At 43.2% G+C, this 144,179-nt stretch overlaps 2 protein-coding genes across 4 annotated transcripts in view; one reads left to right on the top strand and one right to left on the bottom strand.

Moving 5' to 3' along the window:
* The first annotated feature begins 39,284 nt into the window (after positions 1–39,284).
* Positions 39,285–136,809, top strand: LOC112261287 (mineralocorticoid receptor). Of its 3 annotated transcripts, none has more exons than XM_042329668.1 (9): positions 39,285–39,747; positions 41,618–43,564; positions 95,985–96,112; positions 112,384–112,500; positions 113,415–113,774; positions 115,631–115,775; positions 122,027–122,157; positions 130,069–130,226; positions 131,682–136,809. In XM_042329668.1, the coding sequence occupies exons 2-9, from the start codon at positions 41,637–41,639 to the stop codon at positions 131,835–131,837; spliced, it is 3,123 nt and encodes a 1,040-aa protein (XP_042185602.1). In that variant the 5' UTR covers positions 39,285–39,747; positions 41,618–41,636; the 3' UTR covers positions 131,838–136,809. The 3 variants fall into 3 exon arrangements, with proteins under 3 accessions (XP_042185602.1, XP_042185601.1, XP_042185603.1); XM_042329667.1 differs by having other exon boundaries at positions 95,985–96,121; XM_042329669.1 differs by lacking the exons at positions 115,631–115,775; positions 122,027–122,157; positions 130,069–130,226; positions 131,682–136,809 and having other exon boundaries at positions 95,985–96,121; positions 113,415–113,779.
* A 7,345-nt stretch (positions 136,810–144,154) lies between these two features.
* LOC112261286 (rho GTPase-activating protein 10) overlaps positions 144,155–144,179 on the bottom strand; it is a 72,860-nt gene continuing 72,835 nt past the window's right edge. Inside the window, exon 23 of the mRNA XM_024436541.2 lies at positions 144,155–144,179. This exon is cut by the window's right edge and continues 3,137 nt beyond it. The gene's annotated coding sequence lies outside the window, so the exon portion shown is untranslated.

The following is a 144,179-nucleotide window of genomic DNA, read 5'->3' as shown; positions in this document are numbered from 1 at the left end:
ACCTTCATGTTATTGTTTAAGATGAACTGGGCTGTTGCCACGACAACGCTGGGGAGGTGTTGGTCGCCTCAGCCTGCCTAATTTCTTGTTTCCTGAAATAGCCCCTTAGCGCTTTAAATTGTTTAAACAGATAACTGGAAATCTGGCCCTGTGCCAGGAGCATGCCCCACTGCCACATGGGATATTAGAGGCGGCACAAACAGAGGCCCGGCCACTGCGAGGGAATAGGTCCAGCAGCCAGTGAGTCACATCCCCCCCGATCAGTCGCTTTCAACCAGCCCGGCCTGCTAATTGTCTTCATCTCAGTCAGCGAAGGTCTCCCATTTGCTATCGAATTAGACCAATAAGGAGCTAAGTCATAGGGGGCTGTTGTTGGAGTGGAGGGGGAGGAGGGGAGGGGAGGGTTGATGTCTTCGACTTTAGCCAAGTGTAGGCTAGATAATTAGATGATAAATGAATGCTGTCTAGTTCATCCAATAGGCTTGGCTGTCATAAGATCCTGGAGTAATAGTGTTACATTAAAAACCAGACAGGAACATGTTCTGTTGACTATTAGTTATATTGTTTTCATGGCATTATTACTCAGAAGAGGGCATTCCACACACACACACACACACACACACACACACACACACACACACACACACACACACACACACACACACACACACACACACACACACACACACACACACACACACACACACACACACACACACACACACACACACACACACACTCACTCACACTCTCCCACTATCCCTCTCTCCCTCTCTGGCTGCTGGGGTCTGGGGGAGATCATTTTCGGCTACATTGGCAGCAGTCTCCATGTCCCTCCATTCCCCCAGCGAGCCAGCCAAGTCCCCTTGATGAAAGCCATCAGTCACTGCTGACCAACGGCTCTGGTCACTGGACTGTGAAGGGGATGTCTCTATAAGCACCTCTCTGCCCACCGCCAAATTATGATTTAATGCCTTTAATTCCCACCTTCCCGGGGCTTATCAAAAGGTTAGTTCAGGAGCACCCTGACAAGTTTATAAGGGCCTTGTTGGGTGTTTGGCTGGGGGACACTGCAATGCAATTGCTTTAGACTCCGGACACACAAGCTATGTATGGCTTGTTGAAAGCATATTTTGGTGGTTGTTGGTTACCACCGGGGCTGTTGGTGGTTGTTGGTTACCCCCAGGGCCGTTGGTGGTTGTTGGTAGTTGTTGGTTACCACCGGGGCCAATGGTGATTGTTGGTGGTTGTTGGTTACCACTGGGGCTCTTGGTGGTTGTTGGTTACCCCCGGGGCAGTTGGTGGTTGTTGGTAGTTGTTGGTTACCACTGGGGCTGTTGATGATTGTTGGTGGTTGTTGGTTACCACTGGGGCTGTTGGTGGTTGTGTTGGTTACCACCGGGGCTGTTGGTGGTTGTTGGTGGTTTTTGTTACCACCGGGTCTGTTGGTGATTGTTGGTTACCACCAGGGCTCTTGGTGGTTGTTGCTGATTGTTGGTTACCACCAGGGTTGTTGGTCGTTGTTGGTTACCACCGGGGCTGTTGGGGGTTGTTGGTGGTTGTTGGTTACCACCAGGGCACGGGCTGTTGGTGGTTGTTGGTTACCACCAGGGCAGTTGGTAGTTGTTGGTTACCACCGTTGGGTTGTTGGTGGTTTTTGGTTACCACCGGGGCTGCTGGTGATTGTTGGTGGTTGTTGGTTACCACCAGGGCAGTTGGTTGTTGTTGGTTACCACCGGGGTTGTTGGTGGTTTTTGGTTACCACAGGTGGTTTTTGTTACCACCGGGTCTGTTGGTGGTTGTTGGTTACCACCAGGGCTCTTGGTGGTTGTTGGTGGTTGTTGGCTACCACCAGGGTTTTTGGTGGTTGTTGGTTACCACCGGGGCAGTTGGTGGTTGTTGGTTACCCTCGGGGCTGTTGGTGGTTGTTGGATACCCACGGGGCTGCTGGTGATTGTTGGTGGTTGTTGGTTACCACCAGGGCTGTTGGTAGTTGTTGGTTACCACCGGGGTTGTTGGTGGTTTTTGGTTACCACAGGGGCTGTTGGTGGTTGTTGGTGGTTTTTGTTACCACCAGGGTTTTTGGTGGTTGTTGGTTACCACCAGGGCTCTTGGTGGTTGTTGGTGGTTGTTGGCTACCACCAGGGTTTTTGGTGGTTGTTGGTTACCCTCGGGACTATTGGTGGTTGTTGGATACCCACGGGGCTGTTGGTGGTTGTTAGTTACCACCGGGGCTGCTGGTGATTGTTGGTGGTTGTTGGTTACCACCGGGGCTGTTGGTGGTTGTTGGTTACCACCAGGGCAGTTGGTGGTTGTTGGTAGTTGTTGGTTACCACCGGGGCCATTGGTGATTGTTGGTGGTTGTTGGTTACCACTGGGGCTCTTGGTGGTTGTTGGTTACCCCGGGGCAGCTGGTGGTTGTTGGTTACCCCGGGGCAGTTGGTGGTTGTTGGTAGTTGTTGGTTACCACTGGGGCTGTTGATGATTGTTGGTGGTTGTTGGTTACCACTGGGGCTGTTGGTGGTTGTTGGTACCACCAGGGTTGTTGGTGGTTGTTGGTTACCACAGGTGATTTTTGTTACCACTGGGTCTGTTGGTGGTTGTTGGTTACCACCAGGGCTCTTGGTGGTTGTTGGTGGTTGTTGGCTACCACCAGGGTTTTTGGTGGTTGTTGGTTACCACCGGGGCAGTTAGTGGTTGTTGGTTACCCTCGGGGCTGTTGGTGGTTGTTGGATACCCACAGGGCTGCTGGTGATTGTTGGTGGTTGTTGGTTACCACCAGGGCTGTTGGTAGTTGATGGTTACCACCGGGGTTGTTGGTGGTTTTTGGTTACCACAGGGGCTGTTGGTGGTTGTTGGTGGTTTTTGTTACCACCAGGGTTTTTGGTGGTTGTTGGTTACCACCAGGGCTCTTGGTGGTTGTTGGTGGTTGTTGGCTACCACAAGGGTTTTTGGTGGTTGTTGGTTACCCTCGGACTATTGGTGGTTGTTGGATACCCACGGGGCTGTTGGTGGTTGTTAGTTACCACCGGGGCTGCTGGTGATTGTTGGTGGTTGTTGGTTACCACCGGGGCTGTTGGTGGTTGTTGGTTACCACCAGGGCAGTTGGTGGTTGTTGGTAGTTGTTGGTTACCACCGGGGCCGTTGGTGATTGTTGGTGGTTGTTGGTTACCACTGGGGCTCTTGGTGGTTGTTGGTTACCCCCGGGGCATCTGGTGGTTGTTGGTTACCCCCGGGGCAGTTGGTGGTTGTTGGTAGTTGTTGGTTACCACTGGGGCTGTTGATGATTGTTGGTGGTTGTTGGTTACCACTGGGGCTGTTGGTGGTTGTGTTGGTTACCACCGGGGCTGTTGGTGGTTGTTGGTGGTTTTTGTTACCACCGGGTCTGTTGGTCATTGTTGGTTACCACCAGGGCTCTTGGTGGTTGTTGCTGATTGTTGGTTACCACCAGGGTTGTTGGTGGTTGTTGGTTACCACCGGGGCTGTTGGGGGTTGTTGGTGGTTGTTGGTTATCACCAGGGCAGTTGGTAGTTGTTGGTTACCACCAGGGTTGTTGTTGGTTTTTGGTTACCACCGGGGCTGCTGGTGATTGTTGGTGGTTGTTGGTTACCACCAGGGCAGTTGGTTGTTGTTGGTTACCACCAGGGTTTTTGGTGGTTGTTGGTTACCACCAGGGCTCTTGGTGGTTGTTGGCTACCACCAGGGTTTTTGGTGGTTGTTGGTTACCCTCGGGACTGTTGGTGGTTGTTGGATACCCACAGGGCTGTTGGTGGTTGTTAGTTACCACCGGGGCTGCTGGTGATTGTCGGTGGTTGTTGGTTACCACCAGGGTTTTTGGTGGTTGTTGGTTACCACCAGGGCTCTTGGTGGTTGTTGGTGGTTGTTGGCTACCACCAGGGTTTTTGGTGGTTGTTGGTTACCCTCGGGACTGTTGGTGGTTGTTGGATAACCACGGGGCTGTTGGTGGTTGTTAGTTACCACCGGGGCTGCTGGTGATTGTTGGTGGTTGTTGGTTACCACCGGGGCTGTTGGGGGTTGTTGGTTACCACCGGTGGTTGTTGGTGGTTGTTGGTTACCACCAGGGCTGTTGGTGGTTGTTGGTGGTTGTTGGTTACCATCGGACGGTTGGTGGTTGTTAGGAGTTGTTGGTTACCACTGGGGCTCTTGGGGGTTGTTGGTCACAACCGGGGCTGTTGGGGGTTGTTGGTTATCACCGGGGCTGTTGGGGGTTGTTGGTTACCACAGGGGCTGTTGGGGATTGTTAGTGGTTGTTGGTTACCACAGGGTTGTTGGTGGTTGTTGGTTACCAACAAAGCTGTTTGGGTTTGTTGGTTCCCACCGGGGCTGTTGGGGAATGTTGGTTACCACCGGGGCTGTTGGTGGTTGTTGGCATTACAGTCATATATTCTTTAGGCAGAGCATGTTGGTGCTCTACACTTTCCCAACACACACACACACACACACACACACACACACACACACACACACACACACATACACATAACAGACACACACACACACACACATAACAGACACAGACACAGACACAGACACAGACACAGACACACACACACACACACACACACACACACACACACACACACACACACACACACACACACACACACACACACACACACACACACACACACACACACACACACACACACACACACACACACACACACACACCTGCCCCCAAACATACACACACTGGGAGTAAGAATGATGTTTGACTGAGTGAGATCCATGTGTGGAAAATGTAACATATACTCTTGGTGACTGTGTAGATGAAGAGTGATGTCTTGGGGAGTGACATGTTGAAAATAACATGGAGGGAGAGCGGATAGTCCCATGATTGTAGATAACACACAAACATTTAGAGGGGATAGTTTTCTTGACTCTGTTGATAGCCTGCTTAAACCAGACTAAATGCTGCAATCAACATTGTGAAACAACGTTCAGTCAGTTTCAACCAGGCTAATCCACCAACGTTCAGTCAGTTTCAACCAGGCTAATCCACCAACGTTCAGTCAGTTTCAACCAGGCTAATCCACCAACGTTCAGTCAGTTTCAACCAGGCTAATCCACCAACGTTCAGTCAGTTTCAACCAGGCTAATCCACCAACGTTCAGTCAGTTTCAACCAGGCTAATCCACCAACGTTCAGTCAGTTTCAACCAGGCTAATCCACCAACGTTCAGTCAGTTTCAACCAGGCTAATCCACCAACGTTCAGTCAGTTTCAACCAGGCTAATCCACCAACGTTCAGTCAGTTTCAACCAGGCTAATCCACCAACGTTTTTCCTACACATACATGGGTCTCTGTCAATCACCCTCATCATGTCTTCTTATGGAGTGATTTACAGAAAATATATTCTGATCGAAAGGTAGTCATAATAAGATGCAGCTGCCATACTCGAACACACACACGCACACGCACACGCACACGCACACGCACACACACACACACACACACACACACACACACACACACACACACACACACACACACACACACACACACACACACACACACACACACACACACACACACACACACACACACACACACAGACATGCTCCCATGATTTCATGAGTGGTGTGCAAAACAGATCGTGCCTAAGCATTGGATTTATCTGTCAGCACCAATTTATGACTGTCATCATCATTATCATTGGGAGTAATATCTTTGGAGTACATATGGAGCAGTAAATTCTATTCCTGGGTGGGTTGTTAATGGTGAATATTACTCCTACACAGCCTATCTAACAGACGTGTCATACACTGTCTGTCTGAGTACATAATCTGGTTATAGGATGGATATGCCTGAGGATCCTCCCAATCTACAACATGTGGGAGAACAAGATAGCTTTTATTTAGGGGGAATTGGGATACTGTTGTATGTCTCTATAAGAATTGTTTTAAATGATGGTGATTATGTTGATGGTGATGATGATTTTGTTGTTGATGATGAAAACATCAATGGAAAATACAAACTTAATTGTTGATCTCCTCCTTTATATGATATGGGCTTGTTAGGAATGACTTACAAAGACAAGCATTTTGATATTCACTACACTCTTAAAAAAAGGGTTCCAAAAGGGTTCTTCGGCTGTCCCCATAGGTTGGGTTCTACATGGAACTCAAAAGGGTTCTACCTGGAACCAAACGGGTTCTTTAAAGGGTTCTCCTAAGGGGATAGCACCCTTTCAGTGTTCTAGATAGCACCTTTATTCCTACGAGTGTACTGTAGGCCTAATAAAGCATTGTCACCATATGCTTATGGCTGTTCAATATGATTACCCATAGGTGCCTCCTCTCCTCAGCCCAGTGACAAACCATCAAATGGAGAACATAAAAGTTTACTAGTAGAGTTGTGAGAATGGCACGGATGAAAGAACCTGTTTTCAAAGGGACTCCTTTTCTTTGTACTGTGTCATGCACATTTAAACCAATATTCTCCAACACAACACAACACAGTGACCTGGATCTGATCTGAAGCCTGTGTGGAGGAAACCAAATAATGAAAGTAGCTATAGTTCCAGTGGATTTTTTATCCTTGGATAATTAAAGATTTACCAAACCGATTCCTCTGTAAGGCGTAACCACGTAAGTGAAAGTTTGATTTATTTGATTTTAGAAAAGAGGATTTGGATTTGTGATTCTATATCAGACTCGTCATGGTTGAGGAAATAACTATCAAAGACTGGAGAAAAAATGATTCTCCCCAATCCCGAATGAAAAGGAAATGTTTCTAAGATCTCTGAGCCAGATATGCCTTTTTGTTTTGCTAGAGGTAATTACTTTGCTGCATTTAATAACTGCTCTTTTTTTACATGTCCTCGAATCAAAACAAGACTGGAAATGTTTTATTCAAAACAAGTTATTTAATGAATGTAGGTCAGATCATTCTATATATATATATAAAGATATCTGCATATTTCTCTATTTCATTTAAAAACAATATTTCTGTTGTTGTTGGATGTCTGCCATATCTGCCAAGATAGAATTTAACATGGACAAAATAAGGACGAAATTATGATACCACTTATGTAGAGTACTTGTGAATGTGTTAAAATAAAATACTGAACAAAAATATAAACGCAACGTGCAACAGTTTCAACAATTTTACTGAGTTACAGTTCATATAAGGAAATCAGTCAATTTAAATTAATAAATTAGGCCCTAATGTATGGATGTAATTTGAATGGGTATAAGCACACCCACTTGGGAGCCAGGCCCAGCCAATCAGAATGAGTTTTCCCCCACAATAGGGCTTAATTACAGACAGTAATACTCCTCAGTTTCATCAGCTGTCCGGTTGGCAGGTCTCAGACAATCTGGCAGGTGAAGAAGCCGGATGTGGAGGTCCTGGGCTGGCGTGGTTTCACATGATCTGTGGTTGTGATCCCGGTTGGACGTACTGCAAAATTCTCTAAACTGACATTTGTGGCGGCTTATGGTAGAGAAATTAATATTAAATTGCATGCTCCCACAACTTGAGACATCTGTCGCATTGTGTTGTGTGACAAAACTGCACATGTTAGAGTGGTCCCCAGCACAAGGTAAGCACACCTGTGAGCACACCAAGCACAACTGTGTAATTAGCTTCTTGATATGCCTCACCAACAGGGATGTATACAAAGTTGTGCACAACATTTGAGAGAAATACGTTTTTTTGTGCGTATGGAAAACTTCAGCTCATGAAACATGGGACTTTTCATGTTGCATTTATATTTTTGTTCAGTAATAGTTTGGGCTAAATAAAGAAAACAAACAGTTCTTATATGAGATTGGCACCCTGGCCCATCCTCTTTCCCCACCTCCCCAGCGGCTGGCTTCCGGGTTGGATGCGCGCTGTGTTAAGAAGCAGTGCGGCTTGGTTGGATTGTGTATTGGAGGACGCATGACTTTCAGTCTCTCCCGAGTCCATATGGGAGTTGTAGCGATGAGACAAGATAGTAGCTACTAACAATTGGATACCGCAAAATTGGGGAGAAAAAGGGGTAAAATTCAACAACAAAAAACACATAAAGAGGAGTTGCTGGTGTGTGATGAGACAAGGATATCCCTGCTGGCCAAACCCTCCCTAACCCGGATCCCTGCTCAGATAACCCAATTCAATCCTGTTTACCCTCCCTAACCCGCATAATGTAACTGGCATAAGGACTGATTGTATTGTTCAATTCTTCATTTTTTTTAAATCTTAAAAATAAACCAGAATTCCTAGGAGATGACTAAAGAATATGTGCAGCCACAACACTTAGCGATAATGAGGCAGACTACAAACTAAAGAGCGAAGAACTACAGACAACAACACAACTCGTTTCTGAAGTAGTGTGTGTGTGTGTGTGTGTCTTCTGTGCGGTTGAAGCAGCCTTGAGTGTGTAGCTAAGCTAAGGGCTGCATACCCACTGATGGCTCTGTATCGAACAGACGGTGTCGTCTGCCACTCCAGGCCATTCACGCAGACTCTCGGCAGAGGATAGTGAAATATGAACAGCTGTCTCTTTTTGCAATTAATCTTATTCTGCTGTCCAGCAATGAGGTATGGTCCTGTTTCAAGGTTATTCAAGTTCTGTGTTTTTATATTAGTTTTAGTTTAGTACTATAATAACCTTGTCTTGTATTACTGTATTGATCGCTTGGGAGGACTGTAATATACTGTATTATTGACAGAGAAAAAAGGAAAAGGTTCTTGATAGAAACAGTTCTCAATGCCACCGAGGTAGTCAACGGATCATCTCACTGAAGGACAAGTTCATAGCACTGAATGACACTGTACTGCCCATAGTTCAACTATACCATCATGGTATTAGCCTGACCATGAACTTTCTTATTGTCGCCATTGTCCCACGTCTGCACTGACTATCCGATGAGTTCTACAGCAACGAAGGCAATAGTTGACCACTAACACTGGAGCGTTCCTATCTTCTTCTAGACTTTGCTGAGAAACGCAGTGAAACTGGCTTTAGTGGAATCCTTCACTCCGATATTACAGGACCAGACGAGGTCATGTAATCATTTGAGTCTCACAATTTTGCAGTGTATTGAATATCTAAATACCTACTGCTCTGTGGCCGGCGAAGCCTGAGATGCACTGACAATATTACCTCTAATATTGGAGATTTAGACTGGATCTGTCGATGTTAATACCTGGAACACTTCCCTTCCATCTCAACTTACTGCAGCCAGCCACTCAGGTCAGAACTCATAATCCAAAAACCTGAAAAGTTTCAAAAAGTTGTATTTCTCCTGTTGGCAAAGTGCGGACTGTGAAGTGAAGAAAATGATTGTGGAAGCCAGACAAATTTACACCTTGGCGGAATATCATGAGTCCTGCAATTTCACACAGACACAGTTTTTTGCTCCACAGAAACAGCCAGGAAAACAGCCAAGTCTGCCACTTTCCAGATGGAGGGTATGCTTATGAATAATGACTAACTCCGAAAGTTGACTCTGACTACCGGTGTTACAATGTTAGCTAAGGCGCAAATTTTCATCCACATTACTTATATAACCGAGGATAACTAAGTGTGTGTTCATTTGGGGCCAAAGTTTCTTCATTGTTACCAAGCACAGGCCTTTAAAGGTAATAAGAATATGCAATTACAGTATGACAGCATGGTAATATACTGAAGAGGCTGTTTGTTTACTGACATGAACAACACATACTATCAGGTATGAAGGTAAGACCCAGATGCAGACAACGTTGAATTAACAATGGTTTAATAATCCAACAGGGGCAATAGACAGGTCAAGGCAGACAGGGGTCAGTAAACCAAAGGTGGGGCAACAGTACCGGCAGGCAGGCTCAGGGTAGGCAGAGGTCAATAATCCAGAGGTGTGGCAAAGGTACAGGTCGGCAGGCAGGCTCAGGGTCAGGACAGGCAAGGGTCAAAACCAGGAGGGCGAGAAAAAGAGAGACTGGAAAAGCAGGAGCTGAGACACAAAACGCTGGTTGACTTGACAAACAAGATGTACTGGCAACAGACAAACAAAGAATCCAGGTATAAATACACAGGGGATAATGGGGAAGATGGGCGACACCTGGAGGGGGATGGAGACAATCACAAAGACAGGTGAAACAGATCACGGTGTGACACATTCAGCGCATTCGGAAAGTATTCAGACCCCATGACATTTTGTTACAGAACAATTTTATGCTAAAATCAATCTACACACAATACCCCATAATTACAAAGCAAAAAAAGTTTTGGGGAAAGGTTTGCAAATTTCATTTAAAAAAAACTGAAATATCACATTTCCATAAGTATTCCGACCCTTTACTCAGTACTTTGTTGAAGCACCATTGGCAGCGATTACAGACTTGCGTTAGGAGACCGAGCATCATACCCAGGTCTTCTTGGGTATGGCTCTACAAGCTTGGCGTACCTGTATTTGGAGAGTTTCAAATCCAATTTTATTTGTCGCGTGTGGAATACAACAGGTGTAGACCTTACAGTGAAATGTTTATTTACAAGCCCTTAACCAACAATGCAGTTTTAAGAAAATACCCCCCAAAGAGTAAAAGATAAGAATAAGCAGTACATTTAAATGTTGTATTTTATTTAACCTTCATTTAACTAGGCAAGTCAGTTAAGAACAAATGATTATTTACAATGATGGCCTATCAAAAGGCAAAGGGCCTCCTGCGGGGACGGGGGTCTGGGATTATAAAAATATAAAAATAAATACAATATAAAAATATAGGACAAACCGCACATCACAACAAGAGAGACAACACAACACTACATAAAGAGAGACCTATAACACAACAACATAGCAAGGCAGCAACACATGACAACACAGTATGGTAGCAACACAACATAACAACAACATGGTAGCAACACAACATGGTAGCAGCCCAAAACATGGTACAAACATGATTGGGCACAGTCAACAGCACAAAGCAGCCACAACTGTCAATAAGAGTGTCCATGATTGAGTCTTTGAAAAAAGAGATTGAGATAAAACTGGCCAGTTAGAGTATTTGTTGCAGCTCGTTCCAGTCGCTAGCTGCAACGAACTGAAAAGATGAGCGACCCAGAGATGTGTGTGCTTTGGGGACCTTTAACAGAATGTGACTGGCAGAACGGGTGTTGCATGTGGAGGAGGAGGGCTGCAGTAGATATCTCAGATAGGGGGGAGTGAGGCCTAAGGGTTTAAAGAGATGACCAGTTTATAGAGGAGTATAGAGTCCAATGATATGTCCTATAAGAAGCATTGGTGGCAAATCTGATGGCCGAATGGTGAAGAACATCTAGCCGCCCGAGAGCACCATTACCTGCCGATCTATAAATGATGTCTCCGTAATCTAGCATGGATAGGATGGTCATCTGAATCAGGGTTAGTTTGGCAGCTGGGGTGAAAGAGGAGCGATTACGATAGAGGAAACCAGGTCTAGATTTAACTTTAGCATGCAGCTTTGATATGTGCTGAGAGAAGGACAGTGCACCGTCTAGCGATACTCCCAAATACTTGTATGAAGTGACTACCTAAAGCTCTAAACCCTCAGTGGTAGTAATAACACCTGTGGGAAGACGGGTATTCTTCTTCTTACCAAACCACATGCCCTTTGTTTTGGAAGTATTCAGAACAAGGTTAAGGGTAGAGAAAGCTTGTTGGACACTAAAAAAGCTTTGTTGTAGAGCATTTAACACAAAATCCAGGGAGGGGCCAGCTGAGCATAAGACTATCATCTACATATAAATGGATGAGAGAGCTTCCTACTGCCTGAGCTATGTTGAGTATAACAATAGCGGGGCTATATACAGGGGGTACCGGTTGGTACAGAGTCAATGTGCGGGGGCACCGGTGTCAAGGTAATTAAGGTAATATGTACAGTTGTAGTCGGAAGTTTACATACACCTTAGCCAAATACATTTAAACTCAGTTTTTCACAATTCCTGACATTTAATCCTAGTAAAAATTTGTTAGGATCACCACTTTATTTTAAGAATGTGAAATGTCAGAATAATAGTAGAGAGAATGATTTATTTTATATTTTCTTTCTTTCATCACATTCCCAGTGGGTCAGAAGTTTACATATACTCAATTAGTATTTGGTATCATTGCCTTCCACAAGCTTCCCACAATAAGTTAGATGAGTTTTGGCCCATTCCTCCTGACAGAGCTGGTGTAACTGAGTCAGGTTTGTAGGCCTCCTTGCTCGCACACGCTTTTCAGTTCTGCCCACAAAGTTTCTATAGGGTTGAGGTTAGGGCTTTGTGATGGCCACTCCAATACCTTGACTTTGTTGTCCTTAAGCCATTTTGCCACAACTTTAAAGTATGCTTGGGGTCATTGTCCATTTGGAAGACCCATTTGCGACCACGCTTTAACTTCCTGACTAATGTCTTGAGATGTTGCTTCAATATATCCACATAATTTTCCTCCCTCATGACGCCATCTATTTTGTGAAGTGCACCAGTCCCTCCTGCAGCAAAGAACCCCCACAACATGATGCTGCTACCCCCGTGCTTCATGGTTGGGATGGTGTTCTTCGGCTTGCAAGCCTCTCCCTTTTTCCTCCAAACATAACGATGGTCATTATGGCCAAACTGTTCTATTTTTGTTTCATCAGACCAGAGGACATTTCTCTAAAAAGTATGATCTTTGTCCCCATGTGCAGTTGCAAACCGTAGCTTGGCTTTTTTATGACGGTTTTGGAGCAGTGGCTTCTTCCTTGTTGAGCGGCTTTTCAGGTTATGTTGATATAGGACTCGTTTTACTGTGGATATAGATACTTTTGTATCTGATTTCTCCAGCATCTTTGCAAGGTTCTTTGCTGTTGTTCTGGGATTGATTTGCACAAGGTAGGTTATTCTCTAGGAGACAGAACACATCTCCTTCCTGGGCGGTATGACGGCTGCGTGGTCCCATGGTGTTTATACTTGCGTACTATTGTTTGTACAGATGAACGTGGTACCTTCAGGCATTTGGACATTTTTCCCAAGGATGAACCAGACTAGTGGAGGTCTACAATTTTTTTTCTGAGGTCTTGCCTAATTTCCTTTGATTTTCCCATGATGTCAAGCAAAGAGTCACAGAGTTTGAAGGTAGGCCTTGAAATACATCCACAGGTCCACCTCCAATTGACGCAAATAATGTAAATTAGCCTATCAGAAGCTTCTGATGCCATGACATCATTTTCTGGAATTTTCCAAGCTGTCTAAAGGCACAGTCAACTTAGTGTTTGTAAACATCTGACCCACTGGAATTGTGATACAGTGAATTATAAGTGAAATAATCTGTCTGTAGACAATGGTTGGAAAAATTACTTGTGTCATGCACAAAGTCCTAACCGACTTGCCAAAACTATACTTTGTTAACAAGAAATTTGTGGAGTGGTTGAAAAACAAGTTTCAATGACTCCAACCTAAGTACATGTAAACTTCTGACTCCAACTGTACATGTAGGTAAAGTTATTAAAGTGACTATGCATAGATAATAACAGAGAGTAGCAGCAGCGTAGAAGGGCAATGAAAATGGTCTAGGTAGCAATTTGATTAGCTTTTCAGAAGTCTTATGGCTTGGGGGTAGAAGCTGTTTAGAAGCCTCTTGGACCTAGACTTGGTGCTCCGGTATTGCTTGCTGTGCGGTAGCAGAGAGAACAGTCTATGACTAGGGTGGCAAGAGTCTTTGACAATATTCCTCTGTCACCGCTTGGTATATAGATCCTGGATGGCAGGAAGCTTAGTCCTGGTGATGTACTGGGCCGTATGCACTACCCTCTTTAGTGCCTTGGGGTCGGGGACCGAGCAGTTGCCATACCAGGCAGTGATGCAACCGGTCAGGATGCTTTCGATGGTGCAGCTGTAAAACCTTTTGAGGATCTGAGGACCCATGCCAAATCTTTTCAGTCTCCTGAGGGGGAATAGGTTTTGTCGTGCCCTCTTCACGACTGTCTTGGTGTGCTTGGACCATGTTAGTTTGTTGGTGATGTAGACGCCAAGGAACTTGAAGCTCTCAACCTGCTCCACTACAGCTCTGTAGATCCTCTTCAGCTTTGTCAGGTTGGCTGGGGAACGTCGCCGCACTGCTATTTTCAGGACTCTCCAGAGATGTTCGATCAGTTTCAAGTCTGGGCTCTGGCTGGGCTACTCAAGGACATTCAGAGACTTGCCCCGAAGCCACTCCTGCGATGTCTTGGCTGTGCGCTTAGGGTTGTTGTCCTGTTGGAAGATGAACCTTCGCCCCAGTCTAAGGTCCTGAGCGCTCTGGAGCAGGTTTTCATCAAGGATATCTCTGTACTTTGCTCTGTTCAGCTTTCCCTTGATCCTGATTAGTCTCCCAATCCCTGCCACTGGAAAACATCCCCACAACATGATGCTGCCACCACCATGCTTCAACTTAGGGATGGTGCCAGGTTTCCTCCAGAAGTGAAGCTTGGTATTCAGGTCAAATAGTTCAATTTTGGTTTTATCAGACCTGATAATCTTGTTTCTTATGGTCTGAGAGTCCTTAAAGTTCCTTTTGGCAAACTCCAAGTGGGCTGTCATGTTCCTTTTACTGAGGAGTGGCTTCCATCTAGCCACTCTACCATAAAGGCCTGATTGGTGGAGTGATGCAGAGATGGTTGTCCTTTTGGAAGGTTCTCCCATCTCCACAGAGGAACTCTGGAGTTCTGTCAGATTGACCATTGGGTTCTTGGTCACCTCCGTGACCAGGGCCCTTCTCCCCCGATTGCTCAGTTTGGCTGGGTGGCCAGCTCTAGGAAGAGTCTTAGTGGTTCCAAACTTCTTTAATTTAAGAATGATGGAGGCCACTTTGTTCGTGGGGACCTTCAATGCTTCAGACATTTTTTGGTACCCTTCCCCAGATCTGTGCCTCGACACAATCCTGTCGTGGAGCTCTATGGACAATTCAACCTCAAGACTTGGTTTTTGCTCTGACATGCACTGTCAACTGTGGGACCTTATATAGACAGGTGTGTGCCTTTCCAAATCATGTCCAATCAATTGAATTTACCACAGGTGGACTCCAATCAAGTTGTAGAAACATCTCAAGGAAGATCAATGGAAACAGGATGCACCTGAGCTGAATTTCAAGACATAGCAAAGGGTCTGAATACTAATGTAATTAAGGTATTTCTGTTTTTATTATTCATAAATTTGCAAACATGTCAACCTGTTTTCTCTTTGTCATTATGTGATATTGTGTGGAGATTGATGAGGGAAAATTGTATCAATTTCAGAATAAGGTTGTAATGTAACAAAATGTAGAAAAAGCCAAGGTGTCTGAATAATTTCCGAATGCAGTGTATATAGAAGACATTTGACAAAATGACTTGTTAGAAAGGTGGCATCCTATCCCACGTTAAAAGTCACTGAGCTCTTCTTCAATCAGGCCATTCTACTGCCAATGTTTCGCTATGGAGATTGCATGGCTGTGTGCTCGATTTTATAGCATAGCCGAATCCACTCATTTGAAGGGGTGTCCACATACTTTTGTATATATAGTGTTTATATTATATAAAATAAACAGGTGAAATGAAGAAGAAATACACAAAGAAAGCTTGCAGTGAGTGGTCACACTTCCTCCGATAGTGTAACTACCGTTGGTGGAAGAAGGTGAGGACCAAGATGTAGCGTGGTAAGTGTTCATCATTATTTTAATTATCTGAACACTAAATACAACAAGGAACAAAAGAAACAACCGAAACAGCTCCGTCAGGTGCAAAACACACAAAACAGAAAATAACTACCCACCAACACCAGGTGGGAACAGGCTACCTAAGTATGGTTCTCAATCAGAGACAGCGATTGACAGCTGCCTCTGATTGGGAACCATACCAGGCCAAACACAGAAATACAAAACATAGGACAAAAACATAGAATGCCCACCCCAACTCACGCCCTGACCAAACTAAAATAGAGACATAAAAAAGGAACTAAGGTCAGGACGTGACAGATATGTTACATTTCACTGAAGAAACCCCTCCCCTTTTACTCCTTTCAGGCTAGTAGGCATTCCCTCCATTCCTCCCCTCCACCCCACTTTCCCCAGAGCTCTCCACCTAGCAGCAGCTACTCCTTCCTCAAAATTGAAAAGCACTAAAACCTGACAGCACTTGCGGCAAGTCTCCGAGAGAGAGAGAGAGTCAATTGAAAAAAAGTGAATTGAATTGAATTGAATTGAGAGAGAGAGAGAGAGAAATAAAGAGAGAGGAAGAGCAAGAAATACAAGTCTCCAAGAGAGAGAGAGGGAGGGAGCGAGCGAGCGAGCGAGAGAAACATGCCTGAGATACAAAGAGAGATAGCGAGAGTGAGAGCGAGAGAGGCACTAAAACAGCCGCCTGGCTGTGGCCTAGATTTTCTTTTCAAATCCACTCTGGAAGCCCTCGTCTCTCACGAGCTCCGAGCTCTGAGTGGAGCTAGGCAGCCGTCTCTCGCCTCGCCGATCTGTGCAACACAGCACATCAAATCCCAATCTGTGTTAATTTGAGTGTGGGTCATTGTTTATTTTTAGCAACTGCCCTGGTTCTTGGGAAACAGGCAGTGATTTCTTTTTGCTCTGGTGACTCCAAACCTAGAGAGAGACTGGCTGAATATGTACTGTATGTAGACGCATGTTTCTACTTTATGGATACTGTATTTGATATGTTCTGTATATTCATGCTGTTTCAATAAGTTGTGATAAATCAAGACTACAGTAGTTCTAGTTTGTTTTCTTTCGTCCATCTTCACAACTTTTAGAATTTAGACCTATTTAGGACTTAGACCAATTATTTTCTAATCCATATGGAGTAAAGTAATTGGCCTAAGGCACGGGGGAGTGTGGTATATGGTCAATATACCACGGCTAAGGGCTGTTCTTACGTACAGCGCAATGCGGAGCGCCTGGATACAGCCCTTAGCCGTGGTATATTGGCCATATACCACAACTCCCTGAGGTGCCTTATTGCTATTATAAACTGGTTACCAACGTAATTAGAGCAGAATAAAAAAGGTTTTGTCATTGCCGTGGTATACGTTCTGATATACCACAGCTGTCAGCCAATCAGCTTTCAGTGCTTGAACCCCCCAGTTTATAATTATAAACAGTATTTACTTTCCTATCACTCCATGTAGTCCAAGTCAGGTCAGTCATTGTGAGTGAGTCAAAGCAGTGCTGTACTGAGTTTGGTAGCCACCCACCCTGACACATTGTATGGCATGTTATGCAACCAGTATCAACTAAATCACCAGTGGCAACACATAGTGTTCTATACTATAGCCTAATCCCTACTAACAGTGCAATATTATTGTCCAGGGCCCACTATTAGGAAATAGGGTGCCATTTAAAACACAATCCCAGTAAGCAACCCAATTTGTGACGAGTTTGGTAGCTGCCCACCCTGACACATAGTATGGTGCGTTATGCAATCAAGTGTCACAGCCTCCTAATTGCCAGTGACATCGCTCAGAATGCTTCACTGTGAAATGAATCACAACACAAGCGCCAGGCAGCTCTACATATTTTACACCCAGTGCGGCTTGTAATTCACAACAGACGAGCTAATTAATAAACCACATGCAACACAAATACCAATGAGCTACATTACAAGACACTTGATGTCTAAATGATCACCTGTAAAACGATGCGGGGGACTCCGAATCAGAATACCAAGCAGATCATTTTTTAATATATTTTCTTTCACTAATTGGTCTTTTTGCCAATCACATCAGATCTTTCCCATCAGATTTGTTTCAGAGCAGATCTGATTGGGCAAAAGATCATTTAGTGAAAAACAAATTTGGGCTGCCTGTGTAAATGCAGCCTTAAGAGCAATATCCAGAATCAGTTTGCTTCTAGGTACAGCATGGACAGATAGAACTGATTGTATTTAGGACCACGCTGTATATCCAACTCAAAATACATTGAAAGCTCATTATAAATTGGGTGGTTCGAGCCCTGAATGCTGATTGGCTGACAGCTGTGGTATATCAGAACGTATACCACAGGTATGAAAAAACATAGATTTTTACTGCTCTAATTACGTTGGTAACCAGTTTATCTGGGTTTGTGCTACACTACCAGTCAAAAGTTTTAGAACACCAACTCATTCAAGGGTTTTTCTTTATTTTGACTATTTTCTACATTGTAGAATAATAGTGAAGACATCAAAACTATGAAATAACACATATGGAATCATGTAGCAACTGCAAAAGTTTTAAACAAATCAAAATGCAATTTACATTTTAGATTCTTCAAATAGCCCCCCTTTGCTTTGATGACAGCTTTGCACACTCTTGGCATTCTCTCAACCAGCTTCACCTGGAATGATTTTCCAACAGTCGTGAAGGAGTTCCCACATACAGTGGGGCAAAAAAGTATTTCGTCAGCCACCAATTGTGCAAGTTCTCCCACTTAAAAAGACGAGAGAGGCCTGTAATTTTCATCATAGGTACACTTCAACTATGACAGACATTTTTTATGAATTTATTTGAAAATTATGGTGGAAAATAAGTATTTGGTCAATAACAAAAGTTTATCTCAATACTTTGTTATATACCCTTTGTTGGCAATGACAGAGGTCAAACGTTTTCTGTAAGTCTTCACAAGGTTTTCACACACTGTTGCTGGTATTTTGGCCCATTCCTCCATGACGATCTCCTCTAGAGCAGTGATGTTTGGGGGCTGTTTATGGGCAACACAGACTTTCAACTCCCTCCAAAGATTTTCTATGGGGTTGAGATCTGGAGACTGGCTAGGCCACTCCAGGACCTTGAAATGCTTCTTACGAAGCCACTCCTTCGTTGCCCGGGCGGTGTGTTTGGGATCATTGTCATGCTGAAAGACCCAGCCACGTTTCACCTTCAATGCCCTTGCTGATGGAAGGAGGTTTTCACTCAAAATCTCACGATACATGGCCCCATTCATTCTTTCCTTTACACGGATCAGTCATCCTGGTCCCTTTGAAGAAAAACAGCCCCAAAGCATGATGTTTCCACCCCCATGCTTCACAGTAGTAATGGTGTTCTTTGGATGCAACTCAGCATTCTTTGTCCTCCAAACACGATGAGTTGAGTTTCATCTGACCATATGACATTCTCCCAATCTTCTTCTGGATCATCCAAATGCTCTCTAGCAAACTTCAGACGGGCCTGGACATGTACTGGCTTAAGCAGGGGGACACGTCTGGCACTGCAGGATTTGAGTCCCTGGCGGCGTAGTGTGTTACTGATGGTAGGCTTTGTTACTTTGGTCCCAGCTCTCTGCAGGTCATTCACTAGGTCCCCCCCGTGTGGTAAGATCTTGCGTGGAGCCCCAGATCGAGGGAGATTATCAGTGGTCCTGTATGTCTTCCATTTCCTAATAATTGCTCCCACAGTTGATTTCTTCAAACCAAGCTGCTTACCTATTGCAGATTCAGTCTTCCCAGCCTGGTGCAGGTCTACAATTTTGTTTCTGGTGTCCTTTGACAGCTCTTTGGTCTTGGCCATAGTGGAGTCTGGAGTGTGACTGTTTGAGGTTGTGGACAGGTGTCTTTTATACTGATAACAAGTTCAAACAGGTGCCATTAATACAGGTAACGAGTGGAGGACAGAGGAGCCTCTTAAAGATGAAGTTACAGGTCTGTGAGAGCCAGAAATCTTGCTTGTTTGTAGGTGACCAAATACTTATTTTCCACCATAATTTGCAAATAAATTCATTAAAAATCCTACAATGTGATTTTCTGGATTTTTTTTCTCATTTTGTCTGTCATAGTTGAAGTGTACCTATGATGAAAATTACAGGCCTCTCTCATCTTTTTAAGTGGGAGAACTTGCACAATTGGTGGCTGACTAAATACTTTTTTGCCCCACTGTATGCGGAGCACTTGTTGGCTGCTTTTCCTTCACTCTGCGGTCTGACTCATCCCAAACCATCCCAATTAAGGTTGAGGTCGGGGGATTGTGGAGGCTAGGTTATCTGTATAATGTATGTTTTGTTCGATAAAGTTCATATTTATATAAAAAAAAATCTCAGTATACATTGGCGCGTTATGTTCAGTAGTTTCAAAAACATCCGGTGATTTTGCAAAGAGTCACATCAATTTACAGAAATACTCATTATAAATGTTGATGAAAATACAAGTGTTATACATTAAACTTTAGATACACTTCTCCTTAATGCAACTGCTGTGTCAGATTTCAAAAAATCTTTACGGAAAAAGCAAACCATGCAATAATCTGAGTACGGCGCTCAACAAGCCAAAAAGATATCCGCCATATTGTCCAGTCAACAGAAGTCAGAAATAACATTATAAATATTCACTTATCTTTGATGATCATCAGAATGCACTCCCAGGAATCCCAGTTCCACAATAAATGTTTGTTTTGTTCGATAATGTCCATCATTTATGTCCATGTTTAACATAAATCTTCAATAATGTTCCAACCTGAGAATTCCTTTGCCTGTAGAAAAGCAATGGAACGAGAGCTACCTCTCACATTAACGAGCGTCACGAGCTTGTGGCACTCTGCCAGACCACTGACTCAAAGAGCCCTTATGAGCCCCTCCTTTACAGTAGAAGCCTCAAGCAAGTTTCTAAAGACTGTTGACATCTAGTGGAAGCCTTAGGAAGTGCAACATGACCAATATCCCACTGTATCTTCAATAGGGAATGAGTTGAAAATCGACCAACCTCAGATTTCCCACTTCCTGGTTGGAGTTTTCCTCAGGTTTCTGCCATATGAGTTCTGTTATACTCACAGACATCATTCAAACAGTTTTTGAAACTTCAGAGTGTTTTCTATCCAAATATACTAATATTATGCATATATTAGCAACTGGGACTGAGTAGCAGGCAGTTTACTCTGGGCACCGTATTCATCCAAGCTACTCAATACTGCCCCCAACCATAAGAAGTTATTAACACAGTTTGGTAAATGTATCCTTATTTCCAAATGACTGAGCTATTAATGTTGTGCCTGGTATTAATAATTTAGTTATTCTATTGTCACGATAGGTTGAATAAGATATATTATAAAGATAGCATGTCATGAAGTTACATTTCGAGAGCTTGGGTGTCATGTATCTCCCCAAGGAGAAGTGGGTGGGGAGTCAGGCGCAGGAGAGAGCAAACTTCGAAAAAGGGTGTTTTATTATACAAGTCCAAAGAACAGGAACAGGACTACAACAGTAGCCTCAAAACAACTGGACACCGTCCAGAAAAAAACACCTGTTCAACAGAACACAAGAAAACGCAACACAAACAAAATGACAGCTAACGTATCAATCCCGCACAAAACCCAGAGGGTATGGCGAGATTAAAATACCCCCCTAATTACTCTAAATCGAACACAGGTGAAACACAAGACAGACATTACCAAACGAAAAGGAAAAAGGATCGGTGGCAGCTAGTAGACCGGCGACGACGACCGCCGAGCGCCGCCCGAACAGGGAGAGGAGCCACCTTCGGTGGAAGTCGTGACATTGGGGCTATATCTGCAACAAGATGATTCTGAGATAATTGACTTTAAAGTTCCAAAACCTCATTGGTTTGAATGGTGTCAGCAATTTTTATATTTATATTCTTTTTTGAGTACTATATAGGTAGAGAACATTGAACAGAACAAGACTATGTCAATAACTACATTTTGACAAAAATGCAGATATAACCTTATAGTCCTAAACTCTCGATTTGTTTGGAGAGGTAATGCAGGGAAAATGGCGGCCTCAGACCCATCATAAAGTTATGCTGGAAATGGTCTGTATCTGGGCACCCATGAAGAGTAGTCTATCCCCTCCCGTTTTCTTAGCATTATAAATATATGAACGGTTCCCTCAGAAACACACACAACTGTACATAGAAGGAGTCAAGCATAATCGATGTGACATGCATTTCACATTTAGTACACTTTAACTTCTGGAAGGGCTGGTTCTGACCGGTTTCTGATGTTTGGAACACATACGCCCGGCATGGAGAGATAGTAAGCTGCCCAATTTGGGACGAAGCACAGGCTAATTGGTTTGACATCTCGCTTTTGTTTAATGAGTGTTAAAATTAGGTTGGGATCATGTTTACCTGCTGGTAAACTGTGTTTCTTTTCAGGGGTCTATGATTAGCTTTGATCTTTGGCGATGGCTTCTAAGTCTAATTGCTCAGATTGTTTTTTTGTCTGAAAAATACAAAGAAAATAAGTTGCCTTTTCCGTCGAGACATCTTTAAGATGGAGAGCAGACAGACAATTAGTTTATTTTTACAACATTGAAAAAGATGCGAAAAAGTCAAACATTGCTCTTTAGATAACTGTTGATTCTGAAGTTCCTTATTGGTCAGAAGTTCTTTGTTATTCTCCACACGAATGCCCAATTAAGTTATGCTTCATCCATGAATGACATGAGATCTCAGTCTCAAATTTGATCACCAGTGCATCCAGACTGTCTTGTTCTCTGAATAGCATAGCTTCAAGGTGTCTGTGTGAGTTAGTGACAGGTCATTTCACCATATTCACCATGTTTTTCCACCCTTCTCTGAGGCAATCCTTTGCTGCCTCCCACCTGCTGTGGCTGAGGTGAGTGTATGTGTGTGTGCGTGTGTGTATGCGTACATTCATACGTGTGTGTGTGTGTGTGTGTGTGGGTAGAATGAGTCAGATTGGGCAGACGGCGAGGAGAGGGAGAGATTTACCAGACATTCAGGAAGCTGGCTACAGCCGCTGGCCGACCAGATTGAATACAGTACTTTAATCAATTTAAGAGATGTGGAGCACCACAAATCAACTAAAGCAATGGGGAAAACCACAGATTATCTAAAAGAGATGGGGAACACCACAAATCAACTAAAGAGATGGGGAACACAACAAATCAACTAAAGAGAAGGGGAACACCACAGATTAACTAAAGAGATGGGGAACACCACAAATCAACTAAAGAGATGGGGAACACCACAAATCAACTAAAGAGATGGGGAACACCACGGATTATCTAAAAGAGATGGGGAACATCACAGATGAACTAAAGAGATGGGGAACCCCACAGATTATCTAAGAGAGATGGGGAACGCCAAAGATTAACTAAAGAGATGGGGAACACCACAGATTAACTAAAGAGATGGGGAATGCCACAGATTAACTAAAGAGATGAAATGGTGAATGCCACAGATTAACTAAAGACATGGGGAATGCCACAGATTAACTAAAGAAATGGGGGACACCACAGATTAACTAAAGAGATGGGGAACGCCACAGATTAACTAAAGAGATGGGGAATGCCACAGATTAACTAAAGAAATGGGGGACACCACAGATTAACTAAAGAGACGGGGAACACCACAGATTAACTAAAGAGAAGGGGAACGCCACAAATCAACTAAAGAGATGGGGAACACCACAAATCAACTAAAGAGATGGGGAACACCACAGATTATCTAAAAGAGATGGGGAACGTCACAGATGAACTAAAGAGATGGGGAACCCCACAGATTATCTAAAAGAGATGGGGAACGCCACAGATTAACTAAAGAGATGGGGAACGCCACAGATTATCTAAAGAGATGGGGAACGCCACAGATTAACTAAAGAGATGAGATGGTGAATGCCACAGATTAACTAAAGACATGGGGAATGCCACAGATTAACTAAAGAAATGGGGAACACCACAGATTAACTAAAGAGATGGGGAACACCACAGATTAACTACAGAGAAGGGGAACGCCACAGATTAACTAAAGAGATGGGGAACGCCACAGATTAACTAAAGAGATGGGGAACGCCACAGATTAACTAAAGAGATGGGGAATGCCACAGATTAACTAAAGAGATGGGGAATGCCACAAATTAACTAAAGAGATGAGATGGTGAATGCACAGATTAACAGATTAACTAAAGAGATGGGGAATGCCACAAATTAACTAAAGAGATGGGGAACACAACAAATCAACTAAAGAGATGGGGAATGCCACAGATTAACTAAAGAGATGGGGAATGCCACAGATTAACTAAAGAGATGGGGAATGCCACAGATTAACTAAAGAGATGAAATGGTGAATGCCACAGATTAACTAAAGAGATGGGGGCCACAGGAATGAATGCCACAGATTAACTAAAGAAATGGGGAACACCACAGATTAACTAAAGAGATGGGGAACACCACAGATTAACTAAAGAGATGGGGAACGCCACAGATTGGGGAATGCCACAGATTAACTAAAGAGATGGGGAATGCCACAGATTAACTAAAGAAATGGGGAACACCACAGATTAACTAAAGAGATGGGGAACCACAGATTAACCACAGATTAACTAAAGAGAAGGGGAACGCCACAGATTAACTAAAGAGATGAGATGGTGAATGCCACAGATTAACTAAAGAGATGGGGAATGCCACAAATTAACTAAAGAGATGGGGAATGCCACAGATTAACTAAAGAGATGAGATGGGAATGCCACAGATTAACTAAAGAGATGGGGAATGCCACAGATTAACTAAAGAGATGGGGAACCCCACAGATTATCTAAAAGAGATGGAATGCCACAGATTAACTAAAGAATGCCACAGATTAACTAAAGAGATGGGGAATGCCACAGATTAACTAAAGAGATGGGGAAGATTATCTAAAAGAGATGGGGAATGCCACAGATTAACTAAAGAGATGGGGAACTAAAGAGATGAGATGGTGAATGCCACCACAGATTATCTAAAGAGATGGGGAACGCACAGATTAACAGATTAACTAAAGAGATGAGATGGTGAATGCCACAGATTAACTAAAGACATGGGGACTAAAGAGATGGGGAACATGCCACAGATTAACTAAAGAAATGGGGAACACCACAGATTAACTAAAGAGATGGGGAACACCACAGATTAACTACAGATTAACTAAAGATGGGGAACGCCACAGATTAACTAAAGAGATGGGGAACGCCACAGATTAACTAAAAAGAGATGGGGAATGCCACAGATTAACTAAAGAGATAAAGGGGAATGCCACAGATTAACTAAAGAGATGGGGAATGCCACAAATTAACTAAAGAGATGAGATGGTGAATGCCACAGATTAACTAAAGAGATGGGGAACGTCACAGATTAACTAAAGAGATGGGGAACGCCACAGAGTATCTAAAGAGATGGGGAACACCACAGATTAACTAAAGAGATGGGGAACGCCACAGATTAACTAAAGAGATGGGGAATGCCACAAATTAACTAAAGAGATGGGGAACACCACAGATTAACTAAAGAGATGGGGAACGCCACAGATTAACTAAAGAGATGGGGAATGCCACAAATTAACTAAAGAGATGAGATGGTGAATGCCACAGATTAACTAAAGAGATGGGGAATGCCACAAATTAACTAAAGAGATGGGGAACACCACAAATCAACTAAAGAGATGGGGAACACCACAAATCAACTAAAGAGATGGGGAACACCACAAATCAACTAAAGAGATGGGGAACACCACATATTAACTAAAGAGATGAAATGGTGAATGCCACAGATTAACTAAAGACATGGGGAATGCCACAGATTAACTAAAGAAATGGGGGACACCACAGATTAACTAAAGAGATGGGGAACACCACAGATTAACTAAAGAGATGGGGAACGCCACAGATTAACTAAAGAGATGGGGAATGCCACAGATTAACTAAAGAGATGGGGGGGACACCACAGATTAACTAAAGAGATGGGGAACACCACAGATTAACTAAAGAGATGGGGAACACCACAGATTAACTAAAGAGATGGGGAACGCCACAGATTAACTAAAGAGATGGGGAATGCCACAAATTAACTAAAGAGATGGGGAACGCCACAGATTAACTGAAGAGATGAGATGGTGAATGCCACAGATTAACTAAAGAGATGGGGAATGCCACAGATTAACTAAAGAGATGGGGAACCCCACAGATTATCTAAAAGAGATAGGGAATGCCACAGATGAACTAAAGAGATGGGGAACCCCACAGATTATCTAAAAGAGATGGGGAATGCCACAGATTAACTAAAGAGATGGGGAACGCCACAGATTATCTAAAGAGATGGGGAACGCCACAGATTAACTAAAGAGATGAGATGGTGAATGCCACAGATTAACTAAAGACATGGGGAATGCCACAGATTAACTAAAGAAATGGGGAACACCACAGATTAACTAAAGAGATGGGGAACACCACAGATTAACTAAAGAGAAGGGGAACGCCACAGATTAACTAAAGAGATGGGGAACGCCACAGATTAACTAAAGAGATGGGGAACGCCACAGATTAACTAAAGAGATGGGGAATGCCACAGATTAACTAAAGAGATGGGGAATGCCACAGATTAACTAAAGAGATGAGATGGTGAATGCCACAGATTAACTAAAGAGATGGGGAACGTCACAGATTAACTAAAGAGATGGGGAACGCCACAGAGTATCTAAAGAGATGGGGAACACCACAGATTAACTAAAGAGATGGGGAACGCCACAGATTAACTAAAGAGATGGGGAATGCCACAAATTAACTAAAGAGATGAGATGGTGAATGCCACAGATTAACTAAAGAGATGGGGAATGCCACAAATTAACTAAAGAGATGGGGAACGCCACAGATTAACTGAAGAGATGAGATGGTGAATGCCACAGATTAACTAAAGAGATGGGGAATGCCACAGATTAACTAAAGAGATGGGGAACCCCACAGATTATCTAAAAGAGATAGGGAATGCCACAGATTAACTAAAGAGATGGGGAATGCCACAGATTAACTAAAGAGATGGGGAATGCCACAGATTAACTAAAAGAGATGGGGAATGCCACAGATTAACTAAAGAGATGGGGAATGCCACAGATTAACTAAAGAGATGGGGAACGCCACAGATTAACTAAAGAGATGAGGAACGCCACAGATTAACTAAAGAGATGGGGAACGCCACAGATTAACTAAAGAGATGGGGAATGCCACAGATTATCTAAAGAGATGGGGAATGCCACAAATTAACTAAAGAGATGGGGAACCCCACATATTAACTAAAGAGATGGTGAATGCCACAGATTAACTAAAGAGATGGGGAATGCCACAAATTAACTAAAGAGATGGGGAACCCCACATATTAACTAAAGAGATGGTGAATGCCACAAATTAACTAAAGAGATGGGGAACGCCACAGATTAACTAAAGAGATGGGGAACGCCACAGATTAACTAAAGAGATGTGGAGCGCCACAAATCAACTAAAGAGAAGGGGAACACCACAGAATATCTAAAAGAGATGGGGAATGCCACAGATTATCCATCAATAGTCTAGCTAGATAGAGATGTTTATCTTGATCAAAACCAGCAACAATCCACAAAATCCACAGACAGACAGACGCACACAGACATATACACACAAACAGACACACACACACACAGGCACATAGACATATACGCACACACAGACACACTGGAGGTGGCTTTACTAATCCCTTCCCCCTCCTGCCTGGAAAGTTACATCACAGTCAGTCTGACCCATTTAGAAAGCTTGTCTCCGTCTCTGCATTAGCGCTCACATCCAACAGGTTCAGGTCATGTCACCAGGATCTAAAACCGCCCACGGAGCGCAGCGCAAGCCTATTCTATATGTTGTGTGTGTATGGCTGAGTGCGTGTGTATGAGGAGAGAGAGAGAGATGTGTGTGTTTGTCTACTGTATGTGTAATTGTATGCATCTACAGTATATCTAGGTCTGCATTTGCGCAGGTGTGAGCCTCTGAATCTTTACAAGGTACTGCCAAATAAGATGACCTTGCAAGAGAGATGCAGTATATCATGGATACCAATTTATGCTCGCATAGACAAACAGTGACTAACGTGTCATGAAAAACAAGGAACTCAGTTGAACTGCTATGCAAATGAATCTGCATTCACCTCAGCAGCTTAACTGAATCTGGCGCCCACCTATTTTCAAACAGATAATGAGCTAAAACCTTTTTGTTTTCTTAAAGAAATTACTTTCCTGGACAGAGAAAAAGGAGGACGGTAGTTCAAATCAACCTCAACTTGAAATCAACCTGCACAAAAACACCACTTATCATGTCAGCAATCAACTCTCTGCGACCATCCTCTAGCTGTTGTTGTTGATCCAAAATGGCCACTGATAATATATGATCCTCCTCCCTAAAACGCTGTTTAAATAAAGCTGACACCATGTGGCAATGCATAATTCAATTTACAGTAGTGTCCTGAGTGTTTGGATTGGAACCATAACCAACCTTATTTAGAACTGTTGCGCAAATTTCACACTAAATATCTGCATGCGGATATATGTTGACATTTATGAACTTGGCATACACCATATGATTCCCGTAAGCCTATAAATCGTGAACAAGCATTATAAGTCTGCCTGGAAAACGTCCTTCATTCACCTTTTATGGTGACAGTAATGTCAATTATTTGCTGTATAATTTGGAACTATTGAAATTGGGTCACGCCAGTTTCTAAAAGAAAGAGCAATTAAAAATTTGATCAAATGTTTTTGTTGGTGTTGGCAGAGCATTTTAATATTTTGTAGTAACTTATGCTGTATTTGCCAAAGGAGATAACAGAGATAACAGGTCTGTGGACAATGCTGTCAACATGGGCCTAGACTTTAGCTCTGCGTTCAATACCATCATCCCAGAACTGCTACAAGACCAACTCTGCCAGCTGAATGTGTCCAGCTCTATCTGTCCATCTTTATCCCTCAGCACTGGAGCGCCACAAAGATACGTGGTATCACCTCTACTCTACTCACTCTGCACCAATACCTGCACCTCCAACAATGCTGTCTCGTTCGTTATATGGAGGAGATCAAGGCGCAGCGTGATGTGAATACATACTTATTTAATGAAGAAATCACTAAACAAACTTACAAAAACAACAAAGCGAACGTGACGCTATAATATAATAGTGCCGACACAGGCAACTAGACATAGACAATAACCCACAGAGAACCTAAGGAATATGGCTGCCTAAATATGGTTCCCAATCAGACAACGATAAACAGCTGCCTCTAATTGAGAACCAATCTAGGCAACCATAGACATACATAACACCTAGACTAGTAAACACCCCCATAAACATACAAAACCCCAAGACAAGGAAAAAACACATAAATCACCCTTGTCACACCCTGACCTAACCAAAATAATAAAGAAAACAAAGATAACTAAGGTCAGGGCGTGACACATGCATCTGTCAAACTACTCAAGTTTGCAGATGGTACAACTCTGGTCTGTCTCATCACCAACGACGATGTACTACTTGGGGCAGCAAAATCTCCCAGTCAAGCTTGATCCGGTTTTACGTATCAATCGTTGAGTCCATCTTCACCTCCTCCATCACCGTCTGGTTTGGGTCTGCGTCTGCCCGCTGCAAGGACAAACTGCAACACATTGTCCGGTCAGAGAGGGCCGTCAGTTGCCACCTGCCCTCCATCGGGGAAAGATCATCGTCGACCCCTCCCACCCCGGTCCCCCCTTCTCCAAAAATTCACCTCTGGAAGGAAGTTCAGGTCACTGATGACCAAAACCTCCCGCGACCTGAAAACGTTCTTCCCCCGGGCTGTGGCCCTCACCAACTGGCCATCTGGCCCATAGAGACTAAAGGACTATGCACTCGATGCTGCACACCGCATCAAGCCTTCTCTGAACTCTACACAAAATAAATGCACTATACTGCATTGTACTCTGTCCATCTCTCTGCATTTAGATATATTCATACTGATGGTGTAAATGTGTACATCCAATGTATATCAACCATATACCCACTATACATTTGTATATCTGCTAATTCTGTATTAGCTCTATGCTCACTCTACCTAGTTGTATACAGTATAATATAAGTCAAATTTGTTAAAACTCTGTTGTCTGTATTATGACTCTAAATGTTGTCTATCACTAGCTGCACCAAGTCACCAAATATTTTTATTTATTTGACCTTTATTTAACTTGGCAAGTCAGTTAAGAACAAATTCTTATTTTCAATGGCGGCCTTGGAACAGTGGGTTAACTGCCTTGTTCAGGGGCAGATCGACAGATTTTTACCTTGTCAGCTTGGGGATTCGATCTTGCAACCTTTCAGTTACTAGTCCAACACTCTAACCACTAGGTTACCTGCTGCCCAACATTCTGGGTATGTGTAAATGTACTTAGTGAACAAAAGTGATTCTGATTCTGAAACATTGTCTAGGCTATGCCCAAAAATGTAATAATAGTAGTTACAGTAGTTGAATACATAATTCAATGTAAAAGGTCAACTGTCTATTCACCTGTTAAATGTGTATGTTATAAATGCACACAGCAAAACTTGAAATATATATTTTTACGAGGCTACTAGCGCAATTAAATGAGAGATGTGCATGGTAATTTGTATGGCAACTTTGGAAATGCATCACGCCAGAAAAGACGACACATTTATTCTGCAATGGTTATGAAGATGAAATAAATAGCAATTCGATTCTTGTGTAATTATTTTAGATTCACTAACAGACAACGGCTGCATCTTGTTATGTTTTAATTGTGTAATATACAGTATTGCAATTAATAAGCATGCCATCATATTGTAAGTACTTATTTGCAATACAATACTTCAACCACTAGAAAATGTGCGTACGCATTGTCTGAAGTTTGGGTGGAGGTAAGGACATTCTCACACCAAGTAAAATAACAAAACAAAAAAAAGTTATGTTTTTAGAAATGACAACATTTGCGGGAAAACTTGCGCACGCACGTTTTGAGGTGTATTATGTACTTACGCAATGTTTATAAATGAGACCGCTGGCACCTTGGGCTATTTATGTTTTGAATGTTTTCCCTGCATCCCATGCTGCTTTGGCATCTGGTCCAACCCGGGCAAGGGGGAAGGAAGCGTGTGCTACAAGGCAACTGGGGAATATCAATTTGTAATCTACTTGACACAATTTCGTCAAACATCCCATTATGTAGTGATGAAAACGGACATGTTAATGTGCTGATCTGGAGTCAGGGGATGTAGCCTCTATACCCGGTGTTCCTACTAAATATTGATCATGTGTCTCATACTGCCAGGCAGCAGGAGTAAACAGGTTATTCAATAATAAACACGTTTCAGCTGGCTCGCCTATGCTTTAGTCAACAGTGTACAGCTGTAGGATCTTAATTCGAACCAGTTCAACCACTTTTGTGTGGGTTGATGCATTTTTTGTAAGGGAAAATCAATTTTGAGATTGGAGATTACAAACCTCAGAAGGAATTTTAAAGTTCAAGTACACTAAGCATTTTACAATGTCCTGCATTGGAGGAAAGTTCTCCTGCAAAAGGGTGATCAAATTAAGATCCTACATCTGTAGGCTAAATCCAAAAGGGGTATTCACATAAATACTGGCTAGCATGTTATATAGGGAGTAGGTTATTCCAGGCTTAGGTGTTATATCAACCTGTCTTATATTTATATCAATACAAAAACATGTTATGGTGTACTACTGTGTCAAAGGCTGGAGATGGTATTTGTTGATATTCACAAAGTACCTCAGAATAGGAGTGCTGATCTAGGACCAGGTCTCCTCTTCCATATAATCTTATTATTTATTATTTAAAAGACGAAACAGATCCTAGATCAGCACTCCTACTCTGAGATCCTGTGCTTTGTCTCTGAATGAACTTAGTAAAAGGAGACCGCTAACAGTCAGTTGAAGTCTCACGTGAGGGCTTAAGGTACGTGGCAAAAAGGATATTTAGACAGTCTGTCTTCGATTTCCATCGACCTCTATTATGGGAACGAATCAAAGCACTTAAACTTTATTTTGAGGGATCTAAAGGCCATATATTGGAGAATTTGACTTTTTTTTGATGACTCTCTCTCCCCATCTCTTTCTTTCTTTCACTCACTCACTCTCACAAAATCTCTGTCTCTCCTCCCCACTCTCCCTCTTTCTCTCTCTCGCTCTCTCTCGCTCCACATGAGGTTATTATGTAGTCTGGGCACCTGTGAAAACACCGTAACCTTTCTCAGTGTGCCCTTCCTTGGTATTGCCAAGAGGGACATACAAGCCATGGCCAGCCAGCGCCCAACAATGGATTCCTATGAAAAACATTAGTAATTGCCCTGACGGGAGAATTGAATCAGTTTTCCAATATCATTTTTAGTTTTCAAAATATTTGCACGTGAATTTCCACCAAATCAGACTCAAACGTATGCGATGATGCAACCGCCATAACCCCACCTCTGTTTTTTATGTTACTAGTATCACTGCTGTAGGTTTGCTTTGCGCATGCGTCCATTTTCATTATTTCTCTCTGAACCACAATGTAGTTCAATGAGACAAATGGGTGGATGGACGGATTATTACATTGTAGTACATTATGGCTAATTGCTCTTTTACCAAATTTGAATAAGTACATACAAAGGAAACACAAGTGTTATCAAAAGAATCTGACTGGCTGTAGGCTGTAGTTCTTAGTAGGCTTTGGTTATGTTATTTCACAATAACTGGCATTATATATTTGATATCAACTAGGCACATCACATTCATGTTCAACTAACTCCACTGACCCAATAAACATATGACACCTAACAGTCTTAACATGAGTTATACATGTTTTGACTAAATGTAATTACGGTTGAGTACCTTAGCACCATTCCCTGACCTATATACTGCACATCAAGACTCTGGCTAGCTCCGGTTTCAAAAGAGATGAGTTAAGCCATGCTAACAACACATACCCTTTAGTTGACCTTTATGGACTAGCTAGAGAGTTAGAACCCCACTGTGAAGACAATACTGTGTGTACTGTACATGTGTGTGTGTGTGTGTGCATTGTACTACGCCCCATATGCATTATGGTGTGACGTCGCAATGCATCATGGACGCGTTAACTAAAGTCGGACACACACAGTGAGACCAGGTTGCTCATCCAATATGCTCCTGGCACAGCCGAGGATCCAACTCATTTACTAAAGAAATTGTTTACGGTGGCAAACGAACAGAGGCTGTCATTATAGACGTATCGTTGTGTCTTGTGTGTTCCCCAAATGAGTCACTGTGTCCAAACAAACAACCTTATTGAAACCTACACCCATGGACCTGTTAGCCCACTGAAACGTCAGACACACATAGCATGGACGACGGATACAAAACGTGCCACACACAGGCAAGGCTGTGGAAGATCACTGCTTAAATTGGTGAAAGTGGGTACTGGCCTGTACACTTGACCAGTGGCGTGGGTTTATCACATTCCAACCACTTGACAGCTAAATATATTCACTGAGCTAAATAAAGAAGATGAGGTTGAGGAATAGCGTCATTAGACAAAAGAAACGGTGTCATTAGACAAATTAAAGACACAATAATATAGGGAAGAAATGGCTTAAAGTTGTGTGATTTTTTTTTATTGTACTCAATACAACTGGTGACTGGTAGTGTCCCGAAAAAATCTCTTTACTATTGCTGGAATTGAACACTACAGTCTATGGCTGAGAAGAAAAATGACACTACCAACATTCGAGAGTGGGACTTTAACAAAACGGAGGATGTCGGGTTGGCAGTTGGCTGATTAGAACTAACACCATAATTACTACATACAGTGGGGACAGTAACTTCTGCTGTTGCGGAAGTGTTTTGTTTTGGAGTTAACATGCTCCAATTCACCTGTCCCCATGAGGCACCCTGTACCTCTCCCTCTCATGATCACGTCGCTGCTGCTGCTCGAGTAATCTGCCGTACCGTCTACCGTACCGCCTGACTCCGATCACTGGAGCGGATGATGCCTCTAATCATAGTTATCATTCAACCAAGAGGACTAACTGTCACTACAGATGTTGGATGTTCATTTGATCACCCTGTTGCTGGAGAACTTGTCACGTCCTGACCTTAGTTCCTTTGTTATGTTTCTTGTTTAGGTTGGTCAGGGCGCGAGTTGGGGTGGGCATTCTATGTGTTGTTCTAGTTTTGGTTTTTTATGTGTTTGGCCTGGTATGGTTCTCAATCAGAGGCAGCTGTCAATCGTTGTCTCTGATTGAGAGCCATATTTAGGTAGCCTGTTTTTCCCACTTGATTTGTGGGTAGTTGTTTTCTGTTTAGTGTATGTCACCTTACAGAACTGTTTCGTTTCATTTGCCGTTGTTATTTTGTTTAGTGTTCTCTGTTTAATAAATATGAACATGGACACCTACCACGCTGCATATTGGTCCGATCTCTCCTACTCCTCCTCAGACGACGTACGTTACAGAACTACCCACCACCAAAGGACCAAGCAGCGTGGTAACGGGCAGCAGCAGCAGCGGCCGAAATCACAAGACTCCTGGACATGGGAGGAGATTTTGGACGGCAAGGGACCCTGGGCACTGGCTGAGGAATATCGCCGCCCCAAGGATGAGCTGGAGGCAGCGAAAGCCGAGAGGCGGTGGTATGAGGAGGCAGCAAGGCAGGGAGGCAGCCCCAAAAATGTCTTGGGAGGGGGCACACGAGGGGTGTGGCTAAGTCGGGTAGGAGACCTGAGCCAACTCCCCATGCTTATCGTGGAGAGAGAGGGACCGGGCAGGCACCGTGTTATGCCGTGAGTCGCACGGTGTCCACGGTGCGCATGCATAGTGCGGTACATCGCAGCGCCTCGTATCGGCTAGGTTGGGCATCGAGCCAGGTGCCATGAAGCCGGCTCAGCGCATCTGGTCGAAAATACATCAGGTTTAGTCGCTGAAGAAAGTGAGATCCCAGAAACTATGTAAAATCTTGATAGATAAATACAGTAAATGCATTGATTTATACCAGTGAAGTCCTTATAGTGTCACACCCTGGCCATAGAGAGGCTTTTATTCTCTATTTTGGTTAGGCCAGAGTGTGACTAGTGTGGGCATTCTAGTTTCTTTATTTCTTTGTGTTTGGCCGGGTGTGGTTCTCAATCAGAGGCAGCTGTCTATCGTTGTCTCTGATTGAGAACCATACTTAGGTAGCCCTTCTTTCCACCTGTCTTTGTGGGAAGTTGACTTTGTTTAGGGCACATAGCCTTGAGCGTCATGGTTTGTTTTTGTAGTGTTTATTGTTTTGTTCGGCGTCATTTTCCAAATAAAGAGAAAGTGTAGACTCACCACGCTGCACCTTGGTCCTCTTCTTTTAACGGCCGTGACATATAGTGAAAGTTCGCCAAAGACTTTAAAGGTCATGTATCATAATAAAAAATAATAAAACTATAATAAGAAACACACTTTTTTTGGGGGGGGTTGCCATCTACAAGTGGTGTATATTCCATTTTTGGAGGCAAAATTGAATTGCAACCTGGCCTTTAAAGATCCATACCCTAGAGAGAAGACAAGCCCAGGTAAATGATTTAACCCATCACGAAACAGACATGTTTATGAACTTGTCTGTACCTATAGCAGGCAAGGATTGATTGGCGGCCATTTTGTGAGATAAATGAGGAAGAGCTGCCTGGCTGCCAGAGCGGAGGCGGGAAACTGTGGTGGTTATCACCTCCTTGGGAACAAATTTCCTGCTCTTTTAAGCAGGTTCCCAACCATGCAGGATTAACAGCCAGCAGAGCAAACCAGGGCAAGGCAATGCTGCAGGTTGGGCTCTGTCTGTCTGTCTCTCAACACTGTCTGCTGGTAGATGTACTGTAGGTAGCTTCACCTTGGTCATGGCCCTCAAATGAACCTGTAAATACCATAGATAAGTGCTCTCTCTCTCTACCAGTGAAGGCTGGTAGGAGGAGCTATATATGAGGACGGCTCATTGTAATGGCTGGAATGGAATAAATGGAACGGTATCAAACACAACACAAATGGAAACCACGTTTGACTCAGGTCCATTTATTCCATTCCAGCCATTACAATGAGGCTGTCTTCCTATAGCTCCTCTCACCATCCTCCACTGACTCCCAGCTGCCGATTCTCTTATTTGGGTTATGTCTGGCTCAGGGGAAACTGAACTGGGATCACGGTATACTGAATTCAGCCCACTGGTTATGACTGTAGGGTTATGTCTGGCTCAGGGGAAACTGAACTGGGATCAGGGGATACTGAATTCAGCCCACTGGGTACAACTGTTTTTGTTCCAGCCCAATACCTACAAAAATAATATACAAAAGTGAGAATGTTATCACAAAGATTCAAACATGTCACACCATTATGACAACTTTAACTTGACTGTACGTACATACCCCAACCAGAAGCCATAGATTACAGGCAACATCCACACTAAGCTAAAGGGTAGAGCTGCCGCTTCCAAGGAGCGGGACTCTAACCCGGAAGCTTATATGAACTCTCACTATCCCAAACAGGCAAAGCATCAATACAGCACTAAGACTGAATCGTACTACACCAGCTCCGACGCTCGTCGGATGTGGCAGGACTTGCAAACTATAACATACTACAAAGGGAAATACAGCCGCGAGCTGCCCAGTGACACAAGCCTACCAGACGAGATAAATTACTTTTTTGCTCACTGCGAGGCAAGTAACACTGAAACATGCATGAGAGCATCAGCTGTTCCGGACGACTGCATGATCACACTCTCAGTAGCTGATGTGAGTAAGACAGGTCAACATTCACAAGGCCGCAGGGCCAGACGGATTACCAGGATGTGTACTCCGAGCATGCGCTGATCAACTGGCAAGTGTCTTCACTGACATTTTCAACCTGTCCCTGGCTGAGTTTGTAATACCAACATGTTTCAAGCAGACCACCATAGTGCCTGTGCCCAAGAACACTAAGGTAACCTGCCTAAATAACTACCGACCAGTAGCACTCACGTCTGTAGCCATGAAGTGCTTTGAAAGGCTATGAACACCATTATCACCCCCCCTCCTCTCTCCCCTGTAACTATTCCCCAGGTCGTTGCTGTAAAGGAGAACGTGTTCTCAGTCAACTTACCTGGTAAAATAAGGGTAAATTAACATGTTAAAATATCCCAAAAACCCTAGACCCACTCCAATTTGCATACCGTACCAACATACCAGATGATGCAATCTCTATTGCACTCCACACTACCCTTTCCCACCTGGACAAAAGGAACACCTATGTGAGAATACTATTCATTGACTACAAAACAGTGCTCAACATCAGAGTGCCCTAAAAGCTCATCATTAATAAGCTAAGGACCCTGGTGCTAAACACCTCCCTCTGCAACTGGATCCTGGACATCCTGATGGGCCGCCTCCAGGTGATAAGGGTAGGTAACAACACATCCCCCATGCTGATCCTCAACACAGGGGCCCCTCAGGGGTGTGTGCTCAGTCCCCTCCTGTACTCCCTGTTCACTCATGACTGCAGGCCAGGCATGACTCCAACACCATCATTAAGTTTGCCGATGACACAACAGTGGTAGGCCTGATCCCTGACAACAATGAGACAGCCTATAGGGAGGAGGTCAGAAACCTGGCCGTGTGGTGCCAGTACAACAACCTCTCCCTCAACGTGATCAAGACAAAGGAGATGATTGTGAACTACAGGAAAAGGAGGCCCGAGCACACCCCCATTCTCATCGACGGGGCTGTAGCGGAGCAGGTTGAGAGCTTCAAGTTCCCTGTTGTTAACATCACCAACAAACTATCATGGTCCAAACACACTTAAGACAGTCGTGAAGAGGGCACGACAAAGACTATTCCCATTCAGGAGACTGAAAAGACTTGGCATGGGTCCTCAGATCCTCAAAAGGTTCTACAGCTGCACCGTAGTTTGTGCGCCTGACTGGTTGCATCACTGCCTGGTATGGCTACTGCTCGGCCACCAACCGCATGGCACTACAGAAGGTAGTGCTTACGGCCCAGTACATCACTTGGGCCAAGCTTCCTGCCATCCAGGAACTCTATACCAGCCGGTGTCAGAGGAAGGCTTAAGAATGTAAAAGACTCTTGCCGCCCTAGTCATAGACTGTTCTCTCTGCTACCGCAAGGGCAAAGCAGTACCGAAGCGCCAAGTCTAGGTCCAAAAGACTTCTTAACGGCTTCTACCTCCAAGCCATAAGATTCCTGAACAGCTAATCAAATGGCTACCCAGATTATTTGCATTGCACCCCCCACCCCTTTTACGCTGCGGCTACTCTCTGTTTACTATCTATGCAGAGTCACTTTAACTCTACCTACATGTACATATTACCTCAAATACCTTGACTAACCGGTGACCCCGCACATTAACTCTGTACCGGTACCCCCTGTATATAGCCTTGCTATTTTTATTTTACTGCTGCTCTTTAATTATTTGTTACTGTTCTTTTTTATTTTTTACTGAACACTTATTTTTCTTAAAACTGTATTGTTGGTTAAGGACTTGTAAGTAAGCATTTCACTGTAAGGTCTATACTTCTTGTATTCCCGCGCATGTGACAAATACAATTTGATTTGATACGATTTGGAGTGCCAGATCAGAAACTGAAATATAGCGCCATCCTGTGGACACAATTTCTCCAGTCATAACATGTTGCAATACTGTACTAAAACTGAGCTCCACTGTATCGCATATAGGCTATAAAGCCGAGAGAAAATCACTGAATTCACCTATATGACTTAGTGACGTGTCCAGTGTGCTGGTATTTATATATTATGGGTTATTAGTCGCTCCTATCTAAGATCAAAGGATGTAGTCAGAGGAAAAGCACCAACATCCTGTTTTGATTTCACTCTGCTAACACTACACAGCAGAATGTTTTTTTAATCATCTGAACAAGACTTGTGTATTATCATGTATTATGCCCACTACATATCATCATTAAGGATCATTTGATGCTTATTTATGATTCATAGGCACTAAACACTTACTGTTGTTGATGGTTTTATCTTCATAACCTATCTCTGACTAAGAAAGGTTGATAGATTATGTAGCCAGTTCCTGCCAAGGGGGAAGATGTAACAGTCTCATTAGACCTATGCCCTATATGTCAGACAGTTATTAACATATATCCACGTCTGTGGATGTTTTTGTCTAGTACTCAAACAACAAGTTGGCATACAGTTAGTATAACCCCACACCAGCCCATTATTACAGATAAATGTGCAAAATGTCAGCCTTGCAAAGCACAGTGCCATTGTCAAAGAGCAATACTGAGATTTCAAAGTGGTAAACGATGCATACTATGCATAATATACCTGATTTTTGCAACATGAATAGGCCTAATGTGTATTTTATTCATGTTGAATTTAGGCCTATTAGTATATGTCGTATTTATAGCCTACTGCAATGTATTATTCTGTTCTACACTATCTAAAAAAAAAATTGACAGCTGTCATGTTTATTTCATCTCGTTCAACGCTCTTGAGAAGGGTCTCCTCCTATCCAAAAAGCATTTTGAGTATTAAGTATTAAAACGGAGAAACTCAACCATACTTCAAATGTAATAAAGGTGCGACCGAACGCACTCCCCTCCCTCTCCCTCTCTCGTCCCCGCCACCCCTTCAGAGTTCGTATTGCACTCGCTACAGAAGGAGGGTTCATGTGCACAGAATGACGTCGCACTGCAAGTCTGTCTGACTCCTTCGCTGTTTTTATCAGTCATTCTATCGAAGGGCTAGAAAATCATAAATCTGCGGAATTATGGTCCGAATGTGAGAATATCTGATGCGTCCGATCTATCTGTCGCTCTCGATCGGTGTGTCAAAGCAGCGTCTTGATGTTGAGGATTACGAGTGATATAGGCTACGCAGCTCAGCAGAGTTCTAGCCTACTGTTCTGTGCGTTGAGCTGTCAGAACTGAAACTAGTGGATGTATGGCAAGAGAAAATGCAGAATAGCTGATGAGGGGGATATTGTAAAGAAGAAGATATAAGGTATAGGCTTGGTTTCGTGTCTTTATTCTCTCTTCTGGATTATTGCCGCCCAGCAACACAGCCACTTGACAAATCTGAATGTCGTAATTAAGGTAAGGGCGCCGAATGATATAGCTCGAGGTATGTAAACGTCTTGTGGTTATTATAATACTTAGATTAATATGTCAACTCCCTAAACGAAATGTACATCACTTTAATGGTCACCTGAATTATCCCCAGGAAATCTTTAACTTTGAACTATATCCTGGGCGACCGCTCAGGCAGATTGTGACCTACAGTGTAGGCTATAAATACAATTAAAGGCTGCCCTCTTTCTCTCTAAACAATAAAAATAGCTTAATAATAATAACAATAATTTGACTTATTTGCGCCCAGCAAGCTATTGGCGCATTTATTTATTATGGAATCTAAACTTAAAATCAGTTGTTTATGACTTTTCAAAGATCAGTTAATAACAACTTGAACTTTGTCTCCAGCGACATTTCCATCAGATAATCATTCTTTACAATAAGAAATAATGGATAAGAGTACGGCTTGCTCTGCTGTCATTGCGGAACTGCGATGTCTGAAATGACCTGCATTCTAACTATTAATGCACTTTTGAAATAGTTTTGCACACTCTTCGATCAGTTGCCATCAATGTCAAAACTGTGATGTTCATTTTGGTAGATCAGATTGCCCCCCAAAATATTGCAGCCTTCATCTGTCGTTACAACCTGGCATGTAGCCTACCTGTTTTTGTAGTTTGTGCGTCGACAACTATCCTATCTCATAAGCGTTCTCATTTAGTATAGCCTAACCCGTAATTAGGTCAATTCAATCAAAATATCAGTGTTTTTCTTCAGTCCTTCTCTTTGACAGTAGGTTACAACATAAGTTTACCAGAGTATAAATTTAGGAACAACAGCATTACATTACGCATAATATAAAGGGCTAAATGTGATAGCATGGGTCAATATTGCGCATGGAATTATTCTCGAAAGTTGTTATATGTTTTCCAGAAGACGCTCAAAGATAGATACCATTTTCAAGTTATGTCGCAGCTATGTTGTGTCTGAAAAAACAATAAGGGATTGACAGAATAGTCGGACCAATCCGTGAATGGCGTGATGAAAGTTTATGTGACGCTGGGTCTGTCTCTATCCAATGGAAGTGCCCAAGAGGAGGAAATGGACATAAAAGCACGTCATGTATTTTTTATTTTTTTAAATCAAACTGTACTGACTTGGCGATTTAATAGTACAGTTAGTGCAATTACTCCTGCAAACCAGAAGTTATCATGTCATACATCTAAAGAAATGCATTATAATAAGGAACTTGTTATGTATGATAAGGTGTGATCGGGAATTGAGTCATAGAACTATTATTACTCAGACATGACAACACACAATCTAATCAATTTAATAATCGTTCCATGACCCCCCCCCCTCTGTCCCAAATGACACCCTATTCCCCCATAAGGCTCTGGTCAAAAGTAGTGCACTTTAAAGGGAATAGGGTGCCATTTGGGACACCGTGCCTTAGACAAAGTTCCCCTATATAACCATTTCAGGGATTCTTAGTTTAAAATCCAAAGCAAATAAACAGTTAACTAAGTGAGGAGGAATGTCTAAATGATTTTCCAGAAATGACTGACTTGATTGACAGAGAAAATGCTTGCTGATTTAAAAGGATACTTCACTTCGATACAGGCGATGTTTGGCAAAATATTCCCGCTATAAAACACACTTAAGTCAATCTTAATGAAATCGCCACCCATTAAATAAATACTTTACACTGTTCATGATTTAATAAATATTCGTGTTAAATTACAGTTTTTATATTCAGTAGTATGCTCTCAGCTTCGGCAATGTGAGATTCCAGCGGCTTTTGCATGATATGTGAATAATGCATAAAAAATACCCTACCACAATTCATATTTAAACAGCATTTATCACATTAATGTATTCCTTCAACCTGCAGGTAAATCAATGACCCAACGATGGAGACCAAAAGATACCCAAGTTTCTTCGAAGGATCCACGGACACAGAGAAGAACAGATGGTCCCATGTCCCCAGCAGTGCCATGGACTACTGCTGCAGCGGAGCCGAGGAGGCCGACAGCCTGAACCTGAACAGCAACAGTGATGTCCTGATGGACATAGTCAATGTCAGCTGCTCCCCCAGCAGCAACACAGCCGACAGCAAGGAGAGTAACAATAACAACGAAGAGAAGAAGAAGCCAGAGCAGCAGCCTACTCTCAAACTGACCCAGAACCAACACCAGCCTTTTGTTCTCCCCCTCTTTAACAGTTCCCTCCATGGGAGGAAGCCAGAGATGATGGACTCCAAGGAGCTGTCCAAAACTGTGGCTGAGTCCATGGGCTTGTATATGAACGCGGCCAGGGAGGCCACAGACTTTGGCGGCTTCGGCCAACAGGGGGGTCATTGTAGTCCGGGGAAGATGTACCCAGCGGGAGTTTGCGGGCGCCCCTGTCTCGAGGACAGCCAGTGTGCTGCGTCCGGGGGGAGCCCCAAATTGAAGTCCCCTTCTACTGGGTTCCCGAAGCAGCCTAGCTCCACCCCAGGGGATTGCTGCTCATCTGGAACCCCAGCAGGGTCAGCCGTCTTGGGCTTGTCTCTGTCCTGCAGCCCCCAGACGCCCAGCTCCATCTCCAGCCCCGGGGGCAGCAACAACCTAGTTTCGTCCACCACCAGCCCCACCTGCTTTGGGGGGCCGTTCGCCTGTACGACCATCAGTAACCCCGTCAACCAGCATAATGCTGCCGGACCAGCTCTGGCCCACAACCACGTCCACAGGAGGAACTCTGCCACCTGCAGCCCGGCAGGCTCCAGCACGGTGGGGTCGCCTCCGCTCACCAGCCCCCTCAACGTGATGCGCTCGCCCATCTCCAGCCCTCAAAGCATGAGCAGCGTGCTCTCCCCACCGTCATGCAGCACCTCTACCAACATGAGGTCATCGTCTGTCTCCAGCCCCACTGGCAGCACCAACAACATGAGGGCTTCATTGTCTATCTCCAGTCCGACCACCGGGGGCCCCATGGCAATGTCCTCGAGCCCCAGGAACCCCTCTGGCGGTGGGGGTGGTTTTGCTGTGTCCAGTCCTGCTAGTGAACTGGGCCTGGTCCAGAATGACTCCAACAGTCCCGAAGGACGAAGAGACCAGCAGGACTTCAAGGAGTTTGAGTTCCCCAAGGTGGAGAGCGTGGACGGGGAGATGTTCAACGTAGGCCTGGACCACATGGGTATGGTAAAGTTCATCAAGAATGAACCCGACACGGACTATAGGAGCATGTGTCTGGGTAATGGTAGCAACAACACAAAGTGTAACCAGGCCAGCGGCTGCCCCGGCAATGGCTCACCTTTCATCACACAGGTAAAAAGTGAGCCAAACAAAGATGGCGGCGGATGCATGAATCCTCAGTGCTACACTGAGCAGCAGCAGCAACACTCTATGGGTCTCTTCCAGTCAGGTCCGTCCGAGATTACCTACTTGTCTCTGAGGGACAACATTGACGAATACAGTCTCTCTGGGATCCTGGGACCTCCGGGCACGGAGATGAATGGCAGTTACGAAGCCGGCGTGTTCCCCCACAACCTCCTGTCTAAAGTTAAACAAGAGAACAACGATGGCAGCTACTACCAAGAGAACAACAACAACGTTGTGCCCACCTCGGCCATTGTGGGTGTTAATTCAGGCGGACACTCGTTTCACTACCAGATCGGAGCGCAGGGGACAATGTCTTTCTCACGGCACGACCCTAGGGATCACGGGACGAACCCCTTGTTGAATCTAATTTCGCCTGTTACCGCGTTAATGGAGTCGTGGAAATCCCGGCCCGGCATGTCGCAGGGTCCAAGAGGAGAGGGCTATCCTGGTCACGGCTGCATGCCAGACAGCATGTCAAGGTAAGAAAGAAATCGATGTATGGACAAAAACAACCTGCATTGTGGGTACTGTAGTGTTGCTGCACAACTCTAGCACAGTAAGAGCGGCTGGCTGTCTCAGAAATGTTTGTTACTTTCAATATAGAAAAGTTGAAGGAGAAAACAAACAGCATTGTGGGATTGTAGTGCTGCTGCACAACTCCAGTACAGTAAGAGTGCTGGCTCAGAAACTGTTATTACTTTAGACTTCTTACTTTATGTTACTTTAGACTTGTTATAAGACATGATGGATTGTCCACAGCATCTGCACAAAGCACACCCAGTGGTATAATCCAAGGGCTCTCATGTGCAGAGAGATGCTCCCTGCTATATAGCTTTCGGGTGGAACTGAGTCTGTTTACTACAGTGTGACAGGATGAATGAAGGGGACAGTGTGTCTGACTTAAAGACCATGTTGCTCAGGACTGAGAGGTTAAAGAAGGGTGTTTGCTCCGAGTTGGGGACTACCAAAATACTAATAACAACAAGGCTTGGGAAAGGGAAAAGTAGCGGGATGTTGGCTTGGCTGGGAGAACAGGAACTAAGGGATGGGGTCCAGCATGAGATAGTAACATCGCAACATACACTGCTGCCCTGGCCCTATTCTCTACTGTATCTAACAGAGGCTAAAGTTTGTTCTCTTATCAGAGCTATGTGTATGGACAAAAACAACATTTATTGTACTGTTATTGAGAGGTCCTGAAGGGACCTTGTGTAATGCAAATATATTTTTACGAGCCTGGGCCGGCCATTATGTGGCGACGTCATAAATGATTATGAATGATTGATCACATGTTTTTGTTGCCAGATGTAGGAAACAAACAGTCGCCTTTGCAGGGCAGAGCCCCGGCCACCAAGCAAAAACAAACATGCAGAAAAACGTTTTGTTTTGCACAGGCATGTATGTATGTACTGTATGGCAACGTCTAACTTTGACACCGTTGTTGTTCGGACAGTTTATCTGATGTCCCAGTTGAGTGTGAAGCTAAATACAGCATTATGATATTAAGATCGAGGATGAATAAAACAAAAGTATCACAGCTATGAAACCAACCAGGAAATTGGAAAAAATTGTCCAACTTTGTTGCAATTTCAGTATGTGAAGGAGTTACATAAGGAATCCCTTCCTTGCAGAAGGAGTTTATTTGTTTACAGTTAATTTAAAGATATGAAGATATGATTATGGTTCTATGGTATTTGGAGAGTTTGAGAGTTGTTTTTGGTGTGATATATTACTTCATTTTTTTTCATTTCACAGAGGGGATGTATATTAATGGTGGTATAGAATCTGAGCTGATCACCGAAGTCGTAAACGTATGCACGACATGACACACTGTAAATGCCCTGCTTATTATTGCATTTTTACCAGCTCGAGTCAGTGCAGGAACCACTAAACAAATCTGCAAATGGTATCCCCTCCTGACTTACAAAACCTTGATACTCAGATGTTTCCCAAAGAGAAATATATATATATTTTTTCACCTTTATTTAACCAGGTAGGCTAGTTGAGAACAAGTTCTCATTTGCAACTGTGACCTGGCGAAGATAAAGCGTAGCAATTCGACACATATAACAACACAGAGTTACACATGGAATAAACAAAACATACAGTCAATAATACAGTAGAACAAAAGAAAACAAAAAGTCTATATACAGTGAGTGCAAATGAGGTAAGTTAAGGAAATAAATAGGCCATGGTGGCGAAGTAATTACAATATAGCAATTAAACACTGGAATGGTAGATTGGCAGAAGATGAATGTGCAGGTAGAGATACCTGGGTGCAAAGGAGCAAAATAAATAAATACATAAATACCAGTATGGGGATGAGGTAGGTAGATAGATGGGCTGTTTACAGATGGGCTATGTACAGGTGCAGTGATCTGTAAGCTGCTCTGACAGCTGGTGCTTAAAGCTAGTGAGGGAGATGTGAGTCTCCAGCTTCAGAGATTTTTGCAATTCGTTCCAGTCATGGGCAGCAGAGAACTGTAAGGAAAGACGACCAAAGGAGGAATTGGCCTTGGGGGTGACCAGTGACATATACCTGCTGGAGCGCGTACTACGAGTGGGTGCTGCTATGGTGACCAGTGAGCTGAGATAAGGCGGGGCTTTACCTAGCAGAGACTTGTAGATAACCTGTAGCCAGTGGATTTGGCGACGAGTATGAAGCGAGGGCCAACCAACGAGAGCGTACAGGTCGCAATGGTGGGTAGTATATGGGGCTTAGGTGACAAAACGGATGGCACTGTGATAGACTGCATCCAGTTTGTTGAGTAGAGTGTTGGAGGCTATTTTATAGATGACATCACCGAAGTCAAGGATCGGTAGGATGGTCAGTTTTACGAGGGTATGTTTGGCAGCATGAGTGAAGGATGCTTTGTTGCGATATAGGAAGCCAATTCTAGATTTAATTTTGGATTGGAGATGCTTAATGTGAGTCTGGAAGGAGAGTTTACAGTCTAACCAGACACCCAGGTAATTGTAGTTGTCCACGTATTCTAAGTGAGAGCCGTCCAGAGTAGTGATGCTGGACGGGCGGGCAGGTGCAGGCAGCGATTGGTTGAAGAGCATGCATTTAGTTTTACTTGCATTTAAGAGCAGTTGGAGGCCACGGAATGAGAGTTGTAATGGCATTGAAGCTCGTCTGGAAGTTAGTTAACACAGGAGGGGCCAGAAGTATCCAGAATGGTGTCGTCTGCGTAGAGGTGGATCAGAGAATCACCAGCAGCAAGAGCAACATCATTGATGTATACAGAAAAGAGAGTCGGCCCGAGATTGAACCCTGTGGCACACCCATAGAGACTGTCAGAGGACCGGACAACAGTCCCTCCGATTTGACATATTGAACTCTATCAGAGAAGTAGTTGATAAACCAGGCGAGGCAATCATTTGAGAAACCAAGGCTGTCGAGTCTGCCAATAAGAATGTTGTGATTGACAGAGTCGAAAGCCTTGGCCAGGTCGATGAATACGGCTGCACAGTAATGTCTCTTATCGATGGCGGTTATGATGTCGTTTAGAACCTTGAGCGTGGCTGAGGTGCACCCATGACCAGCTCTGAAACCAGATTGCATAGCGGAGAAGGTATGGTGGGATTCGAAATGGTCAGTAATCTGTTTGTATACGTGATTATTTGTGGCAATGGGGCCTGGCTTGGTATGTTTGTGTTTGTTGGTTTTCCCCAGAGACAAGCAGAGAAGATTAGGCCTACTACTGCTAGGAACTAGGCTAGCACAATGGGTCAATGTGTTCCAATTTGGTTGCAACCAATGATTTATATGTACACTAGTTGACTGATAGGGGGCGCTGTGTTGAAACCACCGTGCCTCCATTTTTGCACTCCCTTATGTTGTAAAAAATATTTTGGAAGCTTTAGAAATGCAATTATTAATGTCTACATTAATTTTGCCACATGTATTATATTACAGACACCTTAATGCATAATCTTAAATTATATTATGTGAGCTAAAAATGTAAAAAATGAAAAAATACATCATATACTTTCCTTTAGTATATATGTTTTAGCTTACTAATGTTACTTTCCCCACTATAGCAAAATATACTTCAATACATGTAATTTTGTCATTAAAACAAATTAAAATACTGTAGAATCCCATTCATTCACATGGAGGACTGCTCCTACTGGGGGAAGTGCCAATATGGCCGACCGGTGACTTCAAAGCCTCTCAATGGCCAATACATATCATCCGCCATCTAGGGTTTGTATACATCATTGGTCGTAACTAATGATTTCTCTCTCTCCCCAACCACTTTATTTGAACGCACTCACAAACAGATCTAAAACAATTATCCAGTCTCACTCAAAATAGCACCAATAGCACCATCAGGCTGGTTGAAAATGGGGCAATGGTCATGTCAGCCTTTGTCCTGAGGCTGTTATGTTGGTCCAGGAGGTTAGTCCCTGTCCCATTGACCTCCTATCGATAGACCATGCTACAATTCATCCAGTTGTTCTGGCTGTCTGATCAGGGCTATTCTTGTCATACTTGGCTATGGAATGGTCAGTCCACTTTTGGCATTCAGGAAGTACAGTAGAGTATGTGACAGGGGGTTAGGGCATGTATTCAAAAAGTGTTTTTAAGAGTAGGAGTGCTGATCTAGGGTCAGGTTATAAAATGTTCCTAAAATGTTATTCATTATGAACAAAAAGTCGTAACTGATCCTAGATCGGCACTCCCAATCTAAACTCTTTGTGAATATGGGCCCAGAGACTTAGTTGAGATCAGGTGGGAATGAGTTAGATTTACATGTAATTCTGTCAGCTCAATTTCTATGGTTATATGCAAACTCATGTCATTGACTGTAACAACCCAATAAAAAAACTATTTTCTACTGCCCTTTATGACCTAAATACTTGACTCTGCTTGTATAATCCTCTCTAACCCCCTCTTTCAAGATATCTGGCCTGGTTTGACCCCCCCCACTGATTTGAATAACGCTGGCTCATGATTAACAGAAATCAATTTCTCTTTCAACAGTGAGAATGATTATCCCTAGGGTACGAGCAGCAAATGAACTCAATGGTTTTTCCTAAACGGTTGGCCCACCCCTGGATTCATTGTGTTTTAAATCAATACTGGACACAGAGGAATAGCCGGATGTTTGATTGGCAGAGAGAGAGCTGATGTCTATGTGCAGTGGAGTGACTATACGTGTGTTTGTCTTTACACATGTGTATTGGGGTGTGTGTGTGTGTGTGTGTGTGTGTGTGTGTGTGTGTGTGTGTGTGTGTGTGTGGGTGCGTGCGTGCGTGCGTGCGTGCGTGTTTGTATGTGTGCGTGTGTGCCAGCTGCGCCTGCCTACAGTATCTGTGGGTTTCTGTGGGAATACAAGGCATGCAGTTCCTGCCAAATTATCTGGCCGTTACCTTGGAGACAACCTGTCTCTTCCCCTATGGTGGGAGCCAGAGCTTCAAGTGATGTTGACGGGATCACTGCCACCCTAGGCCTAATGAGATACAGCTTAGCCCCCTAATGTCAGGCAGGATGACAGTCAGAGGTGGGGCCTGGCCTGGCCGTATGGCAGAGACCCGGATACAGACACAGCTCTGGAACTTCCCCTCTCTATAAAACTATACACTTAGCTCCTCACATGAGAGGTTCAATCAAACACGCACTGGGGAAGACTAGCCAGAGTCCTGCTGTTCTCAGGGAAACAACAATTCATTCCAACTACACATAGCTCATCACAAGAGGAGGGGTTCAATCAAAACTGCACTGCAGAAGACCCATATGCCTGTGGTTAAGAAATATTGCTTTATTTAGTTATATTCCTGTGCTGAGGTTGCTGTTTTTATGTGGTTAATCAAAGTTTTTTGGACTCAGTTTTACTCAGTAAACAATGTATATGGTACCTATTAATTACATTTTATTAGGGTGTTTACAATCGTCGCAAGTAGCCAAGCGTTGCCGCAGTGTGATTTGGATTGACTTCCTGCCAGGATCACATAACCCCCAAAAGTCCAATTGCAGGAATTCTATGGTCCAGTTCAGCTCTGGATGGGTTAGTATTGTGCCCAGGCCAGTATTTCATCAGGAGAAAGTTACATAACCGTTAAAAACCAGCAAGAAACTGGAACTTCCTTTGATCAACTGAAGCCTTGGATGGCAGGGAGGGAGGGAGGGAAAGAAAGATTGAAACAGAGAGACAGAGAGTGAGAGAGGGAGAGAAAATCGAGAGAGAGAGAAAATCGAGAGACTGCTAGGTCGAAGTAGAAAGAGAAATCCCTGTGCAGTTAATATTTTTTTCAGGCTTCACTTTGGTTTCCTCTGTAAATGGGGTAATGTTTTTAATTAAAAATGACTGTTCGTCGGAGGAGTCTGGATTACTCAGAGCGAAAGCGTTTTAACTTTAATTCACAAGAGCAAAAAAAAGAGAGAGAGAGAAAAAGAATCTCCTTGGCCCAGAATTATTTTCCGTCAGAGCCTAGTTTGCTTCAGTGCTTTGGGAGAAACAGGTGGCCAGCTGTATGCGGTGCAGAGATTGACATTTTGAACGCAGAGGATTTCCCCTGCTGTATTTAAATAAGATTATATTTGACTGTATGTTTTGTAGGGAATCCGATAGAAGTATTTACTGTTTAAAGCTTGTGGGGGACCCTACAGTCCCATGTACAATACAGTACTACTTTAAAGTCTATGTAAGAGCTTACAATCTTATTTTCAGTCTAGTTTCCTTACCTCCTCAATTGAGATATACACAGCCATGATCAAATGATAAATTATCTGAACAAAATATATTACGATAAAATGACCTAGTTTTGGGTGCTGGATTATTTGTGTGCTCATTCCCTAAATCTCCAAATCTCTGTGTCACCCTATTTAGAGAGTGCCCCGTTAAGCATTGACTGGGACTATGCTACAGTGTGTTGACATTTCTAGAGTTTAAAACTCTTGAGACGCCATCCTAAATGACAAGCTACTTACAGGATAAATGCTGTCAAGCACCATTAAGTCATGGAAATGGTGTTAGTGTTTAAATCAATGTGGCCAGGGACCAAATGAAGATACAACCCAAAAGGCCCAGTACACTTGTAGGTACCTGGTGGCTGGGTCTAGATCAGTACCACAAACATGCAAATACAAAAAGAAAACATATTTCTCTATCATTCTCCCACTAAATGTTATGCTTATGGATAAAAGAGAGTATTGATTTAAAGTGACGCCGACGTTTATTTTTTGCACATACTACATCTAGTCATTGTACTTCTATGGCACCAGCCTGGAGAAGAGGAGTAGAATCGAGTCAGGCGGAGGAGAGGAAGTGCCGGTTAAAAGAGAACGCTTTGCCTCTGGACCTGGGCCAAGTCCCAATGTTCTACTGGCAGGATGAAAGGGCAGACTCCTGAGAGAACGCTAATAGCCCTTTAATTGTATGTTCTTCTACTAAATTAATGAGTAGCATTGATTTGATTAATTCAGACGCGGCTGGATACTAATATCTAATTAAATCCACGTCCTCGTGGTGTGGCTCGGTACGGCTGGCCCCGGTGCATTGTGGGTTGTGAGGCTGTGAGGGACGTTAGTTGCTCGTTTGGGATGTGAATGTGAGACAGGGGTGTTGGGGGTCATGTCCAAGGTGTCTTTCCCTGCCCTAGCAAGGAAGGTGTTCCTTGAGGAGGTAAAGACATTGAAGCTTGGGTCTTTGCTAATTCCACGTGGTCACATGAGAACTACTGTATGTCGGGTCCTCACCTTTGTGTTTGTGTGTGAGTGTGTGACTTACACACACACACTATTTTATGTTGAGTGCGGTATAATGCTGGATAAAAGAGGACTTATTAAATGACAGAGCTAACAGATGGGAAGTTAGTCATAGACTGGAGATATCACAGGGGTGATATACACCAGTCATTATTATCACTACAAGGATTATGAGAGAAATGTGCTCAAAAATAATTACTTGAAGCTATGGACTAAAATAAAATAATTATTACAGTTGTCTTATGAAATAAATGTTGTATTATGAAATTCAAAGACTGCCTTAGTTAAAAACACTGAACATGATTCTCTTCATTAAAAGATGAGAGGAGAAAGGAAGGATATGACCTAATTAATTGATACTCATACAGCGGTAACTACTAGTTTCCTACCTCCCCGTCTTTCTCTGTTGCTGCATTTCCCCTCTCTCTCACTCTCTGACTGTACATTCCTCTCTCCCTTCCCCCCTTTTCTCTCTCGTTCACTCTCTGACTGTACCTTCCTCCCTCCCTCCTTTCCCCTCTCTCTCGGACTGTACCTCCCCCACCTCTCTCTGACTGTACCTTCCTCCCTCCCTCCGTTCCCCTCTCTCTCTTACTGTACCACCCTCCCTCCCTGTACCTTCCTCCCTCCCTCCTTTCCCTTCTCTCCCTCTCTCTCTCTGACTGTACCTTTCTCCTTCTCCTTCCCTGCTGGGATCAGTATGCCTGTCCTCAAATCAACCTCTTCGTGAAACAGGGTTTGATGAAACTTGCCCAAATTTCCAGGGTGGACCGTACACTAGGCAGTAGGCACAGTGTGTGAGAGTGTGTGTGTGTGTGTGTGTGTGTGTGTGCTCAGACTTTATTACCTATCGCTGACATACAGAGGCTTGTCCCTGTCTGTCATTGAGCTCTTTTACATACTGTATGAAGAGAATGTAACTGTATACTTCCTACCACTGCAACACAAAGCATGAGATTATTGTGACGACGGCCCTGGTTTCTATCAATAAAAGCTGTGTGAAATGGATGAGAATAGTGTCAGGCCTAGTTGACGAAAGAGTTATCAAGACACTGAGGCTCCTATCATTAATATAGACAACTGTTTATGAGCTTCCACAGTGCCCCTTTAAGTTTGTTCTTCATTGTTGGTGTAGGCTACGATTCATAACAGCAGAATTCGATTGTACGATTTTGATATTACGGTAACTTAATTGTGTCCAGATGGATTTTAAGGTAGCAAATGTTTGATTTCTATCGGTTTGATGGACAAGGACATAATTCACATTCATCCGAACTATAAAAAGCAATGTGATCCAAGGTACATTTAGTTTAGTTCTTTGAGTGAGATCCATACTACATTTTAGTTGAGTTTTCTGAGTGGATTTCCCTCCTCTCCTTCTCAGCGCATCATTGTCTTCCTCTCTGCATTCTGATCTGCTCTACTGACGAAAATAAGGGCATGGCTCGATTCATCATTCATGTGTAATTGGAGTTTGTATTCAAGTTCTGAACTGCTGTGTTTACTTAGTCTAGCTAGCAGCTAGCTCATCGCTGGACATGACGGGAATCGATGTCACGCCCTGACCGTAGAGAGCCTTTTAATGTCTCTATTTGGTTTGGTCAGGGTGTGATTTGGGGTGGGCATTCTATGTTTTGTTTTCTATGTTTTTGTATTTCTATGTTTTGGCCGGGTATGGTTCTCAATCAGGGACAGCTGTCTATCGTTGTCTCTGATTGGGAACCATACTTACGCAGCCCTTTTCCCTCCTTTCTGTGTGGGAAGTTGTCTTTGTTTGTTGGCATTATAGCGTTTAGCTTCATGGTTTGTTTGGTAGTTTTTAATTGTTTGGTTCGGCGTCTTTTTTCTAATAAAAAGAGAATGAACGCTCACCACGCTGCGCCTTGGTCCTCTTCTTTCAACGGCCGTGACACTCGACTCACTGACATAAGCGGAAATGGATGTCATTAAGGAAAACACTTCCAAAAAATGTTAATTGTTCTGCTTCAGCAGTCCGTTAACTAGGTCAACACACACCCACGTACACATACGCTCTGTTCTCTTCAGAATATGTCTAATACATCTGAAGAAATGGCTAGCACTATGGCTATGTGATGGCAACGACTTATATTAGTAGTAGCATACTCTCACACAGAGCTTCTCTTTATATTCTAACCCAGTGTGCTCTGTGCTTTGTCGGGTCTTGAGTTGCACCCATAAAAACCCACCCCATAAAATCCCTGGTAGATTGTTATGACTCAGGCTATTGGGAGCTTGGCTTTGTCACAAAAATCATGTATGTAGCGCCCTGGGGACAGGCTCTGATAATGTAGCACCCTGGGAACAGGCTCTGATAATGTAGCACCTTTGGGACAAGTTCTGATACAGTGACCCAGCCAAGGTAAAAGGAGACTTCCAGGGGTCTGGTGACAGTCCATAGAAAAGACACTGTATCACATTACACAGAGAGCTGACACGGACGCAATTGGGTGACCAAGACTTAAAAAGTGGTAAACTGGTTTAGCAGGAATCAAAATGGCTGCCTATTGCAGGAAGGGATGGAGGGTAGGGTTAGAGAATCATCCTGTAATTGTCAGGGCTTTTGTGTTAATGACAATGACATTGGCCCACAATGGCCCCTGTTATGTCGTTCTGCCCCTGAACAGGCAGTTAACCCACTGTTCCTAGGCCGTCATTGAAAATAAGAATTTGTTCTTAACTGACTTGCCTAGTAAAATAAAGGTAAAATAAAATAAAAATAAAATGTAGAACAGATCCAACGGTATTGTGTACAGGTTGTGTGAAGGTATGTGTTGGGGTGGCTCTGGCGCCCTAGAACACTTGTGTGACTTACAGGCTGTTGTATTGTTGTGCATACCATGTTGTGCAAATGAAAAAATGTTGACTTGACAGTGATATTTTCATACAGTAATGGTGAGAGATATTTGTTCCCATGTCTTGTTTACGAGTGTGCCTGGCTACCATGTCCAAATAGACAGGCTGGTGTCTTTTTAGGAGAAGACCTGGTCATAGGGCAACCTGGACCAACCTAGATCCAAAATGGCAGATCAGGATACACTAGAACCATTGTGTTCCTTGTCAATTGGCTCCGTGGACCCACAACGTTTCTCTACAGTGCACTGCCCTAGGACTGGCACCCCCTAGCCCTGGTTTTACTGTACTGTACCTGGCACAGGCCAGACATTCCCTGTTTACTGTCTGCTGTTGTTTTGGCTGACACCAGCCACTTGGTTTCAGCTGCTTGGTTCAGTCTAATCGGTTAGGGAGACAGGGCGGCTTTTATTTGGATTTAGCCCTGTTAAGCAGGTGGGTTTCTGTCCCGGTTTCAATAGGACCCATGTTTTATATACAAACTGCCTGGGTTAGTAAGCCAGAAGGGGCTAGGGTGGTTGTGTTGTTAGTTACAGTGGCCCATACTGTGAGATTATGGTTCCAGCCACAAAAGACACCTATGAAGTTATGCTAGTTTACTTTTGAATAGTTACTATACATTATTCTCAACACAATACTTGTTGTCTTCTTCTTTGAGTAATGTATTCATTGGCAAGGTAATTGAGAGGGTAGAATGATCCTGCATGCTTCAGGTGTCTATGCATATGATTCCTCTTGTGCTACTCCTGATTTCTAGGAGATATACCTCCTTCAGCTCACAAAACATATTTATCTTGCAGGAGCACCGTCTTGTCTAAAAAAAAAACAGAGAAAACAAACAGTGTTTTTTTCCTCTCGATGCAAATTCAAGTAATACCCGTTGCAGAGTAAATCTTACTAATGCAAATTAGCATTTAATCCGGTGCTTAAGGCATAACTGGAGCACAAATCCGGAGTGATAATTTGCAGTTTTACGGTCTGAATGGATGGCTCACTCACATACTTAGAGGCTTGGGCCAGCCAGCCAGTCGGCACTTAAAACACAGGTAGTAATGCAGCTAGCTAGCTTGCTCCTTCAACCCAGCTTTAGCTAACACAATAACCCAGCTTCAGTAAACAACTCAAAACAACAACAACTAAATTTAGTCCCTCTAGATGGCTGTGGCACATTGTTTTTGTGGAATGAAACTAGCTCCTTTAGCAGAAGCGTCAGCTAACAGCTAACACTATGACACAGCTTCAGCTAACAGCTAACACTATGACACAGCTTCAGTTAACACTATGACACAGCTTCAGCTAACAGCTAACACTATGATACAGCTTCAGCTAACACTATGACATAGCTTCAAGCTAACACTATGACACAGCTTCAGCTAATAGGTAACACTATGGCACAGCTTCAGAAACAACAACTCTTGCCCCAACACTGCACTGTATCCCATCTAGATACGGCTGTGACATATTGTTTATGTGATGCCCACTCTGGTAGAGCCAGTCCACTTTTCTCCCCATTATTCAGAGGGGGAAGTCTGACCTATTTATGCTCAATGCATTAGCTAGCAGTGTACTTCAGCTTCATTTTGCATCAGCCCAGGCAACAGTTGTTATCTTTGGCCTTGGGTAGACCATGATTGCATTCCAAATGGCACCCCTTTCTCTTTATTGCACTACGTTTGACCAGGACCCATAGGGCTCTAGTCAAAAATAGCACACTACATAGGGAATAGGGTGCCTTTTGAGACGCACCCCAGGGCTAACAGGGCTGAGTGTCTGTCAAGCTACATCCAGGAGTGTTCATTAGGGCCTCTCTGAAAAAACTAGCTGAGTAACCTGACTAAAGAGCTTGTAGGCTACAAATGTTTCCATGGTAAATGGCTGTGTCACTTTACTGGCCTTACATTTGCCATTGAAAACCAATTGTTTTCCCTATATCCATCCACACAGTCAAATGTACCCTGACTTCCACATACTGTAGTTTCTTTGAACAGAGTAGTCTATTGTCAGTTCATTCTCTAAACCTCTCCTCTGATGTCTTTGCCAGTTTATTGACAAGGAACACGTGCAAAAGCTTCTGCAGCCGGTTTGTTTTTGGAGGAGGAGGATGTTTTCTTGGGTTGTTTTTGACACGTTTGAGATGCCTGGAGTTCTTTCTTCCATTCCAGTGTACTTACTTACACCCCGGCAACATGTACACGGTAATTCTTCTAGAATCATAAGAACATCTGTTTAAAGAGCATAGACGTTCAGGTACTCGGCTGACACCATTCCATCAGGCCTGCGGGACAGCTTGTTTGACAGGTCGTGTGAAAGGTGTTGAGCAGACCTGTTTGAGACCAGCCCAGGGAAGGATCCAAGTCACTCACAATAGAGCCTAGAGGCGTTTCCACAATCATCAAGTAAACCAGGGGACAGAAAGAAAGAGTTTGTGGCCTACATATGGTCTTAAAGTTAATGCATAGCCTTGGTTATTATTCTTGCCAGTAGAGCTTCCCACGCAATGTTAACCTGACACTCCTGGGCAAACGCCCTCCCTCCGATCCTATTCATCACAACCATAACTCCAACTCCAACACGTCAGTCCCAGATGCATTCTCCGAACCCTTGACCCCTGGGCCCTGAGTTATACTAACAATGCTCTGTTAATAGGGCCCCTTTACCCTTCACGTGCTCATAAATAGATTTTACTATGGATATTTTCTACCTTTTATGGATTATTTTGTCCATATAGACATTTCTTTCAATGACTGTCCAAATGAGGGGAATAAAACATCAGTGTACATTACACCGAGGTGTGGGAGGTTGAATAGTCCAATCACCACAATGTTCGGATCATAGGCTCAGTCTGGAAATGTACGTTGTGTTTTGCCATTGCTTGTTATACTTCAGCCCACACAGTACAGTGCAGTACAGTTTCCTACAGTACAGTGCTGCTACTAACAGTCCATGTCCGAGGCAGTCACTAACAGATGCCATGGAGCGGACAAATCAATGTACAGTAAGATTCTGTTTTTGTTGCTGGGCTGGTGTCCTCTGTGCTAAGAACAGGGTCACGGACATTCTAGAACCAGATGTTGAAAGCCAATAAAAACGGACAAGTCATACCAGAGTGACTGTCAGTTTGTCCCTGCTGTACAGTACGTGACAAATAGGGGCTCTTTCCATCTCTGTGACGGAAGTTTGCCGACACTTCTTATAAAGTCAGAAGAGCACAGATTCAAATTGAAATAATCTACAATAATAACGTCCCAAACTACAATATAAGACTCGGAAGGCTACACATTTGAATCTAAGCCATCTGCCGTAAAAACAGGTCAAACTGCAACGGGTCAAACCAAACACTATCAACGAGGGCCGTTGTGTCCTGTTGTCTCCCGGCTGTGCTGTAATGTTTATTAAAATCCCCTTTGTGGTTGTATTAGACATGCTCCAGTGCCGGAGTGGCATTTTCAACATCCGAACAAAGCTACATCTCATTACATAAAATATGAAAACACACACAACCACAAATGCGTGCACACATACAATCGCACACACATTAACACTGAACGCAGGCACACAAAGACACACATACAAACATGCGCACACACGCATATACAAACATACACCACCATACTATGAAAAAAAGTCCAAACACTCACAGTGTGAGGGGTGATTTCCCCATGTGATTACACTGGAAAGAGCCAAAACTCAACAAGAGAACATTTCCATACGGAAGAGGATGAAAACCTGTTAATAAGAACTGTGCACCCACAATGCATGCGTGTGTGTGTGTGTGTGTGTGTGTGTGTGTGTGTGTGTGTGTGTGTGTGTGTGTGTGTGTGTGTGTGTGTGTGTGTGTGTGTGTGTGTGTGTGCGTGCGTGCGTGCGTGCATGTGTGTGATGGAGGTTGGACCTGGCAGAGCGGGGCATGGGTCATAAAGGTTTTACTTCTTATCTCACCCCTCATATTCTCACCCGGCATATTCCCAAATTGTTGATTATGGTACTGGACCGATTTGATTTTGAAAAGGTTGAGAGAGGAGGAGAGGAGGAGGTGAAACACTTCAAACACACAATTCCTGTCTGCCGGCAAGGCGAGCGGGAGGGCAGAAAGTAGATCAAATGAGAAAACAATTACAACGAGTCACCATGCAGGCACCTAAGGTTATTGTTTTTAATGACAGCCACATCCTGGTGCAGGAGCCAGACAACCAGACGACTAGACCACCGCGGCTATGCTGCACTGCCTCAATGGGAACTGAGAACTGAGCGGTGGGGTAAGCTTTGTCCCTCATCACAAGACGAAAACAGTGTGTGTGTGTGTGTGTCTCTACCAACAAGGTGAGCATGTCTGCCGAACACACACAGATAAGCATGAACACAAAAAAATGCTGAGTCAAGTTTATAGAATACCGTCCCGTGCATAGCCTTTTGTTTCACCTCAGGGTGAGTGTTTTAATGGTCCACTCCCTCATAGATACAGAAATGTACAGCCCTAGGTGATCTTTACTTTACATTATCCTAGAGTATAAACTCCTCAGTACTCTTGACACTCAACAGCTGCTGCAGAAGACTGCTCTCTGTGACGCTACGACACACACACGCACGAACACGCACACACACACACACACACACACACACACACACACACACACACACACACACACGTTCGCCTATGACTAAACCCTCCGTTTCTCTGTTCACAAAATTCCTAACGACGAAAGATCATAGAAATGGATTCTACTCACTAATCCGATCCTCACACATTTACTGAACAATATGTAGCCAATCTTCCATTGTCTTAGTTGAGCCAGCGCCACCCTGAAGCATATGCCTACATTACATTGGTTTTGGCCACAGGGTGTGCTGGTTCCATCGTTTTCTTTCCCAATTGTGGTAGTCAGTAAACATCTGCAGGGCAGTACTATGCCAGTCATTCCCTCTGTGGTTTACTGTGGTTTGGCTTCCTCTGTGGTCCTCTAGTCTATAGACTCACACGTGTCTGTATTGGCTGTATGACAGACTGTATGATGGGCTGTGGGTTGATGATGTGGCTGCTGATTTGGGGCACTGGTAGCAATACACAAAGTAAGCATGTACAGTATGTCTTGTTTCATTGTACAATGTTCAATTATGTTATAATTGCAGACCTAGAATATTAAGTTTTCATCGCAAATCTGCCCGAATGAAGGTCATGGTGAGATGATGAGCTTTGAAAAACCAAACAACTATCTTTGGGTTTTGGGACCCTATATTTCTTGGCCAGTTGTGATTGATTCTTGGATGAGAATGAGCGGACGCTGTGGTGTGGCGTTGGATTACAAATTACATCCTTATTGGAAAGACGAGAATTCTTTGCCGGAGGTCCGACCTTGAGGCTAGCCCATTAGAAATCAATAGGCCTTTGCGTCTGAATTGGCTAAATGCTTTCCTTAAGGACTTCTCATCATCATATTACCGCCAATGTCTAGTGGAAATCTGTCTGTGGCAAAGACTAGGCAGTTTGAATCAAGATCAGGTGTGGGCTCTTTGCTAAACTTAAATGCCACAAGCTGTGATATTTACAGCTATAATACCCTCAACTTGATAGCAAACCAAGTGGCGGTCAATGGGTTGCCATTTTGTTGTTTTTCTAATTAAGGATTGGGCCTTTAAAAAAGGAGGGAAGTGTACACAGGAGCAATGTGACACGGAGGACTAGAGTCACTTACAAGGAGAGTGAATGTATGATTGGGCATTTCTTTTCTGGGACGACACCAATCTAAATTTAGCAAAAGGGTAACGATACAGGGCAGATACTGAAGGACAGGGAAATGTGTCAGACATACTCTTTTACTGCACGCTACATTGCTTAGGACTGGGGAGGACATTGATGAAAATCTCATTATCCAATGAATTAAGAATATATTTAGTGGGTGTGTTAGGGACATACTCTGATTGGTTGGGTTTTAATGAGTGATTTGCTTTGTCATTCTACTATTTAATACTTTGTGACTTGGCCTTAAATGACCCTAGTTAACGTCGAAACATGTGTTTTACGTTTCATGAATGTCACATAGAACGTTATTGCAGCGGCCAGCTAAGAAGGTCAAATATACTGCCATGAGTTCAATCAACCATCCATAATTAGTTAATACTACATTCAAATGACTGTCAGTAAGCTGGGACATACACTTACAACACATTTCCTGCAACATGAGTCTGTGCATGCTACTCAAGGCCAGTGGCTGTTTTGTCCATTGGCTACTATTTTTATCCAATGAAACATATTGTACCTGAATCAAATAACATTGTATGTTCTTAAATTAGAAACATCACTGGCTTAGCTATATTGCTCAGTATTTCTACAGTAATGTAGTTAATCGCTTGTGGTTACTGTATTTCTACAGTAATGTATTTAATCTCTTATGGTTACTGTATTTCTACAGTAATGTATTTAATCTCTTATGGTTACTGTATTTCTACAGTAATGTATTTAATCTCTTGTGGTTACTGTATTTCTACAGTAATGTATTTAATCTCTTATGGTTAGTGTATTTCTACAGTAATGTAGTTAATATTTCTATAATGCATTTGCAAGAGCTTTCTATCTTTCACTGATTGCTCACAGTACTGTTATTTTCTAAATTTGAATTTTATGATAAATGGAGTGTATTTGTTTTGGCCCCCGATGTTTAAGTGTAGCCATATGTGAAAGCAATTTCAATTGGTTTAAGATTTAACTGTAAAGCATAATTATAGAGAAAATATAATTGTTTTTTAATTGAACACATTTGTATTTGTTTTGTTATTTTTTACCTCCAACCACCCATCTCATTCCCCCAACCTCACCCAGCCAACATGTCTCCACCCCCGACCTCCCATCACATTCCCCCAACCTCACCCAGCCAACATGTCTCCACCCCCAACCTCCCATCACATTCCCCAACCTCACCCAGCCAACATGTCTCCACCACCAACCTCCCATCACATTCCCCAACCTCACCCAGCCAACATGTCTCCACCACCAACCTCCCATCACATTCCCCCAACCCCACCCAGCCAACATGTCTCCACCCCCAACCTCCCATCTCATCCCCACAACCCCACCCAGCCAACATGTCTCCACCCCCAACCTCCCATCACATTCTCCCAACCCCACCCAGCCAACATGTCTCCACCCCGACCTCCCATCACATTCCCCCAACCTCACCCAGCCAACATGTCTCCACCACCAACCTCCCATCACATTCCCCCAACCCCACCCAGCCAACATGTCTCCACCCCCAACCTCCCATCTCATCCCCACAACCCCACCCAGCCAACATGTCTCCACCCCCAACCTCCCATCACATTCCCCCAACCCCACCCAGCCAACATGCCTCTACCTCCAACCTCCCATCTCATCCCCACAACCCCACCCAGCTAACATGTCTCCACCCCCAACCTCCCATCACATTCTCCCAACCCCACCCAGCCAACATGTCTCCACCCCCAACCTCCCATCACATTCTCCCAACCCCACCCAGCCAACATGTCTCCACCCCCAACCTCTCATCACATTCCCCAACCCCACCCAGCCAACATGTCTCCACCCCAACCTCCCATCACATTCCCCCTACCCCATCCAGCCAACATGTCTCCACCCCCAACCTCCCATCACATTCTCCCAACCCCACCCAGCCAACATGTCTCCACCCCCAACCTCCCATCACATTCCCCCAACCCTACCCAGCCAACATGTCTCCACCCCCAACCTCCCATCACATTCCCCCAACCCCACCCAGCCAACATGCCTCTACCTCCAACCTCCCATCTCATCCCCACAACCCCACCCAGCTAACATGTCACCACCCCCGACCTCCCATCACATTCCCCAACCCCACGCAGCCAACATGTCTCCACCCCCAACCTCCCATCACATTCCCCCAACCCTACCCAGCCAACATGTCTCCACCCCCAACCTCCCATCACATTCCCCCAACCCCACCCAGCCAACATGTCTCCACCCCCAACCTCCCATCACATTCTCCCAACCCCACCCAGCCAACATGTCTCCACCCCCAACCTCCCATCACATTCCCCCAACCCCACCCAGCCAACATGTCTTCACCCCCAACCCCTCATCACATTCCCCCAACCCCACCCAGCCAACATGTCTCCACCCCCAACCTCTCATCACATTTCCCCAACCCCACCCAGCCAACATGTCTCTCTCCAACCTCCCATCTCATTCCACCAACCCCACCCAGCCAACATGCCTCTACCTCCAACCTCCCATCTCATCCCCACAACCCAACCCAGCCAACATGTCTCCACCCCCAACCTCCCATCACATTCCACAAACCCCACCCAGCCAACATGTCTCCACCCCCAACCTACCATCACATTCCCCCAACCCCACCCAGCCAACATGCCTCTACCTCCAACCTCCCATCTCATTCCCCCAACCCCACCCAGCCAACATGTCTCCACCCCCAACCTCCCATCACATTCCCCAACCCCACCCAGCCAACATGTCTCACCTCCAACCTCCCATCTCATTCCACCAACCCCACCCAGCCAACATGCCTCTACCTCCAACCTCCCATCTCATCCCCACAACCCAACCCAGCCAACATGTCTCCACCCCCAACCTACCATCACGTTCCACCAACCCCACCCAGCCAACATGCCTCTACCTCCAACCTCCCATCTCATTCCCCCAACCCCACCTAGCCAACATGTCTCCACCACCACATCAGTCATCCACCACACCCCCACCCTCCCAGCGACCAGAGAAAAGCTCCCCATACCACTCCTTCCCCATGCGCCTGAAAGCAAAGGGAAAAAAAAAAGAAAATAGGTATAAATATATTGTTTGTTTGTATGTGTTGGGCTTTAGCTAAGATTATTCTTTACATAGTCAAGTATTTTGTACAGGCCTCAATTGTTCCTTGACTAGCACCATTCATTCTCGCTGTTGATAATTCTAATGTTACAACTTCCATCTGTAAATAGCCCACCCATTCTATCTACCTCATCCCCATACTGTTTCTATTTTATTCACTTTTCTGCTCTTTTGCACACCAGTATCTCTACTTGCACATCATCATCTGCTCATTTATCACTCCAGTGTTAATCTGCTAAATTGTAACTATTGTCATTGTGTCATTTATTTGTTTATTGTGTTATTGGCTTGTTTATTGTTTACTCCATGTGTAACTCTGTGTTGTTGTCTGTGTCACACTGCTTTGCTTTATCTTGGCCAGGTCACAGTTGCAAATGAGAACTTATTCTCAACTAGCCTACCTGGTTAAATAAAGGTGAAATAACTAAATAAATAAAACAGTAACTGTATCTATCCACTGGTGAATTGGGAGAGAGAGAGGTGGTTGCCATCTAAGAGCCAACATGTTTTTTTGCGACAGTGCTGCCTGCCAGCAGTAATCGTCTCTGATTGATTGAGAGATTCAAGGATTCATTGTTAAGTAACACAATACTGTAGATGCATAGCATTGCATATTTATAGTTGTGCATTTCAAAATTAATTTTGTAACTTTGCCTCAGAATTATTTAACTGCAGGGCATATCACATTTCGACAAAAACTTTGGCAACAGACAGTGAACTTTTGGATAGAGAATCATTTCAGCTGACATTTTTCCTATTTCACAACTGAATTCTATTTCCCCCTTCAAACATTTCATTATTTCATTCCATATCTGAACTGTACAATACACCTCTCTACTCTCTATTCAACTCTCATCACAGTGTGGGGAAGGAAAACAAGTGGTATAATGTCAGAAAGGATGAGGGAAACAAAGAGAAAGGATGAGAGAGCAAAATCCCTTGAGGGTAAGAGGACAACCCTAGGTCTCCTATGAATCTTTATATAATTTCCCACTGTAAAAAAAACCTGGCCTATACACTTTTAGAAAAAAAGGGTTCCTAAATGGTTCTTCAGCTGTCCCCATAGGAGAACCCTTTTTGGTTCCAGGTATAACCCTTTCGGGTTCGAGATATAAGTCTTTTGGGTTCCATCTAAAAACCCTCTCTGTTAAGGGTTCTACATGGAACTCAAAATGGTTATAGCTGGATCCAAAAGGGTTCTACCTAGAACCAAAAAGGGTTCTTCGAAGGGCTCTCCTATGGGAACAGCTGAAAAAATATTTTAGGTTCTAGATAGCACATTTTTTTCTAAGAGTATAGAGAACAAAAACCTTAAAGGTCCAATGCCATCATTTTTTATCTCAATATCAAATCATTTCTGGGTAACAATTAAGTACCTTACTGTAATTGTTTTCAATTAAAATGGTCAAAAATAAACAAAAAATAGCCTCTTAGCAAAGAGCAATTTCTCAAGAATTTTGCTAGGACTGTCTGGGAGTGGGTCTGAGTGGGGAGAGGAAAACTGAAAATCTCTTCTCTGTTATTGGCAGAGAGGCTCCCACCAAAACAGGCTGAAATTTCAGGTGGTCTTTTCAAACAGCTCTTAATCTAAAAGGGCATTATCATAATTTTCACAGTATTATTTCAACCTAATAGTGTGGAAATATATATAATTCACATTTTTGAATGCACTTAGCCCCTACATTAGCACAACTAAAATGACCCTGTATCATTAAACATCTCATTGGACTTATCCTCCATCCCCTGGACCTATTAATAGATAGAAAAATAGGTTTACCCATTAAATGAATAGTAGTATTCTTGGTAATCTATGCCTTATGTGTACAAAATCAGAACATTCAAATTTCCCCCTGCCGCCATCTATGCATACAGTTGATTGCATTTAGGTATAATAAGATTAAGGCTCAATGCAAATGTTCTGCCGATCTGTCGTATTATACAGTATACCCTTAAGTAGGAGGCAAATACACACAGTAACAGGACATTGAACAGTCGATAAGGGGAATAGCATACAGTAACAGGACATTGAGCAGTAGCTAAGGGGAATAGCATACAGTAACAGGACATTGAGCAGTAGCTAAGGGGAATAGCATACAGTAACAGGACATTGAACAGTCGCTAAGGGGAATAGCATACAGTAACAAGACATTGAATAGTCGCTAAGGGGAATAGCATACAGTAACAAGACATTGAATAGCCACTAAGGGGAATAGCATACAGTAACAGGACATTGAACAGTCACTAAGGGGAATAGCATACAGTAACAGGACATTGAATAGCCACTAAGGGGAATAGCATACAGTAAAAGGACATTGAACAGTCGCTAAGTGGAATAGCATACAGTAACAGGACATTGAACAGTCACTAAGGGGAATAGCATACAGTAACAGGACATTGAACAGTCGCTAAGGGGAATAGCATACAGTAACAAGACATTGAATAGCCACTAAGGGGAATAGCATACAGTAAAAGGACATTGAACAGTCACTAAGGGGAATAGCATACAGTAACAGGACATTGAACAGTCGCTAAGGGGAATAGCATACAGTAACAGGACATTGAACAGCTGCTAAGGGGAATAGCATACAGTAACAAGACATTGAATAGCCACTAAGGGGAATAGCATACAGTAACAGGACATTGAACAGTCGCTAAGGGGACTAGCATATAGTAACAGGACATTGAACAGTCGCTAAGGGGAATAGCATACAGTAACAGGACATCAAACAGTCGCTAAGGGGAAAAAACATCAGCTGTTTGTGTAAATACATAGGATATTATGGGCTGTATACACTGTATATATATTAAGGTCCAAAATGACTGGCACTCTTGATAAAAGGTGAGCAAAAAAAAACTATTAAATACATAATACAAATACTGAGCTAAATTGTATGCGCCAATAGTTTTTTGTCTTATATTATTTTATACTAATTCAAATGCTAAGAGAAATACATTTAGTTTAACAAGTAATCGTTGACTTTATACAAACAGGCAGGGGTCGTGACCTGTATAGCCTCAAGGCAGACCCTTTTGAAGTATACAGTAGTAGAAGGTTACATTATGTAGTGTAAGCAACAATGTCTACAGTGCATCTGTCCGTCTTAACCTAACACTGGCTGATGTCCAGTGGCTCGGTAGACTGTGTTGTACGTGTTAAAGCCCCAGCTTTATCTGCGTTCTGTACATTCAGCCCACTGTTAGGAACAGAGATTCTACACGGAGTATACAAAACATTAGGAACACGTTCCTAATATTGAGTTGCACCACCCCCTTTTGCCCTCAGAACAGCCTCAACTCTTTGGGGCATGGACTCTACAAGGTGTCAAAAGCGTTCCACGGGGATGCTGGCCCATGTTGACTCCAATGCTTCCCACAGTTGTGTCAAGTTGTCTGGATGTCCTTTGGGTGGTGGGTCATTCTTGATACACACGGGAAACTGTTGATTGTGAAAAACCCAGCAGCGTAGCAGTTCTTGACACACTCAACCATGTGCACCTGGCACCTACTATCATACCCCGTTCAAAGGCACTTCAATATTTTGTCTTGATTCTACACCCTCTGAATGGCGCACATACACAATCCATGTATAAATTGTCTCAAGACTTAAAAATCCTTCTTTAACCTGTCTCCTCCCCATCATCTACACTGATTGAAGTGGATTTAACAAGTGACATCAATAAGGGATCAAAGCGTTCACCTGGATTCACCTGGTCAGTCTGTCTCATGGAAAGAGCAGGTGATTGTCACGTTCTGACCTTTATTTCCTTTGTTTTGTCTTTATTTAGTATGGTCAGGGCGTGAGTTGGGGTGGGCAGTCTATGTTTGTGTTTCTATGTTTTTTCTATTTCTGTGTTTGGCCTGATATGGTTCTCAATCAGAGGCAGCTGTTTATCGTTGTCCCTGATTGAGAACCATATTTAGGTAGCCTGGGTTTCACTGTTGGTTTGTGGGTGTTTGTTTCCTGTGTCAGTGTTTGTGCCACACGGGACTGTTTCGGTTCCATTTCATGGTGTTATTTTGTATTTGTGTCATGTTCTGTCTTTTCTATTAAAACATGGACACTTTCCACGCTGTGTATTGGTCCGATACAGACGAAGAGGAGGAAATCTGCGGTTACAGTGATCCTAATGTTTTGTACACTCAGTGTATATTGGCTATGAAAGCAAAGTTCATATCTACTGATACCTGGCCTTTTCACCTTGTCCCTATCAGCATGGTTCCAGCAATGATGGTGGATGCATAACCAGGCCAGCTAAGTACTTGTTTTGGTTCTGTTCGGTCCAGTAGTGTTAAAAGCCCTAGACAGGGTGTTAGCCCCACTGCTGAGGACAAGGTAACCTGACTGACCTGGAATCAGCGGGAGAGCAAATCTCACCTCAGGTCTGTTACGACCCTATCACTCCCTTATCAATATTCTGGACTTGTGTGTGATCCAGTCTCCTATCCTCACATCACCTACACAGGACAGCCCCCCTGGAACCAAATCCCTTGACGTAAACCCGAGCCCACTTAGGTAACAGACCCAACACAGGTTAATGCAATAGCCACGAGCAGGGGGGAACAGCTCAAAACATATGGGAACCTGACTTGGACTGACCTCAGCCTATACATTACACAAGTACTACTACTTCTGTCTGTAACCTCGTTCCACACAGCCCCAATTCAATTCAATGCATACATTTGGATAAGCAGATACCACACACATGGGTATAGAATTAGATTTAATCAGTGCAGAGGGTAAACATGTGTAATGAAAGCCAGACAAAGCAGAACGGGAAGGGGGAGGTCTGTTTGTGCTGGTCCACCTGTAGTCACTTACATGCCTCAACAGAACAGAGTGGAGGTATACTCTTCCTCCGTGCTGTTTCACAGTGCCAGCGCAAACGCATAGACAGATGCTACTGGGCTACGTTCCAGCTGCTGTGATCATTTGGGCCACACAAATAGCTTCTACCTTCATAGTCTGTTACTGTCAGATAGTTAATGGATAAATCATTAGAAATGGCTCCTGAGGTTCCTTCCTTGAGACTGTCTGAATTGAATTCTGGGTAATTGGATTGAATGGGGCCACCTCATTGGCCTACATACGTATTTATATTGTACTTAAGGCGCTTAATGCCAATGACACTGATCTGATGGGACTGACATGAAAGCTTTTCTATCCGTAGGGCTGTTATGAGGTCTTTGGATGAGAGGGAGGGGAGGGGGGGAAAAGAAGCTATACCCAGAATAGAATAGAAGAGAAACGTCATTGCAGCCGCTTTTGTTAGAAAGCTCCGATGACGTGTCAATTTCAATGTGTCATTTTTACTGACGTCGCCGAATGAACACGGCGGTTGGGGCTCGCACTCGAGTGGCAACGGCGTCTTGCGTTCCGTCTGAGAAAGCTCAGGGTGCTGAAACCAAATTTCGGAGGAACGTTTCTTTGCTAATACACGCTGCTCGACTCGAGCGAGGAGAGAAAGTATGCTAAGTACTACCCATGTTTATTCCCTTGACCTAGAAACTCCACATCCCTACAGTCCTTGGCTGGCACACACACTGCATAGGTACATGCCCAGTGTTCATAGCAGTCATAAATGATGTCCTCACTCACTACCTGTGCTACGTCTCCCTTGCAAGTTCAGTCACGAAAGTTATCAGGCTAAGTAAACGTGTTAGCATGGTAAGTAAAAAGTTATCAGGCTAAGTAAACGTGCTATCAGGGTAAGTAAAACGTTATCAGGCTAAGTAAACGTGTTATCGGGGTAAGTAAAAAGTTATCAGGCTAAGTAAACGTGTTGTCAGGGTAAGTAAAAAGTTATCAGGCTAAGTAAACGTGCTATCAGGGTAAGTCAAAAGTTATCAGGCTAAGTAAACGTGTTATCGGGGTAAGTAAAAAGTTATCAGGCTAAGTAAACGTGTTACCAGGGTAAGTAAAACGTTATCAGGTTAAGTAAACGTGTTGACAGAGTAAGTAAAAAGTTATCAGGCTAAGTAAACATGCTATCAGGGTAAGTCAAAAGTTATCAGGCTATGTAAACAAGTCCTCTGATGAAATGAAGAAAAAAAATGAAAAATTAGTTATTCTGTTTGCTCAGAGATTGACATACTTTCAGAGATGAAACACATTCAAATGACTATGGGTCTATAATCTGCAATGAAGGGAATAACAGAGATCTAATGACCCACAGTCTTGAGGGCATGAGCAGTTGACGTCAGGTAAGAGCATGGTACAGACTCTTAACCCTCGAGAGCCCATTCTTCAAGACATCGGCCTTCACAGGTTAATTGCATGGCTTAACATATAGCATGAACACATAGCATGCTCTCTGCCCAATGTGCAGTCGGTAGGCTTGTCGTTATGCTCAAATGTACATTACATTTCCATGGATGAGGCAGAGAGACGTGAGTCAAGTTAACACGTTTACTGAGAAGATATCATGGCAACAATACAGGTTATGGATCAGGGTCTTTGAACTTGACCATTACAAAACAAACTCTTTACAAGACATTGTTTACTACTGTGTTTGTACGATGCCTTTCTGTAAACAGGAAGTAAACAGGAAGTCAGATTACGACCCCTGTATGCCGCCCATCTGGCCATTAACATGCATTGAGCGAGATCCAAAATCCATTGAGCTAAGAGCAAACAAGTTTTATAATGTGCTATACTCCAAGTTATCCCGAAGCATTCATTCATTCATTCAAGTGCATCATTAACTGATTGATCTTCGGAAGCCTTTGAAAGAGGTGGCTAGTTGGATATCCATGATGAGACTATTAAAGAGACAATCATTTACTTTTTTGAAGTCACCTCTATTTGGTATTAAATACGAGCAATTAACCCTGGACAACATGTTGATTTAACCAGTTAATTACTTATTGGCTTACTGCTGTGTGGCCCTCTTTGATGACTTCTTACTTCCTGGAGAATAATACAAACATTCCATATTGATCCGCTGCGTCTTACTCTTAGTTTGCTTACAGATTACTCAATAAGACAATTATCACTGAGAATGCAAGATAGAGGGAGGGAGAGAGAGAATTAGAGAGAGAAAGTGATAGAAGGGGCTGGGAGAGAGAAAGTGATAGAAAGGGCTGAGAGAGAAAGTGATAGAAAGGGCTGAGAGAGAGAACATGATAGAAAGGGCTGAGAGAGAGAAAGTGATAGAAAGGGTTGAGAGAGAGAAAGTGATAGAAAGGGCTGAGAGAGAGAGAAAGTGATAGAAAGGGCTGAGAGAGAGAAAGTGATAGAAAGGGCTGAGAGAGAGAAAGTGATAGAAAGGGCTGAGAGAGAGAACATGATAGAAAGGGCTGAGAGAGAGAACATGATAGAAAGGGTTGAGAGAGAGAAAGTGATAGAAAGGGCTGAGAGAGAGAGAAAGTGATAGAAAGGGCTGAGAGAGAGAAAGTGATAGAAAGGGCCGAGAGAGAGAAAGTGATAGATAGAAAGGGCTGAGAGAGGGAACATGATAGAAAGGGCTGAGAGAGAGAACATGATTGAAAGGGCTGAGAGAGAGAACATGATAGAAAGGGCTGAGAGAGAGAACATGATAGAAAGGGCTGAGAGAGAGAACGTGATAGAAAGGGCTGGGAGAGAGAACGTGATAGAAGGGGCTGGGAGAGAGAAAGTGATAGGAGGGGCTGAGAGAGAAAGTGATAGAAGGGGCTGAGAGAGAGAAAGTGATAGAAGGGCCTGAGAGAGAGAAAGTGATAGGAGGGGTTGAGAGAGAGAAAGTGATAGGTGGGGCTGAGAGAGAGAACATGATAGAAAGGGCTGAGAGAGAGAAAGTGATAGAAAGGGCTGAGAGAGAACATGATAGAAAGGGCTGAGAGAGAGAACATGATAGAAAGGGGCTGGGAGAGAGAAAGTGATAGGAGGGGCTGAGAGAGAACGTGATAGAAGGGGTTGAGAGAGAGAAAGTGATAGGAGGGGCTGAGAGAGAGAAAGTGATAGGAGGGGCTGAGAGAGAGAATGTGATAGAAAGGGCTGAGAGAGAGAACATGATAGAAAGGGCTGGGAGAGAGAACGTGATAGAAGGGGCTGGGAGAGAGAAAGTGATAGAAGGGGCTGAGAGAGAGAACATGATAGAAAGGGCTGAGAGAGAGAACATGATAGAAAGGGCTGAGAGAGAGAACATGATAGAAGGGGCTGAGAGAGAGAACATGATAGAAAGGGCTGATAGAGAGAACATGATAGAAAGGGCTGGGAGAGAGAAAGTGATAGGAGGGGCTGAGAGAGAGAAAGTGATAGAAAGGGCTGAGAGAGAAAGTGATAGGAGGGGCTGAGAGAGAGAAAGTGATAGGAGAGGCTGAGAGAGAGAAAGTGATAGAAAGGGCTGAGAGAGAGAAAGTGATAGAAAGGGCTGAGAGAGAGAACATGATAGAAAGGACTGAGAGAGAGAGAGAGAACATGATAGAAAGGGCTGAGAGAGAGAAAGTGATAGAAAGGGCTGAGAGAGAGAAAGTGATAGAAAGGGCTGAGAGAGAGAAAGTGATAGAAAGGGCTGAGAGAGAGAAAGTGATTGAAAGGGCTGAGAGAGAGAACATGATTGAAAGGGCTGAGAGAGAGAACATGATAGAAAGGGCTGAGAGAGAGAACATGATAGAAAGGGCTGAGAGAGAGAACGTGATAGAAAGGGCTGGGAGAGAGAACGTGATAGGAGGGGCTGAGGGAGAGAAAGTGATAGGAGGGGCCGAGGGAGAGAATGTGATAGGAGGGGCTGAGAGAGAGAAAGTAAGCCTGTGTGCCACCGAGTGTGAGAAAGTGAGAGAAAGAGAGAGAAGGAGAATAAGTGAGAGTGAGAGAGAGAGAGAGAGAGAGAGAGGGAGTGTAAGAGAGAGTAAAGCAAAAGTTACCTCACAACGTGTTGACCTTGGGCACATCAACGCTACATTCAAGGAGGACTGTACGTGGCCCAGAGTTAGATTGAATTGTTTTCTACCAGGGACAAATAAAGGCACTAAAGGAAATACTGTTGGTATTGTTTTGGGGTTCTACATTGGTACTAACACTAAAATCTGTCCCAGTATAATAGTGTCTAGTGTAGGGCCCAACAGTGTTTGTCCACAGGGGAGAAGTCCACTGTTACAAATTCCCTGCCGGTTACTGTTAGCAGCACCTCACAACCCTGAGCTGCACACTCCCATCTCTATCCCCCATGACTGACCGGAGTCTGAGAGTCTAAGGGGTACCATAAACCTGCCTCTCAAACTCTCGCTGACCTGTGGGACCTGTGCCCTGATAGATTGCTAGAGATGTTACTAGGGGGCTGGACATCTGCCCATCCTCTTGACTCAAGTCACACAATACCATCAGTTTCTCTCAAGCAGTGGCAGAGTGCAACATCTCTGTCTCTGCTCATCAACAACTGGACTCAATAACACTTTCTGGACTGGTGGGATGCTGTGCGTGCACAAAGTGAGTTGTGTGACATTTGTATATTGTTCTTCACAGTTAGTTGTTACTATGGTGGTACACTGCCTTTGTGTATGGCTGGATTGTAATATGTACAGGTAGAATATACATTGTCATCCTTCCCTTGTTAATAAGCTTGTTGCTATACTTCTGCTATCAGTTGTAGTATTGTGTACAGTGAATTGATTTCCTCTGTTTCAAAAACCACCACCATTCCACTACCATTCTACTACTATTCCACTACCATTCTACTACCATTCCACTACCATTCCACTACCATTCCACTACCATTCCCCTACCATTCTACTACCATTCCACCACCATTCCACTACCATTCTACTACCATTCCACCACCATTCCACCACCATTCCACCACCATTCCACTACCATTCTACCATTCCACCACCATTCCACTACCATTCCACCACCATTCCACCACCATTCCACCACCATTCCACTACCATTCCACTACCATTCTACTACCATTCCACTACCATTCCACTACCATTCCACCACCATTCCACTACCATTCCACTACCATTCCACTACCATTCCACCACCATTCCACTACCATTCCCACCATTCCACTACCATTCCACCACCATTCCACTACCATTCTACTACCATTCCACCACCATTCCACCACCATTCCACTACCATTCCACCACCATTCCACCACCATTCCACCACCATTCCACTACCATTCTACTACCATTCCACTACCACACTACCATTCCACCATTCCACCACCATTCCACCACCATTCCACCACCATTCCACATTACCATTCCACTACCATTCTACTACCATTCCACCACCATTCCACTACCATTCCACCACCATTCCACTACACCACCATTCCACCACCATTCCACATTACCATTCCACTACCATTCCACTACCATTCTACTACCATTCCACCACCATTCCACTACCATTCCACCACCATTCCACTACCATTCCACCACCATTCCAGTACCATTCTACTACCATTCCACTACCATTCTACTACCATTCCACCACCATTCCACTACCATTCCACCACCATTCCACCACCATTCCACTACCATTCCACCACCATTCCACTACCATTCCATTCCACTACCATTCCACCATTCCACCACCATTCCACCACCATTCCACCACCATTCCACCACCATTCCACCACCATTCCACTACCATTTCTACTACCATTCCACCACCATTCCACTACCATTCCACCACCATTCCACTACCATTCCACCACCATTCCACTACCATTCCACCATTCCACTACCATTTCACCACCATTCCACCACTATTCCACTACCATCCCACTACCATTCCACTACTATTCCACATTACCATTCCACTACCATTCCACTACCATTCCACTACTATTACACTACTATTCCACTACCATTCCACATTACTATTCCACTACCATTCCACTACCATTCCACATTACTATTCTACTACCATTCCACTACTATTTACCATTTACCATTCCATTTCACTACTATTCCACTACCATTCCACCATTACCATTCCACTACCATTCCACCACCATTCCACCACCATTTACCTACTACCATTTCCACCACCATTCCACCATTACCATTCCACCACCATTACCCACTACCATTCCACCACCATTCCACTACCATTCTACCATTACCATTCCACTACCATTCTACTACCATTCTACCATTACCATTCCACCATTACCATTCCACTACCATTCCACTACCATTCCATTCCTACCACCATTCCACTACCATTTCACCACCATTCCACCACATTATTCCACTACCATTCCACTACCATTCCACATTACTATTCCACTACCATTCCACTACCATTCCACCATTACTATTCCACTACCATTCCACCATTACTATTACCATTCCACTACTATTCCACTACCATTCCACTACCATTCCACTACTATTCCACTACCATTCCACTACCATTCCACTACTATTCTACTACCATTCCACTACTATTATTCCATTCCACCATTCCACTACCATTCCACTACCATTCACTACATTCCACTACCATTCCACTACCATTCCACTACATTACCATTCCACTACCATTCCACTACCATTTACCACTACTACCATTCCACTACCATTACCCACTACCATTCCACCTACTATTCCACCATTCCACCATTCCACTACTATTCCACTACCATTCCACTACCATTCCACTACCATTCCACTACTATTCCACTACCATTCCACTACTATTCCACATTCCACCATTCCACTACTATTCCACTACCATTCCACTACCATTCCACTACCATTATTCCACTATTCCATTCCACTATTCCTATTCCACTACCATTCACACATTACCATTCCACTACATTCCACTACCATTCCACTACTATTCCACTACTATTCCACTACCATTCCACTACCATTCCACTACTATTCCACTACTATTCCACTACCATTCCACTACTATTCCACTACCATTCCACTACCATTCCCATGTTTTTTTTAATTTATTGAACCTTTATTTAACTCATCCCCATGTTCATCTTCCTCAGTGTGTTTAAATAAAGTTCCTATGTATGTTAACTCTTGGGCTGCTTTATTCCCCTCTAACTGGGGGTGGAGTCACAAACCAGGAAAATAAGTAGAGCCGGGTCACTCTCCTTCATCCACAGATAATGATTGACATGGTACTAACCCTAACCCTAATGATTGACATGGTACTAACCCTAACCCTAATGATTGACATGGTACTAACCCTAACCCTAATGATTGACATGGTACTAACACCTAACCCTAATGATTGACATGGTACAAACCCTAACCCTAATGATTGACGTAGTCCTAACCTTAATGATTGACATGGTACTAACACCGAACCCTAATGATTGACATAGTCCTAACCCTAATGATTGACATGGTACTAACTCTGCATCTAAATTCACTACACTTCTGCTCTAAGTGTGCACCTGTTCACTTCCCCTCATTGCTTTTAGATGCATGGGGAGGGGTGCACAAGTGTACACTTTCCTAGAGAATTGGGATTTAGGCTAACTAGTCGTTATTGCCATGGTTGAGGAGGTGATGTTTCAGTACAATCTGTAGCCAAGCCTGCATTCCCAACCAATTAAATCAGCAGTGACTGTATTGTTACTGATTGATGGCCGACGGCAAGCGTCTCAGACAGACAGACTAATTGATCCTCCGGTTCCTGTTTTCCGTTAATAACAACTGATGGTATCACAATAAAACAAACAGGATTCAAAATAGAGCTCTGCACAACATCCTGACTCCGAAGGGGAAACTGGCTTTCAGGAGAAACTAGTATGCATGTTCATGTGAATTACCTTCAGTACATACAGTATACTGGTATTTTGCTGAATTAAAAATAAATAGTCTAAATGGCATTGCCAAAAACCTATAGCATATTTACCCAAAACCAGAACACAGGAAGAGGGATTTGTCCATATATTAAGAGTCGAATTGTCTGGCCACCAGAAAATAAAAAATCTCTATACAGTCCTATGTGTATGTTTGACAAACAGAAGGAACTAAGAGACGAGGAGGAGGAGGAAACAGCTGAAGAAAGATGTGGTGTTTACAAGACCTTGTAGAGTACAGAAGTGGTGGCAGGCACAGGCCCTGTGGCGCTACAAAAAGCCAGTCCCTTGTGCGTCCAAAATGGCATCCTATTTCCTATATGGTGCACTTTGTAGTGAATAGGGTGCCATTTGGATGCAGCCCCACAGAGGAGGACAAAGGAGAACCAGGGGGCAAGGACTGGCCAGAAGAGTGGATTTACTACAGCCAGTGTAGCACATAGGGAAATGTGAATCTTACTCCTCAGCTTGAAGTGGCGCCACTTGCGCCACCGAATAGCTAGCCTCAGTGTGAGCTGAATCAGGAGGAAGCTGTACTCGCTAAGCAGGCAGTGTGATGTCTGTTATACCAGGACATGAGGGGGAATTCAAAGCAAAGGTCAGAGGTCATTGAGGTTAGATTTACTGTATGTTTTACATTGTATACAAATCTGGGTTGGGGTCAATTCAGAAAGTAAACCAAATTGGAATTCCAGTGTATTTCTTGAATTGAAATGGAATAGACCCCAACCCTGAAAAACATTTATATATTCTGGGGGCTTTTGTGTTGGGATAAGATGTGTTAGCAGAGGGGAAAGTGGTTTTGGAAACAACCATGGCAGTTTGATGAGTGGGGATATAGTTAAAAATATATACATCAAAAACCTATTTGAGTTAAAGGCTATGTGGTATTGATGCTTGTGGGGTGGCATAGCCTAGCTCTGAGTCCGGAGTGACTGTAATTTATGCCTAACTGACAACCCGTACAACGGTAGTGGTTGCCCAAAGACAACAGATTATATATACCATTGCTGGGCAGTTTATCTAGTAGAAGTAGACTGTGACGCTAATGTGTGTGTAGAGACCGGAGGTGCTAAACGGAAAATATGACCTATTGGTTCTCTAAAGACTAGCAGCGGTAAACCAGTTCAAAGGAGTGTGTGTGTGTGTCACCTCCTCTGGGGTTAAACTGTAACCAGAGAGTGTGTGTGTGTTTTGGCCCGAGATCATCCCAGCACAGGGCACTACTTACACTATAATACTGTGTTTTGACAAGCTTTCTTGTAAAAGTCGCTAAGGACAGGCAGACCCCAAGGGCAAAATACACACAGAGAGAGAGGGGCGTATAGTCGAACCTCAAAGGCTGCCAATGTCCTATACCTGGTGTCAAAACAGCACTATGTAGTTTGATAAAAATTCCCTTAACAGTAGTATAGAGCACAGGGCCCATATTCAAAAAGCCTCTTAGTAATGCTGATCTAAGATAAGGTCCCCCCTGTCGATATAATCCTAATCATTATGATCTTAAAGGCCAAACTGATCCTAGATCAGTACTAGAGCAGATGGGAGATTGCATATCCCTCGTTGTACTCCCCCCATCTTAGTATTGTATTTCTAGCTCTCAATCAACCAATCATGCTTTATTTTCCATTAACAACAGCGAAACAGGGTTTCACAAGATGAATCAGAATTGTGAATATATAAATGCCACGGCTACAAGCAGCTTTTCCGCTGTGCGTACAAAGCCCTGTCTTTTCAATAGGAAATCCTTTGTTCGCCTTACAAATCCCCACGGTCTCCCATTTAAGCACTCCTGAAAACGAATCTCACTTGAGACTAAACTCCAGCCCACAAAGAGTAATTAAAGAGGCCAGAAATCCTGACTGACTGACTGACTGACTGACTGACTGCAGTAGTGAAGCGCTGTTAGGACTTTTAGGAAGAGACCCATCTCCACAGATCTAGAACCCTAGCCCGTCTCCAGCTCCTGTAAAAACTATACATTATTTTCACTTCCCACTTTAAACAAAGATAACTCCCACACACACCTTCCAAATAAAGCACTATATATATTCCCCCTCCCTCCATGCCTGAGACCTAGCCGTCTCCCATCATTCCTAAATATTTATGAGTGAACTCGGAGGGATGTCATGTATTTATCCTAATCTTTAGAGTTTTATACACCTCCAACAATGAGACGTACTGTTTGCAGAAGACAGCAGCGAAAAGAGGGGGATGAATTGACAGTATTTCATTGGGGGATGAGATATTCCTGAGGCCCCAAGAATATTTGAGTTGGGCAGAGTTCATTTTGGGGCGGAAAAGCCTGGTCGGTGTGATGATTCATTAAAAGTGGAGATAGAAATGAGAGCTGGGGAGAGAGAAAAGATAGAGGAGAGAGGGAAGGGGTCAGATGAGTTGAGAGGAGAGGAGGGAGCCTGGAGAAGGAGGAGAAAGGGACAGAGATGGAGGTAGAGAGAGAGAGAGAGAGAGAGATACAGAGAGTGAGAGAGAGAGAGACAGAGAGAGAGAGAGAGACAGAGAGAGACAGAGAGAGGGAGAGTGAGAGAGAGCGAGAGAGAGAGAGAGAGAGAGAGACAGCGAGACAGAGAGAGAGAGAGAGAGACAGACAGACAGACAGACAGACAGACAGACAGACAGACAGACAGACAGACAGACAGACAGACAGACAGACAGACAGACAGACAGACAGACAGACAGACAGACAGACAGACAGACAGACAGAGAGAGCGAGACAGAGGGAGAGAGAGGGAGTCTGGAGAGGAGGAGAAGGAGAAGGTGGGGGAGAGGAAAGAAAGGGATAGAGAGGGACAGTTGTACTAGATTACTGTTTCTGGTGGTTACATAACTGTGTTCTACTGATAGGTAGCTAGGCTACTCCCATTTAGCTGACTTGTAGCAATATTTTATGAGCAGGATTTCAAGCATAGTGTACATACTGGTGCAAGCACCACCACAACACTGTCTGCTGGTAGATGTACTGTAGTTAACTTCACCTTGGTCATGGCCATCTCTCCAGCCCCCAAATGAACATGTAAATCCCATAGAGAAGTGCTCTCGCTCTCTCTCCCTCCCCCTCTCAACTGTACTGTACCGCCTGCCTGCTGACATCCAAGGTCCAAGGTGACATTGGCGCCCGGCTGAAAGGGCACAGCTTCTCGCGCCACTGCAAATATTTTTCACCTTATTAAATATACATCAGTAGATGGGTCCGGGGCCATATCTGAGGTAGCTCTCTCTCACCTGAGCCAAGGTTACTGTGATTGATGTTATTTCTAACCTCTTGTCTTGAACGGCCGGCTGGTTTTTAGTTTTAGGGCTTTGCCCTCCCGTCGAACGGTCGTCTGTGTGGAAGGACAGCAGGGAGGGGGTGAGTAGCGGGCAGGGAGTCTGTTCTTAGAAAGCATCCTGATCTTTGAAGCATCTCTGACTGGCTAACTGCACATGGTTCTCTCTCTCTCTCTCTCTAAACACATGTCTACATTGCCAAAGCAAGTGAAATAGATAATAAACAAAAGTGAATGAACAGTAAACATTACACTCACAAAAGTTCCAAAAGAATAAAGACATTTCAAATGTCATATTATGTCTATATACAGTGTTGTAACATGTCTCTCTCTCTCATGTCAACACAGCCGGGCATAACTGCCTGGCAGTGCCTGGTTTGGGGTGCTGAACCCACTGTGTGATTGGAACTGGGATCACAGTCGATTCAGAGACATTGATGGTGAATCACTGTATTCCACACGGTTACAGTCCAAATCGACTCTCTGTGCATTTGAATAGTCTCCCTCCCATTACGGTTTCTCCGTCTTCAATGCTCCTTGTTGCACAACCAGCCGTGACCTTTCTCTTTGTATTTTTGAATAACACAGTCCAAATTGTGTGTAGAACTGGTTTAAACGAGAAAGCATCTTACAACTTTAATGTGACACAGCTTCTTCTTCTCATGCGACTGACTGACCGCATTATTATTGTTCTGATTAGAATCAGACGTTTCACAAGAACATTGATATCATCCACAGGAGGCTGCTGAGGGGAGGACGGCTCATAATAATGGCTGGAACGGAGTGGATGGAATGGTAGCGAACTTATGGTTTTCATGTGTTTAATACCATTCCATTCGAGCCATTACTATGACCCTGTCCTTCCCAATTACGATGCCACCAGCCACCTGTGATATCATCTGAGTTTGAGGATTTTAAACAACATATAGCACTGCTGGGATTGTGGAAAAAGCGTCATCAAATGCATTCCGTTCCCTGGATAGTCTATTATTGTCTGTTTGCGGCTTTTCTTTATTATGCTTTTGCTTTTCACTGGGACGTGATTGCAGCGCGTCCTAGAACAGGTGTGGCATTGTTCGTCCAATGGCCATATGTGCCAGTAATCCGCTGACGTGCACAAATTCGATAAAGGTCATCGGGCAAGGACACATTTAGCTTTAGCAGAACCAAGTACGTGTGTGTTTTTGTGTGTGTGTGTGTGTGGTCCTAATGCTCTTGGTCCTTAACATTTTGTAGCACGTCTGTGTAGGATCCTTTGTACTACTGTGGTGGGTCAGAATCTCAAAGTTGACCTTTCAGAAAAAGAAAAAAAAAACAATGCTTTGTAATGAGTGTTGCCCTGGGTTAAGGCAGTCAAATGCGATTTCAAATCAGTGTTTCCCCTAGGATTGTTTTCATCTGCGGTGGCAAAGTTAGCGGATGTGGTCTTCCTGGGGAATACATCTATATTATATATATAAAAACATTTGGGCAGTGGCGGCCACGATTTAGGTTCGCCGCTGCTAAATGCACGTAGAGGAAACACAGAAAGCCTTGTTTTATTTGATTGACTCAGGTGTTTTTTTTTTATTGTGGGGGGGGGGTTCTACAACAACATCCATTATCCTCAGTTGAACCAGGATTAGAGAGTATTATGTTACATTTGAGTATCATAGATGTGACCTCCCTTGTACTGTACTCTACCAGCCTCATATGGCTGATTGGACGTTGTTCATGTAATAACAGAAGCTGTGCAGGTCAGGTCAGGTCAGGTGTTAGGCTTGTAGGGGTTTTCACTGCAAAATATGATGAGAGTGAGGACGTCGTCACACACTATTTTCTCCCAACAAACACAGAGTTGTACAATGAACATAACAAAGTTATCATATAGAGGTATCATATAACTATGTTTCTCATTTATAAAAGACCTGCACATTTGATGGGAGACAGGAGAGTTTCATGCATCATCAGGTCTTATGGTATATGGTACAGGCCTAAAGAAAAGGTACAGGTTCAGGCAAGGATAGGTACAGTAGCCAATAGCATAGTAGTCTGTAACTACATTTACCCAAAATGCCTACATCTCAGTTGGTGGTCCAGCTATCTAGCTAGCAAGCAGCTAGCTTAATGTTAGCCTGGTGAGCTAGCTAAAACAATAAAACCTTTTAAAACTATATATTTTTGCGTATTCATACCTGTCATTACACCCAGTCAGTTGATGTGTTGTTATTTTTTGAGGGAGTAATATTCAACCCAGCTTACCTGTCAATAAACTCTGAGTTGTGTTGTGCCCGGACTAGTCCATTTTAGAAATTAGTGGACGTGGAGACAAAGTACAAACTCAGAATCATCTTAGAAATACATTGTGAGATTACTACAGATACAGTTTATTCTTCATAGTCAAATGGTAATTTGTGCATTCTTGAAAATTAACATAATACATGCAATTTGTTTGCCACTCTGTCTATACTTGAAAGAGTCCCCCCCCCTTTGCAGGGGATGCATTTTGCCATTGCCCAATGCTCTCTATACGTTTTTTATTTTACTAGGCAAGTCAGTTAAGAACAAATTCTTATTTTCAATGACAGCCTAGGAACAGTGGGTTAACTGCCTTGTTCAGGGGCAGAATGACAGATTTTGACCTTCTCAGCTCGGTGATTTGATCTTGCAACTTTCCAGTTACTAGTCCAACACTCTAACCACTAGGCCAACTACCACCCCAAGTCATAGACATAGTTTACCTGAAGTTGGACATGATTTTAAATATGCTAAAGTTGTGATAACTGCATAAGCTAAATGTATATTTGGCAGATTTTTTTTAACACAGTAAACAATGCATCAAAGCATCAATTCGTGCAGGGATCTCATGCATAATACTTAAATGTATGCACTCTGTAGGCCTACTGTTGAACTGCTTGGGATAAAAGCGTCTGCTAAGTGGCATGTATTGAAGTGGAAGTTGGCCTCACATGACACCTTGTTGTGATGGCTGTAAGCAGCTTACAGAGTTTTGCCTGGCCCTAGATGAGGGAATAAGTGTCTGTGGATAGGGCTTCTTGTTGGGCTCCAGAATGCAGCTATTCCATAGCTCAGCATGTCAAAGTATCCAAAACAGCATCCTATATCCTATGTAGTGCCAAGGGCCCTGGTCAAAAGTTGTGCACTATGTAGGGAATAGGGTGCCATTTTAGAATATAGACGTAGTCAAATACTACATAAAGCCTGACTGGAAAGATTCAACAGTGCTAGGCAGTCTAGCTAGCACTCCCAGTCCTATGCAGAATGTGCTGGTCTAGTGCTAACCACCTGGCAGTGTGCCGGCTAACGAGGGCCTTGGCTGGCAAGCAGTCCTGTGCAGTGCCTGCCTGCCTTGTAGTTTCTTGTGGTTGCGGTTTCATACTCTGTGACTTTACTGAGATGCTCAACCCTTACAGATGTAGGATCTTAATTTGAGCCAGTTTGCTACAGTAGGAAAATAATCCTGCAGCAACAGGAAATGTGAATTATTATGTGGATTATAATTAATGGGATTTTTTTGTAGGTGTTGATACATTTTTCATTAGAACAAAAAATATCAAAGTGGAAATTACAAACTTCAGAAGCATTTTATTTTAAGGAAAATTCTCAGCAACAAAAGAATGGTAACATTAAGATCCTACATCTGTACATACAATAAACCCTACTGGCAGATCTGCTAGCTTGGCAGCTATACTGTAGGGGACACTCTGAATATATATTGATGTACTGTATATCACTGGAGGCTGGTGGGAGGAGCTATAGGAGGACATGCTCATTGTAATGACAGGAATGGAATTGATGGAAAAGAGTTAAACATGTGGTCCAGCCATTACAATGAGTTTGTCCTCCTACAGGTCCTCCCACCAGCCTCCTCTGATGTATATACAGTAGGTTAGAGAATTAGGCTACAGACCTACACCCACACACTCAATATTTTGAAGCATAGTACTATACTGTAGGAGTAGAGTATATATGTATATATGTACTGTATATCGTGTACATATTACAGTACATTAGAAGTAAGCTATATCCCCATTGCATAAGACATCTCTCAACCAGTCTCCTTCCAAAACCTATTCAATCTTTTATTTACAATTCACTGACTGGTGGTTGGTGATGGATATTGCATGTGACAGCTATGCTAACGTCTATGGTTGCTGGCAACACGTCACTGCTAGTGTAGCCGAGCTTCTCCATCTGCATTGCTTGCTCTTTGGGGTTTTAGGCTGGGTTTCTGTATAAGCACTTTGTGACATCTGCTGATGTAAAAAGGGCTTTATAAATACATTTGATTGATTGATTGCCTACCTACATTACTGCTTTTTGTGCCCAGCTAACACCCACAGACATTTTTAAATAAATATCCTCATGTTACGATGAAGGTCATTCTTTGAATACGTTTCTGCAGATTACAATGTTATGCCAACCTTGACTGTGTGTTTTAACCATTAACGTACTAATGCACAATGGAGGGTCAATGGGCGCGGCCTCCTCCTTAAGGCTCGTTTCTATCATGGGGATGAGAGAAAAACAAATCCGTTTTAAAGCTAATTTCCTTGAATCTACACATTTTTCCATGGGGCTGAGCGAAACCCCAAACATAATAACAATGGGGGCCCCATGCCATGCCATTTTTTGAATTTTACACTCTCACTGCATGTGTAGTTTTAATTTGTGGTTGTTAGTTCTCAAAGATGATCTCATAATAGCGCCATTATCTTTTCTACATACTGTATATCTGGTTTAGTTTTTCAAGTTAAATGAATATAGGGGAAACACTGTGTCTCTTTGTATCAATGCGGAGTGATTTTCACTTGAATGCGGACATCTGGCTACTGTAGCTATAATGTTTATATTGAACTGCAGGGACTCTCATACTTTCATATTTAACTCATTAAGATACTGCGATTGGTCAAGTTGGCTGTCTGACAAGCAGGAGGAGGAGCAGTCTGGGCCTGAGTTTGGCTTGCTCATTGTTTATTGTGCTGTAGTGTAAACACAGTCTAGATGCAATCTTCAAAGCTCAAGAGGAGGTTAGGGGTCATTGTACAGATGGAATTCATAAGGGAGGCTGGCTGCTGGGTTTACTGTAGTCACGTGACTACGGCATGAAGCAGTGGAACAAATGGGACACGCCGTATATTATTAAAACATCATTTCTTTAGGGGACTCCCAAGTGGTGCAGCGGTCTAAGGCACTGCATCTCAGTGCTAGAGGTGTCACTACAGACCCTGGTTTGATTCCAGGCTGTATCACAACCAGCTGTGATTGGGAGTCTCATGGGGCGGCGCACAATTGGCTCAGCGTTGTCCAGGGTAGGCCGTCATTAGAAATAAGAATTTGTCCTTAACTGACTTGCCCGGTTAAATAAATAATGGTACATAGTTTACTTGCATGCCCTAGATCAACATCTGTTTTTAGCTGCACTTTTAGAGTCCTACTCTTTACATTTATGCATGCTCAGGTCATGACCTCTCCACACACTTGAGTCTCTACACTTTCTCCCTACTTGTGCACAATCCATCTTACTGGCCCAATACTACTGTACTCTGTGATGCGACACAAAGCATGGGCTTTGTGTCGTTAAAGTGTGAAATAACTGTTGCTGCAAAGTACAATAGAGAGGGAGGAGGGAGAGAGAGAGAGAGCTGTTAGCCTGGGTCGAGGTGCATGGCTCAGGTCAGGGCTAGGGCCTGATCCTCACAAGACAATCTTGCACTTTAGAGATTTGCTACTCCTGTTTGTCATAGCTACTCTAAACTGACTGTGTTTTGGTCCATACCCTGGCTTGGCCTGTAGGGGCCGAACAGACAAGGCCTGGTATTGGAGCTGTAGAGAACCGTGGTAGGGCAGGGGGGTGGGGGGGTAGGAGGTTAAACGCTAAGGGTGGCAAGGGTCACAAGTTCAACTGTGTCACCGAAAGCAGAGGATTTGTTGCCTTAGAGAAACAGGATTTAGCAGTGCAGCTTTGACGCAGCAGGTTCTGTTTATGTCTATGGGCTACGCCACTAAACTAGATTAGTGTAAATAGTGTGCCGGGTTACCCCAAAGGGGCTGAAAACATGGCCTTTTCTTCGGTTTGATTAGATTTAACGCCTAACGCCCAACTCGTTCGCTTGTTTTCCTTGCTATTGTACAGGTTTTATTTTGAGGGGGGAAATACGATCAAAGTCATTGCGTGGTGGTGTTTATTTCATGTTCTGTTCTTTTTTTAAAGCTCATTGTGTATATGACCAGGCTTCTTGTTTGGGGTATCTCACAATTTCCCATGGCCTGGAAATCAATCCTATGCCCAGTAAGTTTATTTCTCAACAAGTCGTCTTGCCAGCTGGTTGCCGACTGTGTAGGCCTATTACTGGGAATTTTCTGGCTGCTTCCAGCACAACGTTCCTGGAAGTTTGCAGCTAAAAACAGAAACAATGAGGTTCATTAACTGATCAGAGAGCTGTACTGGACTTGTGAGGCCTTGATTCTTCCAGTCAATACAGATATTGTCTCAGCTCCAGATCAAAGTGGTTCAGACTTGGGTTGCGTTCCAAACGGCAGGGCCCATAGAGCTTTGGTCAAAAGTAGTGCAATGTAGGGAATTGGGTAATGGTGCAATTTGGGATGCATCCTTGGACTGTTGATCAAGAGGTTTTCTCTGGTCAGATACAAAGCTGGCACAACTGGAATCAGTCATTACTCATTATCGGCCTAGTAGATAATTCAGTTGCAAAACAACAGCAAAGATGTCTACCAAGAACCATTTGAATCTGATGAACCCTATTTGGAAAAAGGTTCTACCTAAAAATCTAATCTATTAGTAGTTGGACTTATTGCACCCGTTACTGAGATGGTTGTTCCAGTTTAGATGATTTAGGGAGTCTCATTACTCAGTCTTGCCTATCCTGGCAGTCATTCTGAATGCAGGTAGCAAGTGATTAAAAGTTCAAATTGTTGTAAGTGTTCTACAAATCAACAGTGATGGAAAAGTACTCAAAAGTCATACTTGAGTAAAAGCAAAGATACCTTAATAGAAAATGACTCAAATAAAAGTAAAATACTACTTGTGTAAAAGTCTAAAAGTATTTGGTTTTAAATGTACTTAAGTATCAAATATTAAAGGAAAGTATTAAGTCCTTATATTATGCAAACTAGACAGCAAAAAAATATATATATATTTTTAAAACTTACATATAGCCAGGGGCACATTACAACACTCTGACATTAATTTACAAACAAAGCATTTGTGTTTAGTGAGTCCACCAGATCAGAGGCAGTAGAGATGACCAGGGATGTCCTGTCAAAATGTAACAAGTACTTTTGGGTGTCAGGGAAAATGTACAGAGTAAAAAGTACATTATTTTATTTAGGAATGTAGTGAAGTAAAAGTAGCCCAAAATATAAATAGTAAAGTAAATTACAGATACCCAAAAAACTTCTTAAGTAGTACTTTAAAGTATTTTTATTTAAGTACTTTACACCACTGAAAATCAAAATATATTTTAAATTTGAGATTCTTCAAAGTTGCCCTTTGCCTTGATGTCAGCTTTGCACACTCTTGGCATTCTCTCAACCAGCTTCATGAGGTAATCACCTCATGTAAAAATGAGGTAGTCACCGGTAAAATAGTAGAACCATTTACAGGTGGTTCTATGAAAACCCCTCTGCAAAGGGTTCTACCTGGCACCAAAAAGGGTTCCTATAATGGGACAAACCAAAGAACCCTATATTATTCCACTTGGCACCTTTTTTTCTACGAGTTTAGTACAGAGACATAGTTTGTGCGCCAGGCTAGACAGCAGCTCATTCAAAGCCGTATCACATGACTGAGGCCTATGGATTTTATTACTACTTCTGTCTCTCTAGACTCTCTGATGTTGACAACCGGGAATTATGGGAGTTTCCAGCCAGGAGTTAGTTCCTTCCAACTGAGATAATAACAGCCTGTCACTCACATCGCCGTGGAGATTCACACGAACATTCTTAGATGGTTTCATTATCTCAGGCAATTAGTTACAGTCAGTGCTGCATCTGTAATGGCACCCCATAATATACCATATATAGTGCACTACATTTGACCAAGGCCTATAGGTGTGACAGTGAGTGATGGAGGCTAAATTTAAGTTGCATAATGGATTACTTTGTCCTCAGGCTTAGTTTTAATCACTAGATGTCAAGGTTCTAGCTTAAAGGAGGGTTATACCAGGTCAGCTCTATGTCTCTACTAACCTTTCAGCTGGTATTCTAGGTTATTTAAGGTAAAGGTCAAAGTTCTCGGTCGGGAATGGGATACTGTGTTGTGAAATACTAGCATACCCATAGACTTGCATTCATTACGTTAACGCTATGAACACAGAGACATAAAAAGGGTATCCACATCTGGGGAATTAGATAAAGGGCCTCGTTGCCAACATCCTGAAGTATCCCTTTAACTTGCCATAAAATGGGCTATTCTCAGCTATATGTCAGGAGATACACTAGGCGAGGTGCAGTTAGACCTGTGGATCTGGTTGGGCTGTTTTGCTAGCAATTAGGGTGGGGGTGAGTTGAGATATAATGTACAGTATGTATGTACATAGATCGCATGCATCTTTCACCTACAGTACAGAGGGAGCCCTTATAATGTAGGCTGCCTCAATGGCAGTCTCTCTCTCTCTCTCTCTCTCTCTCTCTCTCTCTCTCAAAAGTTCCAAAATAATAAATACATTTAAAATGTCATATAATGTATCTATACAGTGTTGTAACGATGTGCAAATTGTTAAAGTATGAAAGGGAAAATAAATAAACAAAAATAAAGGTTGTATTTACAATGGTGTTTGTTATTCGCTGGTTGCCCTTTTTTGTGGCAACAGGTCAACAATTCTCGCTGCTGTGAATGCACACTGGTATTTCACCCAATAGATATGGGAGTTTATCAAAATTGGATTTGTTTTCGAATTCTTTGTGGGTCTGTGTAATCTGAGGGAAATATGTCTCTAATATGGTCATACATTTGGCAGGAGGTTAGGAAGTGCATCTCAGTTTCCACCTCATTGTGTGGGCAGTGTGCACATAGCCTGTCTTCTCTTGAGAGCCAGGTCTGCCTTTGGCGGCCTTTCTCAATAGCAAGGCTATGCTCACTGAGTCTGTACATAGTCAAAGATTTCCTTCATTTTGGGTCAGTTACAGTGATCAGGTATTCTGCCACTGTGTATTCTCTGTTTAGGGCCAAATAGCAATCTAGTTTGCTCAGTTTTATTGGTAAATTATTTTCAATGCGTCAAGTAATTATCTTTTTGTCTTCTCATGATTTGGTTGGGTCTAATTGTGTTGCTGTCCTGGGGCTCTGTGGGGTCTGTTTGTGAACAGAGCCCCAGGACCAGCTTGCTTAGGGGGCTCTCCTCCAGGTTTATTTCTCCTTAGGTGATGGCTTTGTTATGGAAGGTTTGGGAATTGCTTCCTTTTAGGTGGAATTTAACGTCTCTTTTCTGGATTTTGATCATTAGCGGGTATTGGCCTAATTCTACTCTGCATGCATTATTTGGTGTTTTACGTTGTACACAGAGGATAGTTTAGCAGAATTCTGCATGCCTAGTCTGAAATGTTCCCTCCTCCTCCTCTCCAGGCTCTCTCTCTTATGAGAGATAGAGAGAGAGAATGTAGATCTGTTGTTGTTATCAGGAGGGTCAGGGACCGTTTATGCGGTGAGCAGACAGCACAAACACAGATAAGATACAGTAAGGAATGCAATCACAGCCCAGATACAATCGGACAGTCAATTCATGTTCTGTTGCGCAAGAAAAGTTGCGCCCCACTTTGTACACTACCGGTCAAAAGGTTTAGAACACCTACTCATTCAAGGGTTTCTATTTATTTTTTTACTATTTTCTACATTGTAGAATAATAGTGAAGACATCAGAACTATGAAATAACACATATGGAATCATGTAGTAACCAAAAAAGTGTTAAACAAATATATATATTTTAGATTGAAATGTATTTCAATGAACAGGTGTTCCTTCTTAAATGTTAATTTGTGGAATTGCTTTCCTTCTTAATGCATTTGAGCCAATTAGTTGTGTTGTGACAAGATAGGGGTGGTATATAGAAATAGCCTTATTTGGTAAAAGACAGCTCAATTAAGCAAAGAGAAACGACAGTCCATCAAAGGCCATGATTTGAAGAGGGAGTGGTTGCAGAATTCATTGGACAATACCCAGTAAGCAATACGAAACAAAGGAAAGGGAAAGGGGGATACCTAGTCAGTTGTCCAACTGAATGTAGTCAACTGAAATGTGTCTTCTGCATTTATCCCAACCCCTCTGAATCAGAGAGGTGTGGGGGGCCTGCCTTAATCTATACACATTCAAAGGTGAAAAACTGTAGATATGTTGTCAAAAATGCAACTCAAGGCTAGAAGCATCAGAACACATACAGTGGGGCAAAAAAGTATTTAGTCAGCCACCAATTGTGCAAGTTCTCCCACTTAAAAAGATGAGAGAGGCTTGTAATTTTCATCATAGGTACACTTCAACTATGACAGACAAAATTAGAAAAAAAATCCAGAAAATCACATTGTAGGATTTTTTATGAATTTATTTGCAAATTATGGTGTAAAATAAGTATTTGGTCAATAACAATACTTTGGTATATACCCTTTGTTGGCAATGACAGAGGTCAACTTTTTTGCCCCACTGTAGAAACAAGCTTTGGCCACAGTTAACCTTTTACCACCCGTGCAACCACAGTGGCCAGTGTACAGTACTGTAACCATAGTATCACTGTAACAGAAGTCTGGCGTAGGGATACACATATTAGATTTCTGTGTGCTCAGGTACTCTCCAAACAGGCCTTATGCTAGGGTCACCTTCACAGAGGCTGAAGTAAAGTAGCTCCCTAACAACAGTCTCTAATTCCACCTCAATAGACCTCTGTGTCTCGTTGGGAGGTGGTGAGTGGGTGTCCTAATGTTTAGGCTGTCTGACTACAAGTTACATAACTCGTTTTATCCGTTCTCTATCCCTCTGTTTGTTTTACATAATCTTTTTCTACATTTCGAGGTGTGGATTATATAAATAGTGTACTCTAGACCATAGCGGGTCACTGTACTGTAGCGCTATTGTTTGCACAAGTCAAGGGTACTTCTCTTTCAAGACTGTGGGTTCAGTGAGGCTATGGCTCTTGTCTGACCCCTGTAATACAGTATAGCTAAGTGGAATTAGTCAGTGACTATATCGCTGTCTATGTACCCAAGGTAAGCCTACACACACACACACACGCGCCTAGTCACCTTACCCATATACATATCTACTGTATCTCTATCACTCCACTATCCCTGCACATTGTAAATATGGTATTGGAACTGACTCTGCATGTAGTTTCTTATTTCTTATTATTATTTCTTGTGTGTTTTTGTTCTACCTTATGTTGTTTTTAGTGCTACATTGATATTGATTACTGCTTTGTTGGGTTTGGAGTTTGCAAGAAAGGCATTTCACTGTACTTGTTCATGACATTAAAATTTGAAATACACACACACACACACACACACAGACACACACACACACACACACACACACACTTCCATGACCCCCATCCTTTACGTCCACTCTGTGTATAGTTCAGATGTGGGTGACAGACAGAGAGATAGAAAGAGAGCAGTATAGTACATGCCTGATGACATCGTTGTCTTCTATCCAACAGGGCCCTTGTGAGGTTATCCAGGTTGTTTACGCGATATGTAATGTTAATGTACTTATCGGGGTCAACGGGTTTGATTCCCTCACATGGGTTCTGCCTTCATGGTCACAGCGATGACATCTAACATCACCCACGTAATGCGTTTACACGAGTAACCTTCTGAGACTGCCTCCCATTACTTTGTCAATGACGGCAGATACCTTGTTATTTTCTGTTCAGTTTCCACGGTAACCATTCCGAAATCCAACCTCATTTCAGCGTTCATCTGACCCCAAGGGCACTCTCCTTTCCTGACCTGTGTTCTGGTCTTGGAGGCTAACTGACAGTCTTGAGCTAAAAACAAACCAACTCTTTCTCTCTCTAGCCGGGCAAAATACAGAGGCAACTGACACACTAAGACAGATTTGTAGTGAATAAATAAAATACATATGGAAAAAAACTCATCTGTATCGACAGACAATTATTGTAGGATATCCAATAGGCTGTTTATCTTCCATAGAGATAAACAATCTCCAATAGTATCCTTCTATGAGGCTGCATCCCTGCCTTTCCCCCTAATACCACCACCATTAACTTTAGCTAAATCACCCATCTTCACTAACTTAACTCATTTTGACCAAGCATTCCTTACACAGCTGAGAAAGTGTCCAGATATTTGAAGCATTCTGAGTATTCTCAGTGTTATCCTAGTGTGACATCCAAATTAGCCTGGTGTCTAGTTTGAGCTCCAACATCTGTCCTGCTGTTGCCCAATAACGCATTCGCCGCACAGTCAGTGAGTGGCTCTTTTCTGGCTTCACACCCACAATCACATCTTATCTAGTTTTCAGCCTTATCTAGTTTTCCCATTATCATATAGTCCCCTGAGACAAAATAGAGTCTCTAGTGAGATATTGCTGGGGGAAATCAATCCCATAGATATTTTACGGATTCATATGGAGCGAGGCAGGGCGAGAAATAAAGGTTGTTTGCTCAACTTATTCTGACGAGAGATTTGTGCGATGAAATAAACTGCTATTGTATCGCCTGTGTTATTGTTTGAAGATTAAAGTTAGACTACAAACAATGAAAATGCTTCCCTGGGACTTTTTGTATAGAAATATATTTTAAAAGGACTTTGATCTTCTGGTAGCATTGGAAGTCCCCTTGAGTTAGTCTCCAATGGTACATGTCTAATGTAAAAGAGACTGGGGTCAAGAGTGAAAAGAATAAGAGCTCCTTTTTAGACATGTATCTTGAGGCTAGATATATCACCTGCTTTTGCATGTGTCTGGTGGTGGTAGAACATTGGGCTCTTAAAGGGATAGTTCAGGATTTTGGCATTGAAGTGGTGTTTTTTTTTTAGGGAGTCGCCGATTGGAACAGCTAGCATGCTAGCTAGACTTAGAGTCATTATGCTAATGGTTTGCAAAACCACCTCTAACTTCCTTCATACTGGATGCAGAGACAAAAATGGTATCCACGATTTCATCTGACTCTGGGGAAATCCCGAACTAACCCTTTAAAAGTAGTTATATCATTTAGGATTAATTCATTATAAACGAAGTAAGTCATATACACTGAGTATACAAAACGTTAAGGACACCAGCTCTTTTCATGACATAGACTGACCAGGTGAGTCCAGGTGAAAGCTATGATCCCTTATTGATGTCACTTGTTAAATGCACTTCAACCAGTGTAGATGAAGGGGAGGAGACAGTTTAAAGAATGATTTTTAAGCTTTGAGACAATTGAGACATGGATTGTGTATGTGTGCCATTCAGAGGGTGAATGGGTAACACAAAATATTTAAATGCCTATAAATGGGGCATGGTAGTAGGTGCCAGGTGCACCGGTTTGTGTCAAGAATGGCAACACTGCTGGGTTTTTCAAGCTCAACAGTTTCCCGTGTGTATAAAGAATGGTCCACCACCCAAAGAACATTCAGCCAAGTTGACACAACTGTGGGAATCAATGGAGTAAACATGGGCCAGCAACCCTGTGGAACGCTTTCGACACCTTGTAGAGTCCATGCCCGATGAATTGAAGCTGCTCCGGAGGGGGAAGGGGGGGGGGGTGATGAAACTCAATATTAGGAAATGTTTGGTATAGTCCATGTATAAAGAGTTGAACTGAAAAATTGGTAAATATTGACATTGTGATTCTGATTCATCGCAGAGTGCTGGTTGAATGTTGCGTTATATACTTATGCTAACTGCAAGGGTTGATAGCATACTTAATGTTCAAAACAACACCAGCAACACCCGAATATCATTTCCACGGACCAAAGAAGCGATTCTGTTCATCAACACGTACTCGGCGAAACATATAAAATGACTGATTATTAGTGTTAGTTTGTTGCTGCAGCCTTATAAAGCACATTTGGGTGTTGGCACGGTTTTAGTCAGGAACAGATGGAAGGATGACACTAATATCTGGCTGTAGTATTAAAAGAGGTTGAGCTCATTGCAATAAACAGACATTACTGGAGAGAGCTGTGGTTACGCTGATCCTGGTGAAAGTACATTAGAGCTCTTCATACAAATGGACAACTGTCTCTGTTTCTCCATAGAGCAGTGCCATGCAAAGTTGGGGTCGCCAAAATGTTTAGAACAAATTGAGCACAGATTGTTGAATGAGAAAGCTCATTTGAAAAATACAATTTTATTGAGCAAATGTATTTATTGGTTTCTTTTCATTTTGATAAGAGTTTAAAAATGCAACAAATTTACCGATTTTGCCGGGTCACAAGAAAATATTGGGGAAAAATAAGGTCCACAGAAATTCTGGCGAAAAAAATTGGGTGCCAGCTGAAAAACGTTGAATACCACTGCCATAGAGGTTTAACAGTACTGTATAAATATGCTATTGAAATAAAGATATACCAACTAACAAGTATTATATTCCAGAATGTTTGTTGTTGGTAGGTTCATGTAAAAAACATTCCAGAAACAGGTATGCAGAGATAGCCCATAGGGAATAGGGTGCCATTTTCTATGTATCCATGTCTGTATGTAGCCTATGTCAGTTCTCTATCCTGACTGGGCTGGGTGTTGTCTTCCTTCACTATACTACAGTTCTGTTGGAGCTGTGTATGTGTGCACAGTCACTGCAGCCAGCCTTGGCCCGCTGTCTGTCTGCTTGTTTCATAAGCAGGAGTCGGGATGACCTACATAACTCCTCCCAGGGAGGGGAAGTCACCTTGTCGGGGACCGGCCGGCAGCGAGGCAGGGGCGGGGGCGGGGGCGGGGGGTGTGGGGCGTGGGGGTGGGTGGATGAGTTTATTGTGACGTGGCAAGGCAACTGGCTTACTGGCCCTGTATTCACCACACATCTCTGCATCGTTTTGCTGATATTACAGAGTCCAGTCAATGCATTTTGGTGTGGGAAAGATGACTGGGTTTGTGGGAAATGAGGTCTGCTTAGCAGGCTGATCATAAATAGAACCACCCACACATACACACACACACAGGCCCTGTGCCAGATCCACACACACACACACACACACACACACACACACACATCTCGATAGAGACTCCTCTAAGCGCGCTAAGAAATTGAATGTGTGTGTAGATGGTCAAGGTTGAATTAGATCAGCGCTCCTGATTGTATCTGCTTGCCGCTGTTGGTTTACCCCCTCCAGCAAGCCCTGGCAGGAAGTGTGTGTGTTAGAGCCAGTGTGTGTGCCTGAGTGTGTGTGTGTGTGTCTGTGAGAGAAGACAGCTCGTTTGATGAAGGATGTCGGTAGAATGCTAACCAGACAATCACCTTGTGTGTTATTGATTGAGATGAGAGAGGTAATTAGATGGAAGGAGGGGGGCTGGAGGGAGGTCGTTTTTAATGTCTTGATACGATGTGTCCTGTTTTTGTACCTATCTCCTTGTTTTTGTTGTTTCAGTGGGGGGTAGGGTGTGTGTGGGTTTCTATGCATGTGTGTTTATTTGTGTGCATAGGTTATTTTTGTGTCAATCAGCAAAAATGTGTATTATAGACTAAACATATATTTGACCATGTACAACATTTACACCACAGCACTGTAACTTACATGAAACACTTCAAACGGGAATAATAAGGCTTCTTGTCAATAACAACGCTGTGCTCTGTCTGGTTTTTACGTCTCTCTCTACATAGACTGCTTTTGGTTACGTCTGACTCAGTATCTGGAGTAGACATTAATAACTGACATTAATGAATGTCCCGCCCTGAGAAACAAGCCTTCAATATGTTACCCACTGTACACAGTGTATTCACAACTTCTCCAGAGTTTACTCCCACAATTTAGGCTGATGCCATGTGCATCATTTGAAAGGGTCACTTTCAAACCTTTCCACAGGACATCACTGTGCCACTGTCGAGTTCCTGCCCCAAAAACTATGTCAGGTTTCACCCAGCGATTTAATCTGATCTCTGCTGATTCAGCAAAACTATATGGAGCACCCAGGCCTGGTCCGTTTTGAAATGTTTGGGCAAAATGTATACTTCTCTCCTTCCCTTCCTCTCTCTCAGTGCTCAGAGGGATTCATTTTATGGTGCGTGTTACTTACAGTATAGATTTGAACTTATCTACCGTAACAGCATAGCCATATCTTATCAAAGCCTCATTTTCGACCTTGCCTAAGTACAGCAGGCCAATTGACCAATGACACTGGCTACACAGTACAATATTGAGTCTTCACTCAGTATTTCTTGCATAACCCCAGTACGCTCTGGTTAAGTTGACCTAAGGCATAGGTGAACTCGTCTGGCATATTATTAGAAAATGTCCCCGTAAGCCATAATGTCCCCGTAAGCTATAGCATGACTCACAACATAGAAATGGAGAACAACATGATTGAGCAAACTTGTGTGATGTGTCATCACATCAATGCATACATAAGTGACCTACAATGCTCTGAGCCCAGTGACTAAGCGATCCACCTATATACCTGTGTGTGTGTGTGTGTGTGTGTGTGTGTGTGTGTGTGTGTGTGTGTGTGTGTGTGTGTGTGTGTGTGTGTGTGTGTGTGTGCGCGTGCGAGACTAAGTTTTCGACCTATCTGTGTCATCAATAACAAGTTAAGTCCTCGCCCGATTACCACCTGGAGAATCATTAACTATGGCGCAAGACTCAGTGACATGACAGGATGTGAACTCTGCAGCCAGGTCAGTCCCTAGTGGGAGCTGTCCCATTATCAACTTGGCTGATAGTCTATCGACATTGGTTTGACATCTCTCTCCACATGTGGACAACGGCGTAGGTCAGGCCTATAGCCTTCATATCTTAGAATCCATTATTTAGGAAACAGTTGTTTCAATGTTGACCGTAGACATCAGCAATAGGTAGTTGAAGTGGAGATATTGTTAGGTCAGCCTAATGTAATATCTGCTAACAGTTTCTGACTTTAACCTGTACTCTGTCATCTGGGCCAAATCAACTCCACAGTCTTGCTGTTATTTTGCACGAATACGAAGGCACGCACGCACGCACGCACGCACACACACACACACACACAACTCCTCACAGCCTCTTGTCTGTCCTTTGTTTTTCTTAGCCTGCTAAAGACATCTCCTCTGTGTTTCTGTCAGCGTCATTTCCAACTCGCTGCAGTAAATCTGACAAGTGCAAAGTCTCTTTTCTGTCAGTTGGCAGGGATCCGTATGGTTAGCCACATTGTGCGGCAAATGTACTGTTTACGTAGTAAAAATGTGAATGTTTTACAGCATCTCAGAGGCCTCCGTTTCTTTAAAGGCTAAACTGTGTCGTCTCTGTGTGTGCTTTTGTTTCAGCGCATCGCTGAGACACCCGTCGTCCACAGCCAAAGTGTGTCTGGTTTGCGGGGACGAGGCGTCGGGATGTCACTACGGGGTTGTTACATGCGGCAGCTGCAAGGTCTTCTTCAAGAGAGCCGTAGAAGGTAGGAAAAGTATGATATGCATTTCCGTTTGGGTCTGGGTTTGGGTGCTTACTAGCGTGCCTCCTGTTGAAGTCTGAGGAACCCTCCCTTCTATGGCCTCAGACTCCAAATGGTACACATTGTAAAGTAAAGTATTAAAGAAAGTGTGCAATGCATTTTAAAGAGCTTCTGTTTATAATCTGCTTTTCTGTCTATAGTAGTACAGTTGTTTGGGGACAGAAATATGCCTGGTCATGTGAATATGGCCTTTAAAGATAATTGTCGGCCATTTTGGTTGTGTGCGAAACACAACCCCTCCATTAGCGGGTTTAAACCTCAGTGCTAAGTTAAGTTAGCGCCCTGGCGCTAGGCTAACTCACACCAGTCTCCATATAGTCTCAGAGGAATAACCTCCAGGAGAAAATGCTGAGCTAGCAACAAAGTGGCCCAAACCCAAAACATACTCACCCAGAGAGAGGTGACACCAGACCAGTCAGTCTAAAAAAACACCAGTAAAGTTTAAAAGGAAGTCGTAAACTGGTGTTTACGAATGACTCCATTTTTGGAGCTTCTAGATAATTACCTGTGAAATATTTATAGTTTTAAATAAAATGTATGACTCATTCAGAAACAAATAAGGTTAAATTGCTCAGCATGTACAGTTTGTGGCCTAAGATTACTGAAAACGTCATAAAAACCTCACAAACTACATACTTCTCCCATAACAGCCCTTTATGCTGTGTTTTAGCTGGGGAAAATCAACAAAAACTCATAATGCGCTTTTCATTTCTGTGTGTAGCGTGAGGCGCTGGGCTAAATCTCTCACACACATATACGTGCACGGACACACACACACACTCTCCAGAGGCAGGCAAGCAGAAACAAGGCAGTCGGTAGGTGTTTTTTCAGCAGTCAACTGAGGAACTACAGTGAACTCCTATTGAATTATGTCTTCATTTGATGATATTTACAAACAGTCAATATATGTATCCCTATGAAACCGGATTAGGTCTCCTGGGTTATCGGATCAGAAATGATATCATTCCACTCTGAGCGTGCCCGGGAGGGCTGGGAAGAGTTAACATCTAACAGCTGAAGATCTGTGTGTATGTGTATGTGTATGTGTATGTGTGTTTGTGTGTGTGTGTGTGTGTGTGTGTGTGTGTGTGTGTGTGTGTGTGAGTGTGTGTGTGTGTGCAGCTGTTTGTGCAGAAAGCAGGCAGCAGAGTTGGCCACATGAGGTTGGTTAAGAGTGTTATCACCCAAGCCTATTCAGTCTTATTTTAGGCTCATTCAATTCCAAATGGGATACACAGTAGGAATCTGTAGACTGTTTGCCTCATGGGAAACTGCTGTGATTTCTGTGGAACAACTGCTGCTTTGTTTACTTGTTCAATTAGCCCCTAAACATGTCCTCTTTCCGTGTGTTAGATAGCCATGTCAAATGATCAAATCAAATTGTATGTCACATGCGCCGAAAAACAACAGGTGTACACTTTACCGTGAAATGCTTACTTACGAGCCCTTTCCTAACAATGCGGAGTTAAAAATTAAGACAAATGTATAAAACATGTAAAAGGAAATAAGAAAAAAAGTGTAAAAGGAAACAATAAAATATCGAGACAATATACAAGGAATACGAGGTAGTTGATGTGAATGGGGGCGTTCTCGGCCCTGTGTCCTGTAGTCAATGAACAGCATACTCACGTAGGTGTTCCTTTTGTCCAGGTGTGAAAGGGCAGTATGGAGTGCAATAGAGATTGCATCATCTGTGGATCTGTCGGGGATTAATGAGAATTGGAGTGGGTCCAGGGGGTTTGGGATGATGGTGTTGATGTGAGCCATGACCAGCATTTCATGGCTACAGATGTGCTACAGGGTGATAGTAATTTAGACAGGTTACCTCGGCCATCTAGGCACAGAGACTATGGTGGTCTGCTTGAAACATTAGCGTAGGCATTACAGACTGGGTCAGGGAGAGGTTGAAAATATCAGGGAAGACACTTGCCAGCTGGTCAGCGCATGCTCTGAGTCCTGGTAATCCGTCTGTGAATGTTAACCTGTTTAAAGGTCTTACTCACATAGACTACGGAGAGCATGATCACACAGCCATCTGGAACAGCTGGTGCTCTCATGCATGGTTCAGTGTTGCTAGCCTCGTAGCGAACATAGAAGGCATTTAGCTCGTAGGCTCGCGTCAATGGGCAAATCGCGGCTGGGTTTCTCTTTGTAATCCGGGATAGTTTGCAAGACATGCTACATCTGATGAGCATCAGAGAGGTGTAGTAGGATTCGATCTTAGTCCTGTATTGAAGCGTTGCCTGTTTAATGGTTCGTCAGAGGGTGTAGCAAGATTTCTTATAAGCGTCCGGACAATTATCCTACTCCTTCAAATGACTTAAGGAGAAGATTGTGTCACATCTAAACTGGTACTGTCAGGTATTGTAGGCCATCACTCTCTCTCTTACAGTAGTATGTGTGTCCTTTGTGATGTGTGCAGTGAGCCCAGCTAGCGCATACCTTACCTGACATCAGCATAGCTGCTATGAGGGGAAGGGTGGGGGAGAGAGGATGAGAAGTAGAGGGGGAGGGAAAGAAATATAGAGGTGGGCGGGAAAGAAATGGGGGAGGGGAAGAGAGGTAGGGTATAGAATGAGAGTAGGAGAAAAAGACAGGGGAATTGCAAAAGAGAGACAGAGGACAGAGAAACAGACATAGAAGGGAGGGGGAGTGAGAGAATGAGGCAGACAGAAATAATGAGAGAGAGAGAGAGCGAGAGGGGAGATAGACAGACGCAGAGAGGAGGAGCTGAGAGAGAAAGTAAGCGAGAGAGAGGGAACAAGAGCGAGAGAAAGAAAACTAAAGTGATGTGTCAGCACCGAGCTCCGGAGAGGTGTAAGTAGGACGTGAGGAGACGTTCTAGTTCTCCTCCTCCCCCTTTCTCCTCCTTCCCCTCGTCCTCTCTCCTCCTCTTCCTCAATGTGAAAAACCTGGCCTCTGTGAGTCTGATAATGAGCTATGAGAGGAGACTGCAGAACAACGTCAATACAACGGGAGAAATAATCCATGTTTCATTTCTGACAAGGCGCCCCCCAGCTGCCTCACAGGCACGACGGCCTCCTACTGCCTCCGCCCATTAGACCCAGTTACAGACTCAGAGTCTCAGACCCATTTACAGCCCACAGCTAGTTAGTATTCTTTACTCATCGTCAGCTCACAGTAAAATCCTGTGTACTAGGGAGGGGCCACTTCCTCTCAATGACAAAGTCGAGTAGTCTATAGGCTGGTCTCAGATCTCTTTGTGTGGCTTTGGCAATAACCATAGGATTAGGTGATACTGTACAAAGGACCACTGTGAGTAGTGGAAGGAACTGGAATATAATCTATAATTCAGGTTATCATTTTGGGTTAGACGTAAACTAGGTATGGACTGGGTTTGTGTGAATGGTAGTTTTTGGTGGTTTGGTAAGTGTAGCTTTAAACTGTGGTCAGCTGAACAGTATACCACTCTGATCTCAATGGAACTTCTCATATACAGTATATACACCTCTTGGGCCAAGTAACCGAAAGGTTGCTGGATCGAATCCCCGAGCTGACATGGTCAAAAATCTGTCGTTCTGCCCCTGAGCAAGGCCGTTAACCCACTGTTCCCCAGGCACTGATGACGTGGTTGTCAATTAAGGCAGCCCCCCACCCACACCTCTCTTTGAATGCATTCACTTGTACAGTTGTCCATTTCCACTCCATGTTGCCTCCCACCAGACTGAAACCGGATGATGTTTCATTCATTATGGAAATGTTCGCCCACTAACTGTTCCCTTAAAGATCTCTCATTTCAATGAATAAATATTCCATCGTAATTTAGAGAATAACGGTGTATGCATTTTAATACTCGTTCGTTTGTCTTTTTATATACATTTAGCTGATATGACAAATAGCCTTCTCTGTGTAGCTGAGCACAAGGCATCATTTATTGAGCTTAGCAGCTGTTGCTAAATGGAAAGGGTTACGGGGGCTTATGAATAACACCCAGAGGTATTGCTGTAGAATCATTATCTCCTATAAAGTTGTAGACAAATTATCATTCATTTCTGAGCCTTGTTGGTCGTTGTTTCACCTCATACAGTACCTACAAAACTAACTTTTCAGGCTTACTGTAGTCTCTGTTACCTCACGTAGGAATTTGGTTTTGTACGTGACTTGAATTGACAATGTATATAAAAGCGGTTAGAAGTGTGGATACAGTACCCCCTCCCCTCCACTACCCACCCCCTATCCCTCCCCTCCCTTATCCCTACCCTATCCCAGTGTGGATATAGTACCTTTCCAAGCCAAGCATCTTCACATATTTAATTAGTCTCTACTACCCCCTCCCCTCCACTACCCATCCCCTATCCCTCCCCTCCCCTCCCTTATCCCTACCCTATCCCAGTGTGGATATAGTACCTTTCCAAGCCAAGCATCTTCACATATTGAATTAGTCTATACTACCCCCTCCCTCCACTACCCATCCCCTATCCCTCCCCTCCCTTATCCCTACCCTATCCCAGTGTGGATATAGTACCTTTCAAGCCAAGCATCTTCACATATTGAATTAGTCTCTACTACCCCCTCCCTCCACTACCCATCCCCTATCCCTCCCCTCCCTTATCCCTACCCTATCCCAGTGTGGATATAGTACCTTTCCAAGCCAAGCATCTTCACATATTGAATTAGTCTCTACTACCCCCTCCCCTCCACTACCCATCCCCTATCCCTCCCCTCCCTTATCCCTACCCTATCCCTGAAGTCATCCCAGAGACAGTGTGTTGATACAAGACAGCTGGGCTCTGTAAACCACTCCATGTGGACTGCTGCTCTGGGCTTGCGTCTCAAACGGCACCCTATTTCCTAAACAGTGCACAGGGCTCTGGTCAGAACTAGTGCACTATAATAAATAGGGTGCCATTTGGGACACATCCCCTTTCTGGTCTGTAAGACTAACTGTTGAGTGCTGCTAGCTTATTATTCACATGTCATCAGTGGTTTGGCATACCGTTCCATTTAATAATATTCAGTAGAGTTCCTTTATTCCATGACTTATTACTTTACTGGCTTTTACTTTATTGAACTCAAAGGTCTACTGTGAACCCGTTCAACCGTGTTACAGGCTATCTGTGTATATTATTACAGTATGTGGCACAGGGATGGTTAGCATTACACTGATGTAAAGTTCTCCCTCTCTAACGTTCCCTCTCATTCTTCCTCTCTGTCTCTCTTCGGGCATCAGTTGAAAAGTTCATCTGAGGACACGAATGGTACTGTTTATGAGTTGACTGGCAGGTCCGTGCTCCAATCAGATGGTTTATATTTTGACTGGCAGGTCCGTGCTCCAATCAGATGGTTTATATTTTTACTGACAGCTGGGCTGGGTGTCTCAGGTTGTCTCATATAACAGCATCTGAAACCCAGCCATTTATTAGACTCAGTCCCCGTCTCAGTCCCTCTCAGACGAATGGCATACATGTCCTTCTATCAGACTTACAGTAAACATACATTGATGTAATGTATATTTATTACAATCACGCTATATGCATTTTCACATTTTATAGAGATGTGATGTCCTTTGACTACTCTGATATATTTTATATGAATTAGTCATGCTATATGCAGAATAACAATAAGCATGGTGTTCCAAAATTGCATATTTATCCAAGTTGTACCATACAATGAACACAACTTGTCCCTTTAACGTAAGGTGAAGTAAGCAATCATGGATTGTATCCAAGCAGGCATTATAGCAATCTAATCCATACTAACAACGTTACATAAACTAACAGGAAGTCATTAAGACCACCTCTTAGGTTGTGTTTGACCCACTTCGTTAAGGTTACCTTAATCCCGGTAAACCCAGAACTAAAATCTCGCCTAATTACTGTAGGTCAGATGCTCGTAACATTTATATTTACCTAGTCTGGCCACGAGAAATTCAAGTTACCAAAACACCCAGTGAAAGCAGTTTTTGATCATGCACCTGTATTAGAGCCTATAGACACCTATATAATCCATATAATAAAACGACAGTGCCCTCCCCTTGACCCCATTAACGTCTGTCAACGTAATTAGTGAACAAGGCCAGACAGTGACTGACTGAGGGTGTAGAATTTCCTTAAGCCTCTAGTAATTATGCGAGATAATTAAAAGTAATTGTGTCATTTAATGGAAGCCGAACCCTTTCACACCACAGTTGTATTAATTAAATGTTGCAGGCAACAACAGCTGTGGATGATGCATTGATAAAACACTAGGCCTGAATACTATATATTTTTTTGCAGATTATAGTAATTGGTTTAGCAACATGAGTAAGTAGGCCAAGTACCAGGGTTACCCAAGGTTCATTCAACTATTGTCTATGCTCTGAATGCTAGTCACCTTAGTAGCAGTCCTGGTTTATTGTATAGGCCGTATAAACAGTGCTACGTGGATGTAGGCCTACGGCTGGCCTTCAACTTTTCCAGCTCCAGACCCAAATGAGCCTACAGTATCAGTGGTTGCCAGTTACTATTAATTGGTTCATTCTAGTATTTTGCAGTTTAGATGAATAGTAGGCAGTTGTCTTAGTAGCAGTCCTAGTCCATTGTATAATAGACCTATGGCAGTGCTATGCGGATGTATCGTAACCGTGAGTGCCAGTTAATATCTAGCCAACAGACCGACCGGTCCCTCCGTGTTTCCTCAGTGTCCTTAACTCAACCTGACCTGAGATGACCCATGTAGATATGTGTGTGTGTGTGTGTGTGTGTGTGTGTGTGTGTGTGTGTGTGGAGCCACTCATGCCCTCGTTGCCCCGCGGCACTAAAGGCCTCAATTACCACCCATCTACTTCCTCTTCCAAGCTGATACCTTTGTTCTTTGACATCAATGCAAAGAGGGTTCCGAGCACTGGGTCGCTGGGTAGGATACACCTTAAGTGTTTAACCAAATAACACCGCCAGGCCAATCAGATGGGCTTTATCAATGTTATCACTGGCTCATTGGTTTGTGGTTGATATGCGCAGAGGCAGTGTTGATACAGTTGTAGTGTGGGGGTAAGTGTGTGTGGGTGGGTGTGTGTACTGTTGATGTGTGTATTGGTGTTGTGACTGTGCTTTGCAGAACGTTTTTGAAGAAAATGTTTTTTTGTGTGTGTGTGTTATGACTGAAATTAAAGTTGTATGACTGTACCTACTACACCAAGCTAGATCAAATTGCGTAGGTCTATATTATCCTAAATATGCAAGTGTGCGAATTATCCTACACCTACAGTATTGCATGTCATTACATAGACTGTTGAATTATTGCATCACAAATAGTAGAATTCCTTTAGAGTGACTAAGCACTGTGGTTGTCGTGGTAAAGCGGGAAGTTCCACCTGTAGGGGCGGATGTGGTTGCCGTGGTTACTGGGTTAACCTTTAGGATAGGCGGTGAGTCAGGTCAGTGACTTTATAAAAACAGTAAATCATGCGCACACTGCTGTGACAGACAGGGCAGTTGGAAAATCCAAGAGGGTTGTATATGTGTAACTATTAGCCCCAGAAACAGGTAATGAAGCACTTTCTGATTTGTTTCATTTGGAAGAGAAGTCACGTTTGTTTTGGCCCGCTGCCGGAAATGTTTATTTTCTAAACCGCTCTATAAAAGAACGCTGCTCCTTCCTTCCAAATAGAAATCAATTATATTGTCTTTCATGTTCATGTTTTTAAATATATGTAAATTGTAAAGGATTTTGTCTGTAATGTCTTTTTCGCTATGTGTTGGATCCCAGTAAGACTAGCTGTCCCCACTGGCGTTGACTAATGGGGATCCTAATAAATCAAATGGAGGTCCAAGAGAACATCGACCACTAGATGTGTGTGTGTGAGAGGGAAGGATGGAGAGGTAGGTTAAAGAATGGGGACTATACCTTCATGGATATAGACTATACCCTCATGTTGAAATAAAACCACATTAGAATGGGGACTTGATATAGACTATACCTTCATGTTGAAATAAAGCCTCATTAGAATGTCCCGGTGGAGAATAATGACCATGGAGACATGTAAGGCTGTGAGCCTGGGGTAAAATAACAGACGTTTGAGATAATAGGGGAGTAGATGGGAAACCCAGATCAACTTGGTTGGCGGGTGCCTATTCCCTCTCTTTGAATACAAAATGTATAGAGTGTGTGTGTTTGAATGACTTCCTCAAGGTGTACCATGAATGTAATAGGAACGTGTTGAGAACTTCTATTGGAAAATACCACTCTGACAGACGTCGTCATTGAAAACATATTAGTGCTTTTCATTCTGAGCCTGTTTCAAATTCTCCAGCGTTTTGTTTTTTTATCTGGTGAAAGCCATTTAGGAGCCGACTGCCTTAATCCAACAATAACAGTCGTTACACAGCTGTATGCAGCCAAGGTGGCCTATGTCAAATGTGTTGGATGTGTGGTTGAAGACATTGCCTGGCTAGAATAGACATACCACTGGCAGGATCTCTGTTGTTGTCGTCGTGTGTGCGTGTGACGCTCGGCAAACACTAAATATAGCCTAGCCTAATGACACAAGTGTCTTAGACAACGCCTCTTCACTCAATGCGGGACAGATATCGGACAACCTATGACCACGAAACACGAGCCACGGTCTCAAGTTCAGACTATTTAAATAGGAACTGCTTAAAGGCTGCAGTACTGTATGGCCTAAACCTGAATCTGTGGAGGACATGGGCCTCTCAGACTCTTCTTTCAAGGACATTCTCAGTATCTAGAAACCCAGGCCAAAAAAATTAAATAAAGAGTTGTTCAAAAGGGTCTCCCATAGGGAGACATAGTATTCCCCACATAGTAATATCCCCATAGCGGTTTTATGCTCCAGTTGACAGACAGGGTCCACTCATAGGCCGGTTGCCAGATGTTGATGTCACAAATGCAGCGAAAAAGATACATCAATGGAGTCCATTCAGGAACTCCCTCGGTTGCCATGTAATGTAATGGAGTTCTCTCTACTGGAGCTGGTTGAGCACTTACGGTAGTAATGTAGCCGTAGCCCTTTTAAGATGATTGCAGTAGATTTTATATTGTATTAAAGTATAGTATTATAGGAAGGAAACTATGTACAAAATGTGTTTTTGGTATCATTATAAAAAGTATAATGTTGATTTGATCTGTTCCTTGGTATATGAAAACATTATGATGTAATAATGGTCCACCTTGTCCATCAGTGCACATTCACATTCTAGGAATGCTTCTATGGAGTACAAATAGGAGGCAATGGTTTCTTGGATTAAATCAAATCAATTTGTATTTGTCACATGTGCCGAATACAACAGTAGACCTTACAGTGAAATGCTTACTTACAAACCCTTAACCAACAATGCAGTTTTTTTTTAAAAGACCAAAAAAAGTAAGAGATAAGAATAACAAATAATTAAAGAGCAGCAGTAAATAACAATAGCGGGGCTTTATACAGGGGGTACTGGTACAGAGTCAATGTGCGGGGACACCGGTATAGAGGTAATTGAGGTAATATGTACATGTAGGTGGAGTTATTAAAGTGACTATGCATAGATAATAACAGAGAGTAGCAGCAGCGTAGAAGAGGGGGGGGGCAATGCAAATGGTCTGAGTATCCATTTGATTACATGTTCAGGAGTCTTATGGCTTGGGGGTAGAAGCTGTTTAGAAGGCTCTTGGACCTAGACTTGGTGCTCCAGAACCACTTGTCGTGCAGTAGCAGAAAGAACAGTCTATGACTAGGGTGGCTGGAGTCTGACAATTTTTAGGGTCTTCCTCTGACACCGCCTGGTATAGAGGTCCTGGATGGCAGGAAGCTTGGCCCCTGTGATGTACTGGGCCGTGCGCACTACCTGTAGTGCCTTGCGGTCGGAGGCCAAGCAGTTGCCATACCAGGCAGTGATACTCGATGGTGCAGCTGTGGAACCTTTTGAGGATCTGAGGACCCATGCCAAATCTGTTCAGTCTCCTGAGGGGGAATAGGTTTTGTCGTGCCCTCTTCACAACTGTCTTGGTGTGCTTGGACTATGTTAGTTTGTTGGTGATGTGGACACCAAGGAACTTGAAGCTCTCAACCTGCTCCACTACAGCCCCGTCGATGATAATGGGGGCGTGCTCCGTCCTCCTTTTCCTGTAGTCCACAATCATCTCCTTTGTCTTGATCATATTGAGGGAAAGGTTGTTGTCCCAGCACCACACGATCAAGTCTCTGACCTCTTCTCTATAGGCTGTCTCATCATTGTCGGTGATCAAGCCTACCACTGTTGTGTCATCAGCTTAATGATGGTGTTGGAGTCGTGCCTGGCAGTGCAGTCATGAGTGAACAGGGAGTACAGGAGGGGACTGAGCACGCACCCCTGAGGGGCACTGTGTTGAGGATCAGCGTGGCGGATGTGTTGTTACCTTACCCTTACCTGGGGGCAGAGGGAGGTGTTTAGTCCCAGGGTCCTTAGCTTAGTGATGAGCTTTGAGGGCACTATGGTGTTGAACGCTGAGCTGTGGTCAATGAATAGCATTCTCACATAGGTGTTCCTTTTGTCCATGTGCGAAAGGGCAGTGTGGAGTGAAATAAAGATTGCATCATCTGTGGATCTGTTGGTGCGGTATGCAAATTGGAGTGGGTCTAGGGTTTCTGGGACAATGTTGTTGATGTGACCCATGACCAGCCTTTCAAAGCATTTCATGGTTACAGACGTGAGTGCTACGGGTCGGTAGTCATTTAGGCAGGTTACCTTAGTGTTCTTGAGCACAGGGACTATGGTTGAAAATGTCAGTGAAGACACGTGCCAGTTGGTCAGCGCATGCTCGGAGTACACGTCCTGGTAATCCGTCTGGCCCTGCAGCCTTGTGAATGTTGACCCGTTTAAAGGTCTTACTCACATTGGCTACTGAGAGCATGATCATACAGTCTTTCGGTACAGCTGGTGCTCTCATGCATGTGTCAGTGTTACTTGCCTCGAAGAGTGCATAGAAGTTATTTAGCTCGTCTGATAGGCTCATGCCACTGGGCAGCTCTCAGCTGTGCTTCCCTTTGTAGTCTGTAATAGTTTGCAAGCCCTGCCACTTCCGACAAGTGTCGGAGCCGGTGTAGTACGATTCGATCCTAGTCCTGTATTGATGCTTTGCCTGTTTGATTGTTCGTCAGAGGGCATAGCGGGATTTCTTATAAGCTTCAGAGTTAGAGTATCCGCTCCTTGAAAATGGCAGCTCTACCCTTTAGCTCTGTGCGAATGTTGCATGTAATCCATGGCTTCTGGTTGGGGTATGTACAGTGCCTTGCGAAAGTATTCGGCCCCCTTGAACTTTGCGACCTTTTGCCACATTTCAGGCTTCAAACATAAAGATTTAAACTGTATTTTTTTGTGAAGAATAAACAACAAGTGGGACACAATCATGAAGTGGAACGACATTTATTGGATATTTCAAACTTTAACAAATCAAAAACTGAAAAATTGGGCGTGCAAAATTATTCAGCCCCCTTAAGTTAATACTTTGTAGCGCCACCTTTTGCTGCGAATACAGCTGTAAGTCGCTTGGGGTATGTCTCTATCAGTTTTGCACATCGAGAGACTGAATTTTTTTCCCATTCCTCCTTGCAAAACAGCTCGAGCTCAGTGAGGTTGGATGGAGAGCATTTGTGAACAGCAGTTTTCAGTTCTTCCCACAGATTCTCGATTGGATTCAGGTCTGGACTTTGACTTGGCCATTCTAACACCTGGATATGTTTATTTTTGAACCATTCCATTGTAGATTTTGCTTTATGTTTTGGATCACTGTCTTGTTGGAAGACAAATCTCCGTCCCAGTCTCAGGTCTTTTGCAGACTCCATCAGGTTTTCTTCCAGAATGGTCCTGTATTTGGCTCCATCCATCTTCCCATCAATTTTAACCATCTTCCCTGTCCCTGCTGAAGAAAAGCAGGCCCAAACCATGATGCTGCCACCACCATGTTTGACAGTGGGGATGGTGTGTTCAGGGTGATGAGCTGTGTTGCATTTACGCCAAACATAACGTTTTGCATTGTTGCCAAAAAGTTCAATTTTGGTTTCATCTGACCAGAGCACCTTCTTCCACATGTTTGGTGTGTCTCCCTGGTGGCTTGTGGCAAACTTTAAACGACACCTTTTATGGATATCTTTAAGAAATGGCTTTCTTCTTGCCACTCTTCCATAAAGGCCAGATGTGTGCAATATACGACTGATTGTTGTCCTATGGACAGAGTCTCCCACCTTAGCTGTAGATCTCTGCAGTTCATCCAGAGTGATCATGGGCCTCTTGGCTGCATCTCTGATCAGTCTTCTCCTTGTATGAGCTAAAAGTTTAGAGGGACGGCCAGGTCTTGGTAGATTTGCAGTGGTCTGATACTCCTTCCATTTCAATATTATCGCTTGCACAGTGCTCCTTGGGATGTTTAAAGCTTGGGAAATCTTTTTGTATCCAAATCCGGCTTTAAACTTCTTCACAACAGTATCTCGGACCTGCCTGGTGTGTTCCTTGTTCTTCATGATGCTCTCTGCGCTTTTAACGGACCTCTGAGACTATTACAGTGCAGGTGCATTTATACAGAGACTTGATTACACACAGGTGGATTGTATTTATCATCGTTAGTCATTTAGGTCAACATTGGATCATTCAGAGATCCTCACTGAACTTCTGGAGAGAGTTTGCTGCACTGAAAGTAAAGGGGCTGAATAATTTTGCATGCCCAATTTTTCAGTTTTTGATTTGTTAAAAAAGTTTGAAATATCCAATAAATGTCGTTCCACTTCATGATTGTGTCCCACTTGTTGTTGATTCGTCACAAAAAAAATACAGTTTTATATCTTTATGTTTGAAGCCTGAAATGTGGCAAAAGGTTGCAAAGTTCAAGGGGGCCGAATACTTTCGCAAGGCACTGTACATACAGGCACTGTGGGGACGACGTCCTTGATGAACTTATTGATAAAGCCAGTGACTGATGGTGTCCTCAATGCCATTGGAAGAATCCCGGAACATATTCCAGTCTGTGCTAGCAAAACAGTCTTGTAGTTTAGCATCTGCTTCGTCGGACCACTTTTTTTTACCGAATCACTGGTGCTTCATGCTTTTTGCTTGTAAGCAGGAGGATGGAATTATGGTCAGATTTGCCAAATGGAGGGTGAGGGAGAGCTTTGTACACGTCTCTGTGTGTGGAGTAAAGGGGTCTAGTTTTTTTCTCCCTCTGGTTGCACATTTATCATGCTGATAGAAATTAGGTAAAACTGATTTAATTTTCCTTGCATTAAAGTCCCTGGCAACTAGGAGCTCCGCCTCTGGATGAGCGTTTTCCTGTTAGCTTATGGCGGTACACAGCTCATTGAGTGCAGTTTTCGTGCCAGCATCGGTCTGTGGTGGTATGTAGACAGCTACAACAAATACAGATGAAAACTCTGTAGGTAGATAGTGTGGTCTACAGGTTATCATGAGATACTCTACCTCAGGCGTGTAAAACCTTGAGACTTCCTTAGATATCGTGCACCAGCTGTTGTTTACATATATGCATAGGCTCCCGCCCTGTGTCTTACCAGAGGCTGCTGTTAAATCCTGTCGATAGAGTGTATATCCCACCAGCTGTATGTTCTTAATATCATCGTTCAGCCACGACTCCGTGAAACATAAGATATTACAGTTTTTAATGTCCCGTTGGTAGTATATACGTGCTTTCAGTTCGTCCCATTTTTCCCCCAGTGATTGAACATTAGCTGGCAGGACGGAAGGCAAAGGCAGATTAGCCACTCCTTGCCTGATCTTCACAAGGCACCCTGATCTTTTCCGCGAAATCTCCGTTTCCTTCTCCAGCGAAAGCTGGGCCTGGTCGGGTGTCTGTAGTATCTCCCTCCTGTCCGACTCAAGAAAAACTCCTCATCTAATCTGAGGTGAGTAATCGCAGTTCAGATGTCCAAAAGCTCTTTTCGGTCATAAGAGACAGTAGCAGCAACATTATGTACAAAACAAGTTACTAACAAAATAGCATGGTTGGTTAAGAGCCAATTAGACGGCAGCCATCTTCATATTTATTATAGTGGAGGACTAGGTGATGAATCTGGAAATGGGGATATCTGTTGTAGTAAGTTGAGTTTCTAATTATGTGAACAAATAGATTCTCTGTAGAGCCGATGAGGATAAACAATATTTGTCCGGTTCATATAAAGTGTACGGAGCAAAATCCCTGGAAAAGGGATTCATCACTTATCAGCAAACACACCTTTTGTAAATGTTGAGAAACATAAAATCCACACTCGCCCACCAATACATACAGGAACAAACAAAATACTGTACATGTACACACACAATTTGGTGTGTAACTTTCTGACCATGATTAACAGGACTCAAGGGAATGAGCTGGACACTGGATAGAAGGGCTCCAAGACAAGTTTTCCTTTTTTCAGAGTCTGAACCATCCAGTGAGGGGGCGGGAAGAGGGCAGAGGGAGGGGGTGGGGTTAGCGTTGTGCGTTTCCTGTGTCGCAGTTTACTGTTTTTTAGAGCAAGAAAAATGGGCTTATGTAAGAGTCATGTGATATAGACAGAAATAGTGGAGGACTGGAGGGAGCTAGACCTAGCTACAGCTGCTGCCTCTCCTCCCTTCCCTCCTCTCTTCTCCTATCTCCTCTCCCCCCTCCACTTTCCCCTGGCAGAGATCAGACTACACACACACTGTGCAGCTTCACACACACACACACACACACACACACACACACACGGTATGGTCACACATACTGTACATTGACGCACAGTCATGCATGCATGCACACAGAAGGCCAATGCAGCAATACGCTTGCATGCCAACACTCCCACACACATGCTCAGAAACGAGTATGCATGCAGGTACGCACGTACAGTAGGCACTCTCATACAGAAACACACATGCATGTACCAGTGGAGCCTGCCGAGGGGAGGACTCATAATAATGGCTGAACTGGAGCAAATGGAATGGCATCAAACACCTGGAAACCATGTGTTTGATACCATTCCACTGATTCCGCTGCAGCCATTACCACGAGCCTGTCCTCCCCAATTAAGGTCCCACCAACCTCCTGTGGCACGTACGCACACCCCCACTTACGTAGACACTCCGACTTTGTCGACACTCCGACTTTGTCAACATCAGATGAAATGTAATGAACTATGTCACTGTATCCTGTTTTCTGGCTGTACTCTGTGCATCTTGCTTGGCCACTTCCTGTGGCTGTGACATACCATAGTGAAGGTTTTTGGGCCATAGCTCGGGTCAGTGTGTGTGTGTGTGTGTGTGTGTGTGTGTGTGTGTATGACAATCATGGTGTTTGTGTAGCTTCCGTGGAGCAGTGGAGGCGCGCTAAGCTGGCCGTCCCTGGCCTGAGGAACGAATGTGTGTGTGGGCGCGTGTGGCACTCTGAGGCTGGCGGACATGTAGAGAGGAAAAGAAGAGGGGTGAATAGAGAAGAGGAGGAGGAGACGTACAGTGCTGGTCCAGTGGCGTGGAAGCTGGCTCTCTGAAACAGGAGATCATTTGGTTTAGCTGTGGGCTAGGCAGGGAGGAAGAGGGGGATTCTCTGCCTGTTAGCGTCACTGTCAGAGACTGGAGCAGCCCAGGCACTAGTCAGAGAGAGACCGACACACGGACACACACACATAACCGATGCCTCAGCCAGCCACACTCTAGTGTTTAGATATAGTACCCATGTACCATACAGAAACACCATTAGTGACTATTTATAGTTCTAGTGGAATAATCCCATTTGATGTTATGTGCAGTCAATTCTAAAGCCTACGTTTCTATGATGTAGTATTCATATCACGAGACCATACTGGCCAGTTGAGGAAGTCCTCAGTATATGTACTGTATATGTCTGTGTACAAGAATGGCTTAAGGTATCAAGATTTCTTGGAATTTTAGGTTGTTACAGTATATTATGGAAACACTCCAATGCATTTGAGTACAGATGTAGGATCTTAATTTGAGCCAGTTTGCTACAACAGGAAAATAATCCCGCTAACAGGATATGTCAACGATTATGTTGATGATAATTAGTGGACATTTTTGAAGGGGTTCATAAGGAAAAGGAAGGAAAATCAAGTCTGAAGTGTCAAAGTCTAAATAACTTCAGAAGAATTTTTAAACGTTAAGTACACAACGTTTTCCTGCAATAGGGTGATCAAATTAAGATCCTACATCTGTAAGTTATCCTGTTGTCCTCCATATGTTTCAGCTTCCTGCTGTCTTGTCTCTCAGAGTTTGGCTTACTATTAAACTTCCTGTCTTCCTGTCTGTGTGTGTGTTAAGGCCAGCACAACTACCTGTGTGCCGGAAGAAATGACTGTATCATCGATAAGATCCGGAGGAAAAACTGTCCGGCCTGTCGAGTACGGAAGTGTCTCCAAGCCGGGATGAATCTCGGAGGTACGGAATCATAAATGCCAGACATCCTAAATCTGAACCGATGCATCCGAAATATCACCCTATTCCAAGGAAATGGGAGCTTTCTAGGACTAACGGCTATTATTGATGAGCGGCCAATCAGATTCCTAGTCTGATCATAGGCGGGTTCAATGGCAGGAACCTGAGAAATATGTCGGTGCCCCGACTGGTTGTAGAACCGTAAAAACAACAAAGTTGAGGGTTATTGTGTGGAGTCAAATTGGTGCTACTTTGAGATGTTCTGTATCATTACAGAATCCACAGCCAAGTACAGTTTGCAGGCCAATATTAATGTGTGATACAGAGTTTGGATACTGCCAGGGAACCAAAATAGACTTGCTTATACAGCAAGAAAAGGTTTTCTGTTTTACCGCTATTGCAATATACAGAACAAATGTTTTCCTTACTGTACTTTGTCAAAGGTGGACAGTCTCCAAATCCTGATTCACTTCCTAACATACTTTCTCTCAAAGTTACAATGTCCCTGGAGAGGCAGAAAACACTTCTGTTAGGATATCTTGAGCACTACTACATCTGACAAAAGTGCCGATAGAATATTTTATTGAACCTTTATTTAACTAGGCAAGTCAGTTAGGAACAAATTCTTATTTTACAATGACGTCCTACCCCAGCCAAACCCTCCCCTAACCCTGACGATGCTGGGCCAATTGTGCACTGCCTTGTGGAATGGTCAAAATGACACTTAGCTTCCAAAAGTCCAACAATTGCCAAACAAAGTTAAGCTCAAATTCAGATTGAATATTTGTAGTTACTTCAGTACGTACACTACTTTACATGCTCTCCTGTCAACAGAACATTTTGAAACCCCACAATGCAGAAACATCATGGTAAGTTGTACTTTAAGTTGGAGCGTCATTCTCTCTTCCTCCCTACAGCGCGGAAGTCTAAGAAGCTAGGCAAGCTGAAGGGTGTGAACGAAGACTCGACCCCCACCAAGGAGGGGGGGCAGACGTGCCCTGGATCTGGAGGTGGAGGGGGGTACTTGTCCTCGGGAGAGAAGGAGCTGAGCACCAGCCCCACTAACGCCCTGGTGCCCCACGGCCCTGGAGGTGGGCTGGTGACCCCCTACCTGCCCCCCTCCATCTGCAGCGTGTTGGAGCTGATTGAGCCAGAGGTGGTGTTTGCGGGCTACGACAACACCCAGCCTGACACCACCGACCACCTGCTGTCCAGCCTCAACCAGCTGGCTGGGAAACAGATGATCCGCGTGGTCAAGTGGGCCAAAGTACTTCCAGGTTAGAGTGAGATACAGTATCTTCCTTTTATTTCTAATATCTTTGATGGCTTTGGTGGAGGCCAAACTACATCCAGGTTAGACAGACATGGGGGTTCTGGATGGGATTGGGCGGTACGGATGTAAGGAAGAGTGGCTTCCTTTCCTATACAGTAATATCTTTGAAGGGGACATCTGAAACAGATAAATGTCTAGAGTCAACTTGATCCCATTCCATTCTAAATGCTTGGGGGCAGAGACATGGGTAAATCTCTTGAGTGGGTGTATTGGCTGTTAGGAGAAATCACTATCATGTATTTTATACTCTAGGCATATTTTGACATGGTGTGGTATTATTAACATTTGTGTCTTTTGAATATATCCGGCAGAAATTTTCCCGATCTCGTTAGGAAATGATTCTGCAATGCATTAATGAGATTAGCGATAGCATCCTATTTAAAGCGAAAATGTAATCAAGATTTAAGATTTGGAAACGGAGCTAATTTACATTCATCAGCCTTTTATAAATAATGTAAATCGAACTCGTTTATGCTAAATTTTACTTTAATATACCATATGTTTTTTTAAAAGAGGTGAGTAAGTTCCTAAAAACTGTCCGTTGGTGAAATATTCAAAAGATGCCTTACAGTCACAGGTACCTCTTTGATGCTGTTTAATTCGCTGTATTGCAAATATTTGATACCTCTTCCAGGGTGTCTGCTTGCCGTATCCGGACATAGAAATAGAAAGGCAGACACAGTAGGTGGAAACCAGCCCCTCTCTCTCCCCTGTCCCTCTCTCTCGGAGTCTCTCTCTGACTTTGAAAGTTCCACTGCATTCAGTTTACATTTGGACTTAGCTCTGCTAATAGAAGCTCAGAAGCTCAACTCCAGAAGACTCACACTAATAAGGCAGACTGCTTTGCGCTACATGGCTGCTGTAGACTATATACAAGCCTTGGTCTGGACAGCCCAGTGCCACAGTACACAGGAAGCCTAGTATATGCTGTGTGCAGCATCCTGTACTGTAGTCACTGTAAACACTATTGACTTGTTGAGTGTCTTCAGTCTTCAAGCACTTTGATGGGCGACCCAAAAGTTAATCTTTTAATAAGCATCTTAGACCCAGCTATAGATTCTTCCAGGGAGCACCATTGATGTACAGTAAGCCAGTTATTTGAATCAAGAGCTTTGAGTCCTTTTTCAAAAAGCCACAGGCGTAGCCAGCAATACAACCCACACACTAATTCAACAATGAATTGATACCGTGACACATCGCGGGCTTGGCAGCGGCTGCATGGCTGACGACTGACATGCAAAGCCTGGAATAGTACCTAAGCTCTGATCAGTCACTTTCAGTTGCAGCATTGGCATCCTCGTTGGGACTCTGCATTATAGAATGAGGCAGAGTTCATATGTAATGCTCTGTATAAAGTCGGAGTGAGAGATTGGCAACTTTCCCGCCTGTCTTTTTAAGGGCCCACATAGACAACAGGCCAATAATTAGAAGCCTTGGGGGATTTTGTGTAAAACAACACCGGGCGAATACTCTGCAGTGGTTTGTTCATGTCTGAACAAATATTGGTGCTGCTGGGGCACCTTGCTATATGCGTACACACACACACGAGACAGAGAGAGAGGAAAGACTGGGTGAATGCCTCATGGGTTGTTGTACCTGTGTCTCTCTAGGTATGTCACTGGTCCTGCATTCACTACTGTACTCAATTTAAGACTCACTACCTCTCACCGTGTCCCTTCCCATCAGCCCCCTTCGATTCAATTCAATAGCCTTCATTAACAGTGGACGTCAGGGACTTTCATTGCCAAATCAAACATGCAGGAACATATCACATCAATAATGGTCCTCTCTCTCTCCCAGGTTTCCGGGGCCTGCCCATAGAGGACCAAATCACCCTGATCCAGTACTCTTGGATGTGTCTGTCCTCCTTCAGTCTCAGCTGGAGGTCCTACAAACACACCAACGGACAGATGCTCTACTTCGCCCCCGACCTCGTCTTCAACGAGTAAGTCTGTCTACCACCGGCCTAGTCTCGCTTTACACTTTACAGACAGTAGTTTTTTTTTGGAATTGTTAGTTAGATTACTTGCTCGTTATTACTGCATTGTCGGAACTAGAAGCACAAGCATTTCGCTACACTCGCATTAACATCTGCTAACCATGTGTATGTGACAAATAAAATTTGATTTGATTTGATTTGATTTGATTTGATTTGATATGCAGTTTTCAGAAAAACAAGTTATAGAGTTCCCGAACAAAGCCAAACGGCAAGTCCATAGTTCCTCCTACTTCTCTCAGAGTGATGACGGGATTGAAAAAACTGCTCAGTGTCTTCTGACTGATAGTCAGATAGCCCTGCTCCCTAAAGCAAAGGCTTTTGTACCTCTAAACGGCTCCTCGATCCCCAGAGCACAGTTGATCAGAGTGGAGCGGGGAGTCAATGGGGCGTGTGATCCGCTCTAATATATTTGAACAGGAGAACAGGAAGAGGAAATGTATATGGGGCAGCTGCTTATTGGAGCTGTGGTGCATGACTGGTGCATTGAAGTGGAGGGTAATGGTATGGGACCTGGACAGGGCAGAGGGAGAATACTGGCCCCTACAGGTGGCTGGGGAAAGTGCATCAATCCCAGATGGAATGGAATTGATAGTTGGCTTGTTTGATTTTGTAAAAGAAGGACTTCAATGCAAGGTTTCATGGCACACACACAAAAAAGACAGACAATAATGAAGTCATTGCAGAGACCAAGTATGCTTGGATACAATGTCATTACATGTAAAGTAAAATGAGAAAGTTACATTCTATCATTTAACTAATTCCATCTATGATCATAAAGTTACCTACACTAGATGCCTTCCTAAGCATGTGCTGCTGATACATATTCTAAGACCTTCTGAAACGCCTGTGTGTGACGCAGTTACAGTGGAACTGCCTGTCTGAGTGACAGATGGTCCAGGTATTCTGGGTGACAATCCCCATGAGAAGTATCATACACCAACTTGATTTACTGCATGGCCTGGATGTCAGCTGGAATGTCCACAGTGCTCTGTCACGAAAACCTGGATGTCCCCCTAGTGTCCCCACTATCCCCGGTGTGTCAGTGACTGACCATGGTATCAGGCCAAGGTCCCCAGTTAGGAGGATGGCTACAGCATGTCCCTGTAGAGACAGAGACGTATAGAGAAACAAACCCGTCTGTCGCTCTATAGTGATGTGGAGAAACTAACCCGTCTGTCACTCTATAGTGATGTGTAGAGAAACTAACCCGTCTGTCGCTCTATAGTGATGTGTAGAGAACCTAACCCGTCTGTCGCTCTATAGTGATGTGTAGAGAAACTAACCCGTCTGTCGCTCTATAGTGATGTGTAGAGAACCTAACCCGTCTGTCGCTCTATAGTGATGTGTAGAGAACCTAACCCGTCTGTCGCTCTATAGTGATGTGTAGAGAACCTAACCCGTCTGTCGCTCTATAGTGATGTGTAGAGAAACTAACCCGTCTGTCGCTCTATAGTGATGTGTAGAGAAACTAACCCGTCTGTCGCTCTATAGTGATGTGTAGAGACACTAACCCGTCTGTCGCTCTATAGAGACGAGTAGAGAAAGTAACCCGTGTCGCTCTATAGAGATGTGTAGAGAAACTAACCCGTCTGTCGCTCTATAGTGATGTGTAGAGAAACTAACCCGTCTGTCGCTCTATAGTGATGTGTAGAGACACTAACCCGTCTGTCGCTCTACAGTGATGTGTAGATAAACTAACCCGTCTATCGCTCTATAGTGATGTGGAGAAACTAACCCGTCTGTCGCTCTATAGTGATGTGTAGAGACACTAACCCGTCTGTCGCTCTATAGTGATGTGTAGAGAAACTAACCCGTCTGTCGCTCTATAGTGATGTTTAGAGAAACTAACCCGTCTGTCGCTCTATAGTGATGTGTAGAGAAACTAACCCGTCTGTCGCTCTATAGTGATGTGTAGAGAAACTAACCCGTCTGTCGCTCTATAGAGACGAGTAGAGAAAGTAACCCGTGTTGCTCTATAGAGACGAGTAGAGAAAGTAACCCGTCTGTCGCTCTATAGAGACGAGTGGAGAAACTAACCCGTCTGTCACTCTATAGCGACGAGTAGAGAAACTAACCTGTCTATCGGCCTATAGAGACGTATAGAGTAGAGAAGCTACTCTGTCGCTCGATCTGTCTATCGGCCTACCTTTCTGTCTGCCCGTTTATCTTTCTGTCTTATGGTCTGCCCGTCTGCCAGTCAGCATCAGTATATCAAACAATCCATACTTTCTCCACATTTTTTCATCTAGTCCTCGAGGAGGAAGCAGTTTATTCATCTCTAGTCCTCGAGGAGGAAGCAGTTTGTTCATCTCTAGTTCTCGAGGAGGAAGCAGTTTATTCATCTCTAGTCCTCGAGGAGGCAGCCGTTTGTTCATCTCTAATCCTCGAGGAGGAAGCAGTTTGTTCATCTCTAATCCTCGAGGAGGAAGCAGTTTGTTCATCTCTAATCCTCGAGGAGGAAGCAGTTTGTTCATCTCTAGTCCTCGAGGAGGAAGCAGTTTGTTCATCTCTTGTCCTCGAGGAGGAAGCCGTTTGTTAATCTCTAGTCCTCGAGGAGGAAGCAGTTTGTTCATCTCTAGTCCTCGAGGAGGAAGCAGTTTGTTCATCTCTAATCCTCGAGGAGGAAGCAGTTTGTTCATCTCTAATCCTCGAGGAGGAAGCAGTTTGTTCATCTCTAGTCCTCGAGGAGGAAGCCGTTTGTTCATCTCTAATCCTCGAGGAGGAAGCAGTTTGTTCATCTCTAGTCCTAGAGGAGGAAGCCGTTTGTTAATCTCTAGTCCTCGAGGAGGAAGCAGTTTGCTCATCTCTAGTCCTTGAGGAAGCAGTTTGTTCATCTCTTGTCCTCAAGGAGGAAGCAGTTTGTTCATCTCTAGTCCTCGAGGAGGAAGCAGTTTGTTCATCTCTAGTTCTCGAGAAGGAAGCAGTTTGTTCATCTCTAGTCCTCGAGGAGGAAGCAGTTTGTTCATCTCTAGTTCTCGAGGAGGAAGCAGTTTATTCATCTCTAGTCCTCGAGGAGGAAGCAGTTTGTTCATCTCTAGTCCTTGAGGAAGCAGTTTGTTCATCTCTTGTCCTCGAGGAGGAAGCAGTTTGTTCATCTCTAGTCCTTGAGGAGGAAGCAGTTTGTTCATCTCTAATCCTCGAGGAGGAAGCAGTTTGTTCATCTCTAGTCCTCGAGGAGGAAGCAGTTTGTTCATCTCTAGTCCTCGACGAGGAAGCAGTTTGTTCATCTCTAGTTCCTCGAGGAGGAAGCAGTTTGTTCATCTCTAGTCCTCGAGGAGGAAGCAGTTTGTTCATCTCTAATCCTCAAGGAGGAAGCCGTTTGTTCATCTCTAATCCTCGAGGAGGAAGCAGTTTGTTCATCTCTAGTCCTCGAGGAGGAAGCCGTTTGTTCATCTCTAATCCTCGAGGAGGAAGCAGTTTGTTCATCTCTAATCCTCAAGGAGGAAGCAGTTTGTTCATCTCTAGTCCTCGAGGAGGAAGCAGTTTGTTCATCTCTAGTCCTTGAGGAAGTAGTTTGTTAACTTATGGTTTCTATGGCTCCTTAGTGACTTCCTTGTCTTGACATTGTTTATTGAATTAATTGGCTGGAGCTGGATAGTCCGCCCACTTGGATTTTTCGTCCTAATTTAGTTAGGTCCTCTGATTGAGAGAGAACTAAAAAAAAGACAAATGTGCTCTTGATGTCAAAGCCAAATACATCTAAATTAAAGAGCAACTGCCTTCAAAAAGCAACGAATCCCTTTGAAAACTATGTGGCATCGATATGAGTCCGAAATGGTTATTCTAGTGTCAAAATTGACTACAACGTGTAAATAGGATAATTTTGGTCATAAAGTCAGTCTCGTCTAAAATGGAGTTTGGAATGTCTGTCCATGTAAATGAAGGTTGGGTTTTGATTTGATTTGTCGATTTGTCCATTTTCCCACTAACATGGGGTGAACAGCTGCGGTGATTGCTGTCTATCCAATAGCATAGACAGTGAGGCAGACCTACCCAGCAACTCCCACTTTGTTTACATAAGACAACACATTATTTACTTGAGAAATACTGCACCAAATACCTTAGATGTAACATTTCACTACTAAAACATCATTGGCATAAACGTAAAAATGAATGAAAGATTTGTTGAGTTCTTAGATTTATTCTGGGGATTATGAGGAAGTGAAATAGGCTTCTGCACCTGCAGTGTCTCATGGGAGACCAACGTCATTAACCAAATGCAGAATCGGTCAGGAACACACTTCCAAGACTGAAATCTCATCTTTCTAATGAGCAACAGAAAAAAACACACCAATCTGTGTTCAGTGGCTCTTTAAACTTAATTTATGCATTAACGTTTGATAATAGCTTGCAATAGCTGTATTAAAATGGTTATTCCAACTTTTGGGCCCGTAGTCGGTGCATCTAGACCTAAACTGTAGCAATTGACAGAGGAGGGTCAAGAAGGTCATGCAAAGTTCCTTCTCGACCCAAGAGGACAGAAGATAACGAGGTATAAACAAGACTCTGAAAGACGTTTGCCAATAATATCCAGTGACCCCAAGAAAAACAACACAATACAAACTATTGTATTTTAAGTGGGGGTTATAGAGTTGTAGTTGCTCTGTCTATCAGGGATATTCACATCAGTGAAGTGAGTCTGACATTTTACGTCCTCGCTCTTGCTTCCTGAATCTCTCTCCATGGCAACGGTGAGAGCCGGAGAGAGAAAAACCAGGGGCAGTGAGTTTCTTCTAATTTTGGGCAATGATTCAGCAAAATTCATTTCAGACAAAATATGTAGACTTTTTATTCTCAGACCCAAAAGGTTCTCCGAATAATGAAATGCAGTTTGCAGAACTCCAACACAATGCTACTCCTAAAACATATACATTTTTCATATGTTCTTAAGTTAGACAAAGTCAGACAGACAGAAATACAGTCAGACACTCAGAAAAAGAACGAGACACTCAGCTAAACCAAGCCTCATGCAGCCAGATGAACATCGTATACAGTAAACTAATTGGACTAATTAGTATTTTAAACCTACTTTATGCTTATAATGAGAACATATGCACCAATTCTCCCTTGTTGCTGCAAATCTGTTTCAGAATGTTAAGACCGGTTCGATCCACAGAGCAGAATCTCCCTCCTCTGTCCTAGTGTCACGATGCGGTTTCTGCAGTAGTATCACATGAGCTGCCTCCCAAATCGCACCCTAGCCCCATAGGGCTCTGGTCAGAAGTAGTGCATTAAATAGGGCACGGGGTGCCATTTGCTATGCAGCCCCTATGGTGAACTCCCTTTCAAATGGAGCCACACCGCTTGCATTTGATTATTCGAGTCTCGACATGATGGATGATTTCAAGTGGAGAAGGTGGCTTCCAAAACCCATAATTCCCTGGGATTTGCGGCATCTGCATAACACATTGGCTCTCCCTCTCCATCCGACCCAACCTACTCCACTGTCCCTCTGCCCCGTTGTTATTGGTTGGCCGTTTCTGCACGTTGACAGGATCGAGATCAACGTCTCTGATATGGTGTGTGAGCGACTATGTTTAGAACGGAGTGTGTATGTTTAGTGTATCTGTGTGTTTTCAGGTACCATGACTGGGGTGATGCAGTAAGTCTTCCTCAGCCTTTACACAGCGTACTGAAGCAGCGAAGTCATCTGCGTTGTGTTCCTGTGGGTGTGCAGTGCTCTGTACTCTAGAGGAATTTGGCTCTCAACTCATCCTATCTCAGCGAGTAGAATAACGATGTGGAAAGATGTTCCAAAGGGTTGAGGCGCAGTAGTATGTGTGTGTGTGTGTGTGTGTGTGTGTAGGGGGGAGGATACAAATATGTTGTATGTTATCATGTGGTGGATGGTGGGAAATGTACATATAAGAGTTTACATGGATGATTCACAGTGTTTTGGGGATGTTGGCTGTATTTAATGGACATCTGAGATGAGTTTGGCTGGACACAATACAGTCAATGCTAATGGGCGCTTACTGAGCCATCCCACTTGGCACAGACGTCACTTCAACGTCTACTCCACATTGGTTCAACGGAATTTCATCTAACTGACGGGAAAACAACGTTGATTCAACCAGTGTGTTCCCAGTGGGAATGCACTCAAACAGTTGTTTTTAGAGGTAAATGTACAGCGCTGTATAGTGAGAGCAAGAACCAATACGCCTCAGGCACTGACCAACCATCCTTTCTCCCCCCAGGGACCGCATGCAGCAGTCAGCCATGTACGACCTGTGTCTGGGCATGAGGCAGGTGAGCCAGGAGTTTGTCAGGCTGCAGCTCACCTACCAAGAGTTCCTCTCCATGAAAGTGTTGCTGCTGCTCAGCACAGGTAAGTCAGCTGAAGGTGTGTGGAAGTGGGGGGGGTGTGAGTTCCTTTGCCAGAAAAACATCCAACTCTAAGTGAGTGTGTGCATACAGCAGTGTGTGTGTGTGAGAGAGAGTGAGTGAGAAAGAGAGTCTATATGGTGTGTGTGTTTTTGTTGCACCAATAAACAGATAGCTGCAGTGAGGTAGTGTGTATCAGCCACATGTCAGTATACAAGCAGGTTGACAGAGTAAATAACAGGTACATCACTTGTCATTTGTTTGCTGAGCTTGGAGTTGGAACACAAACAGGAACCAGGGAATAACAATAGGTATACATACAGGGTCATGTCTATAATAAGCTGGAGTTGTATACATTCTAGGTAGGCACGGAAAGCGGGATTGGGTGACACTACAGGATGCAATGATTATGCTATACCTCTGGCATGCAACCTGTCATGACACTAATGTGCCAGAGAGAAAGAGAGAGGGCAATCGATGGAGAGAGGTAAAATAGTGAGAAAGTACACACAGAGAGAAGAATCTCAGTGTGACAGAGGGATTTACATTTTAGACGTTTAGCAGACACTCTTATCCAGAGCGATTTACAGTAGGGAGTGCACCCCTTTCTGTACTGGTCCTCCTTCGGGAATCGAACCCACAACCCTGTCATTGCAAGCATCATGGTCTAACAACTGAGCCACACGGGACATAAAGAAAGCGAGACCCCCATATTGTTTCACCATATGGCAACTGAGGACAAGGTTCTTGTTGGCGTCCAGCAGTAAACGCAGTCGGGGCAGAGCAGGCAGGCAGAGCTACAGGAGGGCAAGGCTACATAGGCCAGTTATGGGAGCTATTTAGGGAGGCCAGGCTTCAGCCCTCTGCTCTGCTTTGAACTGCCGCCGTGCGGATTTGTAGGAATGTTTATTTGACTTGTCAGGCCTCCGTTTGGAGGATCCTGGGTAGTCTCACTTGGAGCCAGAGGCAGCACTACTCAGCTTTCCATGGATTTCTGCCTGATTGATAATGGATGCCTGGCTAGGAGTGTTGTTAGAGCAAACAGAGCGGAAAATGACAAACTATTAAAGGGATGCTTTGGGATTTTGACAATGAAGCCATTTATCTACTTCTGCAGAGTCGGAGAATACTCATGGATTACATTTGTACGTCTCTGCATCCAGAGGAAGTTAGAATTAGTTTCGCGAGCCAGTGCAAGCTAGCGTTAGCAATTACGCCAATGCTAGTTAGCAAATTCCTTCAAACGGCATTGAGAGACAAACATAGTATCCACGAGTTCATCTGGCTTTGGGGAAGTAAATACAGGGCTTCATTACAACAACAAAAAATGTAGGCACCTCCACCCCCAAACTACTTCCCGCAGCTATGACCCTTTTAATACAAAATTACGTTATCGACACCTAATTTAGTTGCATATTGCTTTATCTACCTGCAAGGGGGGGCATTTAGCCTCGAGGTTAGAGCGTTGGGCCAGTAGCCCAAAGGTTGCTGGTTTGAATATTGGAGCCAACAAGGTAAAACATTTTATAATAATCTGTTGATGTGCACTTGAGCAAGGCACTTAACTCTAATTGCTCCAGGGGTGCTCCAGTGGCACTGGCCATGACCCCACTCAGAGGATATGCATAAAAAAATACAATTAACTAAAATGTGTATCTTAAATGAAAAGGAGATCAATCAATGACATAACACACTTGTGTAATTTGAATTAAATGAGATTTTAGTCCCTAAATTCTAAGCATTCCCAAAGGGCATTGACACTGGCCTGACATAACCTGAGTGTCAGTAAATTAATCTGAACGCAGGAGTGCTGTTGGAGTGGAAGGATGGAATGAATATATATGTGAGTGAGTGAGAGTGAGAGAACAAAGAACGAGAGCGCTCTCTGGTCCGTCTGTTGTTGTTGCCTCTTCCCTCCTCATCCTCTAGAGCCTCTCCAAAGAGCCCTGCTGTACTTAATAAAAGTCCAGTCAAGCACTGGGCAGCACTCCAAAACCTGCTGTTTTTCTCCTACTTCCTTCAAACATGGCCCAAATGGAGGGAGAGAGAGAGTGCTGTGGTGATCTGACTGATCGTATGTGGCTGCATGAATCTGTCAGAATAGGGTTTTAGTAGTGTCTGTCAGAGATTGCATCCTACTGTAGGGCTTGTGGATGATGATAGAGGTTCTCATTTTAGCATCTCAATCCTTCTGTACTGAAGTGACTGAATTTAATGTTGTTTACTTTTTAGGTTTGTAAAAAAGGCTGTTTCATCCTCTTTTAATATTTGTGACTAACAGTGGAATTAGATCTGATACTTGAGGCAGAGAAAACATTTCCAGCTACCAACTTCCTCCATATCCTTGAGCACAGACTGTCACCAACTAATAAAGTGAGATAAGGATAATGTGTGTGATGAGTTATTGTGGAAAGGTGTTTATAGAGAAGTAGTTGTGTGTGGAGCTGTTTTTTGTCTTTGACCTTGGTTAAGGGTTCACTTGCCCTGCAGTGTCTCATGAGACCCTGTAGAATGGGTGTGATCTGATAAAAACAGATGTACCCTTCGGCTCCACAGTGATAATGTATGGAAACATTATCCTTTAAACAATACTCGGTAATAGAACGCCCCCTAATACATATTGTGGTGGATGATTTGGTCATGAAATGGTTTCTAAACTTGACATGCATTAGCCTCACTCGCTAGGTGGGTGCTACACTAATGGTAGATAACGTGAGTTACCCCACAAAAGTAGTGTTCTAAAACTAGTACAAAAAAAGCAATATAATCATTATATAAACCACAATCCATTATTATAATCTGATTTATTTGTCAGACAGATAATAATCCTTTGAGTGTTATTCATTAGGGGGGCTGTTTTTGACATTGTTTTATTAAACATTTCCGGTGCGACAGGATGCGATATCTTTCTGGATTAAGTTTTATCTAGGAGGAGAACAGTCTACAGGCATATTTGTACGGCAGTCTTTATTTATTGAAATACCCTGCATTTCCCTTTGTAAGCCGGTACATCATGGCTTGAATCAAGGCCAAGACACACAGTCAGTGAGGTATGAGCTGGTAAGACTAAAGCAGGAAGCTACATGTCATGCGTTTAACGATAGGATATTTTCACATTGACACCCAATATAATATATAGGCTATGTACAGAACATATCAGGAGGGAGAAGCAATGCAAGTATTTCTAGGTTGTGAAAAAAAAGAAAAAAAAGAAGAGGGTTCAACAGGTTGCAATTCATAGAAAATCCTGGGTCATATTCATTAGGGAGCACCGTAGCAAAAGGTTTTGCAATAGAAAATGAAAACAAGCATTTCTTATTGGACAAGTTCAGGTATAGATAGTCCCTCACTATTTCAGTCAGTTTTCTTCCGTTTGGTGCTTATTATTATTATTTATTAAACCCGGTGCTGCTTAAGAAATATGGATGTGCGTGCGTGAGTGTGAAATACGGCCTGGTTGACACATCTATGTTGGGTACCTGCGTTGAGTAATTGCCCCACTTTCTGCCGGCCACGCCCCTAAATGACACTTTCTGCCGGCCACGCCCCTAAATGACACTTTCTGCCGGCCACGCCCTTTAATGACACTTTCTGCAGGCCCTAGACACTAAATGCCAACTGGAGCTGAATTAAATTAGGGACTGAGTCAGTGGGGCGAGAACACAGGGCCCAAATGTGGCACTGGTTTTAGCATGTTCCTGTTAATAAGGGCCACAAAACAAGCCGCGAAACAGAAAGAACAGAATCCCTCTCTCTTGCCTTGATGCTTTTCCAGAGAGCTCTAGTTACTGCTTTGTCGTTCTTTTGCTCTTGGTCTCTGCTACGTTCTAGGCTAGGTTTGTGTGTGTGCGTCTGCATCTCTCACGGTGTCTATGCCTCTGTGTGTGTGTGTGTGTGTGTGTGTCGTGCCTGTGTACGTACGACTGAGCATTGCCATTCGCTGAGCGATTTCCTCCAAGATGCAATGCTAACTGACAGGCTCTAGTCCTACTCTTGCCTGTGGCTGTGTGTTCTAAGAAACAAAAAGTCCTGTCAACTGTATTTTCCCACATGGCTCTCAGCATCAACAGGTGTGCGTTTCTGTCTGCCACATGTTGGTTTGGGTTAAGTCTTCAAATGCAAAGCTTCAAACTAGGCTAATTAAACATAAAATCAAATCAAGTGTATTTGTCATATGTACATGACACACATGGTGTACACAGTACAATTAAATGTTTACTTGCAGGTGCACCACATTTACTACAGACTGAGTATAGTACAGATGTAGGATCTTAATTTGAGCCAGTTTGCTACAGCAGAAAAAAATAATCCTGCAGCAACAGGAAGTGTGAATTATTACGTGGATTATAATAAATGGGCATTGTTTCAGGGCCTGTAACAGAGGGAATCAGTTGGATGGGCATTGTTTCAGGGCCGGTAACAGAGGGAATCAGTTGGATGGGCATTGTTTCAGGGCCGGTAACAGAGGGAATCAGTTGGATAGGCATTGTTTCAGGGCCGGTAACAGAGGGAATCAGTTGGATGGGCATTGTTTCAGGGCCGGTAACAGAGGGAATCAGTTGGATGGGCATTGTTTCAGGGCCGGTAACAGAGGGAATCAGTTGGATGGGCATTTGATTTCTAAAAACGAGCCATTTTTTCCCCAGGAATTGTGTTATTGGGTGTTATAGTAAAGAACACAGGCAGCTCGTAGTTTCAAGTTTGGAGAAGTTTACAATTTATCCGACCATTTCTACCGATCTATGTTCCAGTTCTGGATTATATTTTATATAAAATGTTTGTGGAACAGTTTCATTTCAATAATGTTTTCGTTTCTCAAAATTATTGTCACGTGGTTAATCATAAAAATCTGAATCAAAACCATAAAATCTCAAATTTAACTAATGCAAGAGTACCAGCCTTTGCCATATGTACACATTGATACACCGTGATACTTTGGCAGCTAACGAAATGAGTGCATGTTACCCAGAGATAGCCTATAGGCCAATACAGCAGTAGGCCAATAACTTCCATCGTCAACTAAGTAAAATACATAGGCCTAAAGCCAACTAATAAATAAGCCTGATGAAAATTCAGGTTCTGTTAATCGTATTAATCTCTATACTCTGCCTGTCTGCCTCCCTTTCAACCTGTCTTGACGTGAGGTATCGCTAGTAAAGTGCAATATTGTATCAACTCAGCAGGTTGGCGTGCTCGTGTGCGCGCGCTCCCTCAACCACTCACATCCTCATTGCTCACATGGAGCACTCCAAACAAAAGACAAACATTTTTTAAACTCCTAAATTATGGATATAAAATTAACTTAAACAGAAACAACGTTTCCACTCTTAGAATGAGAATAATAAATGTCTGTAATACATGCATTAACATAAATTAATGTAGCCAGATGGCAGGGATGAACGGTACATTTAGTAGACCTACTCGTTACATATGGAATGGTGAATTGATTAAAACAAATCTAATCAAAAGGTCAAACAATTCACACAATGAAACAATGCAGCAGACAGCGGAGCACATTCTGGAGAAAGACGCCCATATCGTCGCCACACACCACTCCCCTTCTTGTCTCAACACTTTAAATGATACTCGAGACACATTTTCACACATTTAAGATCATTTTCACTGACAGCCGCGACTAAATAATCAACTAGGCCTATTGCCAAGCGCGCTGCCCAAATTGCTGGCTTCCCAAATAGACATAGGCCTATGCATGTGATATGAAACAATCCACAGATTTCAGTACGATGTGCCATACTCCTTTTGTCCAGACTGTATCAGATACATGACCTGCACATACAGAGACAGAGGGGTGCTGTTTCGCTCATGCTGATACTTTATCTGAGATTTGAGTCTTTCTGTCAGCGTGCATCTGTCAGATCAATATTTCATTTGGATGGGCAAGTAGGTACGGTAGGGCGGGCCAGACCCCCTAAGGGAAAATCAAGTCCGTAATTTCAAAGTGGTATTAACAAATTTCACAAGCGTTTTTAAACCTCAAATACACTACAAGTTTCAAATGGCCTGCGTAGCAGGAAAGGTCTCCCGGAACAGGGTGATCAAATTAAGATCCTACATCTGTATATCAAATGCAGGCCTCAAGGGTCAACACAGTGCCTCAACTCGGCCATAGGCAACCCAGAAAATAGCTTTTTTAAATTTACATTTTTAAAGGTATCAAAACTGACCATAGAAACAGTACAAGGAGAGCAGCTTGTCATTAGCGTACCACTGTGAGGCAGGTCGAGCCACGCTGTGACACCAGAAGGATCTAGCCAGGCAGGTAGCCTATCCTCCTAGACTGGTCCTAGATCTGTTTGTGTTATCTTGCCATCTCCTAGGGTTATTGTCATCATGTGGGCAAAAAACAGATATCAGACCAGGCAAGTAGCCTAGGCTTCTAGACTGATCCCAGATCGGTTTGGGCTGTCTTGCCAACTACTATGGTCACTGTCATGTAATGTTTGGATCAGATCTGGGACCAGGCAGGTCCTAGACTGATCCCAGCCCTGTTTGTTCGGCATGATTATTCTGACCATAGGTGTTGGCTATACAGCATATACAGAACTGGGACCAGCTAACGCCACGTCTGACCATAGGAGTTGCCTATACAGCACCAACAGATTTGGGACCAGCCCGGCAGGTAGCCTACTAACCTGGGCTATGGTGTGTCATCCTTCTCCCTATGAAACAGGATGTCAATTAGACTTTAAAGTGTGTCATTTGGAACAGTTGGTTGCTCTGGTTTGAGGTAATCATTACCTGAAGCTGCTTAGTCAATTACCAACATTAGGTAGAGAACACCTGCTTTAGTGTGTTTATTTGTGTGTGTGTGTGTGTGTAGAGTACCTAACTAACACTGTCCCGTGATATTGCACTTAATAAAACTAAACAATTGTTTTTTGACCTATAGACCTGTTTTCAATATATGTCTGAATAACATGTGATGCCTCTGTATGACCATAATAATGTAGGTTACTGTGTACTATGATAATCTACTGTAGTAGTAGCAGCTATGATAATCAACAGTGCACAGGAGGCTGCTGACGGGAGGATGGCTCACTATAATGCCCGCAAAAACATAAAAACCATGCTGATACAATTCCACTGATTCCGCTCCAGCCATCACCCCTCCCCAATTAAGGTGCCACCAACCTCCAGTGCAGCAGTGGAATAACAGTGGCAGAGTTGCAGGCTACTAGTGATAAAGGCACTGTGCTGGTTAGTTTGATTACTGTACCTGCAGCACTTTGTTCATTACACCACAGTGTATATCAGAAGTGTTCCTGTAGGCCTCCACTAGAAGAAAGATCTAAGAGAGACTGTGTTGGGAGACTTGAGAGACAGACATTCTTTGAGAGACGAGGTGTTTCTTAATCAGTTAGCCAGCCAGACACGGAATGTCATTTAAGATGAGGTTGGCAGGCAGCCATATCGCCGTTAGTTTGTCCTCTACGGAGATATGAGCGAGGGAGAGAGAGAGAGAGAGAGAGAGAGAGAAAGAGAGAGCGAGCTAAAGGGAAAGAGATTTAGAAAGGGAGAAATGGAGAGGATACCTGTATCCATCCTGAGAAGACACACTTATCTAATTTCTCACTTAAAATACTGTCTGTAAATCCTGTTCATCACTCTCTTAGTTATTTGACTGATGCTGTAAGTCAAAAAAGAGGACAACTACCATGAACTGAATTAAATGGGTGAAGTGACAAAGGGTTGATGTGGTTGGTCAACAAAAAGGTAATTGATTAAAATACTTATGACATGGTTAGAACTGTCGGGTGTTCAAATGAAATGTTCTCAGGTCAAGTTTAGGTCAAACTGCCATGTGCTTATACAATACATGTATCTTGTGTTATGCAGGCTAGTTGTTTACACCTCCCATTAATACTTATCTTTTTGGATTCCTCTCTCCTCTCAGTTCCCAAAGAGGGCCTAAAGAACCAGGCAGCGTTTGAGGAGATGAGAGTGAACTACATCAAGGAGCTGAGGAGGTCTGTGGGCAAGGCCACCAACAACTCTGGACAGACGTGGCAACGCTTCTTCCAGCTCACCAAGCTACTGGACGCCATGCATGATGTAAGCACTGGACCCGCATCACTGTATCCATAACATCAGGCACTGGACCCAGCGCCACATCACCATGCCAAGTCCCATCAACAAGCCTCCTCTATGCTATGCATACACAGAGCAAGTTCAAATAGCAGGTCCACTGACTGGAGTTTAACAATGTAAGGTAGTATCTCTGAAATAACATATTGCATTCCAATGACTAGCCCTAAAGGGTGTTTATTTTGGAATGGGCAGAGATTGCCCTGTATTGGTGAATGAATGGAACATGGAGGAATCAATGTCCAGGCTCAGAGTGGTGGCCTGGTGGGTCAATACAACTGTCCCCCTAACTAAATGCACTGAACGCACTGACTGTAGGGGTTATGCAAGGACAACTTAGCATGTGGTGAAACATTAGGAGCTAGAAGCATTAGGGAAAAATACTCACATCTCACAAAGGGAAAAGTCCCTGATATTGGGGCTATGACAGTCTAAAATCAGTCTGTCAAACCATACTTGTGAAAGAAGTAGGATTTGAAGTGATTGACATGCATCAGAAAGGTATTGGGAAGTTCAGAAGATCAGGCAATAATCTTGTTTTTTTCTACACTGAAGATCATAGATCTTCATTGATGTTCTTTTTTCCCCCAGTCTGATTTAGTGCCTGGTCTTGTCCACTCTAATGAGTCCTGCACTGTTGGTGGGCATTGTAGACACATACGTGTTCCTGAGAGAGTCTTCTCCTTCAGTGATGGGGTCATAATATTTTGTAGCTTAAACTGCTCAAAAGAGAGACGCATTTGTAGGAAGAAAACAAAAAACGCTCTGTTTATTACAACCGCATCTAGCAGCTACCGGAGGTTACTGACGTAACCCTGGTTCTATGAACCAAGCAATTATTATATTTATTTTTCCCCAGAGTTTCCCTCGTGATCCCATTTTCAACTCATGCAACCCCTAGTATGGGAAACGATGCCCTATGTAGAAAAGCAGGTATAGTCTATTGAGAATCAGTAGCACCCCCTAGTGGTATGTCAGACTCATGAGTCGTGACCCCTAACTGATAAACAATTACAGTCATATCAATGCCATGACAAAGTTAACCTAAGGATCTGGCTATGGTAGGTGGCATCACTCTGAATAAGGCACGGTAACCGAACACACGTCAGAAAAGGGGAATGCCAATTCAAGGTTTCCCAGGGCACAAAGTTAACCCCAACTTCCAAGAACAAGGCTTTGATTGTACTGTGTATTATTCACACTTCATGATAAGCCAATGAAATCCCTATGTAAACACAGCTGGACTCTATCAAACTACAACTCTCCTTCCCGCTCTCCCTCCCCCGCTCTCTCTCTACCCCTCTCAATGTGTATTTTCTACATTTATCTCTCTGCATTGTTGGGAAGGACCCATTTCACTGTTAGTCTCTATGTGACAAATAACATGTTATTGATTGATCCCTCCCTCTCTCTGTCCTCTAGCTGGTGGGGAACCTGCTAGACTTCTGTTTCTACACGTTCCGTGAGTCTCAGGCTCTGAAGGTGGAGTTTCCAGAGATGCTGGTGGAGATAATCAGTGACCAGATACCAAAGGTGGAGTCGGGCAACACACACACCCTCTACTTCCACAAGAAGTGACTGTACTGAGTCCTTGGGAGGAAGAGAGGAGAGAGAATGAAATAACGAGAGGGGGAGGAGTGGGAGAGGAGGAAGGCTAAGGAAGGACCCTAGCCTCAGGAGTGGCCTAACTACTATGCCAGCCAGTCAATCTGCTGCCCCCTCCCCGATCTCAAATGGGAGGAAGTGACACGTGAGGGGCAGGAAGTGAGGTGGAGGAAGTTGAGTCCCCCACACTGCAATCTCCGTCCGCCGGTTAGAGAGGTGACGCTGAGTGAGTGACATCTCAGCACCAAGGAAAACGCACTGACGAGGACTTTTTAAAAATGTGACAAAGAAGCATCCCGACCCTTAGCGTGCCCCCCCCCCAAAGACGATGATGTTTTTCTATGGATTCGAAGCCATACATTTTTTTGGTTGCGCTACAGTCCATACATTCACACAGACCCACGTGTACAGTAATGCAGCACGCACACAGGTAGACAGTAACACAGACCATCTTACCATCCTGAAAAATGTCAGATGATAACTGTGCTTTTGCATTGATTCGTGGATATTAGTTCTACTACTCTGACAATATGGAAAACAATGCTTAGATGTTGCTATGCAGTGTATTTTCATTAGGTTACATGGCAACATATACTTTTTTCATGACAAAGACTAAATGTAGGGTTTCTGTGAGAGGATCAAGGTCTATTTGAACATACTCCAAGGGCTATACAAGCTTAACAATAAACTGAATAGTTGCTTAAAAAGCTAACTAATTCCACTTTTGTTCTGCAGTGGTGTGCATTACAACACCCAAATGCCCGCATAACTAAAATTGTTTTAACGTTGTATAACGATCAAAAACGTAACTCGTATTAATATGCAAAAACTTCAAAATGAAGAATTTTCAAAAGTATGGTGTTTTGTGTGATCCAGTGTGAAAAAAGTTGAGTAACAGTTAAAAGTGAATCTGCCATGTCATACCTGAAGGCTTTCTGATATGTAGATGATTAACAACGCAACATTTGTCAGTAGATTAATTCCATCCAAAATAGGTGCAGGAGTATGGAAACACCTGATGGATTCACAATGACGACTTTCCCTCACATCGTAACGGCGGTACACCCAGTTAGTTATCCAGGGGTTCTCAACTTTTTGGGGCTGTGACCTCTTTTTTCATAGCAAATTCATCAGGAACCCATTCATAAATCAGAACATAACTCTAATGACTAAAAATAGCATAAAACGATTTTTACTAGGACTTTGGCTGTGCATGGCTGGACGAACCAAGTCTTGGGCCCTGGGAAAGACCATTTTAAAAGGCCCTTGGCATCGGAGAGAAAACGTTGCCGTTTTCAAGCTAATTTCCTGCAATTCTACACATTTTGTCATGGGGCCGATTTGTTGTTGTAGCTTTAATGTTAATATCCTTAAATTCTACACATTTTGCCACGAGGCAGAGAGAAACCTTAGCTGTCTAAAGCTTGAATGACAGTGCTTATAAAAAAAAAACATTTTTGGGGAATACAAGGATAATTAATATTGAATATTGATAATTGGTTGAGTACTGTGGATACCAATATCCCTGTGAGCCTCCCAGGCCCATGTTCCCCAGGGTTAAGAACATCAATTGTACAGTAGATTAATAATATGTATTACACCCTTTATATAGTATTATTCCACAGATCCCTTGGCCCAGATTTGTTTAATCTGTTAGTAATAAAAGTACAAAAATAAATGATATATTTTGAGATGTGGAGCCCACTTTGAGAACCCCTGAGTTATAGAGTATAGTGAAAACATCAGAGCACCCATTTCTTGGTCTATTTCTACGTACTTACAGTGCATCCAAACCAGCACCCTTTGTGAAGTCAACCGACACTTATCTACCGTTTCCAGAAATAATAATGAAGCATTTGTGTTGTTGCAAAGGTTTTTGGTTTCATAAACCAGACATTTTACACCGAAGGTGCTTCTTTTTGTAAACGTAAAGATGAACTAACACTTTTCTGGTAACTAACACATGTACAATTATCAGCATTAGATACAGGGTTGGGTAGGTTACTTTCTAAATGTAATCTGTTACAGTTACTAGTTACCTGTCTAAAATGTTAATCAGTAACGTAATTTTGGTATTACCCAAACTCAGTAATGCAATCTGATTACTTCCAGGTACTTTTGGATTACTTTCCCCTTAAGAGACATTAGAAGATGACAAAAATAATCCATCAAACGCATTGTGTGTGTCATCAGTGGTCTCCGACTTGTGATCAGACCCGCTCAGGTGGAACTTAAACTTGCCTTTCTCATAGAGAAAACGGAAAGGTGTCGAAATGGATTTTTTTTTCACAAACATCCATTCTGAATTTAAAAGTAATCCAAGAAGTAATCTGTTTTTAAAAGTAGGCATCCGTAATCGGATAACAACATTTGTGCTGGTAAAGTAACTGATTACAGTTGCATTTTTTTGTAATCAGATTACATGCAACTCCCCAACCCTGATTAGATACAATAACCTTCAAACATACTGTATGGCGTTGATATTGGAACTGGATGTTGGAAAATGCCATTACTCTACAGTCACAGTGCTTTCAGTAAATGCATAATGTATTCAAATTTACCTGGTAAGCGGCAAATACATACAGTAAATGCAATGGCACTTGCTTAGGTTACAGTCACATTTCCCCCACTGTTGTACAGAAACTGTTTTGGAAGTACATGTTGATACTGCTGATAAATGATTGACTCATTGCATTGGCCACCTGTCCTGATTTTGTGTTGTCCATCTTGTCTTTGGGCCAACTCTAGATGTATGGCCAGTCATCTGGACCATTCTTACCAGACCTGGGTTCAAACATGATTCAAAACCTTTCAAACTACTTTGAGCGTTTGCTTTAGTCTGCCGGTACTGCCAGGTGGGTGGGGTTTGCATTTTTTGGGACATTTCAATAGGTTCTATTGCAAAAGTCATGCTCAATTAAGTACAGCTAAAGAATTTGAAACCATTTCAAATAGTACTTGAACCCAGGTCTTATTCTTACTAGTTTCACACCAGATTGACTGACTGCTTAACCATTGTGGAACACTATGATGCTACTGAATAGCGTGAGAGATAGAGAGTCGTTTGAGAGGAAAAACAGAGGGGGCGTTTGGTTCCATCGTTTCACCTCGTTTGTGAGTGTGTGTGGTTGTTTGTTGTTTTTTTTCCTGGCAAGCACGAGCATAATTGATCTGCTTTTTTCGAGGGCATTGTTAGTTTTCCTACGTTCTATAGGATTATGCTGAATATCGTAATTGCCTGAATTAGATTTGTACAGAAGAGATGTGACAATTGAGGCATTAACCCAACTAGAACATTGTGTGTCTGGTTGATAACTAAATGTGAATAAAAACGGGGAGACCCTGCATGAATAAGGCCTATAGTTTAAAGAGATAGTTCACTTCAAAATGTGAACTCCCCCTTTAAGGTGCTGTTGGTGTTTCACTTTAGGTTCTACTTTGTAGGAAGCTGTCCAGAGTTGGACATAGAGAACAGACAATGGCAGGAGGATCACGATTAAAGAAAAAGCCAGTCTCTATGCTTAAACGGTCTCATTTTGCAGACTGTCCATCCATGTCCCTTTTGTACATTGCTGTGTTGAAGTTGTGAACTGAAGGACCCTAAAGACACGCTGTAAAGAACTGCTATTCTTTTTCTTCTTGTTTTGCTCCTCTACCCTCTCCTTTTTATTTTTTAAAAATAGTGTCAAAAAAGGTTCATAGGACGAATGGGAAAAGTATTTTTGAAAGAATTATATTTTGCTGGAAACAATATTTAAGTACTTTGTCTAAAAATAAAAAACATAACTTTTTTTGTAAAGTGAGATGTTTATGCATGCTTTTTTTGATGAGATGTTTACATTGTATTTAAGGGAAAATTGTGCCTTTTTATCTCACCTGATTTAACATTTTACAGTATATATTGTAAATAATAAAGAAAGTCATTATGTTTGAGTAGTGTACAAACATTTATACTTTAAAGGAATAATCTGGTCAGAAACGATATTTTGGTATTGGTTTCATTAGTCCACTGTTAATAGTGTCAAAAATAATAATAAACTACTTCATCAGTCAAGTTTTCTAGATGTAAGATTTTCAAGAAGCAAATGCTGTCGTGGGTGTGGGGGGTAATTTTCAACTCGGAATTCAACTCGGAATTCCAAGTCGGAAACTCTGGCATATCTCTAGAGCTCCGACTTTCTAACCCTGAAGATCTCTGACATGATTTTACCCCGTTTTTTGGTCTTGAAAGCACCAAAGTTGCACTTTGCTTATTGAAAAACATACATCTTGAAAACCTGGCTGCTGACATGCAAAAACATTGAGACTGTATCAACAGGGGACGAATGAAACAAATTAAATATATCGTTTTTGAGTGGATTATTCCTTTAACTTACATCTTGTTGGAATATCTGCAGTTCATGCGGCTCCCACTTGTTATGTTGTCGTTTTGGATCATAGAAAGAAATGGCACAAGGTTCACACGAAAAAGCTAGCCCGCTCCCAGATCTGTTTGTGCAGTATTGTCAACTCTTGCCAGTCATTGTGATGACAAACATGATAACGATTGGCAGGAGTTGGCAAGACAGCACAAACAGATCTGGGACCAGGCTACAAAAAAGCCAACGGGTTAGAGTGAGTTATGAAAGTACCAAACATTGTGACAGACACTTTACTACCTGAATGTTAGAGAAAGAACAGAAATGTCCTCTTTTTTTCTTCTTCCTTTACAAATAATGTTAACTGTTTATCTGACATTGTTTTGTACTTTTATTTTGCATTTTATGTCAATGTGACTTTAAAAAAAAGTAGGCAAACATATGTCATTTCTTTGTTACAGAGAGTAGACAGTACCAAACTATGGATCAATGAGTTCTTGCTGTTGACATGATTATCTCCCAAACCCCTTGGCGATATGTGATTTAATAGCACCACACAAATCAAGCAATCAAAAAAAAAAAAAGAAGATTAAAGCTGAAACACTGTAGGTTGAAAATACTCTTGCCTCTTCAGTTTGTTCAGCTATTAAGGTTCCAACTCAGATACATTGTGAAAGACAAGTTGATGTGGTCACCACAATTGGGATTAATTTTACTACACTTCCAATCCATTTAGGAAATAATCTGGACATACCATTTGAATTGGAGGAAAAGGCTCATTGGGGTATAACTCTTGGATTGACTGAAAGTTTGACACATAAATGGATTTGACTCCAATACTGGTGATAATATAGAACCCAAACCGTGCTACCCTGGGATTTCTAGAAACAACCATTTGTATCATTGAGATATGGATGCATCATGACTGTTCACAGGTTTAGTTGGCTTGGTCTCAGGTTTTGCAGTTCTCCCAATGGAAGTTCTACTGTATATGGCTTACTGCCTTGCTCAGAAATAAGTTAGTGGTTATCTGCTCATCCTTTTACAGTACAACACTATGCATGTGTACAAAGGGATTTCCAACCACCATCTCATTTACAGTATGCATATAGAATAACAAATGACTTTCAATTCCGATATATTCTAAACAAAAAAGCTTATTACTCATCTTTTACAGCATTCATTTATCTCTGTGCAAGGATATGGATGTACAGTAAACCAAAAGTATTGGGACAGTGACACATTTGTTGTTTTGGCTCAGTATTTCAGCACTCTGGATTTGAAATGATGCAATGACTATGCGAGGTTAAAGTGTATCACTATGCTAGGATATGGGACCAAATACTGAACTTTAGACTATTTTATTACACAAGTGAATTTGTCCGAGTACTTTTGGTCCTCTAAAATGGGGGGGGGGGACTACGTACAAAAAGTGCTGTACTTTCTAAACGGTTCACCCGATAAGGATGAAAATACCCTCAAATTAAAGCTGTCAGTCTGCTCTTTAACCTCCAGTCATTGTATCATATCAAATTCAAAGTGCTGGAGTACAGAGCCAAAACAACCAACAACGTGTCACTGTCCTAATACTTTGAGCTCACTACGTAGCTTACCATCGATTTCTGTCCTACTTCACCAATTACTTGGTTACAGTTGTAATGGAGCCACAGCATTCACTTTTTTTTTTAACAAACATTAACCCCGTATATTGAGACTAAGCCATATCCCCAAAGCCACATCCAAGCTCAGCATTTCCTATTAATAGCACCTGGTTTGTTTTTATCCCAAAATACATTTTTAATCCAATGCTTTGTACAATATTTGTCAGCAACTATCCACAGTACATGAATATCCTTCAGCGTGAATAAAAACAACTAGTTCCTACTACAAACTGTATATCTTGAAGCAGATATTTGCCATAACTGTGTTTGCAAAACTATCAAGAGATTCCAATAAAACCGTTAACAAATAATGTCATTTTTGATTTGCAGTTTGTAAGTAACATCGAGTGTGTGCATGCGTCGGAAGACCCCAATGAGATTGTCTGAAAGAGGAAAACCAGAGGGAATGCACACAGCTCGGGCCACTGGCTTATCCAATATGTATATATAGATCCAAGACTGGGAAAATTGGAGTAGGAGGATGGGAGGGATAGAGAGCCAGATGACTAATTAAGATGTGCCAGGAAGAGAAGAAAATGAGTCAAGAGACAGAGGGAGAGAATTTAGCATGTTATCCAAATGCATGTTTATTTGTTTTGCTAATATCAACTTATTTTTTAGCTCATACAGTCTTAACAATTCAATAGATAATGAAAGAGGGATGGAAAACAGCAGAGAAAAACAGAAGAGAAAGAGAATGAGACTAAAGAGACATTTATAATATTATAACCCCCCCCCCTCCGCCAGCCACCCTTGTAGACAGAATCACCATTAACCTCATTAAAAGCTGATCTGAAAATACTCCCGGATGCCAGACTGCAGCAACAGAACCCGACCAGACAGTATTGCTTTTGCTCATTTCTTTTCTCTCCCTTGCTCTTGAAAAATCCACAGCCCACTTCCAAATCTCCCCCAGATTTCCAATAGCTTTCACTGTGTAGTCGTGCCAGATAAACAGAATCTATTGGATCAGTCCCATTTCACGGCTGCACCCGGTGCACATGGCAGCTTCTGTGGCCCCCTTTCTCTCTCAGCTACCTCTTTTTCCTCTCTCCCAACATTCTACACTCTGCTTTACATTTATTTCTCTCTCATTTCTGCATCTGTTCTTTTCACCCTGCATTGGTTCTTATCGCTTTCATTTTCTGTTGTTGCCTAATCGCACTCTGGAAAATCCTTTCCCACCAAGATAGGGTAATATTCAGATATTCCGATTCAAGGGAATTGAGATTTTAATCTGGTGTATTAGGATAACAATCACATTGTGTTCGTCATATTCTTCTAAATGCTTACTTACGGGCCCTTCCCAACAATCCAGAGAAAGAAAATAGAGAAATAATAATAGAAAAAACCCCACAAGTAATAGATACACAATGAGTAACTTGGCTATATACACGGAGTACCAGTACCAAGTCAATGTGCAGGGGTATGAGGTAATTGAGGTAGATATAAACAGCAATAAAGTGACAGGATAGATTATAAACAGTGCAAAGGGTCAATGCAGACACACTGAACAAAAACAAACGCAACAGGCAACAATTTCAAAGATTTTACTGAGTTACAGTTCATATTGTATTAGGAAAGCAGTCAATTTAAATAAATTGATTAGGCCCTAATCTATGGATTTCACATGACTAGGAATACAGATATGCATGTGTTGGTCACAGATACCTTAAAAAGTAGGTGTGGATCAGAAAACCAGGCAGTATCTGGTGTGACCACCATTTGCCTTATGCAGCACGACATCTCCTTTGCATAGAGTTGATCAGGCTGTTGATTGTGGCCTGTGGAATGCCCACTGCCACCATGGGGCACTCTGTTCACAACTTTGACATCAGAAAACTGCTCGCCCACACAATGCCATACAGTACATGCTGTCTGCCATCTGCCCGGTACAGTTGAAAACAGGATTCATCCGTGAAAAACACTTCTGCAGCGTGCCAGTTGCCTTCGAAGGTGAGCATTTGCACACTGAAGTTGGTTACGATGCCGAACTGCATCAAGACCCTGCTAATCTCAGACGATCCCGCAGGTGAAGAAGCCGGATGTGGAGGTCCTGGGCTGGCATGGTTACACGTGGTCTGCGGTCGTGAGGCGGTTTATGGTAGAGAAATGTACATTGCATTATCTGGCAACAGCTGTGGTAGACATTACTGCAGTGAGCATGCCAATGGCATGATCCCTCAACTTCTGTGGCATTGTGTTGTGTGACTAAACTGCACATTTAAGAATGGCCTTTATTGTCCCCAGCACAAGGTGCACCTGTGTAATGATCATGCTGTTTAATAAGCTTCTTGATATGCCACATTTGTCAGGTTGATGGATTATCTTGGCAAAGGAGAAATGCTCACTAACACAGGGATGTAAACTAATTTGTACGCACAATTTTAGAGAAATAAGCTTTTTGTGTGTATGTTAATTTTCTTGGGATCTTTTATTTCAACTCATGAAACATGGGAACACCACTTGACATGTTGAGTTTATAGTTAACCAAATACCGACCCGGACTAACTACTTAGCCATCTTAAGGCTTGGGGTAGAAGCTGTTTAGAGTCCTGTTGGTTTCAGACTTGGTGCATCAGTACTGCTTTCCGTGCGGTAGCAGAGAGAACAGTCTATGACTTAGGGGGTTGGAGTCTGACAATATTTAGGGCCTTCCTCTGACACCGCCTGGTATAGAGGCCCTGGATGGCAGGGAGCTTGGCCATAGTAGTGTACTGGGCAGTACGCACTACTCTCTGTAGTGCCTTGTGCTCGGATTCCTAGCAGTTGCCCTACCAAGCAGTAAGGCAGCCTCCGTTTCCTGTAGTCCACGATCAGCACCTTTGCCTTGCTGACGTTGAGGGAGAGGTTGTCCTGGCACCTTACTGCCAGGTCTTTGACCTCCTCCCTATAAGTTGTCTCACCGTTGTCGGTGATCGGGCTACCAGTCATGTTGTCAACAAACTTGATGGTGTTGGGAGTCGTGCGTGGCCACGCAGTTGTGGGTGAACAGGAGGGAACTAAGCACGAACCCCTGTAAGCACGAAGCCCTGTAAGGTATTACAGATTGAATCAGAATATTAGCCTATCTTGGTGGGAAAGGATTTTCCAGAGTGCGATTAGGCAACAGAAAATGAAAGTGTCTACACATTTCAGTGTAGACACTTGCCAGCTGGTCACCCACATATTATTTTATAAAAAGGAAAGTGTTGAGACTTCTGTTACATTGTTATAGCATAAACTGAACACTGTCACTAGGCTGTGGTCTAGGGGCCATGATGTAATAAAAGACAAGGTCTACTTTCAGGTGCTCAAGGACACCGCACCGCAGGGTGTGGACGACAGCTGAGGCGTGGCCGAAGACTGCTGGCCGAGGAAATTAAAAACATCCAGCTAGATTTTTACTGTATCAAAGTACAGAACTATAAGTGACGACATGGATGATTGGGGCTATACTGTAAGTGAATCTCACGAATAGACGGAAGGGCAGAGACAGACAGGCAGGCAGCCAGTCAACTTTTTCTAAGTGAGCAGCAATATACTCATTTTCATCCCAGCTTCTTCAAGTCCTAATATAAGTAATATTGGGTTAGCTCCTCAACAAGAGTGACTACAGTAGTATCAGTGATTTTCTTAACAAATTACCTAAAAATCTGCAGGGAGGGTGAAAGAAGTGGAGCAAACAGATGCTGAGTGAGACTGACAGAGCGAGAACGGGGCAGACAGAGGCTGCCCACAAAGCTCGCTTTGCAAAATAAATGTACACATGCATGTTATTCAATCATTGCACCCACACTGCTCATGAGCGTCTGCGTAGCCAGGCGCTAAAAAAGAACTTGGTCCTATTTGTGACGCTTGATGCGCTGCAAGTCCCGACTCTCCCATCTCATCATTGGTTTTTAGGAGCATATACCCATTTGGGTGATTGAAAGATGAACTGAGGTCCACACTCCAGGCCAGTTGATAGTGGTAACGCATCTTAAAGTTGGTTGCCAACCGCCATAAGCCAGGAGGAGCGATTACTAGAAACTAAGTCTGTTTACCCTTTTACCTGTGGATTAATTGTCAGACGACTAGAGGACCTTGTGCATTTCAGGTAAAATAACCAAATGTTTATATCCCAGGACAAATTAGCTAGCAACAAACAGCAAGCTAGCTAAATTTCCATAAATGTTTGCTTATAGACCGGTCCCGATATTAATATAGTTGGTTCAGAGTTCGTTTTGATATCTCAATCTGCGTAGTCCTGATCACATCTGGTGTGGGGGGACAAAATTCAACATGCGCGCGAGCGATCTGGTCAGCATGTGAGGCAGTAACATGCTGACCAGACCAGACACGTCGCATGCGTCGCAAAATAAGTGTAGAAATCCATGTTATTCAATTATTGCGCGCGCCATCAAGCGTCTGCGATGCCAAGGGCTAAAATAGAAGTCAGTTCTATTTCTGAAGCAGATCGTGCTGAAAGTCCTGCCTCTCCCATCTCATTGGTTTATAGAAGCAGGTACCCACGTGCCATCTCCTCATTGGTTATACCCACATGGGCGATTGAAAGACAAACCGTTTTGCCGGTCGTCATGGAAATACTATGAAAATTTAGATGGATCACCATATAAATTCAAAGATGAAAAAGGCTGGAAGGAGGAGAGATGACTAGAAATGATTCGGTTGGCCGTTGTGTAGAATAATTGTCGGAGTAGAGGACCTTGTGCATTTCAGGCAAAATAACTCAAGGTTTATATCCCAGGACAAATTAGCTAGCAACAGCAAGCTAGCTAAATAGGACAAATTAGCTAGCAATCGCTAGCTAACTATATAATCTCCATACATATTTTATGCTTTTCGACCTGTCCCCAAATTATTGTGTCATTGGTTTTGTTTTGACATTTTAACCTGCGTATCGTGATCACGTTTGGTGTAGGGGGACAAAATACATTTATGCACGATGTCGCAAGCGCAGCCTGTTTGGGTTCCGCGTAAGATGGACAAACGCAAAAAAAGTGATGAGACGAAAAGAGAAAAAGTGCAAATTAAAGCGACACAAAGACAGAGACAGACAGATAGTAAAGACATACAGAGTGAGAGACAAAATCGAGGCAGTCTGATAGTGAGAATAATTTGAGTCTCATTAGCTCAGCCTTGTTTGATTATGTAACCACTGCTGTCACAGCCTCTTGCAGTCTTCTTTTCGAGCCACGACTCCTCCTTCGCCATTACTTCCCCCCCACCCACACTACCCTCCCCCTGGACACAGACTACCCTGTATTTATTTTTAGCCTAAACATCCGACCCAGCTATTCGGCATGCCCTGCTCTCCAGTACAGACTACGTAAGAGTGGATGTCTTATGGTGCTTTCAAGACAACTGGGAACTCTGGGGAAAATAAAACTAGGTAAGATCATGACGTTAGTGATCTTCAGGTCGGAGCTCTAGAAAGAGGCCCAAGTTTCCGACTTGGCTGACCATTCAAAACAATGTTTCCCAGTCGGAGCTAGTCCCCCCATCATGTTCCAAGCGGGCTAGAATGCGCTGAAGTCAGATTTCGGAGTTCCGTTGTTTTGAACTCGGCAAGACTTGGAGGCCAACGACGCGTGATAATTATCTAACACTGCATCACATCCCAGTGGCCCGCTGGAAGCAATTTGTACATTAATTACGCCAGATGAAATCCCAAGGATTTTCACATGTGCGTGGAGGATTGAGGTTTGGTAGAGACATCACGTGGCCTGTTGATACAGCCTATGAGCCTTCGGAAAATACTGTAGTCGTACAGCTCCAATAGACTGGACTAGAGCTTTGTCGGTCTATCCTAATGTATAATGCAAATTTAAGTAGGCCACCATTATAAAGTGGAAGACCAACTCGACTGCATACAGTCGTGCTGTAGCAGACTGAATCAGTGATGAAAAATATCTGCAGTGTCTAGAGAAATGTCTGCTGAATATCCAATGACTCAATAAGTAGAAAGGAAACATTCAGTAAGACTTCAAATGATTTCAATGTACTTAAAACAGATACTGTTCATTTGTACCGCTAGAACAAGCAGGTAGAGGTTGATTCATTAAAAACTGCAGTAGACAAAGATGTCCATTTCTTAATTTTTGGGGCCCCAAAATGACAACCTTTGATATATTCTATTCAATTGTTCTTCCGCAGAAAGTCCTGACAGTCCAACAAACTTCTTTGAAAAGATTCAGTGGAGTTGCCATTTTACTTTATATCAAATATTCTTTTGTGAAGTCTGCAGTGTCCATCTACTCTCCAGTTATCAGAAGAATACATAATTGGGTAAAGAATAAAAATGTCTTTATTTA

The sequence above is a fragment of the Oncorhynchus tshawytscha genome, linkage group LG11 (genome assembly GCF_018296145.1).
Source record: "Oncorhynchus tshawytscha isolate Ot180627B linkage group LG11, Otsh_v2.0, whole genome shotgun sequence".
Classification (NCBI taxonomy): domain Eukaryota; kingdom Metazoa; phylum Chordata; class Actinopteri; order Salmoniformes; family Salmonidae; genus Oncorhynchus; species Oncorhynchus tshawytscha.
The sequence above is the reverse complement of the archived record's forward strand: the minus strand, read 5'-3'. Positions and strand labels throughout refer to the sequence as shown.

Coding starts and splice junctions, on each gene's coding strand:
- LOC112261287 (XM_042329667.1), top strand. CDS start 41,637: ATGGAGACCAAAAGATACCCAAGTTTCTTCGAAGGATCCACGGACACA. Junction 43,565..95,984: donor ATGCCAGACAGCATGTCAAG/GTAAGAAAGAAA, acceptor CTTTTGTTTCAG/CGCATCGCTGAGACACCCGT. Junction 112,501..113,414: donor AGCCGGGATGAATCTCGGAG/GTACGGAATCAT, acceptor TCCTCCCTACAG/CGCGGAAGTCTAAGAAGCTA.